This window comes from Garra rufa, chromosome 2 (genome assembly GCF_049309525.1).
Source record: "Garra rufa chromosome 2, GarRuf1.0, whole genome shotgun sequence".
Lineage (NCBI taxonomy): Eukaryota > Metazoa > Chordata > Actinopteri > Cypriniformes > Cyprinidae > Garra > Garra rufa.
In genome coordinates, this window is record NC_133362.1 from 23,654,965 (window position 1) to 23,799,143 (window position 144,179).

The 144,179-nt window shown below is 38.8% G+C and overlaps 3 protein-coding genes across 5 annotated transcripts in view; 1 reads left to right on the forward strand and 2 right to left on the reverse strand.

Annotated features, from left to right (window-relative positions):
* The window catches only part of slc24a3 (solute carrier family 24 member 3), a 103,731-nt gene extending 67,582 nt beyond the window's left edge, over positions 1-36,149 (reverse strand). Inside the window, exon 1 of the mRNA XM_073833922.1 lies at positions 35,645-36,149. Coding sequence (XP_073690023.1) covers positions 35,645-35,819 — 175 coding nt within the window. The 5' untranslated portion in view covers positions 35,820-36,149. The remainder of the gene's footprint in view (positions 1-35,644) is intronic.
* A 35,850-nt stretch (positions 36,150-71,999) lies between these two features.
* Positions 72,000-73,320, reverse strand: soul2 (heme-binding protein soul2). Its single transcript, XM_073835278.1, has 4 exons — positions 73,174-73,320; positions 72,951-73,077; positions 72,534-72,702; positions 72,000-72,449 (listed from the first exon to the last, which is right to left on the reverse strand). The coding sequence occupies exons 1-4, from the start codon at positions 73,306-73,308 to the stop codon at positions 72,275-72,277; spliced, it is 606 nt and encodes a 201-aa protein (XP_073691379.1). The 5' UTR covers positions 73,309-73,320; the 3' UTR covers positions 72,000-72,274.
* Positions 73,321-76,305: 2,985 nt separating this feature from the next.
* On the forward strand, positions 76,306-117,588 carry ccdc85a (coiled-coil domain containing 85A). Of its 3 annotated transcripts, none has more exons than XR_012353762.1 (4): positions 76,306-76,934; positions 78,305-79,768; positions 112,933-112,990; positions 115,165-117,588. XR_012353762.1 is itself a non-coding variant. In XM_073833924.1 (4 exons), exons 1-4 carry the CDS (start codon positions 76,695-76,697, stop codon positions 115,178-115,180), a joined length of 1,275 nt encoding a protein of 424 aa, XP_073690025.1. In that variant the 5' UTR covers positions 76,306-76,694; the 3' UTR covers positions 115,181-117,588. The 3 variants fall into 3 exon arrangements, 2 of the variants coding, with proteins under 2 accessions (XP_073690025.1, XP_073690026.1); XM_073833924.1 differs by having other exon boundaries at positions 78,305-79,265; XM_073833925.1 differs by having other exon boundaries at positions 78,305-79,256.
* The last annotated feature ends 26,591 nt before the right edge of the window (positions 117,589-144,179 follow it).

Consider the following 144,179-nt stretch of genomic DNA (forward strand, 5'->3'; position numbering starts at 1 on the left):
CAATTTTAAAAAAATTGACCCTCATGACTGGTTTCATGGTCTTGGGTCACAAATACATCACATACATATTCATATGGAAAAGAGACAGTACTTAATTCGGTCACCCCTAATTCCCCCTTATTCTGTGAGTGTGACAGTCATTTACATTTATTACGTAGTTGCTTTTATCCACAGACCTCCGACAGACACACTTGATGTGTGTAGATTTGACATTTGCAACCGAAACTTGAGATGATAAGGCTAATGAAACATCTGCCTTTCTGAACATATAAAAATGACTGATGGCTGCTGGAAATGCATGGGCCTTGAATATCAAAGTCAGAACTGCAAACTTTTCCCCAGTCTATTATTATCCAAAGTTATAATGCTAACTAAAATTCTCAACTCATCTGAGTCTCACAGTAACAGCTCTAAGTTGGGCTCATGGCAGTGTTGTTTTGGGCAGGTTTGACCGGTCCAGCCCAGTATTGCTGTGTGATATCTCCTATTCACACTGCATTCACAGGGACACAGTGAGCCAGAATGTGTTACATACTGTTAAACTCTTACAGGCTCCACTTCTCATTTGTGTTACTGTGAGCAGCAGAGCCCCGGAAGTCAGCTGGCGAATATTCATGAGGGCCGTCTGTGGTGCGGAGCGAAGCCGAGGCGTAATAAAAGTGACATCACGCGGCGAACGCTCCTGCAGCAGCGCCTCGGTCCGGGCTTGTCTGGGCTGGGAGGGAGTGATTATTCTGGCGGCACTGTCATCTGGGTCGCTCTGTCCTCAAGCGCCTCTGCCCTTACTCCACTCCACTCAACTGTCTTCCTGCGCGACTCTTTTCAGAGCACTGGCCCCCACTTACCGCTCCAGTCGCTATAAATAAAACCTCTATATTTATCAAAAAACAGCACTCACGATGGGGCTTCTGGGCTGCGTGGTGCATTATGACGTGACGCATTTTGACATTGTGATGTGACGCAAACGGCGATACAGAACTGGGATTCGGTTGTAAGGAGAGTGTCAGAACACCCTGTTCTTCTTCGGCACTGATAGGAAACTTGAGTTTGTCTTCATCAACAAAAAGACAAAAAAAAGAAAAAATGATCTAGGCATCCACTGACATTCCTAGTGGAAACTCTTTAATAATTCATCACCCCCTGAGATGTCAAAAGAATCATGTAGAGAAGTGAAGATGGTTGTGACACTTTTGGAAAATGTGACACCTTAGCGTCTTCCTCATAGTAAAGAGACAACAGCGATCTGTCCAGGACATGAGAGACAAGCAAGTGAAGCACAAAACTAAGCCATGTAGACGCTTCATCTGTATATGATATCAAAAGGGAATTCATTGCGTTGCTTATTTGAACACGCTGTCTCTGTTGTTTTAGCGCCCAATTCACTAAAGGCATTATGTAAATTAGGTAGCGGCACAAATGTGCTCACAAAATCTATGCTGAATGCAATTTGCACGCTGCAATTCTTGATTTTGCAGGCCAGTTCTGAGCATCAGGTTGTGGAGGATGCAGCAGACTATGGTCAAAGTCCCTTTCTAGGAAAGTCATTTCACTCGGTGGCCATATTTGCAATGCCTCTGGGCAGTTTTTTTAAGCATGCAACTTCCAAGACTCCTATGTACTAGACAACCCAGTCTCATGACAAAAATTTACCTGTGGGAATGTTTTTGTGAGACGCGAAATACGCACCGATACAGTGCCTATAGAAAATCATCATATCCTGTGAAAAACGTTAACTATTTAACTAAACTCATTAAAGTAAAAATATAATTTAAAATAAAATCTACTGGATTATTAAAAATTTATCAGTGAAATGCCTGGTTTGGTAAAGTGATCAGCCCTTTACAGTACATCATTATAAACTTGCTCAGGTGCAAGATATCAGAATTGTGGCAGGGTGGCACGAAAAAAGCCTTTCTCGTTTGCGCTATGCAAAAACACACTTGGAAGAGTCTGATACCTTCTGGCAAAAGGTGCTATGGTCTGATGAGACCAAAATTGACCTTTTTGGACTGAACTCCGACCGCTACTGAGAGGCATGGTGGTGGCAGCATTATGTTGAAGGGGTGTTTCTCTTCAGCTGGGACTGGGCGATTGGTCAGGATGGATGCTGCCAAGTAAGTTCCAAAATTCTTAAGGAAAACCTGCTAGACAGCTGATGATTGGCAAGTCATTCACCTTCCAACATGGCAATGACCCTAAACACACTGCCAAAACAACAACGCAATGGCTTAAGGATAAGAAGGTGAATGTTGACTGAACTTGAGCAATTCTGCAAGCAAGAATGGGCAAATATTCCCCAATCAACGTGTGCAAAGCTAGTACAGACATATCCAAAAAGACTGATGGCTGTAATTAAAGCAAAAGGTAGCTCTACGAAGCATTAAATCAGGGGACTGATGACTTTTCCAACCATGTTATTCTATTTTTTTGTAGTAGACCAAAATTCTCTGTTGAGTGCCGCTATTAGTCTAATGCTTTAGACGTTTTAAAATAACGTACCATCTGCACTACACCTAAACCTACCCGATAGTATGAACAAAAGCGAATGTGACATAAAAACACAATCGCAAGCATACCGCTTTAGCTTGTTTTTCGATCTCTCATCTTTCAGCTCTTTCATTGTGAGTCATGTTTTCATGGGATTCATATTTCAAGTCCAATTCCATGCCGCCTGAGTTGTAATCATGACTGTGTACCTATTGGTATGTATTTCGCGTCTTGTGAAAATGTTCAATGAATTAAAATTCACAATTAATTAAAGTATTTCAAATCAGCTACAACATTTGTCATGACCTATCCCATCGATTTGATTTCTTATGCTCGAATAGCATTTAAAAATGCCTATTTCAAGTTGGTCCAGCTAATACATGTGCAGTCTCAAGCATGTGTCTCAGGATACTGACTGTTTCTATAGGAACTAGAGTTTCTAACAGCAGCTGCAGTGATGCAATGACTTTACCAGTTGGCAACTGCCTCTTTTTTTTTGAAGACGGGACTTAATCTGATATATCTTGGTAAATATATGGTCTTTACTTGGTCGCCATCATCTACAGGTAGAAGTAGATGATGAATAGGGAATGGGGAAAAAGGTGTGGTTTTAATATTTTAATCAGCAATAAAATGGCACCATAAATGGTAGTTTATGAAATGTGTAATGCTGAATGATATCATCATTTGTACATCATTTGATTCTAACATACTTGCATGCCATGATCAATTGAAACTGATCATCTCTTTCAAATAAAATTCTATGTTAATTTCAGAAAGGGAATAGCATTGAGTTTTGTGAATAAGGTGCAGAAAAGAAACCCAATGGTTAAAGTTTTAGTTCACCCAAAAATGAAAATTCGGAGGCCTTGAACGTGGTAGTTGCGTTGCTGTCTATGCAGGGTCAGAAAAAAAAGGTTCATCAAAAATAACTTTATTTGTGTTCTGAAGTTGAACGCAGGTCTTACGGGTTCAGAACGGCATGAGGGTGAGTAATTAAAGACAGAATTTAAATTTTTGGGTTAACTATCCCTTTAAATGTCAAATATGTAACCTGGTTAAACTGCACTGTTGGTGGTTAGTAAATAAGGAGCTGTTATTGCAAGTACCCCAACTGTTGAATTAGTGAATAAGTGAGTCTTTATTTCTCACTCTACAGGGCTAAAACACAGCTAATTAGCTAAGTAATTAACCATGAGGGTTCTATCCTCAAATCCGTGATAAAGAGGAATAGCAGCTACATTAGAATGAGCAGAGCTCTGGCTCATTGTGCCAGCTTCATTGGAAATATTGTGTTTCTCTTTGACATGCTGCACAGAAATGGCATTACCTGTGCAGCGAGCCAGAATGCACACAGCACACACACATGCGGGGGGGAGGCAGGAAGTTACTATGGAGATGTGACGTAACCGCAGAGACCAGAGGAGAACAGTGACGACATCACGCTCAGATGAACACGGCTAATCGCACACAGAAAACACATCAGTACACGTGCAGAGAATAAAACCCATAATGCATGAAATAAGGAATATACTAATGATAAGGCATACGCTCTATCTCTTAACAACAGAACATTGTTTTGACATTACATGTGAATAACTGTAGTTCTTCTTAAACATTAATGTTAACACAAGAATGTCTGAGATACTCTGCAGAAGTATTTTAGGCATTTCTAAGTAATGAATGTGAAAGTCTCAGCATGCAGCTGCACCAGAGAGCCCAAGGCACCTCTGCGAGAGACTCCATTAAAGAGACAGTCCCTCACTGAGATTGAAAATGCACATGTGGTGACTTGTGGATTATTATTCTAGTGGTATAAAAAACATTACGTAACAATCAAGCTTCACACACCCCTAGACCAAAACTTTCAGACTTTGAGCCATTTCAGTTTATTACATAAGGATTCATGTATATATACCCTGGACCACAAAACCAGTCATAAGGGTCATTTTTTTAAACAAAATTGAGATTTATACATCATTTGAAGCCAAATAAATAAGCTTTCTGTTGATGTATGGTTTGTTAGGATTAGGGCTGGACGATATGGCAAAAATTTATATCACGATATATTTCTTAATTTCGGTCGATATGATATAATTCCGATATCAATATGGACAATATTAAAAAGCCTCAGGAAAAAACTGCCGAGGACACACACAATGGATGTCTGTACCTACAAATGTCTGCAAACTGAATTTGCAAAGTCTATAATACATCCAGGCTCCTCCTATTAAAATTATATAAAAACATTTTTAATAAAAACAATGCAAAAAAAATAAGGTTCACGTTTTATTTTTATTTAGCCTTTACAAACAAGAAATGTGAAATAAACTATCACATAAATAAAACTCTCAGACTCAGCTTATTAACAATAATATATTTCCATTTAAACCAGAGCAGGCTGATTATTCATATAAATTTAAACAACAAACAAACTGCTTCAGCAGTTTTCAGATAAAGAAACAAAAAGAATAAAATAAATAAAGAGTGAGCAACAACAAAAACACATTGCTCTGGCCGGAACAGAAAAGGGGGAAAGAAATCATAATAAAAATTATGCCAATAGGCCAACTAATTATGAATCCTCTTCCAGAAAGGAGGTCAGGGCTCGCAAAATTTCTAAATCTCTGGTAGCCCTTCGGGCAGGTACTCTTCAGATTTTGGTAGCCCGAAAATTATTTTAACTAGCCCAAATAAAAAAAACAACAACTTAAATTTAGAAAATTAGATTGGAGTCTAAATGTCAATCAAAAATATTTTCAATACACAAATATCAACAAATATCAAGGAATGAATTTTATCTCACTATTTACAGTATATGCTGAATTTTTAAATATCAATTTGAGGCAATTTATGACCCTTTTTAAGAGCTGCACAAGTAAAATGAACAGTATGAGTGGGGTTGGACGATGTACGGTATTAAGCCATATTAAGCCATAAAATTACATGATTTACAGTTCAGATACAGGTTTTTCACAAAAAAAATCTTATAAAATGGCATTTCAGCCTTTATACCATTAAAAGGAATAAATCAAGTATATAACGTATTATATTTATTTTAAACATAATAATATCTTAATTGTTTAGATTTTTAGAAAGCACATTAACTTCTTTCACATTTACAACTCTGTGTTTGCTGCATAAAAAACATTGTTTGAGATTGCAATAATCTGACCAGTTGAAAATGTGGATGTGCATATTCATTCTCTGTCACTAGGTGGCGCTTTAGGAGCGCTGAAATATTACGGTTTCCCCAGTAACGGCTGTATACAAAGCAGCATTAACGCAGTTTTATCAGGCATGAAATGAAAATGCCAACGATACGTTTCTGAGGACAGTCGGCTCCCTTCAGATACATTCATAAAGACATCAGTGCCGCGTTTTAACTTTGAAACGTGCAGCGTGCATATTTATTCATTTAACGTTACATCATTGCCTCTTAAAGTTTAATCCAGCCCTATCGCGATTGTTTATTTAACGAACGCCTTTTTGAAAACCTATTTGAAGCGGCCAGCGCTGATATTATGGCGAGTATTTGCATAAACCGTGTATAACTTACCAATGGCAGAGTTTATCCGAACTTAAAAAGCCGAACCACTTCCACACCACTGAATTAGTCTTTCCTCTCTTATCAACTATTTCGTCTGCCTTCTTTCTTGTGGAAGCTTGTTCATCCACATCTGTATTGCGGTCAGGGATGCTCATTTTGTAGCTAAAAACTTTCCGCAATGGAGCTTAGCCAACCACTGCTGCTGAGCGCTAGCAGCGTGTCTTTGATGTACGTCATCACGCAATTCTGTTTTGCTCTTTCTGACGGCTGAGCACTGAACGTTATTCAGTGAAAAATGCTAATGTATAAAATTATATATATACATTTGCATATATATATATATATATATATATATATATATATATATATATAGATCATGTACAATCTCTCTTTCTATCCCTCTCTCTCTATAAATATATATATTTAGTCAAGCATAAATAGAAAAAGCAGTTTAGACACATCTAATGAATAAGGTTTCCTTGCAATACTGCATCACCTTTTTATCGCCTTTATTACAAAATGTACAAGACAAAAACCGACCGTTTCCAAAAACGGCACATAACATATTACATAACCAGGTTCTTCATCCCCTTCTTTGTTATATCTACAAAGACAACATGGTGCATGTCATAAAGCAAAAACCTTCTAGCATGATGTTAAATGCCCAAGCCCTAGAGATAAGCATGCCTTAAATACTCAGTATTTTACAATAACAGAGCATAAAAAATGTAGCTGAAAGACAAGGACGCATTATGGTAAAGGCCCTCCCTCTACAAAGAAAGAGCCGTAGGTGCTTGTCCTGATGTTCAAGTAATTTCACAGAGAGCAAACATGACTAAGACAGATTATGCAACTTTATTCTTTACTGCAGTGCTATTTTAGGGTTTTGCAGATGCAAAATTATCTTGAATGAGGTCAGATTACAGAATAATCTATGGAAAACTAGGGCGACTTAAGTGTCACTGGATGCACTTGTCAACCAACAATAATGCTCATTAAAGATTTACTCTAATATGATACTGTAATGGGCAGCATCATTAATGGAAAGGATCTTATTTACTTCTCAGTAGTATTTTAGTCACTTCTAAGTAATAAATAATAAGGCCTCTAGGTGCATATGCCCCAAAGAGAACCATAGAAAGTACTGATCATCATTCCCAAGAGACCTCTATTAGTTATTTGCAATGTATTAAAAGCTATTTACCTGCAATGCCACTCTAATTTAGGACCAGTTAATTAAAGCATATAATCATCACATGAAAGGTGAAGTGTTTAATATTTGTGACCCTGGACCACAAAACCAGTCTTAAGTAGCACAAGTATATTCGTAGCAATATCCAAAAATGGGTCAAAATTATTGATTTTTATTTTATGCCAAAATCATAAGCATATTAAGAAAAGATCATGTTCCATGAATATATTTAGTAAATTTCCTACTGTAAATATATCATAACTTAATTTTTGTAATTAGTAATATGCATTGCTAAGAACTTTAACAACATCTTACATCTAACAACTTTTTTTTTTTTTTTTTTTGCACCCCCAGATTCCAGATTTTCAAATAGTTGTATCTCGGCCAAATATTGTCCTAACAAACCATACATAAATGGAAAGCTTATTTATTCAGCTTTCAGATGATGTATAATTCTCAATTTCCAAATATTGACCCTTACAACTGGTTTTATGGTCACAGAGTGCACAAAACATAACTGCAAATAAATTACAATTTTTATTGGACAAAGCAGGTTATCCCATCTTAAGATAACATCTTTTTTTTTTTTTTCAAAAATGTGTGATACAAACTTGTAATTCTGACTTTTTTCTCAGACTTGCGAGTTATAAAGTCATAATTGTGTGATATAAACTCATACATTTGACTTTTTTTTCTCAGAATTGCATGATATAAATTTACAATTGTGAGAAATACAGTCAGAATTGCGAGATAAAACCTGTCTTCCTAGAACTGTGCGATATATTAATTTGCAATGGCGAGTTATAAAGTCAGAATAGCATAAAATAAACAGAATTGTGAGTTATAAAGTCTGAATTGCAAGATATAAACCCACAATTCTAAAAAATTTTCCCAGAATTGTGTGATATAAACTCACAATTGCGAATTATAATGTCCGAACCTACTGCACAATATATTAATTTGAAATTGCAAATTATAATGGCAGAATTACGAGATATAAACTTCTTAGAACTGCGCAATATATTAATCTGCAATTGCGAGTTGTAAAGTCAGAATTGTGAGATATAAACTCGCAAGTCCAATTTTGAGGGGAAAAAAGACTGTTCTCAGAATTGCCAGTTTATATTTATTCCTCAGAATTGAGTTTATTTCTCAGCAATTGTGTGTTGTAAGGAAAAAAAGTCAGAATTGTGAGTTTATATGAGTTTAACTCACAACTGCAAGTTTATATCACACAATTCTGAATTAAATTTTAAGTTTATATCTCACAGGTCTGACTTTATAACTAGTAAATTGCAAGTTTATATCTCACAATTCTGAGAAAAAAAGTCAAAATTGTGTGATAAAAAGTAGCAATCAATTTTTTTTTTTTTTACTCAGTGGCGGAAATGGTCTTCCATAGATATATGACAAAACTATTGAGCTTCATTAAATAAGATGAATATTAAAAGTAGTGGTGGGCCGTTATCGGCGTTAACGTGCTGCGTTAACGTGAGACTCTTATCGGGCCGTTACGGTGTGTTCACACGGGGCGTCAGCGTCAACGCTTGACAGAAGGCGTGGCTGACGCCATGGTCATAGCAGCGTCAGCCAATGAAATTAGACAGGAACGTGATTGTCTGCCGCCTGGCTATTGTATTTGCATAGAGCGATCCTGATTGGCTGACGCTTCCGTCGGCGGCGCTTCACTGGCGTTGCTCGCGGCAGAAGTTGAAAAATTCTCAATTTCTGCCGCGAGCAACGCCAGTGAAGCGCCGCAACGGATCCACAATTCTTTTCGGCAACGCTTGACATCACCCATTCAAAATCAATGGGAAGCGTTGGCGCTGACGCATCGTGTGAACACACCGTTAATCTCTTCTCAAAGTTGGGTTGGGAGCTGGGTCTATACTACGCAAGCTATGATGACTTTCACCTTGATATTTTTGCGCAGATGTACTGTATACCTAGCCGAAATGCACTGAACGAGTCTTCGAACCTGTGTGTATGCCTACTGTGAAATTACCACATCAAACGAGACGTGCTAACATGGATGCAGCTATGAAGCCGCCGGGTTTGCTTCCTTTTTACTGGGGCACATGCCCCAGTGAAAATCTGCTGTGCCCCAGTAAAATCTCAAATTTGAGTTATAATTTACTTTGATAATCCCGAAATAAAGACATTAAACTATATGAAACAACTGGATTGATGCTTCTAAAAGCAACGCAGTTTAACCGAAGACTATGCACGCAGATATCCATGCCCGTGCGCATCTGTGTATTTAACTGCAACGCACACATCGCGCAGCCTTTTACGCAGAAGTACATGCAGTGTAGGAATAGTTGGTTACACAAGTTTGTATAGTTAATTGTGTTGTAAATGCAATTGTCAAGTAGTTTGTGATGCATTTTGGAAATGGGAGATCAGTGCCTGGTCTAATGCGCCACCTGGCTTGAGAAACCCGTTCTCAAAGACTTACTTTTACTCATTATTTGGGTAGCACACATATTCTGAATGCCTTCAGCAGAATTCAAATTAGCCATTTTAATCTAGATTAATTCCAAGATTACAGTGAGATTAATCTAGATTAAAAAAATTAATCTATGCCCACCACTAATTAAAAGGGAGTATTTTACTTTTGCAGGTAATGGTCTACAAAGAAAGCCTGTCACTAACAGTGTTATTTCTATGAAGAAAGCTTACAGATGCTTGTGCTATATACTTTAAACACTGTCAACGAGAAAATAGATTGCTCTATCTAGCCTAATCTGCAGCACATCACCTGAGGACCTGTCCCACAGAAGACTGTCCCAGATACTGTAGCAGCTGTTGCGAAGAGGAACTACCCGGGAAATTCTATCCTATAGATTCAGAGTGCCCTTACATACCGACCCCATACTGTCAAAATGGATAAATATAACACTGCATACTTCCACTCTGCCAAAACCGTAATTACCTAGTTTATCTTCATTAGGCCAAAACTTGAATATGGGACAGTACTAGTCAAACTAAGTTAGGAAGAGAGGAGAGGTACAAACAAATCAGAAGCGAGAAGCAAGGTAGAATTTAGGTGTTGTGGAAACACTGTTTTACATTAGTGACGTAAGAGAAGGCAAACATCTGCTTGGATAAGAAACAGGAGTCCCAAGGGACCATTAGAGAGTCAGCAGAAAATATCAGGAAAAAGTGTAAAATAAATAAATAAACAAATGCATAAGGGCTTTAGATCAATATTTACTGTGAAACAAACTAAATATGAATATACATATAAAGTGTATTAAATTATATAGGATTTCTTGAGTGTTGACTGTATTGGAGATAAAGGTGGGTCTCAGGAAATGCATGGGAATGAACCTGTCTGTGATTTGTACAGTATAGTTAATGGACAGACTATCGGGTGAATGATTAAACAAACCATCAGGAGTGAATCTATAATGGTTATATATAAAGGCAGTGATTGGGTATCAGTAATGGGTCATTTATGGATGTGACAGGCCATTAATAGTCTCATTAGTGACTGCTGGCAGTGCGGCTCCTGCTGTGCATGTCTGCTGTCAGCCAGAGGAGCTGGACAAGAGCCTCATCTCCACCAATCAATCTTCAAAGGACTGGAGGGGCAGTCAGAAAGCAATGAGGCTTCTGGTAACCCAGTGAGAGAGAGGTTTCTGGGGCGTCAGTGTAGCATCACTACTAAATCATGCTAAATGCATACTAAATTACAAAAATGGACAAAGAAAATGCCTACAGTAGTAGAAGTTCTCAACGGTTGACTAGTCAAGTTGAACAATGAGGTTAATAGCACCCCTCATTAAAGGAATAGTTCACCCCCAAAAAAATTCTGTCATTAATTACTCACCCTCATGTCGTTCCAAACCACAAATTAAGATATTTTTGATGAAACCTGAGATCTTTCTGATCCTGCATAGACAGCAACATAACTACCAAGTTCAAGGCCCAGAAAGGTTGTAAGGACATTGTTAAAATTGTCCATGTGTCATCAGTGGTTCAATCTTAATTTTATGAAGCTATGAAAATACTTATCGACTTAATAACGACTTTATCCAACAACAACTTCTCTTCCGTGTTAGTCTTCGATACATGGACACATGGACTATTATAACGATGTCTATACTAACTTTCTGGGCCTTAAACATGGTAGTTGCATTGCTGTCTATGCAGAGTCAGAAAGCTCTCGGATTCATCAAAAATATCTTAATTTGTGTTTTGAAGATGTGTTTGTAATGGCATTAAGGATGGGTAATGACAGAATTTAATTTTTTGGGTGAACTATCCCTTTAAAAAGTTTTAAATAATAATTTTAAAATAGTTTTACAGATCAATACACATTGCTACAGTTCCCTTTCAGTCGATCTTGTTTGACGTCACGTCGGAACGTACCAACGAATTGAGATACCATTTCTTCGATAAGTTTCGACATGACGTTTCCATTCAGTAGTTACATATGTACCCGAGACGTTCCCTTTCAGTCGGTCACGTTCGACATCACATCAAAACATACCGTTGAATTGGAATTTGGATCTCAGTTTGTTGGTACTTCTCTCTTTTAGGGAATGAGGGTTACATTCATTGTTTAAAAATTAGTTTATTTTAGCAAACACTATAATCACTTCACCAATCAATATCATTTAAAACGGCTCCAAAAAAACAGTTATATGGGTAATTTGTTTTAAATGGAGATCTGAAAGCTGAAAAAATAAGCTTTCCATTAGCTGGGTTTCCATCCAAAGCTGCGAATTTAACTTATGCGCAAAATCGGAATATCGCATAAAACATTTGCGAGTAAGCTCCATTTCCATCCATCTAGTCAAAAAACAAAATCGTCACTTCCTGATAAACTAGCACTATATATCACTAACAAAGTAGGAGAAGCGACTGAATATAATAATTTTCATATATAATAAACTACTTGCATCTTGGAGCAAGCAGACAAAACACAGTCAAAGCGGTCTTTGCTTTTGGAGGTGGATGCCTGCTGTTTGAGAACGCAGTCTTATAAGACAGTTCCTGAAGGGAATTATACATTTTATGCTTGGGGAACGAGATCGGTCCGCTGGTTAGTCAGGTTTTGCCATCCTATATGCGTTTCCATCTCCCATTATTCACATGAACCCTTTTTCGCACAAGTCAAATACCACCTTAAGCAAGTGTAAATATTATTTTGCAAATTAAAGGATTTTTATTCGAAATGTGGCATTTCCATTACTCGTTTCTAATGCGATACTTTAAAATGTGCATAAAAACAGGGAGATGGAAACTTAGCTATTGATGTATGGTTTATTAAGATAGGACAATATTTGGCCGAGATACAACTATTTGAAAATTTGGAATCTGAGGGTGCAAAAAAATCTAAATATTAAGAAAATTGCCCAAAGTTGTCCAAATTAAGTTCTTAGCAATGCATATTACTAATCAAAAATTTTTGATATATTTACTTTAGGAAATTTTATAAAATATCTTCATGGAACATGATCTTTACTTAATATCCTAATGATTTTTGGCATAAAAGAAAAATCTATCATTTTGACCCATACAATGTATTTTTGGCTATTGCTACAAATATACCTGTGCTACTTATGACTTATGGTTTTGTGGTCCAGGGTCAAAAATAGTGTTAATAAACGGCCACAGTTGGATTGTCAATCATACAAACTGTACAATACCATCATATCCATTCTATTTTTTTTTAACCACATCAATTTATCGTCAGTATCCACATCAATATATTTCAAGTGCCATGTTGTGAAGTGTAACAAGTTTTTACCATACACTTCTCAGGCCTGTTTTGCACACCATTTTCCCCATTATCTTAGAGATTTACTAAAGGTTGTTGAAATTAGTCAGATGGCACATTCTTTCTTCTTTTTTAGCAAGATGTCCAGGACCTGATGATGAAAAACAGTCCTACTGATGCTAGCACCATATTTGACTGTATTTTTAGGCCACACAATTGCATTGCATTTCGGCTTCCAAAATTTGTCTTGCTGGCACTGGACCACAAAATCTCCTCCTGCATCACAGCTGGGTCTGACTCTTCTGTGTTTTACCAACTCAGACATTGTTCTTTTGGGGTAATGGCTTGTTTTGGCCACCCTCCCATACAGACACCTTGGGACAGTCACAAACACAGTTACAAACCAACTCCACCAAAATATCTCTTGTCAGTATTCTCTTCTGTTAGCAGGTTACATTACCAACCAACATACCACCTTCAAATATGTTTCAACTGTGGCTTTATGTAATCAGACAGAATATCAAACAAGGGCTTATATAAATTCAAAGCAGTCAAAAGATTAAAGGCTCAGAACTCATTATTCTTTCAAAGTGGATTTTAATATCTTAAGCATATTTGTCTTTTTTACAGAGCAAAAATGCTTATTTGAATGAAAGGTAATCCTGTGTGAAAAGTAATGAGCTACCTTCTCATATCCTTCCTCGTAATTTGCACTATGCCACTGCATGGTAGTTAGCTAGCTCACGTTGGATCTAAATCAGACAATTAAAAAGCTAATCAGTTCTTCTTCCCCACTTAGCGCAGGTGAAAGGCTTTCTGAATGTGCTAGCACTCACAGCGTGTGCTGGGGTTCCATGCTAATTGCTGACAGCGGACGGTTTAGCTGTTTGAAATGTGCTGTATCATCACTCACAACACTTAAAACTTAGATTGAAGCAACACTTTGTTGACACCAATGACAAGTCATTGTTTAACTATCATAATTAAAAATATTTTGACAGATATGAAAAGCAGCATAATATAGGTTGCTTTGGTAACAAATACAATCAAATACTCAAAGACATTTAATTAGTTTTGTCTTGTTCTCCAGAAAAAATATCCTTAAAACAAGAAAAATAATTATACAAAATTGTGTAAAACAATATTTCAGAAAAACATTTCAAAAAAGTTACAAATTGACTTGCATTTTGTGAAATAAGTATTTGATCCCCTATCAATCAGCAAGATTTCTGGCTCCCGGGTGTCTTTTATACAGGTAACAAGCTCATATTAGGAGTAGGGGTGTAACGATATGCCCAGGTCACGATACGGTATGTAACCCCTATAAAATTAGGGATACTAAGTCAGAGGTAGTAGTATATAATTTCCTATAGAGGGCGCTCTACTCCTTCTAATAGAGTGGAGCATAGAATAAGCAAGAGTTTCGTTTTTTTTCCTGTCAACGATTCTTCCAGAACGTGCATGCAGATGGGCTCCTGAGTTTATATGTTAAAATACTGCAAAGTTAGTTTTACATCTTGAGTTTATCATTGTATTTAATTACTACATTGTTTACTACTTGGATTTTCATTTGGACATTGAATGAAGCACTGTTTTGGTCAACTTTGGTTAATCTCCGATTGGTTTTTTGAGTTATCAGGAAAAATGGAGATGGCGAGCCCAGCCCAGTGAAATTGTGTGACGACCTTGAAAGTGGTGTGGCCAGCCGTGAGATTCGTCACCGAGAGAGCCTGATTGTTTTGATTCGTCCATCAAAACTGCAGATAAGATCATCAACCTGGTTCATCTACATTGGTAGGAATATTTAGTGCACTCAACGCATCTACAATTGAGGAGCAGAACTCCCTTTTTGTTGGAATCCATACATTCCTTCAAGGAACTAATCGTTTTATGGAAACTATGCACACACTGGCATAAGGAACTGTTCTTTGGACTCTGACTAATTCATACCAGGACAAAGAACTGAAATTAAACAGGATTTTGTTGATTTGTTATTTATTATTTTGAAGAGCTCTTCGTTTTATTTCATTGGTTATATACCCAGTAAGACTGTGCCTTTTCATTGTTGTTGTGTGGCAATAAACTGGTTAATTGTTCAACTGACTCCCTCTCCTTTAAGCCACCCCTGTTCGAGCCTAGGTAGATGTTAGTGGTTATGTCAATGGTCTAGGACTAAAGGCGCTACACAAAAAGTGGCGAGCCAGCCAGCCAGGAGGAGATTTTGAGCTTATGTTTAATTGGAAGTTGAACGATTAACTGCTTTATTGCATCTTATTTGAAAATACTGATCACTACATATTGTGAAATAATTTGTGCTCATAAGAAGTACAGAATGGATGTAATTCAGTCCGAAAATGTTAAGGTACCGAATTCACTCTTAGTGGGTGGGTTGACTGGGGGTGAGGAAGACAACGATATTTTTGAGTACTTAGGAACACTTGGTTCTATCAGTAGAACAATTAAGATAACTAGTGATGAACCTCAGTTTAAAGACACAGCCATAGTAGAATTTACATCAGGTGCACCAATTCAGTTTCTGCATGATACATTGCCCTGCAAGATACCCAGCAGTAATCCAGATGTTATCCACCAACTTCAGCTTCTCTCCGAGCTATACGCTGCTGACAAAAGTTCTAGCTTAACCCACACTTACTTAGCTGAACTGCAGGGTATTGCTGAACTAAGTGGCGCAGACTACGAGAAACTGTTGCTGGATGAGCTGGCTAAAATTCAGAAATCTACTAAAACTAAGCCCACACCTGAACCAGATGTGGCAGTTGTCAACCAGAACCCACAGGCCACTAATGATGAAGCCCAAGTTGAACCACCAGCTCCTGACACTCGACTCCTCTCGCAAAGAGATGCTGAATTGCCCAACTTACATAACCTTGATTTACGTCCAGTCACTGTTAATGCTGAGACGACAGCCTTGCACAGGACACAGACCTTTCGATTAGGTCCTGAAGAGCTCACCACTCCTGAGGTCCAGAAAGTAGTGGTTGAGCATGTTATCAAAAACAGTGCCTGCTCTCCTCAGTTTCAAGATCGTGTTAAGCTAAGGTCTTTCTCTGGAAAACTTCCCTGTCCACCTTCTGAGTCTGACTATGACACATGGCGCAACAATGTGGAGTTCCTTCTTACAGACGCTGTTGTGTCTGAAAAGCATACAGTTCGAAAGATAGTTGAAAGCCTTCTTCCGCCTGCTGCCCACATTGTGAAGCATCTTGGGCCACAAGCCTCTCCTCATGACTACTTACGCCTTCTTGACTCAGCATATGATACTGTTGATGATGGAGATGAGCTTTTTGCACGTTTCTTGAACACCAACCAGAATTCAGGCGAGAAACCTTCTAGTTATTTGCAACGACTGCAGACAGTCTTAAGTAAAGTGGTGAAAAGAGGTGGCATTGTGGCCAGTGAGTTTGAACGCCAGTTACTTAAGCAGTTTTGTAGAGGCTGTTGGAATAATGCCTTAATCACCAGTCTTCAGCTTGAGCAGAAGAAGAAGGATCCACCCTCATTTTCAGAGTTGCTTCTTTGGTTGCGCACTGAGGAGGACCGCCAGGCTGCTAAATCCAGCCGGATGAAACAGCATCTAGGCTTCCCTAAAGCCAAAGCACAGGCAAATGTCCACGTAGTAGAGGATTATGGCACTGATACTCTAATGACAGCCTCTGCAGACAGAATACCATACACTGAAACACATAAGCTTGAAAAGCAAATTGCAAAGTTGCAAACACAGATGGCTTCTCTGAAAGCATCCCTAACTACTAACTCAAGTCAGAATCATGCTAAACCAAGTAAGAGACTGAAGTCAAACCCCAAGACCTCTGTTGAGGAAAACTCAGAGTCAAAATTCACCAAAAGACCCCGGCCAGGATACTGCTTCAAGTGTGGTGAGGATGGGCACATCGCGCCCTCCTGCAGCAATGACTCAAATCCTGGACTTGTTGAGAAGAAACGTAAGGAGTTTAAACAAAAGCAGAAGGTCTGGGACGAGCAAAATGAACAACATTTAAACTGAAATTAGTTCCTGATACGGGACTGTCAGGGACTGAAGGGAGACCAAAATGTCCCCAAGGAAAATCTCTTACAAAAGTATCTGTCCAGTCACACAGAACCGAGAATCAACCCCAATTCCCTAAAGGACTTATTGGTCAAAAATGTACAGCTAATGTTATGGTGTCAGGAGTGAACTGTAATTGTGTCCTGGACACTGGGTCTCAAGTGACCACTGTTTCAGCTTCCTTTTATGAGAACAATTTGTCAGAGCACCCCATTCAATCTTTTGACAGCCTCGATGTTGAAGGCGCAAATGGGCAAAATGTTCCATACTTGGGTTATGTGCCTATCAGCCTGAAGTTTCCAAAAAACTTTGTAGAAACAGAACCTGAAATTTCCACCCTAGCATTAGTAATTCCGGATCTGCGCAGTAGCAGCGACATACCTGTACTGATTGGAACAAATGCTTTGGATGTCTTATATGATGAACATTGTCACGGCAGAAGGCCCAATGACTTATCTCCTGTTTATGGCTATAGACAGATCTTGAACACACTGAGGCTGAGGAAGGAGGTTAGCTCAACTGGAAGAATTGGCTTGTTGACTCTGAAAGGCAAAGCCCAGAATGTGATACCTGCTCAAGGAAGAGTCCTTCTTGAAGGGTACGTTAAGGCCAACACGGCCAGTGATTTTGCTGTTATCGAACAGCCAGTAATGTCCACCTTACCTGGAGGAGTCTTCGTGGAGTGCTGTCTTGTGACTCTGCCCAAGCAGAATCCTTACAAGCTATCTGTGTGGGTTAGAAATGAATCAGAGCATAACATAACTTTACCCGCACATTGTATTATTGCTGAACTCTACACTCCTGAGATAATTCACGATAATTCATCTGCCTCAAGGGAAGATGCTGCTTCGGTGAAATGTTGTGCCGTCTCTTCTCAGCCAGTTCATGAAGATGACAAGTCCAGTTTAACAATTGATTTCAGTGATTCTCCTCTCTCAAAAGAGTGGAAAGATAGGGTAACTCAGAGTTTGACTGCTTATTCTGACGTTTTTGCCCAGAACGATCTTGATTTCGGGCATACAACTAAAGTGAGACATCATATAAAGTTAAAAGATCAGACACCCTTCAAGCAGAAGTCCCGCCCCATTCACCCTAATGACTATGAAGCAGTGAGAAAACATCTGCAGGCCCTCCTTGACGCTGGTGTGATTCGTGAATCGGAGTCACCTTACTCTTCTCCGATTGTAGTTATTCGGAAGAAGAATGGGGACATCCGACTTTGTATTGATTATAGGAAACTAAACACAGTGACGATTCGAGATGCTTATGCACTTCCCAACCTTGAAGAAGCTTTCTCCACGCTTGCCGGTTCCAGGTGGTTTTCGGTAATGGATCTTAAGTCTGGTTATTACCAGATAGAAATGGAAGAGTGTGATAAGGCCAAGACTGCTTTTGTGTGCCCTTTGGGGTTTTATGAGTTTAATCGTATGCCCCAGGGCATCACAAATGCGCCTAGCACCTTCCAAAGGTTAATGGAGAAGTGTATGGGCAGTCTCAATCTCAAGGAAGTGCTAGTATTTTTAGATGATGTAATAGTTTTCTCAAGCACATTGGAAGAACACGAAGCTAGGCTACTACGTGTGCTTCAGCAGTTGAGAGAGTATGGCTTGAAACTTTCTCCATCCAAATGTCGTTTCTTCCAAACTTCTGTGCGCTATTTAGGCCACATAGTTTCCAATAAAGGAGTGGAGACTGATTCAGAGAAGGTCAGCGCTCTCCGCACATGGCCTAGACCACAAACTCTCAAAGAACTGAAGTCATTCCTAGGCTTCGCAGGATATTATCGCCGATTTGTGAAGGACTTTTCAAGAATAGTAAAACCTTTAAATGACCTCACAAAAGGCTATCCACCTTACAAGAAGGGCAAAAGAGCACCACCCTGCCCAAAGGAGTACTTCAGTGTCAAAGAGCCTTTTGCCGATCGATGGACGCCTGCTTGCCAAAGAGCTTTTGAGACTGTTATAGAGAAACTAACATCGTCACCTGTGCTTGGATTTGCAGATCCAAAACGTCCGTATGTCCTCCACACAGATGCAAGTACTTCTGGTTTAGGGGCCGCCCTCTACCAAGAACAAGATGGGGATATGCGAGTCATCGCTTATGCAAGCAGAGGGCTCTCACCCAGCGAGAAGCGATATCCAGCTCACAAGCTGGAATTCCTCGCTTTAAAGTGGTCTATTGTTGAAAAATTTCAAGATTATTTATACGGAAACACTTTTACAGTCATAACAGATAACAATCCATTGACATACCTGTTGAAGTCTGCGAAACTGGATGCTGCTAGTTACCGCTGGTTGGCGGCACTCTCTACGTTTGATTTCAACATTAAGTATCGTGCCGGAAAGTGCAACCAGGACGCTGATGGCCTTTCCCGGCGGCCTCACAGCACTTTGGAGGATGATCATGTTTCCCTAGAGGAAAAAGAGAGAATGAAACTGTTTGCCTCTCACCATTTGTCTTCATCTCTTGATCAGCAAGACGTATCATCCGACACCGTTTGTGCCTTGTACCACCGTCATCTTTTGCATGAGGCTGATAACAACTTGCCTTCCATTACCTTAGTGGAATCCCTTGCCCTTCATGCAGATGCCGTGCCCCATGAATATGAAGACACAGGACTAGGGTTTTCCACAATACCCACGTACACAGAGGCAGAGCTTCAACATCATCAGAGATCTGATCCAGTCATCGGTCCTGTTGTCAAAATTCTGGAGTCTGGAGAAAAAGCCAACCCCAGCCTCGGCTCGGAGTCTTTGGAGCTTAAGCTTCTGCTTAAGGAATGGAAACGGCTGGAATTGAAAAATGGTCTTCTTTATAGAACCCGTTTGTCCCATGATGATGTCTTTTACCAGTTTGTAGTTCCAAAGCCCCTGAGACCCACCATTCTCCAGTGCCTCCATGATGATATGGGACACATGGGTCTGGAGAGAACTCTAGATTTAGTTCGGTCAAGATTCTACTGGCCTAAAATGGCCGTAGATGTAGAAAACAAGATAAAGACATGTGGACGTTGTTTCCGCAGAAAAACACCACCAGAAAAGTCAGCACCTCTTGTTAATATCCAAACATCTCGCCCTATGGAACTAGTATGCATGGATTATCTTTCTTTGGAACCCGATAGTCACAACACTAAAGACATCTTGGTCATTACCGATCATTTTACCAAATATGCTGTTGCGATTCCAACGAAAGATCAAAAAGCTTGTACAGTCGCAAAATCACTATGGGAGCAATATTTTGTGCATTACGGGTTTCCAGAGCGCATACTTAGTGATCAGGGTAGGGATTTCGAGTCTGAGCTTATTAAAGAACTTTGTGTTCTGGTGGGTATCACAAAAGTGCGCACCAGTCCCTATCACCCGAGGGGTAACCCGGTGGAGCGTTTCAATCGGACCCTTCTTGGTATGTTGGGCACCCTTAGTGACAAGAAGAAAAGTCACTGGCGTGACTATGTAAAGCCCCTAACTCATGCATACAATTGTACCAAGAATGAGGTTACTGGGTTCAGCCCCTATGAGTTATTGTTTGGGCGCCAGCCTAGACTTCCAGTAGACATTGCGTTCTGCTTGCCTGTCAGGAATGGTGCTCCTAAATCACATTCTCAATATGTGAAGAATTTGAAAGCTCGACTTGAAGAAAGCTACCAGATTGCTAACAGGAATTCTCAGAAGGTGGCTGAACGAAACAAGCGGCACTTTGACAAAACGGTGAGAGAGTCAACGCTGGAGGAAGGCGATCAGGTGCTGGTGAGAAATGTTCGTTTGCGGAACAAACACAAGCTCGCCGATAAGTGGGAGTCCAGTGTCTATAAAGTTCTGAAGAAGATGGGAGATTTGCCGGTGTACACCGTACAACCTATAGATGGAGACAGGCCCCTCAGAACTCTACATAGAGACCTTTTGCTCCCTTGCGGTGACTTGTGTGAGCCAGAGGAATTTGAACAGTATAAGCCAAAGGTCCAAAGGCCACGAACTAGACGTAGTCCACCTCAGACCCATGAGGATGGCTCTGACTCGGAGGATGATTTTCAGTTCTACCCTATCCAGCTGCCTGTTGTTCCAGAAGAGAGGTTGGTCCAAACTTATGACTTCCCAAAGACATCAACATCCACAGTAACACCAGATCTACCGTTAACCTCTCAGCTCCGAGATGAGCCACCTACCGACCACTGTGTGTTGACTGAGGAATCCATAGTGGTGCCAGAAGACCCTAATGGGAACCCACATACTGAAAAACTCACCACCTTAACGGATGTGATGCCTGAAACTCCAGTGGTTACTGTTGATGGCAATGATGAACCATGTGTTATACTGGAAAGTGGAGGGAATGAGGTTGTTACTGAAGTCCAGCGAGATGATGATTTGAATACTGCAGTAACTGATACAGAAACAGACAACCAAGACACTGTTCTGCATAACACTAACTTGAACAATACAATAGCTGATACAGAGCATAATGAAAGAGAGCACACTGGAAATGTTACACATACAGAAACAACTGACACTACTCGTAGATCTGAGCGAACACGACGACCTCCTGGTCGTTTTTACTACCCTGAGTTAGGAAAACCCTTAATCTCTTTTGCTCAGGGTCTCTTAGAAAGCTTTACTCGAGCACTTGACACTATTAATGATTATGATATTTCTCCTATGCATGTCCTCTAGACTCATAGGTCAAGCATGAAGGGACTCATGCAGAGTCAAGGGGGGAGAGTGTAACCCCTATAAAATTAGGGATACTAAGTCAGAGGTAGTAGTATATAATTTCCTATAGAGGGCGCTCTACTCCTTCTAATAGAGTGGAGCATAGAATAAGCAAGAGTTTCGTTTTTTTTCCTGTCAACGATTCTTCCAGAACGTGCATGCAGATGGGCTCCTGAGTTTATATGTTAAAATACTGCAAAGTTAGTTTTACATCTTGAGTTTATCATTGTATTTAATTACTACATTGTTTACTACTTGGATTTTCATTTGGACATTGAATGAAGCACTGTTTTGGTCAACTTTGGTTAATCTCCGATTGGTTTTTTGAGTTATCAGGAAAAATGGAGATGGCGAGCCCAGCCCAGTGAAATTGTGTGACGACCTTGAAAGTGGTGTGGCCAGCCGTGAGATTCGTCACCGAGAGAGCCTGATTGTTTTGATTCGTCCATCAAAACTGCAGATAAGATCATCAACCTGGTTCATCTACATTGGTAGGAATATTTAGTGCACTCAACGCATCTACAATTGAGGAGCAGAACTCCCTTTTTGTTGGAATCCATACATTCCTTCAAGGAACTAATCGTTTTATGGAAACTATGCACACACTGGCATAAGGAACTGTTCTTTGGACTCTGACTAATTCATACCAGGACAAAGAACTGAAATTAAACAGGATTTTGTTGATTTGTTATTTATTATTTTGAAGAGCTCTTCGTTTTATTTCATTGGTTATATACCCAGTAAGACTGTGCCTTTTCATTGTTGTTGTGTGGCAATAAACTGGTTAATTGTTCAACTGACTCCCTCTCCTTTAAGCCACCCCTGTTCGAGCCTAGGTAGATGTTAGTGGTTATGTCAATGGTCTAGGACTAAAGGCGCTACAGGTACATATCCCGATATTGGGTTCACGGTACGATATGTATCACGATATTTTGAACAAAAATTAAAACATGAAACTGAAAACCAAACAACAGATTTATTTAAAAAAATAAACAAATTTCAATAACTTTCTTTGTTGTACATACAAGGTCACATTTTAAGGTTTAATAAAAACCTTCTGTATTCAAATTAACAACTGAATAGGTCTGTCAGTCACTGAAAAATTTGTTAAATTTAACATGATAGTGATAAAATTGTCAAGATGTCAAATTCTTTAAACCTGCTTGCGACGCAAGATTCAATGTGTGTATGTAACAGAGTCCTACCCGAAGGGTGACCCGCTAAAATTGACGTAACGGGTGGATTAATATTTATTTGTCCGATGCGTGTCAGACGGGTGACAGGCACGGGCATTTGCTCTTTGGACTCAATCCGGTACACGCTGACACGCAGCTGTCTGAAGACCGTTTAAAAGCCCTTTCACATGGGACGCGGCAAGCGGTGGAATCGCTGCGTGGCTGCCGCTTTCTCTCGTAGTGAAAGCGTTTTGCAGTCGAGCAGGTGTTCGCGACGTGGTCTCGTAGTTAAACGTAGTTGCAAACAACAAGATCTCATTTTAGTTTACAAAAACAAAATAAATAAAACGTAATGAAAATACTATGTGTTATTTGCTATTGATCATTTTATGGGACAATGACTAGTGTATTTTTCACATCAGATACAGTTAACTGACATTTTACACATAATTGTATTTTAACCTGGCAAACCAAGTTGGAGGCTATACTACACGCATTTTCTAGATTTTTTTTATGATCATACAGCTCAATAATAGCCTATTTTAAATGATCCTGATCATGTTTTCAACACTCCGACATGCGCTTAGTGAAATATTTGTCTGTAATTTTTTTTACTGTCGTCCTGTCGCGTGACTGTAAAACCAAAATGCTACCAGACATTGGACGTGAAGATGGGGCATCTTCAATTTTAGTTTCAGCCGAACTCATGTTGCTCTACTAACTTTCCGTTCAAGCGATTTCTGTAACTGAAATGAAAGCGCAAGCAGTGCTTATGCAAAGTAGGACACGTCGGCAGCTCAACCAATAGGATTAGACTGTCGTCATATCGTAAATGTATCGTCATCACTCTACGATACATATCGCAACGTTTTTGCATCACGAAATATCGTACTATAAAATATCGTTACACCCCTAATTAGGAGCACTCTCTTAAAGGGAGTGCTCTTAATCTCAGCTTGTTACCTGTATAAAAGACACCTGTCCACAGAAGCAATCAATCAATCAGATTCCAAACTCTCCACCATGGCCAAGACCAAAGAGCTGTCCGAGGATGTCAGGGACAAGATTGTAGACCTACACAAGGCTGGAATGGGCTACAAGACCATCGCCAAACAGCTTGGTGAGAAGGTGACAACAGTTGGTGCGATTATTCGCAAATGAAAGAAACACAAAATATCTGTAAATCTCTCTCTGTTTGGGGCTCCATGCAAGATCTCACCTTGTGGAGTTTAAATGATCATGAGAATGGTGAGGAATCAGCCCAGAACTACATGGGAGAATCCTGTCAATGATCTCAAGGCAGCTGGGACCATAGCCACCAAGTAAACAAGTGGTAACGCACAACGTCGTGATGGACTGAAATCCTGCAGTGCCCTCAAGGTCACCCTGCTCAAGAAAGCACATGTACAGGCCCGTCTGAAGTTTGCCAATGAACATCTGAATGATTCAGAGGAGAACTGTGTGAAAGTGTTGTGGTCAGATGAGACCAAAATCAAGCTCTTTGGCATCAACTCAACTTGCCGTGTGTGGAGGAGGAGGAATGCTGCCTATGACCCCAAGAACACCATCCCCACCATCAAACATGGAGGTGGAAACATTATGCTTTGGGGGTGTTTTTCTGCTAAGGGGACAGGACAACTGCACCGCCTCAAAGGGACGATGGCCCGTCTAATGAAATGTTGAACCAATGAAAATGGGTTGTGGATGGGTATTCCAGCATGACAATGACCCAAAACACATGGCCAAGGCAACAAAGAATTGGCTCAGAAAGAAGCACATTAAGGTCCTGGAGTGGCCTACACAGTCTCCAGACCTTTGATTCGAGTTACCAAAAGTCAGCCTCGAAACCTTAATGACTTGGAGAGGATCTGCAAAAAGGAGTGGGACAAAATCCCTCCCTGAGATGTGTGCAAACCTGGTGGCCAACTACAAGAAATGTCTGACCTCTGTGATTGCCAACGTAGGTTTTGCTACTAAGTACTAGGTCTTGTTTTTTGTTGTTATTCTGTCTCTCACTGTTCAAATAAACCTACCATCAAAATTATTGACTGATCATTTCTTTGTCAGTGGGCAAACGTACAAAATCAGCAGGGGATCAAATATTTTTTCCCTCACTGTAACAGCAGCCTTGGTGAGCATAAGAGACTTCATTTACAACAGTTTTTTCTGGTTCTCGAATCTGATTGGTTGAGAGAAGTGCAATATTCTAGTATCACTCCAACCATTTCACCGTTTGTATCCAAGTATTACTCCACTTGCAGTATTTCTTACAGCGAATGTCATGGCGGATGCCCAAATCCACTGTAATTTTAAAAATAAAACTGTTTTTGTGTCACGGAATGTAGTTTTAAGAGTTTTTTAGGGCTGTTCATTGCTCATGAACCCACTGAGAGCAGCCTTACCTTCTGGAATTTGCCGTGGATATATTTTATGAAATCTTATTATTGTTTTTTTTTTGTTGTTGTTGTTTAGTCTGATGTTTGAGACCTTATCAGATGAACCCAAAATGGAAAATGTCCAGGCTGAAAAACAGGCTACTACAGTTAAAACAGGAACACAACATCATCTAAGAAGAACTAGGGATAGTTTCTTCAACAAATGTACAAATGGTTCTCTATTGCAAAACACTTGCAATAAATACAGATAAAGACAGTAAACATTGGAACAAATTCACAGTTCACAGTCTCTATCTGGCTTTCAAACAGATGGAACCTCATCTCACAAATAGGAGCTTCCACACACAGGCCATCACACTCAAGGTTTAATATCTCCCACTCTGAAAAACATGAGCATACTAATGTCTGAAAAGTGAACTTGAGAACATATTGTTTTCAGTGCATAACATTTCTGGCAGGTCATCACGGTTTGCAGAGTGCCCGTACAACATGCTTGTCCTTGCTACATTACAATGTGTGGCTGGTTTTCATCTCCATACGTCTAAAATATTTCAAACATCTGTGTGCAATCGGTCCGCTCGCTCACTGGCTGGCCGGAGCCTCTCTAGGAGATGTTCTGAGGTCTTGCTGTGTTCTGCTGAACTGTGTGTTGCATTTGATTTACTCGGTCAGAGCGGTTTTGGCTTTTGCAAACTCCATAAACAGATGCAATGCAGGGTCTGAGCCACTCTTACCGCAGCACAAATATAAAGAAGGTGGAGTGTAGGGGCATCATAAATCACACCTCTAATGAGGACATTTAGAGCATGCTATATATATATAGTTAGAGAAAAGGTATGTAGGGCGCCCCCTCCTCCCTGAATTAATGACCTGCGCTACACGTGAGGGCGGCTGCAGGAGAGGCATTTGGAGGGATCCGGGAGGAGCCGGCAGATAGAAAACCCCTTGCTGTTTCTCTCTCTCTCCATCGCCTTTTCACCTCGTCATGCGCTCCAGGGCGCCAGCTGCCTCCGTCCTGACTAAATTGTCTCGTGTATTCCAAAATAGACCGCTAGCCTAAAATAAAACCACTGTATTAATTAGGGACGTTCTATTGGGGGATTCAATACCTTTTGTTAATTACTGAGAAACTAAAGAGAATTTTTCTCTTTAGCCAGTAAAGAAATTGACAAACTGTCCAAATGAAATCAAAATCAAATATATATACCTTCCGAAAACATTTAGGAGTAAAACAGATTGCTAATTGTATTTCACATTGATTTGATTTTAAATCATGCCTAGGAAGAGGTCTTTGTGATCATTATAAATAAGATCATTATCCAATTATCCTTATAACCTTTAATTGATTATAAAAAATATTATATTTAATTAAAAAATGATTATAATAAAATAAAATAACTTGCTTTTCCTCTGAAATGACTTCCTCTTTTTGCTAATGTCACTGAGGCTGCAAACGTTATTGGATAATGCTAATCAAACTAGATATTTATCCATTATTTTAGCAAACTCACATTCAGGTCTGGCTCCATTCATCAATAGTAAAAATTAATTTACTTTAAAGGATTAGTTCACTCTAGAATTAAAATTTCCCAATAATCTACTCACCTCTATGTTATCCAAGATGTTCCTTGTCCTTCTTTCTTTAGACAAAAAGGTAAAGGTTTTTCAGGGAAACATTCCAGGATTTTTCTCCATATAGTGGACCTCTATGGGGATCACTAGATTGAAATTGGACTGGGCCAAATTAGAGTTTGAAAGGACTCTACACGATCCCAGTCGAGGAATTAGGGTCTTGTCTAGCAAAACAATCATCATTTTCTACAAAACTTTGTAACCACAAATGCTTGTCTTCCACTCGATCGACTTCACGCATTTTGTAGTCGTGTGTAAAGCCCTTTGAAGCTGCATTAAAACTGCAATTTGGACCTTTAACCCATTGATCCCACTATATGGAGAGAAATCCTGGAATGTTTTTAACCTGATCTCATTAAGAAAGCTTACCTGTGGGAACATTTTCGCGAGACACGAAATACATACTAATAAGTACTTATAAGTACATATCACTGCACTTTCCAACAGTGGCACTAAATGTGTTCGGTTTTTTCCCCAGAACAGAAAAATGTATGTTTCATGTGACGTTGGTTTGGTACGTGTCACAGCAGTTCTGACTTGAAATGTCTGTTGAGTGGTGCTCTAATAACTCTAATACTTTTGTTTTTCAATCTCTAATCTTTTAGCTTTTTCATTATGAGTCATGTTTTTCACGGGATTCGTACCAAAGGAGTCCAATTCCATGCCAGCTGAGCAACCGAGCAAGCTTGCTATGTCCTGAAAACAAAACATACGGAGCTGTAATCATAATTGTGTACAAGTGCTCGCTGTTTTACCGCCTCTAGTAGACACTTATGTTGGAAACTGCAGTGATATGTACCTATGGTATGTATATGGCATCTTGTGAAAATGTTCCCAGAGGTACCTTTTTCTCATGAGATCAGGCAGAACGTTTTCCTCAAAAACCTTAATTTCTTTTCAACTGAAGAAAGTAAGACATCTTGGATGACATGGGTGTGAGTAAATTATCAGAAAATCAATCTAGTCAAGCCCACTTTCCACAAGCTGATATGATTCTTTAGGGTCCTAATGAAAAGTTTATAACATACTTTGGGTAAAATATCTCATTGGTAGTGTAAAAAACACCCTTTTTACCTTGCCAAAATCTATTTTGTTCACAGCAACCCGTTTAGGTGAATGTTCCTTTAAATTCTAATGAGCTCTGCTCACCCCACCCCTCTCTTCCATGGGGTGATGAGCTGTACTGTTTACTTTAGTTGCATTTAGCAGCGGAACTTGCTAACTAGCACATTATTAGGTATGGCGCATTTATGCCGATCAGGGGATGCATTACCTTCAAAAACAAACATAATTCTCTGCAACTTCAGCGGCTCAGGTGTCAGGAGTAAATGACGACTACCATGTTCATTATTACATCCAACAACAGAGCACCTCAACCGTTTAGGAGACATTCTTGTCAGGACTGTTCACAGCTCATTTGGGGCGGGTCTAAGGTAAAACACCAGTGTCAATCAACTATCATGGGAGCAGCCTTGGCCTGTGTGATGTACATCTGGCCAGCATCTGGATTATGTTTTCTCTCTGTGAACTTATTAATGAAACTTACAACACAAGTACGATAAACATTATACTTGCACCACTTCATCTCCACCTTTATTTCTATTCATTCTGATTATATGTTTAGTAATCAAACAGTTAGGCACGAGATAAGTCTTGTGCTGGAGCCCATCACTGACATCTTGCTCAAGGTTTATGTTAACTTCTGTAAACAGCTCAGCACAGTTAATAATGTCACTTCATCATTCTGATGCTGTAGCATACATTTGCCATATATGGACACTTTTGGATATGTAGAGCACACTTAATGTTGGAACTTCATTAAAATTAGACTCAAAATATCAAAACAGTTGGCATCTGCAAACAAATGATGCTAGAGTTTTCCTTTTTAAGTACTTAGCTAGTGAAGTGAGCTTGTGCTATCTTTCTTTACGAAGTAAATGCCACATTTGTTTTGACATTTTGTTATATAATGAAATGACATTCACACATTTTCAACTGTGGTTTCCATGTGGAAGTACTCGAGGTTACGGTGTACATTGTTTACTTTGCTGCTCCTGTACAAAACATCTGTGTGATTGTGTTGATTTTGCATGATATTAATAAACAAGAATCTCCTCATGATGGAAACAGACTACTGAGAAATAACAAGAACTAAAGTTTGCATTTATCTATCATCTTAAAAATAAAAGAGCTAAAAATATATATATTTAAGCCTTCAAAATATATGCAGTGCTTTCTCTTTAAGCTTTAAGATTCACTTTACTGAGTCTCCCGCTGTACATTTAGACTGTGTTGAGATGATTTTTGTAATCAGTGTTTGAACGGGGAGCTTAATTGCCAACTGTGATGTACTGAAAGATGAGCCATTATTTGCTCTTCACACTTGATCAAATGACTGGATGATTTTTATTCACCGTGAATACATCTCAGAGATTCTGCAGAAACGACAGCCTGTGCTGCGTATATTTAGCGCCGGGACTCTGCCTTAACGCGTAAAGCCACGTTTCAAACAGAATTGTGAATGATTAGCTCCAAAAGCATGTAGAGAAAGGCTGGTTTGGTGCATAAGCATGGCTTTTGTAGGTAACGGTGCACCAGACAACAACATCACTGGCTCCATTCATCAGCTCAAGTGAAAGCCAAACCACAGTGTCAGTATATTTTAAAGCTGACAGAAAATTTTGTTAGAAACCTATAAATTATCATTTTAATAATGTATTATACACTGAAAATATATTACATTAAAAATAGATTTTTACAAAAGTAAAAAAAAAAATAAGTTGTTGCTCTTAGGCAACATGAATTATAAGCAAATGCTCAACAAATATTGCTTAAAGGGATAGTTATACAAAAAAAAAATCTAAATTCTGTTATTAATTTTTTTTTACCCTGATGTTGTTCCAAACCTGTAAGAGCTTCATTCATCTTTGGAACACAAATTAAGATATTTTTGTTGTAACGCAACACTATCTCTTTAAATTATTGCTACAGTAGATTATATAAAAGTAACCTAAGATCCAAAAACAAGTAGAAAGGAGCATTCAAAATGAAACCAGATGATGACCAACGCCAATAAATCAAAAACCGCACGATAACCGATATGCTCCTAATATCCCTTGAAGACTTAATTTGCACCTTTGTTACAGTGATACCTAATAACCTGTGCATGGGCTTTAGTGACCACAAATCTGTAACCTGAACGCTGTTAGACCTCTGACATTTCACACATTTTCTAAACCTTCAATTTGTCTGTGCAGTATAGAATTACGATTACGGCACCGATCCATCTCAAGTCATCCATCTGGGACTAGCTTGCTGTCAGGCTTGTGGCCCAGCGTGGTGTAAAACTAGATAAAATAATGAACTGTTCTGCTCCAAAACCGAGACTATAGGCAAGGTGTGGGCCAGAGTGGATGATAAATGAGCTGGTCAGAAGAGAATGAGAGAGAAAGAGAGAGAGTTAAGAACAACAAGAAGTAACCCAACTTGGAGAGCAAAATCAATTAAACAGCCAGGTCACCTATAGAATGGAGACATTATCTGCACAACGTTTTGGAGCTTTCATCCAGGGATAAGACTGTGAGAACTAATGTTATTAGGGAATGCCTGCATGCCATGCCTATAAAGTCCAGTGCTAGTGTGAGAAACTGCTGTCAGATAATGGATGATATATTTATGGCAGCATCAGTTCCATTTATAGGGATAAACAAGAAAGATTTTTCAGATGATTTGGTTGGGCAGTAATTCCAATTTGTATCTGACTTACCAATATTTTCATGGGTTCCATATCCCCACCATAAAAAAAACTTTTTTTTTTAATTAATATGGATTGTTTCACCAGTTTTCCTATGTTTCTAGGCCTGTATACAGTTACATTGCTGTTTATGCAAGGTCAGAAAGCTCTCAGTTTTCATCAAAAATATCTTAATTTGTGTTCTGAAGATGAACGAAGATCTTACGGGTTTGGAACGACATGAGGGTGAATAATTAACGACAGAATTAAAAAAATTTTAGGTGAACTTTCCCTTCAAGATTGAAATGTACATGATCAATGAATGCAAGACTGCAAGAGAATACAGCCAAAGACTATAGAATACCCAAGACATGTCACTCGTATAGTTTTGAATGGGGAAAAATGCAACGCTCATTATGGCCGCGAAGCCCCGCCTTCTTAATGGAAGAGCCAATCGTTGATTAGTAAAGTCAGCGCGTCACTGCAGCTGCCGTTAGAAGTCCCGGTTGCTATAGAAACGATCGGCGCTCTAAGACGTGCGCTTAGTACTGTGCATGCGCACTGGCTCATTTAGCAGGAAAAATAAGCGTTTTTTAACGCTATTGGAGCTCAAGGAACCATATTTATGAGGCAGTCCTTGTTGGATTTCGTTGGAGATTTAAAATATGAAATTTAATCGTAAGCTTGGTGAACAGTTTTGGAGAATTTGATGTTTCCCCATTCAAACAGATAGGAGCTGCACTTGAATGCCCGAGAGGCGTTTCAAAGATGGCCGCCGAGTGACATGACTTGCCTTAAAGGGACTTTGATACAGCATTGGCTTGATATACAGGTAGAGACACCTGTAGACAGTCTTTCACAATGATCTCATTCATTCAAACATTATTAATTTATTCTGCTGTGTACTATTGTTTCATGTTCACAAGTGACAGAAGGATTAAAGATTCAGTAATGTGAATCAGTGTCAAGGACATGCAAGTGAAACATGGAATCATCTACAATATTGAGGAAATTACAGACTGGCTACCATTAACCTGGATACATTTGAAAATGGCGTTTTTGTTTTAAAATGCTCTCTGTCCACACTAGCATTTTCAAGCGCTTTCCAAAAGTTTCTCATCCACACTGAAACGTCAGAAAAGTAATTTTAATTTAATACAGATAGAACAGACAAAATACGTTTTCATGCCATTTCTTCTGGCAGGATTGTTTCATTTTATAAAATTATCTCTTTGAACAGTAAGATTTTAAATGCTTTTTACAGAAGTCTAAGACCAAGCCTGCATTTGTTTGATTCAAAATACAGCAAAAACTATTTTTACAATTTTAGTACAATTTGAAATATTTTTACTATTTAAAATAACTATTTATATTAAAATAAAATGTAATTTATTCCAGTGATTTCAAAGCTGAATTTTTAGTATGATTACTCCAGTCCAGTCACACGATCCTTCAGAAGTCATTCTAATATTCTGATTTGCTGCTCAAAAAAAACATTTATTATTATTATTATGTTGAAAACAGCTAGAAAGTTCAAAAGAACAGCAATGACTTGAAATACAAATCTTTTGTAACATTATAAATGTCTTTATCATCACTTTTGATCAATTTCAAGGGCTTGACTCCAAGCTTTTGAATGGTATAGTGCATAATGTTACAAAAGATCTTTATTTCAGATAAATGCTGATCTTTGGATATTTCTATCTCAACTGTTTTAAATACTGATAATCATAATAAAAGTTTCTTGAACAGCAAATCAGCATATTTGAAATTTCCGAAGGATCATATGACACTGAAGACTGTAGTAATGATGCTGAAAATGTACCTTTGATTACGGAAATAAATTACATTTTAAAATATATTCAAATAGAAAGCAGTTTCACAATACCACTGCTTTTGCTGTATTTTGGATCAAATAAATGCAGCCTTGGTAAGCAAAAGTTAAAAAACATTAAAAACCTTACTGTTCAAAAACTTTTGACTAGCAGTGTATATCTTAATTTTACATCTATGCATTTAAAGTTTGACAACCAGGAACTGCCACAATATTTTTACAGCAGTTCTACTGTTTTAAAATTTATGCTCCAATACATCTTTTGTAAAATATTTAACTTGTTCTGCATTTCTTTAAAAAAATGACAAAAACTACCAATAAAAAAGTAGAGAGACATAAAGTGAAATTACCAGGTTTGATAAATACATCCCTAAAAACAGCATAAATGAATAAGGGCTCAAAAGCATTACACAACAGACAGAAACTGGGACTGCAACTGAGAAAAACGATTGATTTTGAGACATCAGGTTTATCCAGTGCTGTGCATTTCTTAAACCTGTTACAGAAAGTGTTGCGAAATTTGAGGCAAACATGCCAAACCACTTTCTAGTATTGTCCAAGACAATATGAAGATCTAACACATTGTCCATATTTCACCCTTTCTTTCTCTTTCCATTTCCAGATGAGAACATGCCACGCATGAACATGAGGTACCTGGAAGCATCTGGGCTCGAGGAACATTATTTGAAGTTAAATACCCCATTTGGGTGGGATTAGTTTCTTTGAGAAACAAAACGTTTTTTTAACACAAACCCTTAGTGAAAACTTGGTGCCTACTGTTTTTTTTTTTTTTTTTTTGTTTTTTTTTGCTAACTCTTGGCTTCTTTTCATTTAAAACTAATTATTTATATGACGTTTGTCTAATATCATAACTAGAGCTACATCACTACCTGGCGCACATTCACTATGGATTTAGACCTTTTTTATTCAAATTTCTGTGGGTAAAATGACAGAAATTCAAACTACAGATATCCAAATCCCGTCCGAATCAGTACATGACATCACAGATGTCCTCTGTTGATAATTTGACTCAAGCCGTTTGAAAAAGTAATCCTGTCCAAATAGTGCAAAAGAGAGATAAGGGTAGTGAGAATCACAGAGCGAGAGAGAGAAAATGGGGGACATGAGAAATGATGAAAAGAAAAGACAAATAAATAAATAACCTCAGAAAACAATAAAGAAGCTCAGAGGCCTGACTTGCTGGCCCAGATGCAGGCAGCATGTCTGTCAGAGCCAGTCAGCAACTGACAGAGCAGTCACTTTATATCAGTGTCTGTGCTGGCTGGCAGGCCGCTCAGCACAGCTCTCCCTGCCTTCATCATTCGCTATTCCTCCCTCCAAATCTACCTCTTTGCTTTCTCCACATCTCTTCATTTGCTTTCCCTCCTGGAATCTGCAAGAGCAGCTTCCTATATATTAAAACACTGTATATGTAAATGAAATACCCATTGCATTTAATGTACACAGTTATCGAAATTATGTTACACAACATGATTATCTACAAATACGGTGCCCTTAAGTGAACATGCAGAGCATTATACAAAAGCATCTTTTGTTTTGTATGATGTCAGGGTACTACAGATGCACAAACACTGAATGGCTTTTAGAGAGATACATTTCATAGTAAGATTATTATGAAGGGTCATTATTTTTGTGCTGAGTTGCAAAGATATGAAGAGCCAGATGGAGTATATTGTATGTGGACGGATTCAGATTGCATGGTATCGTGGATGAGGGAGCGGACAAATCTAGACAAGCTGATAAGAAAGGCTTTTATGCTAATATTTGCTAACTTTTACATAAAAACCTTCACGCAAGTCCTGGTCGCCTAATGTAAACATAAGTGATAAAGTGCTTTTAACACGTTAGCATGGGAAACTAGGTATAGACACTGTTGCTGTCTCTGAGAGCGACTGCCACAGCTGGCACAAGTTTTAACAAATCAGTGACGCACCTAATGTTATAATCTATGTTGAATTTGATCATCAAGGATCCCTGTGTCACCTAACAATAAATTCATGTTAAGTCCTAATTAACTCTTTCAGTGCTTGTGAATCAGTGGGTAAACCACAAACTTGAAAAAAACTGCCTATTATTAAACACAGAAGTTTGGAGAAATGCACTTAGTGCATTATCACCATGTGTAACATTAACAAGATTATTTTCATTATTTTATTTGAATGAAAATGCATCTAAATACCCATGAAATTAAACAGTTAACAGTGTATGATTCTCTAACACAACAAATAATGTGAGTAGATGAATTAATTGTGAGAGTATGGCTGTTTTAAACTGTTTATAGTGACAGCGGTTCTCTGTAATGCTTTATATTGTGAGTATAGCTCTTTAGTTAACAGTTATAAGTACACCTCTGGTTAAATATGTAAATAAGTACAGCTGTCTACAACAGTTAATTGTAGAGTGTGGTTCACTGAAGTGGTTAATATAGTAAGTATAGTTATTTATTATAGTTAACAGTCTTAAGTACGCATTTCTATATGGGTTAATAGTGCGAATATGGCTGTTAATGTGGTTAACAGTTTGAGTACAGTTCACTGCAGTGGTTACTTGTAGAATATGGTTAACTTAAACAGTTAAGTTCTCTAGCGCTATTATGGTTCTCAGAAGCAGTTAATATTGTAAGTATGTAGCAGAGTTCTCCTTGAAATGGTTAACAATGTGAGTATGGTTCTGTACAATATAATAGTTAACAGTGTTAAGTATGGCTGTGTAAACAGTCTACAACGGTTAATATGGTTCTCTAAGAGTTAAGTTTTCCTCTCTAAACTGTTTATAGTGCTGGTATACACTTCTCTGAAAGTGTTTATTGTGTGATTACGATTCTTTAAAATAGTTAACAGTTTAGGTAGGCATCTCTAAAGCGGGCTCTTTAAACAGTGCGGACATGATTATCTACAACAGCCGTGTAGTTCTGTAAACTTTAACCGTTTTCGAGAACCATACATTACTGAAGAGTTCAGAGTGTGGTTCTGCACGTTTCCCTTTGACTCAGTGCAGTAATGCGAGTACGGTTCTCTAACTAAAACAGTTTAGAGAGCGAGTATGATTCTCCCGTAAAACTTTCCATTACCCCCCTCCGCCTTCACAAACACACATTCCTGACAAATCCTGAACCGAAACTCACCGGAATTCTCGGCCAAACTGGACAAGCCGGACACCGCCAGCAGCAGCAGCCCCATGAAGCACATCTGTCCTCCGAACAACTCCTTGCGCTTTTTCCTCCGCGCTTTGATCTTCTTCTGCTGGAGCATCACTTGCAGCGGTCGAGTCCACACGCGAACACACGCATCCCCATCCATCACCACAGCTCAGCTAGAAATGTCACAAATACAGACAGATATTGTGCGACTGAGAGTTTTAAGCCGGAAGATGAAACGCCAAACGACTCTAGTGTGTTTGCTGCGTTGACGTGAATATTCCCTCTATATGACTTCGAACTGTAATGTGGTGAAATAAAGATGCTGCGCTCGCCCCATGGATGCGTCAGTTTGGTGCCAGTTCTCTCAGGACACAAACTGCTGCTGCTGAGAGACTGAGGATGTAGAGGAGGAGAGAACGCGAGAGGGAGGGGTGAAAGTAAGGAAGTGAAAGCAGAGAGAGAGAGAGACGGAGAAACTGGAACGCAGCTGTTCTAATGGTGCACTACCTAGGATGAAGTCCATGCACTGAGAGAGAGAGAGAGAGAGAGAGAGAGACAGAAAAAGGGAGACAGAGAGAGAGGTGGGCTGGAATGAGGGGCAGTTGTTGGTGGGTTTAAAAGGTGGAGCCATAGTCTGATTTACCGCAAACAAAACCCTCTGCTCATCGCCACCCTCTATTGGTAGCATTTCGCTGGTTTATTAGCAGATACATGCGCTGAATTCACATCTGAATTAAAAAAAATATATATATCTTGATTTAGATTAAAATATGTTTGTGAATTCTGTACTCAAAAATAATTAAACAAATTAAAATGTTGATATCATATATGTCTCGGTATACATTAAAATAAATCTTAATAAATATTAGGCTATAATCATATATTTTTGCTGCAGATGTTGGGTAAAGATAAAGCAAAATCACAATAGCATACATTCAGACTTGCGTTTAAGGAGAAGTTCACTTTTAAAATGAAAATTTTCCTGATAATTTACTCACCACTATCCAAGATGTTCATGTCTTTCTTTCTTTAGTCGGAATGAAATTATGTTTTTTGAGAAAAACATTGCAGGATTTTCACAATAGGCCTAGAGTGTTTTCACGACGCGTCATCAATCGGCTATATTGGCTGCAGTAAACCTAAACAATGCCACTGAACTGAGCAAAACTTGCATATTTTGCTGATTATTTTTGCTGAAAATGGTCAATTATTGTCATGTTTTGGGCTGTATTTATTGGTCTGACCAGGAATAACATTTGGAGTCCTATAGAATGCCAAAAGTTATTTAAAAAAATCAAGGAGAAGAGTGCAAAAAAACTGTCTGAAGAACAAAAGGCGTTTGTGGTTGGCCAAACTGAACCAAGATTTCCAGGACAAGAAGCTTGACAACAGTCTTATAATTTCCGGTCAGGTAGGTGAAACATTAGGGTAATATCTTAATTAATACTGCTCGTACATAACTTTACCACCTATTAACTTTAGTTTATCAAAATATTGCGTCCTTTCCTGCATTCTCTATAAGATTTAGCAACTTCCACACATATTTCCATGGTTTAGACAGCATAAATTAACCGAACAACATATTCAGTATACATTAACCATGCAATCCAATGCTGTTGTTTAAATCTGAGTATCACCAATATGGCCGCACATCCTGGTAACTGACCAAATTGAGACATAATTGTGGCTAACGAGTTAAAGATCAAAGAAAATATATACATAATTTTTAACCACAAACGGTCATCTTGCGCTAGCTCTTTGATGCACATTGCGTAATCACGTTGGAAAAGTCACGTTCGGTTAGTTCTTAGTCCATCTCAGGTCACATGTGCGTGATTATGCGTGAGGTCGAGCTAGTGCAAAATGAGCATTTGTGGGTAAAAATTACATAAATTTGTATTTTTCTTAGAAAATGGTCAATTGTTTCTAGATAAGACCCTTATTCCTCTGCTGGGAGCGTGTAGAGCCCTTTGAAGCTGCATTGAAACTGTAATTTAGACCCTAAGCCTGTTGGCAAACACTTTGTTCAAAGGTTTACACCCCTGGCTCTTGATGAATAAACCTTCTGTAATAGTTGCATACGAGTCCTTCAGTTGTCCACAGTGTGAAAAGATGGATCTCAAAATCATACAGTCATTGTTGGAAAGAGTTCAAATAGACAAAAATGCTGAAAAACCAAAGAATTTGTGGGACCCGATGGATTTTTCTAAAGAACAGTGGGCAGTTAAACTGTTCAGGACAAACAAGGGACTCATAAACAACTATTACTAAAAAAAAAAAAAATGGATCAATCAGGTAACAACACAGTATTAAGAATCAAGTGTATGTAAACTTTTGAACAAGGTAATTTTTATAAATTCAACTATTATTTTCTCTTGTGGATCATATGTAAATGTATTTTATGTGAAATATCTTATTCAGGTCAGTACTAAATAAAAAATAACATGCATTTTGTATGATCCCTCTTATTTTGGTAAAATAATTAACCTTTTGCCCACTCTGCAAGGTGTATGTAAACCTATGTGACAACAACTGTATATGACGAAATATTATAAAGTGTGCCAACTTGCCTCAGTTTCCCTTGTATAATTTAACTATCTCACCAGCTACAGAATCACAGCAATTCCATGCACCTGATCAGTATTTTCTCATCATGCACTATACTTGCTTGCTGAGTTTGTCACAAAACCACAAATATTGTAGCTAGCTGCAGATCTTGTAGCTATTGCTTTTTAAATACTTTACAGGTTCAAACAGCATAACTCTTTTTTACTCCCCTCCCGGAATATGTTAAACACTGCAGGGATAGAGCTGCTCTGTGCTCTATGTTCCCTTCGTCAAATACTGAGCACTGTTCCAGCCAGCACTGTGTCAGCAGCTGGGTCGGCTCCCACTGACCGCATGGCTTGCGTGCCTAATGCCACTGCTAGGACAACAATGCACTTTTTATGGACAGAAGCAAAGAGTGGGCGATGAGCCTATTGGATTAAACTGGACCGCGGTGCAGTGGGCACATACTGACAGATTGGGTGTAATCTCTGTCCAGAACCGAAGACTTTAGAGTCTTAGATTTTCCAGTGGGACATTCTGAATGATAGCTGTGGGGTTTATCAATTTGCTTACCTGAGCAAAAAGCCCTGAGTCAGATGGACAGAGTGTGAAAATATTGTTTGGTTATTTTACCTAACATCTACACAGGGTGGTAGATTAAAACAAGGTAGTGTAAGCTCTTTAGCCACTGTTTACCCAGCCCATGTGACATCGGTCCTTTTCTAGCCCCCCTTCTGCTTTCATCTATAGCTTGTGATCTGCGCTTCACCTGTTTCTCTCCCCCTCTCTCTTTCTCTCTGGTACGAATCTGTGTGTAATTCAGTTTGTCTTTTGATGTGCTATTAGCCTCATATTGTCTTGATGTTCCATATCCATCTGTGTAGTAATTGTTTACCAATAAAAGATGTTTTTCCACGCCTTTGATCACCACGGTCCATTCTTTAATATGCATTTAAAAAGGTCTGAATGCAGCAGACAGAATCACTATGTAAATATCACATGTGTTTCATGTGGAACGTTAGATGCCTTAGGTGAATTTCCATAATGACATGAGTGACTCACCATGACGATACGTTTCAAGTCATCTGCTCTTGTTAACCTGACTATGATGTCTGGTGGAAAACCCCTTGATCAATGGTCAAACAATTATATTTTTGTTTTTTGTGTGGTGTCAGAGTTAGCTCCAAAGTCACAGATATGGTCAGTTTCCTGGAATAGTTCATCCAGCAATACAAAATTGCTGAAATTTTACTCATCCTCAGGCCATCCAAGATGTTTTTTTTTTTTTTTTTTGAGAAATGTAACATTACTGTACATCAATTAATGTCTTGTGACGTGAAAAGCTGTGTTTGTAAGAGACAAATCTATCATTAAGGCATTTTAACGGTTGCCTCTGACCAAAAAACTAATCCACAATCCAAAATAATGCTTACTCCAGTGAAAAAGTCCATCTCCTGTTGTTCTCTCATTTAGATCCAGCAACATATTTGTTTTGTACTGTTTTCACTGACAAACAGTGCTTGATCTGTGCATATTTCTTACCTGATGACTTTGTCACTGGAGAAATCAATATTATGGATAGAGAAGTTAAAAATGTCTTGATGGATTTGTTATTATAAACACAATCCCTTTATCAGCTGTTTGCATTCACTGCAGAGGTTCCATTGATGAGCGAGTGATGTAATGCTAACTTTCTCCAAATATGTCTCATCTATATCTTGGAAGGCCTGAGGGTTTGAAAAATTTTAAGCAGAATTTCATTTCTGGGTGAACGATATCTGAGTATCTGCATACATACCTTTTAAAATATTCCAGCATTAAAAACATGCAAAGAAAGTTACAGAGGATGTTGAAATATGAATATTGCGTGAAATGGAAAGTCACAGAAGAACAAAGTAGGCCAGGTGAAATGAGGTTAGAATAGGAGACAGATGAGTGTAGATGTTTTATGTAGTGCCTCAAACACAGACATACTTAATGGCATATCTACAATGTGATGGAAGAATAGAAACAGGACACATACTAAATTATGCAAACTGTTGTGAATGTTGCTTTCTGAATTTGTAAAGTGGCAACAGAGTCAGGTGACTGATATGAAAGGTTTTAAGTTTTCACACATGCATCTCATCATTCATCCACCAAGTTACTTAGATTTAATAGAAATAAATGATCAATGACAATCCTGAATGTTTTCTCCCTTTCCAAAAGTTTTTCAATCACTCTCTGTCTTCATAGTCAGAAGTAACCGGGGAGTCAACATTATTAATGCATTTAATCATTTCTCTCCTCTCAGTTTGGTGAAATATATCAAACTGTGTGATTTCATAAATCCATTTTACAGTTTATTCACATGCTTCAGGGCAGGATTTGGGCTTTAACAATTTGCTTTGCTTCACAGTAATGAAGTCTGGTTAGAGCCTAGCAGAAAAATGATATCAATTTGTAGATGTACCAAAAACAAACTGACATATTTCTATCAATAAAACAAGACTATCTTTGTTAATAAGAATTTAACATAACATCTTAGTGACATTATTTCACCTGTGGCATTTCACAGCTGTCATTTCATGATGTTATGCTAGTCAACAGCTGAGAAAAAAGCCTACATACTTTAACTGAAAACATATTAATTTGTACCGTAGAATTGGAGCTTAACTATAAAAAAACAAAGCATATGACTGTCTTGATCTATATTTCACATGCTCAACTGACAGCAACAACAATAATACATTTACATTTAATAACAATAATACATTCCACACACATACAGATATCCTTCAACACTGAGTGAAGCAGTGGCACAGCAAGTGTTTCTTAGGATGAAAGAGATCTGGTTGAAAAGGTACCACACATGACTGATCAAGCCCAATGTGAAACACTGGGACCAAAGGCATAATTTAGAGGAGGTTTGAATTAAAAATTCAAATGGTCAAATACATCAATCTAGCACATATTTACATAGAAAAAACAGCAGAGCTTTGTAAACAGCTCAGAATAATTACGTCATCTTCATAAGAACGCTCTGATTGGCCAATTTGGACCAAAGCAGACTTCATTCGTCAGCGTGTTTTACATGCCCATACCGGTAATTTTCATTCTGTGTTCACGAAGAGCACATTACTGGTAATTTACTAGTAATGTTACAACTTTTCATACTGGTAAATTCTCAGAATGAATTTACCAGTATTTCGAAAAAACTCCTGTTCAAACATGATCTTTTAACTGCAATTCACCGTAATTTATCAGTAAAAGACTGTATGTGTGAATGTTATGAAGCAGACAGACAACCGGGTAAATAATGATAAGATTTATTTAAACAGCAGAGTGATGGAGATAATGCAGCCAACAGGAAATGGTGAGTATGAGACTAAGGATATGTTTGATCCAGAGATGATAACCACGATGGAACTAATGATCCTTTTCTTTGCAGATTTGAAGATGGGAAGATTCTAGGAACGATAGTCGGAGGAAACTCAACAGGCTTACGGTACACACACACCCACTGCTGACTGGGAAGGCAGACTGACGGCACACACACCGCTGGAGACTGGAGCTGGACAGATTTGGACAAGACAGAGTACAGGTAAGTAATAACAGGTTCGTTAGTGTAACTCGCAGAGAGAAGCACTAGGAGTCCGCTTTCGTGCAAACGAGCCCGGACACTGAGCAGTGTGTGGAGAGAGTATTTAAAGGGGTGTGGTGATTGGGTGCAGGTGCGTGTGATTTAGAACTCAGGTGATTGTGATCTTTGTGTGACTGTGGATGCAGAACCTGGCCAATCCGTGACACTACCCCCCTCCACAGGGCCTGCTCCTGAGGGCCGAGATCTCCGGCGTCGTGGTGGTCTACCTCGTCCTCGAGGTGCAGGGTACTCGGGATGGTTGGAATGGAATTCTTCCATGAGAGTGGGATCAATGAAGGCTCTTGGGACCCATGACCTTTCCTCTGGTCCGTATCCTTCCCAGTCGACTAGATATTGCAACAGACCACCACGACGTCAGGACTGCAGGATCTCACGAACGGAATAGATGGAACCTTCTTCTAGCATCAAGGGGGGGAGGAGGTTCCTCTTCGTGGCCAGGTTCTGTGGAGGGAATCAGAGGTTGGTGAAATGGTTTAAGCAGTGAAACATGGAATGTAGGGTGGATCCTGTATTGTGGTGGCAGTTGAAGTTTGTAGGTGATGGGATTGACCTGTTCCAAGATTTTGAAGGGACCAACAAACCTGGGACTTAATTTCTTGGAGGGCAGCCGCAGACGAATATCACGTGTGGAGAGCCAAACCTTATTTCCGGGAGCGTACACAGGACCTGAACTCCTCCTCCAATCAGCGAAGGTCTTGTGTCTGCGAACTGCCCTCTGTAGATGGTGATGAGCTTCGTCCCAGACCCTCTCGCTCTCCCAGAACCAGTGATCCACTGCGAGGGCCTCAGATGGTTCACCATTCCATGGAAACAACGGAGGCTGGTAACTCGCAGAGAGAAGCACTAGGAGTCCGCTTTCGTGCAAACGAGTCCGGACACTGAGCGGTGTGTGGAGAGAGTATTTAAAGGGGTGTGGTGATTGGGTGCAGGTGCGTGTGATTTAGAAGGTGATTGTGATCTTTGTGTGCCTGTGGATGCAGAACCTGGCCAATCCGTGACAGTGAAAGGGCCAATGTTTCCAATTCATTATTTGTTAACTCAAATACATGCAAAGACTAATCAAGCAACTGTGTGAAAACCAAACTTTTTAATTCAGCAGTCTCCCTCCTTGATGTTCACTCTTCTAACATTTTTGCTTTGGCATTTAAAAGAACAAATACTTCAAATCAATTTTATTGATTTCCACTGTGATGTCCCCAGAAAGTGTCCATTTCTGTTTATCTTTGATGTTGTTTGATGCCCCCATCCTTTGATATAACCAGTTACAGAACTGTTCATCTGTGTCTTTACAATTACGAACTACTTCTACTTGTGATACATCACAACCACAGTCATCTTAAATCTACCTTAAAGTTAATAGCAGATGTTTTTCATTGAGAAATATGAAAGTTGCCTGCAAAGGTTTCAGGAAGCACCTGTCTCTGATCCGATGCCCAGTGAATTGACTGGTGGTTCATGAAAGAAAACAGAGCAGTGAAAGAAAAAGCTTAGCTGCTTTGCTTTTCCAAGGATTTCCTTTACATTCATAATTATTTCTCAAACGTAGTTTGGTATAAGATAAGGTAAATAGTGTAATTTCTCAAATGCTAATCTTGCATTGCATAATATGGAACATCCACCAACCAATACCATATAACAACAAGCATGCTGATCGAAAACAAGAGGTAAACACAAGGGTATACATATACACAGTTAATGAGGAACTAACTAGACCAGGGGACTAGAACAGAACCAGTTGAGGCCTGTTGAGGACCAGGTGTGCAATATTAATATGGCTGAGAATGAATCAACAAAGGCCTACAATATGTGGAGAAATCTATACTTTCCCAGCTTTCCCATTAGCTCAATGGCAGCTGATAAGCTATGGATACTTTGGAATGGCTTTCAAGGTTTTCTGAGATAAAAATACAGTCAAACCAACAATTATTCAGACTTCATCATTTTTTAGATGTTTTTTTACTAGCGGGTGCAGGACGCTATAGGTCATTTATGTAAGTGAGCATAGCAAAATAAAGTAAACTGTGGCATATAAATAACTAAATTCTTCATACAGTGAACTAGCAGTAAAAATAAAAAAAATAAAAAATAAATAAATTAAGACAAAAAATTATTCAGACACTTTAACCTGACCATGATTTGTGTTTTTTCTTTAATTGCTAATGCAACCTTTTTACATCACAGACTGAACAAACTGAAACATTGCTTGGTAATTGGTTAACCTAAATTAGTATTATCTAAGTGTGTACTTAAAATTAATGACTGACAGCTGTTCAACCTAATTCATTACATACCTCTCTATCAAATTTATCTGACATTATCAAGATGAACTTATTCTGACTCTGATATTTTATTACCATTTTCTAAACTAAAGCGGATAAACTGTGATAATGTGAGAAATGTTAAAGGTTTCTGCATAAATTTAGGTTTGACTGATCAAAATATAAGCACAACACAAATATTATGAATGAAAAGAATACAGACAAATACTGTAGCTGCAATAATGGGAAATTTTAAGTAGTGAATGAAAATTAATCTGAGGAAATCATTCTTAATGAACAGCCAGGATTACCGTCTCACACACATAGGTTTCTGCCTGTTTGTATTTCTTCTTTCTTACAGCTAATCTACTGCAGCTATTTGCACTTGTTCAGAAATTGACACCTTTTTCCTTCCTCCTACTGCACTGAAATTAGTGAGAGGCGGTTTCTGGGTAGTTGACCTGAGGTTAAAAACATCTCTCTGTAATATGGTGTGATGCTCTCTGGATGCTTAATCCTCCTGGGCTTTGAGGGATTATTCTCTCTTTTTCTCTCTCTGACGCTTTCTCGTCGACTCAGCCCTGCTGTTATATAGCACATTCATTCTTCCGTTCTCTCACTTCACAAGGTTCATTCAAAACATGCAAGCATTATATATGTATCCCGTTGTCTGTAAATTAACTATAAAAACAACCATTCACAGACTCACACATAAAGCTTTAGCAATTAGCCAGTGATTCATTTCGACGTTTCCAAAATGATCAATATTACCCAATCCACACCGCTCTTAAAACAGCTCTCATCTCTGTTAAACTTGAGCTTAATAGCTCTAATCGAGAATCCTGTTTCAATCCTATTCACCCCGGTTCAATCTCAAACACTGTCATCTAAATCCTCTCATCATCTGCCAAACCACTTCAAGTTTTCACTGTCAAGTTTATTTACAATTCTTTCTCTTCAAGAGTGCATTAAAGTATTCTGTTTCTGAAAAAGAGCCCATCTTTTCTTTTAAACAAGCCTCCATTTTCCACCGGCAAGTTATCAATTCCCTCATCACGTCAAAGATCTGTGGTGATTACTGTAACTCATGCCTGTCTCCCCAGTGGGGGACAAAAGACACCTATTGACACACACATCATTCACAATGTCAATATGGATGGCCGGTGCTACCAGAGAAGCCCTATTATTGAACCTCTCAAAAAAGAAAGAAAGAAAACAATGAATCATGAATTTTATATTGCACTAATATTTTTACAGATGTAAAAGTTCTAAAGTTTTACAAGTGTCCTTAGCAATAAAACATACAGTTGAGGTCAAAAGTTTACATACACCTTGCTGAATCTGCAAAATGTTAATTATTTTACCAAGATAAAAGTGGTCATACAAAATGCATGTTATTTTTTATTTAGTACTGACCTGAATAAGATATTTCACATAAAAGACGTGTTTTCATATAATCCACAAGAGAAAATAATAGTTACATTTATAAAAATGACCCTGTTTACATACACAAAAGTTTGCATACCGGTACACTTGATTCTTAATACTATGTTGTTACCTGAATGATCCACAGCTGTGTTTTTGTTGTTGTTGTTGTTGTTGTTGTTTATTAATAGCTGTTCATGAGTTCCAAGTTCGTCCTGAAGAGTTAAACTGCCGTTCTTCAGAAAAATCCTTCAAGTCCCACAAAAAGCATTTTTGTGTGTTTAAACCCTTTCCAACAAAGACTGCATAAATTTGAGATCCATATTTTCACACTGTGGACAACTAAGGGACTCATATGCAACTATTACAGAAGGTTCAAACACTCACTGATGCTTCAGAAGGAAAAACAATGCATTAAAAGTTAAGGGTGTAAACCTTTTGAATTTGAAGATCAGGGTAAATTTTACTTATTTTGTCTTCTGGGAACATGTAAGTATCTTCTGTAGCGTCTGAAGGGCAGTACTACATTAAAAATTATAGATATTTAGGCAAAGTAAGAACAATGTACACATCTTCATTCTGTTCAGAAGTTTACACCCCTGGCTTTTAATGCATCGTGTTTACTTCTAGAGCATCAGTGAGCGTTTGAATTTGAAACTTCTGTGATAGAGTCTCTCAGTTGTTCTCAGTGTGAAAAGATGGATCTCAGCTGATCTCAGATTGTTCAGGACAAACAAGGGACTCATGAACAACTACCAATAGACAAAAAAACACAGCTGTGGATCATTCAGGTAACAACACTGTATTAAGAATCAAGTGTATGTAAACTTTTGAATGTAGTTGTTTTAATTAAATAATTAATAATAATAATTAATTTGAAAATTAACTTCTATTTAAAAAAAATAATAATTAGAAGAAGATAATATTTGTTACACTGATTATCTAAGCATATACGCAGTGGTTAGTGGAGTCTATGAAATCAGTGACTGTGAAAGCTTTTTTTAATCATTTGCAGTGAGGGATTGGCAAAGTTTCTGACTAAAAAAAACAAAACACAGCTAGCTTTAATGAAAAGCTCAGACTGTTGTGCCACTATGACGAGTGGCGACACAGTTGTCATTACATTTTTGTTCAATTACATTTATTTTTTATGGTTCGTTTCATTTCTCTTTTTTTGTTTGTGATAATTTTGAGTTATCCACCTTTTTCTTTCTGTAAAAGTGGGCGTGGCTATTTGTATAGTTTATGGGTGTGGCTTCCGGTCTCATCCACATCCAGCTACTTTTAGCTGTACAAAACAGCTGGTTTGCTGCTTGACATTGCAAATTGGTGTTTCTTACCATATTATTTTAATGTATTATCTTAATTATGAGCACACTGGTTTGTAATGCAAACTGTTTTACTGTTTACTGCACATTGTTATTCTTCTCGTTATTTCCCTACAGGGGATAATGAACCGGAAGTCTCACCCATTACTTTTACGTGAAGGAGAAAGATGGATACAAGACACAACAACTTGTCATTGCAACAGATACAAACATACAGATAATAGTTTCACTGTGCACCTCTAATTCATATACATAGAAACCACACATTTTATGAGAACATGGACAAAGTTACGCACAACAGTTACCGGAGATATTGATTTGGAGAGGAGTATAGTACACTACTGCTTCTGAAGTGCTTTTCCACAAACCAGCACAGACACTTGTCCGCAGGGACTCCACAATCCAGGCTCTATTCTAAGAGTGTCTTATTGTCTTTGGTTTCTCTATATTAGGAAAGGATACATTACCTCTGACTAAAGTCAAGCCAAGGACAGACAGCGGGCGGTAGAGGACTAGCAGGAACAGAAACCAGCATTTGCCCCCCAGACATGAAAAGGGATGGTGGGGGAGCTGCCCCTTGACAGCTCTCAATTAGACAGTTCACCTGGAGGAAAGACAAGTAGGACAGACAGATGGAAATAGAAAGGTAAGGGAAATGCACAGGGGTGATGTCACTTGCTAGAGTCGAATAGGTGACCTGTTTCAGGGAAATACAACACTGACCGCATGTAAAGGTTTCTATATAGAGCTGTGAGAACAAAATCAATTGCACAACCACATTTTATGACGACACATCTCTAAAAATACTCCGGATAATGGCTGAGTGAATCATTTTCAATATCTAAATTCTAATGTGACCTTTGAAACTACCAAAAAAGTTTTTTTTTTTTTACCGTTCACAGATTTAGTTAATGGACTGATGATACTAATCTCACGTGACTCCTGCTTTCTTTACACACAGACCTGTGCGGTATTGATCTTTAAAAGTGTATGTTAGTCTGTATTTTGATCATTATATCTTGTAGCAGGCAGATTGAGACACTTAAGTTTAAATTGTGGCCACTTAAACTTCGCCCTAAGTTCAGCTAGAGGACAAACAGCCCTGAAGGAGAGGATGCCAGGGAAGAACAAGTCCAGCATAATAAATTACAGTGAGGTACATTGTGCAGCAAGAACTTAGTCTTAAATATAGCACCTCAAAAGGATATGATTAATAAATAAAGAGCCTGATGCAGTGTTCCCATGCTTTTTACCAGAATGATGAACATTACAAGAAGTCTCAGTTGCAAACACACATTTTCCATCAACTAGTAGCCTACTGTATTTATACTGAACAAAATTTATTTTCACATTAGTAAATCGAAGCCTCATAGAAACCTTTTAGTTTTTTACATTTATATTACGGCATTATTTAAGCCATTTACTGAACAGGAACTGTAATAAAGACCATATTTAGGCAAAACCTGACCAAAGTAATTGCACGTGGTTGCGATAACGAAAACCTCTGGGAAAATAGTATGTCGAACTTCTACTGTCCAAACACGGAAAACAGGTCTCTTTGCTTCCGCTTGTCGAACGTGTCATAACATAAGCCATAATAAATAATGGCGATATGGACGTTTTATTCAACATTATATATATATATATATATATATATATATATATATATATATATATATATATATATATATATATATTTACCGAAAAGAATTAAAAAAATACTTTTTTATACTTTTATATATCAGTCATATGTGAGGGACATTGCTATGATCATCTTTAGTGTCTTAAGGCATCTTGAGTAAATCAGCTTCATATTTAACGAGGCATAATATGCAAAACCGGAAGCAACGAGAACTGTTTAGCAGAAAATTGAAGTCCAACAGAACGTTTTTCCAACAGAAATGAACCTTACAGGTGGTAAAACAGCGTGCACTTGTAATCGTTTGCATATACAGTTATTACAGCTCCAATTCGCTTTCCAGACGTAACAGTGCAGATGCAGGGTTGCCAGGTCTTCTTTCCAGCCCAAAGCTTAGCCTACTCAAAACCCGCCCAAAAAGAATGAAAACTAGCCCAATTTTTGCCACGTCCAAACACAGTTGAGTAGACAACTTATTTATTCCATTAATGCACTTTAAAATAAACATTTTAATTTGATTTATTCTGTTTTTCATTTTAGCTCTACTTGTTTAGGCTATGTGCATTATTAATGATTGAATCTGTATTTGAATTGTAATTTTCTTTTCCTCATTTTCATTTTAATATTTAGTACTTTTCATGATAAATTTTAAGATTTATGGGCGATATGGCCAGAAATTTTATGACAATATTTTTTCCATATCATACTATATCAGCATTTATCAAAATATCCACCATTACTATTCCACGTGTTTGTTAGACCCTAAGAATGAATGTATAACTGAATGATTAATTAAATTAAATTAAAATTAAATTAAATGTATACTTAAAAATTAAATTAAAGTCTTTTAAGCCTTTTAATTTAGGGCCTTTTAATTTTGATTTTTCCCTAAATTCTGTGTTTTCCATTTTATTTATTTTGTATTAATTAATAAAAATTTATCATAAAAACAGTGTCAAATTTAATGGATTAATAAACGTTTAACAATTTTTCAATCTTAAAATATAGGATAGTAGCCTATATAACAATTAATTTACAACAAAACATTACATTTTTTCTGAAATAAGATGCTGCAGGAAAAAACCTTATATTAACCCTGTTTAATATAAAAACATGGATGAAAAAAAATCATCAATGATACTCGATCCTTTAAAATTTCTTCAAGTGTGTTGTTGTAATGCCAAGCCAGCAGAGGGAGCCCTTACCCATGAACTGACTATTGCTGCTCCCTCTGCTGCCTCGTTGGTTACTTCCTGTTTGGTGGCCATTTAAGGAGGCCTACACCAAACAGGCCCCGTGAAGTATTGTTTTCCTGTAGCGGACTCTACCAAGCGTTTATCCTTGTTTTCATGCCATTGCCATTGCTATTGCTCTGTTTTGTTTCATTGCCATAGTTTTTTTTCATAGCCATAGTTTTACCTTGTTTCACTGTTTTGTTATTTTGTTACTTTGGACTGCCTTCTTGGATTTTGACCCACGCCTGTATTTCTGGATTACGCTTTTGTCTTGCCCTGGATGTTACTGTTTGCTGGTATTTGACCCTGCCTGTTTTGACAACGATCTGTAATAAAGCTCGCATTTGGATCTATCAACGCTGTCGTCGTGTCCTGCGGTTACAGAAAAACTTTGCCTTACCCGAGATCCAGCAGCTTTTGGAACACAGATCAACAATGGACCCAGCATCACGCCTCCTCTGCCTACGTCAAGGTAATCGGGCTATAGAGGAGTATGTGGAGGATTTTTGTAATCTGAGTTATTTGGTGGACTTTAATGATGTCGCCCTAAAAGACATTTTTCGTCATGGACTTAATGACTATTTCAGCAATTTAATGCCCAACAGCAAGGCCCTGCAACCCTTGAACAATATATTGATTTTGCTCTGTTCCTGGCTGGTTCACATTTTACTGTGGGGATTGTGGAAGAGGAGCCACACAATCCCACAGTACCCCTCACACATCACCCTGCTCATGTCACGTCTGGAATTGTTCAAGTCACGTCTACCAAACCACAGCCTGCTCATGTCATGCCTGTTGCTTCAAGGCCTGCTCACGTCATGTCTGCTGCTTCAAGGCCTGCTCACGTCATGTCTGCTGCTTCAAGGCCTGCTCACGTCATGTCTGCTGCTTCAAGGCCTGCTCACGTCACATCTACTAAACCACAACCTACTCTCATCACGTCTGTCAAGCCACAGCCTGCTCACGCAATGCCTGCCACTCCAGGGCCTGCTCACGCCATGCCTGCCGTCCCAAAGCCTGTTCACGCCATGCCTGCCATCCCAAAGCCTGTTCACAAGATGGCCGCCTTTCCAGAGCCACTGCACAAGATGGCCGCCACACCAGAGCCTGTCGCCAAGATGGCCGCCATCCCAAAGCCTGTTCACCAGATGGCTGCCAGCCCGAGCCTGCACACAAGATGGCCGCCACGCCAGAGCCACTGCACAAGATGGTGGTCGCATCGAACCTTGTACACAAAATGGCCTCTACATCTGCACCTTATCATGTCAACTCTGTTTCGAGGTGGCTGGCCTCCAGCGTGGAGGACCCACCGCTACTGTCGGCTCGAGCAGCTGGTCTCCCTAAACTCACGTCAGCCAAGCCAGCACCTGCTTATGCCACTTCAGTCAAGCTACAGCCTGTTCACGTCATGTCTCCTGCTCCAGAGTCTGCATCTATCATGGCTGCCCTTCCAGATGAGGTTCCTCAACCAAGTCACGTTACAGCTACAGTTCCTGTCAGGTCAAGTCACGTCACAGCTGCTGTTCCTGCCAAGCCAAGTCAAGACACAGCAGCACTTCCTGAATCAAGTCAAGACACAGCTTTAAATTCTGAAGCAAGTGAAGACAAAGTTTCACACCCTAAGTCAAGTCAAGACACACCAACACTTCCAAAGTCTAAGCAAGACGAGCAGCACTTTCAGAATCACGTCAAGACACAGCAGCACCCCTTGAATCACGTCAAGCCGCAACTGCTCCAGCAAATCAAAACCACGTTGCAGCTGTTCCAGCTAAGTGAAGTCACAGCTGTTCCCTCAAAGTCAAGTGAAGTCACAGCTGTTCCCTCAAAGTCAAGTCACAGCTGTTCCCTCAAAGTCAAGTCAAGTCACAGCTGCGCACTCTAAGCCAATTCAAGCCACAGCTGCTCGTCCAATATCAAGTCAAGTCACAGCGATCCCTTCAAAGCCAAGTCAAGTCACAACCGTTCCTCCGACATCAAGTCAAGTGATGCCTGATCCTCCGGTGTCAAGTCAGGGCTACACTTTCTGTGCCAAGACAAGATACAGCTGTTGTTCTCCATGAGTCAAACCAAGATACAGCTGTTCTCCATGAGTCAAGCCATGATACAGCTGTTGTTCCCCACGAGTCAAGCCAAGTCACAGCTGTGCCCCATGAGTCAAGCCAAGTCGCAGCTGTTGTTCCTGAATCAAGTCAAGTTACAGCTGGGTTGTCTATGTTAAGCCAAACCACAGCTGATTTCCATGAGCCAAGCCAAGTTACAGCAGATCTTCATGAGCCAAGTCAAGTTGCTGCTGTTGTCCCTAAGCCAAGCCAAGCCACAGCTGATCTTCATGAGCAAAGCCAAGTTACAGCTGATCTTCATGAGTCAAGTCAAGTTGCTGCTGTTGTCCCTGAGCCAAGCCAAGTTACAGCAGATCTTCACGAGCCAAGCCAAGTTACTGCTGTTATTCCAGAGCCAAGTCACGTCTTGCCCGAGCGTCCAGAGCCAAGTCACGTCTCGCCCGAGTGTCCAGAGCCAAGTCACATCTCGCCCGAGCGGCCAGAGCCAAGTCACATCTCGCCCGAGCGGCCAGAGCCACGCCATGTCTCGTCTGATCTGCCAGAGCCACGCCATGCCTCACCTTATCCTCTAGAGCCTCATCATGTCATGATTACAAATGTAATGGACCCTCCTCTAATGTCAGTGCGGGTTGCAGGCACACCAATAGAGCCGACGCTCCCAAGCCAAGCAAGCCACGCAGAGCTGACACTCCCAAGCCAAGCAAGCCACGCAAAACTGACGCTCCCAAGCCTCACACCTTCCAGCCCGATGGGCGTCCCATTAACCACTGCACTGCCTGTGATGGCCATCACCATCTTAAGTGTGTGGACTGCACATTGTATTCCAGAGGCCTTGTCTGTTCATGAGTCTGTCCACGAGTCTGCTCCGTGCCAAGCCAGCAGAGGGAGCCCTTACCCATGAACTGACTGTTGCTGCTCCCTCTGCTGCCTCGTTGGTTACTTCCTGTTTGGTGGCCATTTAAGGAGGCCTACACCAAACAGGCCCCGCGAAGTATTGTTTTGCTGTAGCAGACTCTACCAAGCGTTTATCCTTGTTTTCATGTCATTGCTCTGTTTTGTTTCATAGCCATAGTTTTACTTTGTTACTTTGGACTGCCTTCTTGGATTTTGACCTACGCCTGTATTTCTGGATTATGCTTTTGTCTTGCCCTGGATGTTACTGTTTGCTGGTATTTGACCCTGCCTGTTTTGTCAACGATCTGTAATAAAGCTCGCATTTGGATCTATCAACGTTGTCGTCGAGTCCTGCGGTTACAGTTGTGATGATTTTCAACTGAAACGGTGTAAATCTCTAAAGTGACTGAAGATGTTTTCATGTCCTCATTCATAGGAATGCAGACATTTCACCTTGAGCTTCAACGTGTGTTTGAGTTTGTGTAGTAGACGAAACATTATAAACATACATTATAAAAGTAGTCCAAAAAACCGCAACCTGTGGCTTTATAATTTTTCCCGCCTCTTTTTTCAAAATAGCCCAATTGGAAATGTGCGGGAAAACCGCGAACCTGGCAACACTGTGCAGATGGTACGCTATTTTAAAACGTTATGGAGCATTAGCGCCACTCAACGGACATTTCAAGTCAGAACTGCATTGACACGTACAAAATCAACATAGCATAAAACGTACCACATTTACGTTCTGTTCCGAGGAAAAAAATGAACACTCTTTTAGCTCCACCCAGTGGACATTTCACATCGAATATGTCACGAAACGTACAAGGCGCTACGTATTTCGCGTCTTGCGAAGAAGTTCCCAGAGGTACGTTTTTGTCCTGAGATCACTTTAGCTTTTTCAGAGAGCTAACATATAAAACAAACAATACAATTTTTAAATTAATCATATATAAATTTGTATATGATTTATTGTATTTTTATAAATAGCCTAAATTAAGCATTAAATTTAGACCAGATTAAACTTCCATAATAGATTTTATCATCAAATGTTCTTCTAGGAACAAATTTCAGTTTATCACACAAACCAATATCCCTATTACTCAATTTCATATGCTCTTGAAAAACACAAAGCACTCGCCTAAGGAAAATTCCTGACAGAAATAAACATTCACAGAAACACTATGTTTATTTAAATGTTTATATGTATTACAATGACCGCTGTTATAAAATCCTGGAGGAAGTAGTGAATGGCAATCTTAATATGCTTGCAATATTCAATCTGCACAATCTGTTTATGTTATTGCATGTTTGGCCAGCATCCTGCTCATGTCAAACTAATAGTTCAGAGAAACAGAGAGGGATGAACCGGTCCATACGTAACATTTGGGCTGATCTAGTCAGAATTTTCTGAGAATTATTAATCTCTTATTCTGCTACGTACAAAAAAAGTAAGCAGTGAATATGTAATATTGTATTGCCTAATGTTACAATCACATGCTGAAACACACAGCAAATCATCGGATGTATTTACAATCAGTTCATTGCACAATTTCTATATAGACATTACTAATAATCTATCTTTGAATATAATATTATACATAAATATATGTTTCATCTATACAGGCGTGCCATTAAAAATTCATTGATAGCTGTCAGAAGGTGGTTTGAATCATAGCACGCCTCCTGTTCCCATGACACAGGTTTACCGTGTTTTGTTTACTCTGCTACAAATCTCAAATCCCAGTATTAACCAATCCAATCTATCATAAGTCTTTAATAAAAGTGGCACACTGGAGCACAGCTTCCACAGCCTCAGCATGACTGTTAGTGAAGATGGAGCAAGGTAGATACTGGAAGCGGAGTCTGGAGTCTTCTGACATTTGTCCCAAAGTCTCTCTAATCCTCAACCAAGTCACACTATGAGAAAACTCATCATTTAATCCCTGCTGCTGGAAATAACTGGGACCTCACTGCAGAGCCTTGCATTATCTGGCAAAAACATATGATAATGGTTTTCAATAGTGGCTGCATCTCTAAGGATATAATAAAGCACATATTGCACATTTCATAAATTATTCTTTGGTAATAAGCAATAAATTCATTTACATTAGTTACTGAATTTTAAAAAAACGTTATGCAATTTGACAATCTAAAGCTGAATTCTAGTTATTAAAAACATGTGTGCATCAGCCAAAATTTCCCAGAAACTTGTAATTCAAGCTATGCACCAGTGCATCAGTACAATATAATAAAATGCAATTTCCCTTTAATAAATCCACTGTAAATTGGTTGTGGATTTTTCACCCTGGTCTTAAATACAGCCAGAGTTCAACCAATCAGAAGGACAAGCAAAGCTGGATGCTGATAAATCCAAGAATACCTCTCTTCCACCACTGCCACTTTTCTCTACACACCAAACCTGACTGGACAAGTAGAAGCCCTGCAGGCAGACAATGAGTTTTTATGTGTTTGGACAGTCCTCTGTCCTCTAAGAAAATCACTGTACTCTGGTGTCGCATTGGGTGGAAAGAAAGAGAGAGAGAGAGAGAGAGAGAGAGAGAGAGAGAGAGAGAGAGAGAGAGAGAGAGAGAGAGAGAGAGAGAGAGAGAGAGAGAAATGTGCCATCATACAAGGTCTGTTTGTAATGCATGCAAACTGAGTGTGCAGTCACAGATAATAATGTGAAGTTACAGTAAATGCAATTTATGACCTACTGAGGGGACATTCAAAATATAGATTTTGCTTAAACAAAAGACAGAAAGCATTCAGATGATCATGTCTCCAAAACTGATCAGAATTTAGCTTATAGGGTAAGATACTGAAGAACAATTCAGAGATGATCTGCTGTTATAAGTATTTTTTTTCTCTAAGTGATCTGGGGTTTTTCAGCTGCATCCAGATGTTGGTGTCAGAATAACAGAATAACAGCCAAACTGATTCAGAATGTCATAAGACAAAGAATCTCTATCTGTTCTCCAGATGACAAAGAGGGACTTGTAGCCCTAAAATCACGGGGATCCATGATTTGTGCAAACAATCTTTTAACCACTTCTAATGCAGGTGATTTTACAATTTCAAAAGAATTAATATACCAATATATATATATGTCACGGGATGAATAAGGGAGGTCTGGGTCCAAGTGCAGGGGAAGATATTTTTAATGAAAATAATAACAAAACAAACCAAAAAGCCAACACGGCAAACTAAACATAAACTGAAACATAAACTGAACAAAACATGAAACAAGGTCTAAGGCCAGGATCAGGAACACAAAATTACATGTAAGACAAAAGACAATGCAGCCAGGAAACAGGAGTGAAAGGTGAGAGTTCTTATAGTCCAGATGATTGTGAACAGATGTGAGTGATCAGTGCTGATGACAAAGACAGGTGAATGCAATCAGGAAGTGCAGTGCAGGAACAGCGACCTCGGGAGGCTGAGGGAAGACCCACAGCCCCGATCATGACAGTACCCCCTCCCTACGGAACGGCTCCCAGACGTTCCCAAAGTCTGGAGGGAGGAGGAACGGAGGAAGGTAACTCAGGGGGAGGGATGGCGGGCCAGGCCCGTGCAGCGGAGTCCCATGGACCAGCCTCGTCGCCCGAGGAACGCGAGCCGGCCCCGCCGCCGCGTCAGGAACAGAGATAGCGGTCTTCGGCGCGTCAGGCACAAAGATAGCGGTCTCCGGCGCGTCAGGCACAAAGATAGCGGTCACGGCCGCATCAGGAACCGAGACAGCGGTCGCCTTCGCGTCAGGAACAAAGACAGCGGTCACTTCCGCGTCAGGAACAGAGCGCGGTCGCCTCCGCGTCAGGAACAGAGAGCGTGGTCGCCTCCGCGTCAGGAACAGAAAGCGCGGTCGCCTCCGCGTCAGGAACAGAGAGCGCGGTCGCCTCCGCGTCAGGAACAGAAAGCGGTCACTTCCGCGTCAGGAACAGAGAGCGCGGTCGCCTCCGCGTCAGGAACAGAAAGCGGTCACTTCCGCGTCAGGAACAGAGTGCGGTCGCCTCCGCGTCAGGAACAGAGAGCGCGGTCGCCTCCGCGTCAGGAACAGAAAGCGGTCACTTCCGCGTCAGGAACAGAGCGCGGTCGCCTCCGCGTCAGGAACAGAAAGCGCGGTCGCCTCCGCGTCAGGAACAGAGAGCGCGGTCACCTCCGCGTCAGGAACAGAGAGCGCGGTCGCCTCCGCGTCAGGAACAGAGAGCGCAGTCGTCTCTGCGTCAGGAACAGAGAGCGCAGTTGCCTCCGCATCAGGAACAGAAAGCACGGTCAGGGCCGCGTCAGGAACAGAAACAGCGGTCGCCGCCGCCCTGGGAACCGCCGCCAGACGAGCGTCCTCCACTGCCCAACGAGCGTAGATGGCCGCCATCCACTCGGGCACAACCGCCTCAACGACCGCCGCGTCCGGAACAGAGATAGCGGACGCTGCCGCCTCCGCCGTCCAACGAGCGCAACTGGCCACCATCCACTCGGGCAAAGTCACCGTCTCCTTGAAAAAATTCCTCCCCGCTGGACCCATCTTGGATGGCTGCATTCTGTCACGGGATGAATAAGGGAGGTCTGGGTCCAAGTGCAGGGGAAGATATTTTTAATGAAAATAATAACAAAACAAACCAAAAAGCCAACACGGCAAACTAAACATAAACTGAAACATAAACTGAACAAAACATGAAACAAGGTCTAAGGCCAGGATCAGGAACACAAAATTACATGTAAGACAAAAGACAATGCAGCCAGGAAACAGGAGTGAAAGGTGAGAGTTCTTATAGTCCAGATGATTGTGAACAGATGTGAGTGATCAGTGCTGATGACAAAGACAGGTGAACGCAATCAGGAAGTGCAGTGCAGGAACAGCGACCTCGGGAGGCTGAGGGAAGACCCAAAGCCCCGATCATGACAATATATATATATAAATCACCTGCATTATATATATATAATACTCGTTTGCAATGGAAATGGTAATGTTTCAAATTAGACTTTAGTGAATTATTTTTGAGGTTAAACATGTTACTCCCTTGCATTTCAGAATTGTATTATTGTAATATATAAATGAGCAATATCACACTCGTAGACGTGACATATGGCTGTATATCTGCATGGCTGTGATTCAACTGTAGGTAATCACAGTGTGCCAATATACAGTCATATCTCAAGTTTACGAGTGTGATATTGCGTTTATACAACAGTTTGATGGCACGAGTGTGTAAATACAGTACATAAGAAACAACAACAGACTTTACAAAACCTCTTTTGTGCAGAACTTCCTTTCACCACAGATTCAAATCTAAGTTTGACAGTGTAATATGAAAACAAGTCTAATTTGAAAACATCACTTTAGAACTAGCAAAGAAGAAACGCTGAGTTGCTTCATTAAAAAGCTTATTTTATTACTGCATTAAAAGTTCACTGTATTATGTGTAGCCTAAGTTGTTATGAGAGAGATGGACTGTGCAAATGTGATTACCTGCATCTGATACATCATTCATTCTTCAGCTCAATCTCATTTTCACAATAAAACATTAGTTTGAATGTCCGCTGAGGAAAGTGTTATCTTTGACATAACATTAATATGCTTTCATCTGTCACGGATGATTTCTGATGGCAGTGCTGCTCAGTGCATTTGTTCGCTGCCTCAAGCTGTTGTTAAAACCAAAAATAACTTCCATTTACAACAGCGTTTATTTTTCAATGTAAAAGTCTTTACTGCTGACTTGTAAAAGCAGTCTATTGTCACCATCTAATGGCAGAACAATATATCCCCATTGGACTGTCTGTTTGGTTTCTCCCATGCCCATATTTGGTCTTCCTGTTCATTTAGCGTCATTCTCTTCACCTGTCTAGTTAAAGACAGAAACAAAATACCATCACAGACAGACAGTATCATGAATTAAATTGAAAGATTAAATTGATACAATAGAAACTTTGAGAGTAGAAAGAGGTAACAATAATAAATCAATTAAAGCAATAAATGACTGTGGATGACTAAAGTATGATTAAGTAAATCAGTCCCTGTGCATGTTTTGTTCAGGTATTCCTGATATAAGAAACCCAATGCATGTGCAATCTTGATCATTTGTCAATTTTATGGGTCTGGCTTCAGTCTCATCTGCGTCCAGCTATTTTTAGTTGTACAAAACAACTCGTTTAGCTGCTTAATATTGCGAATAGGTGTGTCTTACCATATTATTATAATGTACTTAATTATGAACACACTGGTTTGTGCAAAGAGTTTTACCATTTACTGCATGTTTTATTCTTCTCATTATTTCCCTATAGTGGCTAATGAACTAGAAGCCTCGTCCATAGGCTTACTTCTCTTTTGAGGAATAAGATGGATACCTAAATGCAAACAAAGTCAAACTTTAATTGTGAGTGTGACTTATATTGTGACTGAAACCTCAGAACATTTTAGCTTCAAGTCAAGAAAAGACATTAGCCTTAAATTTTTATGAAAGCTGAGTGAATGCTTGTAAAAAAAAAAAAAAAAGTAAAAAAAAAAAAAGATAAAACCCCTAACATCGCTTTTGTAAAAACTCAAATCTATAATTCATTACCCTAAACTCTGAGATTCACAAATGTGAGAGGCTTCCAAACTTGCTGAGTGATCAAGACACAGAGATCGGGAGCGTTAAAGCTGAATCTCTGGAGATCCAAGGATTGCTATGAGCTTTTCTGTCCTACATGATGACATCCATTATGCTGCAGGAGCACAACAGACATAACAGCACTTCCTCTTAAGCACTGTAATGGAGGAAGTGTGGGCCTAGTGATCACTATATCACGTCTGACACCACTGGCAAGCAACATAAAACCATTTCAACAGTTCACATACTGAGTCTCACAAACATGCTCATTTGATTAGTGACCTAAAATTAGTGCAGATTTTTATAAATAGTTATTTACATCATGTTTTAAACATTTTTTTTTTTTAAATCTTAAAGGAATAGTTCACCTAAAAATTAAAAACTGGTAATACTTTACTCACTTTTATACAATGCGTTTTAGTGCCACGTAAAAAAAATAAATAAATAAGATTACGAGATTAAAGTCATAATATTTCGAGAATAATGTCATAATAATATTACAAGAATAAAGTAGAAATATTACAAGAATAAAGTGGAAATATTTTGATATTAAAGTTAAAATATTTTAAGAGTATTTTCTAGCCTATTGCGCATGCAATGGGAGCACCGGGAGATCTGTCAGTTTCATAGTGAAATACAAACAATATGTCTATTACAATAATGTGTTTTTCATGCTAGTTAATCTGGTGTGACAGATTGCTGTATTTGCCTCAGTTTAAGAGGAATGTGAATAAGTCATCTTTCCGATTAACGAGACATTCGTTTTATTAAATCAGGCTATACTTTTTTTTTCATTCCTTCTTATGTACCTTCAGGTTTATATCGTGCTGTAAACTTGAAATAAAGAAGAAAACACATTTATTATTTGTTTTTCATAATAAAACTGACTGAATTTGAAAGCTAAGGTGTGTTATATTAAAAATAATTGTGATTACTGGGTAGCTGGCACGCTACAAATAAGAATGAAAGATGGTAAATATTATTTCCAATCATTTACTGTATTTTACAGTAAATGGAGTTGGAGTCCACTTCGACCTTTAGAACGTTTTGTTGTTTTAAATTAAATACATGTGAGGAATGAAAGATTGGATGCCACAGACATTTTTGTAGATTAGACGGTGGAATTTTCACAAAGAAATCAGTGTAATTTAATTAAACGAATGTCGTCAAAAAGACGGTTGATTCACATGAATACAGCGATCTGTCCTGCCACATTAAAGAGCGTGAAAAACACATTATTGCAAAACAATGTATTTTGCTACAAAACTGACAGATTTCGAAAGCTGAGACTTTGTTTTATATTAAGGAGCCAATAGCACAAAGCTTATTGCTATTATTGGGTGGCTGGCACCTTACAAATAGGCCTAATGAATGCAATCGAAGACGTGAAATATTATTTCCAAGCATACTGCTCTTGCGAGTATAACACAAGGCATGTTTTCTGTTAATAATCCCACATATATTCAAATAAATTCCGGTGGCCCGGCAACTTCTTCTGGTGCTCTCAATCTGGGCCATTTGCATGCACAGGCTATACTCTCAAAATATTATAACATTAAATGCTACGATTTAATTCTCGTAATTTCAACTTTATTCTTGAAACATTTCGACTTTATTCACAGAATTTTGACTTTATACTTAAAATATTATGACTTTAATCTCGTAATTGTAGTTTATTTTTTTAACATGGCACTAAAATGCTGTTGTACTTTCAGGCCATCCTTTGGAGAAGATTTGCAGAAATCAAGCAAAGACATTAACTAATGGACTGGACTTGTGTGGATTACTTATGGGTTATTTTGATGTTTTTATCAGTTGTTTGAACTCTCATTCTAATGGCACCCATACAGAGGATCCATCGGTGAGCAAGATATGTAATTCTAAATTTCTCCAAATCTGTTTCAATGAAGAAACTGTTTCATTTACATCTTCAGATGATGAGACTTTTTTGGAAATCATTGTATTTACACATTCTCCATAATCACATGTTCATATATGCACTATTAATCACAAGCCAACTATTATGCCAGTGACTGTTAAAAATAATTAATTGCAAATCCGTTGGGGCCAAACTTTAGTTTAAATTTGCTGCTCTCAGCATCTGAGCTTCAGTGACAGCCAGTTCAGCTCTATTTGTGGTTTGGTGTCCTTGTGTTTTGCACATCATCAATTATAAACAGCGTGGGGTAATCACGAGGGATATTTTAATACGAAACAGCATTCAAAAAAGAAAAAAACCTTTGTTTTTGGCCAGAACCTGCTGTATTTTTACTCACGTGTTATGTCAAAAGATGAAACCAACTCATGGGAAAAAAAGAGAGTAGTTGACAAGGTGTTTTGAACCTCAAAATGGAGTGAAAGCAGACGGGTGAAAAAAAAAAGATCATGTACCAGATGAACACACATAGGCCTATGACACGGCACAGTTAAAACTCTCTCAAAATGCACAACCGCTCTTGCATTCCTACATTGCCTTATCTGAAAGCATAGAGCTCCAGCTATATTCTCAGGAAACTGGCCCGTGTCTGATAAGATTAATTCCCATGAGCCAGTCCAAACAGGCTCTTGGCTGGGGCCTCCAAACCAAGAACATCGTCCAAAACAGGGCAGATTAAAATTCACAAGCCTGCAAACATATGCTGACATAACCTGCCAAGTCAGACAGACGTTTATTGGACACCATGGTGGCACATACGAGCCCAGACAGAATTTGAAATAAAAATTAGATAATTAAGCCGTTCCAAGATATCACAACTACACAGTTCTGGTGAATGGCTGTACATCTCTCGTCCTGCACTGATTTCCAAATGCACAGCCTAATACCTGAATAAGCTCCCGTGTTAAACGAACTGCAGAACACAACAGTCCTAAGGCCTGCTGATGAAAATACCGCTATATAAGTATAGTCACGGCAAGTTCTCTATGACTCATAAAAACACATCTAGGGTTATTACAGATCTGACTTCATTGAAGCATAATTATGTTTTTGACGAACATGGCTGGCTTCTTGCTATAGAAATGTAACCATGGAAACTGTGTGAATGTGTGTTGAGGGGCACTGAGTGTCCAGCTTCCCATGGTGAGAGGCATGCTGGGTAGCGGGTTTTGTTCCGACATTGCCAGTGGAGAACTGCCCACATGCTCTACTAACTCAAAGTTCTTCTAGATGCAACAGCATAGCACTACAGCTAATGGGTGAAGATTTTACATGAAAACGTACTCGGTTACTAACGTAACCTCGGTTCTCTCTAGAGAGGGAACGAGTACTGCGTAAGAAGTATCTTACGCTAGGGGAAAATCCTTTTCTGCGAGATATTGAAGCCAAAAATTATCCTTAATTTTGAAATAATGTAAAGCGCGTTGCAGCAGCATACAGACATAGGCGAAACAGCTTGCGCGCCTATTGGCTGCTCTGCGGCAACTGCAGCAGCCTATTAGAGCGAGGCCTGACGCGACGCCAGATCCAATGGGGGCATTTCGCGCCCTTTGCGTCGCTTCGCGCCCTTTTCGTAGCTTCCCGCCTAAAAGGGCGTGGTCTAGACCTATAAATATCGCTCATAGGCAGCTATTATCTGGTTTTTCATCATCAAAGCAACCAGAGCGTGCGCATGCACGGCAAGATACGCAGTACTCGTTCCCTCTCTAGAGAGAACCGAGGTTACGTTAGTAACCGAGTACGTTCTCTTACAAGAGGGAACGAGTACTGCGTAAGAAGTATCTTACGCTAGGGGACCCAGTGTAAAACGCCGTGCATCGTGAGATCTGACACCAAAGACCCAAGGGCGAAAGCCCGGGGTTCATACAGTTCATAATCACCTATGGAACTCACAGGGAGTCCGGGGAAGAGGGAGGGGCAATGCCGCACTCTTCCACATAGTGCAGCGTCACTCAGACGCTAAGTAAACGTACATACAGGGCGGGGTTACGGCCTGAGCTGACGTAAAAATAAGGGTCTTCACACAGTTTGCTCAGACACATCTTGTGCTATCACTTTCACTGTCGACCCTAGAGCTGTGCTCAGTAGACGCAGCATTCCGAGCTGATAACATCAGGTCAGACAACACTGAACATCTAGACTGACAGCAATCTGGCCTGTAAGGCGGGAACCTCCAGGTTGTAAAACCTTATAAATGTAGACGGAGAGGCCCAGCCCGCCGCCGTACAAATATCTTGCAAGGCAATCCCACTCGACCACGCCCACGATGAGGCCACGCCCCTCGTGGAATGTGCTCTGACACCTAGCGGGCACTGCATGCCCTTGGAAGCATATGCCAACGCAATAGCATCAACTATCCATCTGGATAAGCTCTGTTTCGACGCGGCCAGTCCCTTGGGACGCCCGTAAAACGAAACAAAAAGCTGCTCTGTCTGTCTAAAAGCAGACGAGCGAGACACGTAAGCTCGTAATGCCCTGACTGGGCATAGGAGGCTCGCGTCCGTTTCCTCATCATTGACCGGTAGGGCTGACAGCGCGATGACCTGTGCCCTAAACGGTGTGTTGAGTGATTTTGGAACGTAACCATGTTTGTGTTTGAGTATGACTTTAGAGTCATTAGGTCCAAATTCCATGCACGTCGCGCTCACAGAGAGTGCGTGCAAATCCCCTATGCGCTTCACTGAAGCGAGAGCCAGCAGAAACACGGTCTTAAGAGACAGGTATTCAAATCAATAGTCTGCAGAGGCTCGAATGGTCCACCTTTCATGGCCTCTAGTACCACAGAAAGGTCCCATACGGGGACTGTGGGAGGTCTGGGGGGATTTAGTCTTCTAGCTCCCCTCAGGAAGCGAATAACTAAATCGTTCCTTCCTATTGACTGACCTAGCGTTGTGCTCGAGAACGCTGTTATGGCCGCCACATAGACTTTGAGCGTGGACGGGGTTCTGCCCTTGTCCAGCAGCTCTTGTAGAAAGGAAAGCACCTCCATCACACCACAGTTAGTGGGTGACGAGCCGCGAGCTGCGCACCAGCCCGAAAACACTGACCATTTTGAGGAATAGAGCCGTCTCGTAGACGGGGCTCTAGCCTGCGTGATCGTGTTTAATACTCCTTTAGGGAGTTCATCATATATTCGCTGGTGGCCCAGACATGAAGGGACCACAGCTCTGGGTGAGGATGCCAAATCGAGCCGCTGGCCTGAGAGAGAAGGACTCTCCTCACTGGTATCGGCCACGGGACAGTGCTCGTCAGCTGCATCAGCGCTGGGAACCAGGGCTGGTTTTCCCAAAACGGCGTTATCAGCAGTATTGAACATCCTTTTTCGCTGACCCTCTCTATCACCTGAGGTAGGAGAGAGACGGGGGGAAAAGCATAGAGATGACGGCGGGGCCATTCGTGGGCCAGCGCGTCTCTGCTTTTTGAGCAAAATTCCAGACAGTGAGCGTTGTTCGGAGACGCAAACAGGTCTACTTCCGCTCTGCCGAATTTCTTCCACAGTAGTTGTACTGTCTGTGGGTGTAGAGACCATTCGCCTGCTGGAACATTGTTCCTGGACAGTCTGTCTGGCCCTATGTTTAGAAGCCCCGGCACATGCGCTGCTTTCAGCGAGCGCAGGTTGCGCTGAGCCCATACCAGGCGGCGTTCTGCAAGTCTGTATAGGTTTTTGGACCTGAGACCGCCCTGGCGATTTATATAGGAAACCACTGACATGTTATCCGAGCGGACTAATACATGGTTTCCTTTTATTTGGGGACAGAAGCGCATCAGCGCGTTCTGTACTGCCAACATTTCGAGGCAGTTGATATGCAGGAGCTTTTCCCGTTCTGACCACTGGCCAAAAGACGGTCTACCCTCGAGCAGAGCCCCCCATCCCGAGGTGGACGCGTCCGTAGACACCACTTTTATTCTCGAGGAAGTCCCCAGGCTTACACCTAACTGGTACCAGTCGATTGCTCTCCACGGATTCAGGGCTGTGACACATTACTGATTGACCGTGATACGAAGCCGACCGGGCGCCCACGCTTGACGCGGGACGCGCGCTTTCAGCCAGAACTGCAGTGGGCGCATACATAGCAGACCCAGCTGCAGAACTGATGACGCTGTGGCCATGAGACCAGCATTTTCTGAAATTTTTTGAGCGGGACAGACGCGCCGCAGCGGAACGAGCCCGCTGTGCGCTGAATGTCTGCTGCGCGCTGTGGTGACAGCCGCGCTATCATTGACAGCGAGTCCAATTCTGTGCCCAGGAAGGAAGTTTTCTGACTGGGGGATAGTGAGCTCTTCGCCCAATTGACTCTGAGACCCAAATTCTCGAGGTGATCGAGTAACATGGTCGTATGCTGTACAAGCACTGAGCGAGACTGCGCTAGAATCAGCCAATCGTCCAAATAGTTCAGTATGCGCACGCCTTTCAGTCTGAGAGGAACGAGCGCTGAGTCCATGCACTTCGTAATGTACGGGGTGCCTGGGACAAACCGAACGGCAGGACTGTGTACTGGTATGCCTGGCCCTCGAAGGCGAGTCTCAAAGATCGCCTGTGACGTGACGCTATCTGTATTTGAAAATACGCGTCTTTCAGATCCACTGACACGAACCAGTCTCCTTGGCGAACTTGCGCGAGGATTTTTCTGGTCGTGAGCATCCTGAACCGACGCTTCACCAACGCTTTGTTCAGTTGCCTTAGATCTAATATGGGTCTGTGACCCCCGTCTTTTTTCGGTACCAGGAAATATCTGCTGTACAGCCTCCCTTCGCTTTGAGCTTGAGAAAGGGGCTCTATGACCCCTTTGCTCAATAGTTTCGCCACTTCGGCTCGAAGCAGGTGTGCTGCTTCTGTCTGCATTGTGGTCTCGACGCGCGCTGTATAGCGGCGCGGACGTCGGTGAAACTGTAGCGAATAGCCTCCTTTTATAATGTCCAGCACCCATTTCGAGACCCCTGGAAGCTTTTCCAATGCGTTTGCATGAATAGCTAGAGGCTGAATACGAAGCGCGCTCCGTTCTTTCATTAACGGAGTGGTTTCGGTATGCTGTGGCACCAGAGACGTGCTCGTGACATTCGGGGCGTGGGGCACGCTGATAGCGGGAACTATTATGTCTGTGTGTGTATGTGGTTGTGTCGCAACAGGCACATTTAACACACTGCAAACACCGTTCGCCTGCATACACGTTAGTTTCGTTTGTACAGAAACCTTTTGACGTGCATAATGTGATGTCTGTGGGCACTGTGAAGCGCAATCGATCTGAGCCGATTTTATGTTCGCAGGGTCTGTATGACAGGTTGTGCTTGTGTGTAGAAATGAGCACTGGAGGAGTGGGCATTTTTGACTACACGTGAAACACCATCGGCCGTGGCCGGGACTCCAGAAAATACACTCTATTGGGGGTTTATCTGGGTAGCCGTGAAAACAACCTTTGTGTGCAGGCAAGCGGGCGACAGAACCGGCTTGTTGGCTGCAGCAAACACTGGAACAGTCACATTTAACACACTCCAAACATCGTTCGCTTGCATGGAGCGAATGCACGCTGATTTCATGCAAAACGTGCTCGTGATATTTGAGGCATGGGGCACGCTGATAGCGGGAACTATTATGTCTGTGTGTGGATGTGGCTGTGGGGCAGCGGGCACATTTAACACACTCCAAACAACGTTCGCCTGCGTAGAGCGAATGCACTTTTGGTTTCGTTTTCACAGAAACCGTTTGACGTGCATAATGTGGTGTCTGTGGCCACTGTGAAGCGGGCATAGTTACCACGTGTGAAGCGCAATCGATCTGAGTCGATTTTATGTGCGCTGTGCTTGTGTGTAGAGATGAGCACTGCTAGTGGGCATTCTTACACGTGAAACACCATCGGCCGTGGCCGGTTGTGAGGCGCAATCGATCTGTGTCGATTTTAAGTGCGCTGTGCTTGTGTGTAGAGATGAGCACTGCAGTGGGCATTCTTACACGTGAAACACCATCGGCCGTGGCCGGTTGTGAAGCGCAATCGATCTGTGTCGATTTTAAGTGCGCTGTGCTTGTGTGTAGAGATGAGCACTGCAGTGGGCATTCTTACACGTGAAACACCATCGGCCGTGGCCGGTTGTGAAGCGCAATCGATCTGTGTCGATTTTATGTGCGCTGTGCTTGTGTGTAGAGATGAGCACTGCAGTGGGCATTCTTACACGTGAAACACCATCGGCCGTGGCCGGTTGTGAAGCGCAATCGATCTGTGTCGATTTTATGTGCGCTGTGCTTGTGTGTAACGTTAGAGATGAGCACTGGTTAGTGGGCATTCTTACGACACATGAAACACCATCGGCCGTGGCCGGGACACCAGACAATACACTTTATTGGGGGTTTATCTGTGTAGCCGTGGGAACGACTTTTGTGTGCAGGCAAACGGGCGACGGAGCCGGTTTGTTGGCTGCAGAAAACACTGGAACAGTCACATTTCCTGGAACTGGACGAGCGAATAACTTTGGTGGGGGTCCGGCAACAGCGGGACTCGTACACCGTCGTTTTCCCAGTTGTGCTAGGACGATTTCGGAGGCTCAGGTTTCAACTCAATCCTGGGCCGCGGGCCGCGTCTGGCGGGGCGGCGGCCAGACGAGAAAAACGTCAGAAAGCGTTAACCACGGGTGCCTCTCAGCAACGGTGAGAGACCATGTTACGCAGCGCTGACGCGGCTAGGCGGCGGCGAAAGCGCGGCGAAGCAGGTTTGACGTCTGATGGCAAGCTTTAGAGGGGAGGGCCGAGTTAGCACGCCGTCCAGCGGAGGGCAGACATAAGTGGGCTGCTATCGCCTCTTCTGAGCAGCATGCGCGTTCCTGCTTTGGCGGGAAACGGAAATCAGAATCAGAAACCTCTTCCTCCTTCATGGCCCCCCTCGTCAGCGGCGTCGATGGAAGCGGTGGCAGACAGCGGCCGCTTTACGTCCGGAACAGAGGCTGACGAGGTCGATGAAGCAGGCGGGCGAACCGGCGAGCTTTGTCGGCTGGGGGAAGTGTCCGGGGCCCGCTGGGCACGGCGCTTTTTACGGCGCTACACCGCGGCGGGCGGGGGAGCAGTCTCAGTGAAGAAGGCAAGGCAAGTCCTCAGAGTCACCATTGGCATCTGCACGAGCCGTATGAAGGCATCTTTAAAAAGACGCTTTGCTCTTTTTAGAGAAACAGTGTGTATCGCAGCGGCGACACACACTGTAGATTATAAAGGATATAGGCGCCGGAAAGCGCAGCAGGAATGCACGGAAGGCGGCGTGGCCAGCAGCTTCAGTGGCTCGTCCCGCTGAGATGCTTGCAGTCAAACGGCGGCTTCTTATCCGGCTCCAGCGATGCGTGTGCTTCGCTTGAAGGATGAAAAATCAGATAATAGCTGCCTATGAGCGATATTTATAGGTCTAGACCACGCCCTTTTAGGCGGGAAGCTACGAAAAGGGCGCGAAGCGACGCAAAGGGCGCGAAATGCCCCCATTGGATCTGGCGTCGCGTCAGGCCTCGCTCTAATAGGCTGCTGCAGTTGCCGCAGAGCAGCCAATAGGCGCGCAAGCTGTTTCGCCTATGTCTGTATGCTGCTGCAACGCGCTTTACATTATTTCAAAATTAAGGATAATTTTTGGCTTCAATATCTCGCAGAAAAGGATTTTCCCCTAGCGTAAGATACTTCTTACGCAGTACTCGTTCCCTCTTGTAAGAGAACTAGAGATGCACAAACCAAATAGACTAATGCTGCGTTCCAGGCAGGTTTTTGAGCTCGTAAATCACAACTTCAAATCAGGAGGACTCACGACTTTGTAGCGTTCCAGGCAAGTCACCCCAAACTGCCTGAGCGCATTTATTATTATTACATTATTATTAATTTGTTTGCAACGTTATATTGTCCTAAAGTCTATTTTTTTACTGTGTACCACTTGCATAAACACCGCACCCGTAGGTGCTGACATAGTGGTTTCGCGGGCTATGTCACGTCAGAACTCGGAACTGGGAGTACATCGATCTAGTACGAGTTCACGAGTGGGAAGTTACGGGTTTGACTGCCGTTCGGGTGCACTTTCACGGGTAGAAGGTTGGAAAAACACGAGTAACGGGTTGCCTGAAACGCGGCATAATTTGATGCCATAATGTGATGTAGGCGAGGATAGAAAAACATGACGAGTCGGTGCTGCCACCTAGTGTACATTAACGTAACTTTGATTCGCATTGCTTTTACAGTTTTTTACAGACGCTAGGACACATTTCTCAATACTTAGGTCACTTTTGCAAAATTCTTCACACAGTGAGCACAACAGAAGTCTATGTGGGCTAAACTGAGGATCAATTATCATTGTTTTGCCACAAAATGCATTCAATGACTACATCTCTCAAATTTCATGAATTCTTTTCTCACTCAGACACAACAACTGCCAAAAATCTTTGTACGTACAGGACATTTTGCACATGCTTACATACTGTTTTCAAAACTGTTAAACTTATGTTCAAAACAATAACATAATGCAAAACTGAATAAAACAGCAAAATTCAACAGCAATATTTTATTGAAACATATTTCAAATCTAAAAATGCAGTTTAACCAGCCACAGCTGATTCTCATTGTAGATGAACATCTACACAGGTGTTCTTGGATTTTGGAATTACTTAGTGCAAAAAAATAAAAATAAATAAACAACATAAAATATTGACGAATTCTGCATCATGTCTGATTCATTCCAGTAACATATATTGCAGTTATAAACAATATATATTGCAATTATAAACAGAGATGTGTCCTTGTTTTACACAAGAAAACACTGCGTAATGCTACATGTTGTTAGTGTTTTTTAGCTCATTGTTTTGTGGGTGACAAAGTGTGTTTGTCGGCTGTCAACCTTTGCTAGTGTTCTGGAAGAATGAGTTTATTTGAGACCTGAATAAAGTGTTTTGGTAGTTGTAGTGCATTTTGAATGTGAAATGAACTGCTTTGCCAAGCTGAAAGTCGGTTAGGAGAATTGTGTGAAGAGTTTTGCAAAAGTGACCTAAGTATTGAGAAATGTGTCCTAGCATCTGTAAAAAAACTGTAATGACCAGTGAGTCAGTATTTAGTCACTTTTGGACAATTTTATGTTTCTTTGTGACTAGCAAGTAAGTCTGTCTTAGAAATGAAATGGAAAGTTTGATTACAGGTAAGCTATGCTTAAGTCAATATCTTCTGTATGCTATGTAACCAGCCAAGGAGAGTGAGTTAGACAGTTTTCAGAGAGACTACAAAGTTTGTGCTCTCTTTTAGGTGAGGCACTGGCCCATTTTGTGGAAGAATTGCAGCATGGAACTGCAGAAGTGAGAAAATGCAGCCTCATCACATTTCCTGGCTCTGCTAGAGAAGATGCGACTAATTAAACTGACTCCAGATCAGTCACCATGACAAAAACGTCTCAGGTGGGCTGACCCAGTTTTCCTCTCAGCTCACACAGTCCCATATTATACACAAGAGGGAAACCCCCATCAACAAACAATCACACACATAGTGCCACAGGCCCATACAACCATGCTGTAAAACAACTCACTATTTACAGTTGAAGTCAAAAGTTTACATACACTTTGCAAAATCTGCAAAATGTTAATTGTTTTACCGAAACAAGAGGGATCATACAAAATGCATATTGTTTTTTTTATTTAGTACCATCCTGAATAAGATGTTTCACATGAAAGACGTTTACATATACTCCACAAAAGAAAATAATTGTTGAATTTATAAAAATGACTTAGTTGTAGACTAAGACGACCTTTGGCGAACCACAGGAATCAGATGTGTCCTTTGCAATCTGATTTTGCAACAACACGGGACTTTTGCATTACTGACACACTATTTTAATACTGTAAAGTTGCTTTGACAAAACTTGTATTGCTAAAAGCGCTGTATAAATAATCTTGACTTGACTTGACTTGTCCTTGGTGTGAAAAGATGGATCTCTGTATCATACAGTTCTTGTTGGAAAGGGTTCAAATTCACAAAAATGCTAAAAAATCAACGAATTTGTGGGACCTGAAGAACTTGTCTGAAGAACAGTGGGCAGTTCAGGACAAACAAGGAACTCATGAACAATTATCAATAAACAACAACAACAACAACAAAAAAACACAGCTGTGGGTTATTCAGGTAACAACACAGTATTAAGAATCAAGTGCATGTAAACTTTTGAAGTCATCTTTAAAAATTCAACTTTTATTTTCTCTGGTGGACTATATATGTAATATATCTTATTCAAGTCAGTACTAAATAATTTGTATAATCCCTCTTTTTTTGGTAAAAAAAGGTACAGATTCTGCAAGGTGTATGTAAACTTCTGATCTCAATCACATGTGTTTTAAGATTACTATATGTGCACCAAGCTGCAAATGATAAAAACTGTCCCAAGTCACATACTTTCTTACAGATTTTAACTGGAATGACAAGTTACTAACTCACAAGCTTGGAAGATTCACATTCAACATTCCTTTAGTGTCTATCATTGAGCACTGTGCTATTTTTAAAACAAATAGTTTCATTAACCACTTACAGGAATTTCAGGATCACTAGTTAGACCAGTTTAAGTGGGAGGGGTTTCTTGTGTCCCATTCAGATCATTCCTAAGCCTGTTATTTTGTGTATCGGGTTTCCGTGTCTTTTATTTATCCGTGTCTTAATATTTGTCATCTTCTTTTGGGACTGCATTTATTTTACAGTTTTCAATCATTTGAGCAGTCCATAAAAGTGAATGAATTAATTACATAGAATGTCTTAACTCTGAAAAATAAAATGGCTCACATAGAATGCATAATAAAAGAGCAAAAATGTTTTGAATGAAGAGGTCAAAAGTTTTATTGTCAAAGCTATTAGCCTTAGATTTCACTAAAATGTTACTGCATTTTTAGTTTGAACCTCTCTGAACCTACAGAGGTAGATAGCCATCACACCCCTAAAACCAGTTTATAATGAGGTCAAGCAGCTCCAAAGTGCTTCCATACAAAGTAAAACATGAATACATATGATCATGACTATATGTCATACGAGGAAGGAAATCTTCAATAGAATGAGGAACAGAAACAGAATTTTCAGGATCTGCAAGTCCTCAGGGTGCACGAACCCAAACTTCATTGTGCCTGTTTATCAAATCCCATGGTGCATCATATCCAGCAGCATCGAACTTGTTTTCAACAAACTCCTTTCCTGCAGCTCTGAGGTCATTCCTAAGCTGCTGCGCATTCTCTAAAGCATCTTCATCAGAGGCCATACCACTAAATGACCTGTAATGACCAGCAAAGAGACAAAGTTTAAATGAGAAAAAGTCAAACAGTTTTTGAATGTCATTCTTTCTTAAAATAGCTTACCTGACATAGACAGTACCGCCTGGTATGTCTGTTTTTTTGATAGTGTTATCGTTGGGCTCAGGGATGTTTGCGTCAGACTGAAAGACGGAAATGGACACCTGTTGCTCCCCCATACCATCAGCTTCCTTCACAGAGACAACCACAGGCCTGGTCATAGCAATCACCTTATCTGAGCAGTAAAATTTAGATACACTGTTATCAAAATGTGATTAACATGCTGGAATGTTCATAAAAAATCCAATATGATCTAATTAAAACCATGAGTTTGGTGTAGAAGTGACACTTTAAAAATAGTTTCATTTGTAAACATGAACTAACATTGAATAATACTTCTGTTAATAAATTCTGTACAGTATTAATCATAGTTAGTTGTAATGCAAGTTAATAAATAAGATCTTATCAGTGTAGCTTACTTACTTTCACTGTTTTGACCTTGAGTGAAATAATACAGTTTCCAAAATCCTGCCTTTAAGTCACTCTCGCTGGTTCCCGCAACACTGGTTGTAATCCAATGGCTCTCGTTATAGTTGCGCTCCTCAAATCCCTGTTTATGTATTATTAACACAATGATATAAAAATTAACAAAGAATAGACCAAATTCGAAATACCCCAAATGACAAAACAAAAATTGTCAGTTTACCCCATGTTGTTGTACCACAGTGTACTCAGGACACGCACGTCCATGACAGAACCAGGGTGCTTCCCAACATTCTGTACTTGGGAAACAAACGAGTCCAGCCAGTAGACACAAAGCGGAAAGTAGAGTCCTCGCCATTGCACTGCGAGACGAAAACTGTTGTCACAGGTTGTTTGTGTGTCTTTTTCCTGTAGACACACCCCTTAAACACTTCACAGAACTCTCCCTCCCATCGCCACTGAACTACCATCTAGTATGACACCAGGAAAACAATTAACCTGATAGAGTACAGTACAGGTTTTCTTTCTTCCAAGAAACACAAAAGGGAAATGTGAAAGAAGAGTAGATCTTTTCCATGCAATTAAAACAAAAAAGAATATGCTATAAACTCCAGGGAAGCATTTTAAAGCACTATGATACTGTAGGTATTTAATGAATCACGACTTACATCTGTGTGTTCGAACCCAGCAATGTGTCCTTGAGCAAAGTGTTTCATCATTAGTAACTCCTGTAATAAGTGAACTGTAAATTGCTTTGAATAAAAGTGTCAGTTATATGACTAATGAGTCATTATTAAATAGACTAAACTTGTAAAGTTAGGGCTTGCTTAATTTCTGGTGTCAGCTGGAATCACCAGAGTTATATAAATGGAGTAAAAAGTGGAACATTTCCTCATAAATAATTTGTCTCTTCAATTCAAAACAAAACTGGTAGGCTGAACAGGAGCTCAACCGGCACAAGCCTATAATTCACTTGAAAGTGATCCACGCAGAGTTCGTACAGAACTAATCATAAAACAAAGCCGAGTTCTAATGGAAGGAGCTCAGCACAATCTTCCTTCATGAATCATATGCTTTCATGACGTTTGAATGTTGGCCTGCGGCTCAGGTGGGATGTCTAAATTGCTTTCATTTTCACTTTTAGAGAAAGTTTGAAAAGAAATAGATGTGCACGAATGCAATTTATTAACAGGTAGGGAAAGTCTGAGTGAGGTATACGATAACTCGAATTGTCTTCACAAATTTGTCTCTGCTTCCAAAATGAATTAATCTGAACAATTTGAGATCCTCTGACCCACTTCTTAGACAATACCTGTTCAAATTAGCAACTCATTTTCCAAAACAGTGTTATGTTCTGTAAACTGACCTCTGTGTTGTGACACTTGCTTGACAGACCCACCAACGCAGATCTGCATAGTCATTTCAGATGGTTTATCCAAAATGGCTTTTTCCTGTTGTGAACACAAACAAGGAGTCCGGTGTCAAGTGTGCACTACATTTAAGAGTACGAAAGTTACTACTAAAAAATAATGACAACAATAATAAAACAAATGAACAAACAAATAAATAAATAAATAGCCACCTTCAGGACTATCCATCAGTATAATATTTATTTTAAAGTATTACTACTACTACTACATTAAATAAATAAAAAATAGCCACCTTCAAGACTATCCATCCAGTCTAATATTTATTTTAAATTTTGTAATAATAATAATAATAATAATAATAATAATAATAATAATAACAATAACAATTATATTAACATTTAATAATAATAATAATAATAATTAAAATATAAATTATATAATAATAATAATAAAAAATACATTTAATAAATAAATAAATGAAAATAAATAAACAACCAAATAAATAAATAAATAACTACCATCAAGATTATCCCTCCTGTCTGATATTTATTGCAATGTAGTAATACTAGTAATACTGGTAGTAGTAGTAGTAGTAGTAGTAATAATAATAATAGTAATAATAATAATACAATAAATAAATAAATACCCTCAGCACTATCACTCCAGTTTGATATTTATTTTGAAGTAATAATAATACCAATAGTAATACTAATAATACATTTATAAACAAACAAACAAATAAATAAATTCCTTTAGGACTATCCATCCAGTCTAATATTTATTAAGTATTATTATTGTTATTATTATTAATAAAGTAAAAAATTGTATAATAATAATAACAATAACAAAACATTTATTAAATAAGTAAATGAAAAATAAATAACTGATATTTATTTTGAAGTAATAATATTAATAATAATTCATTTACAAATAAGTAAATAAATACCTTCAGGACTATCCATCTAGTCTGATATTTATTTTAAAATAATAATAATAATAATAATAATAATAATAATAATAATAATAAATACATTTATTAAATAAATGAAATAAATAAACAAATAAATAAATAATCACCATCAAGACTCTAGTCTGATATTTATGTTATATGTATTATTACTAGTAATACTACTACTAATAATGTTTATAATAATAATAAATAAATAAATAAATAAATAAATAAATAAATAAATAAATAAATAAATAAATAAATAAATAAATAAATACCCTCAGCACTATCACTCCAGTCTACATTTATAAACAAACAAACAAACTAATAAATACCTTTAGGACTATCCATCCAGTCTAATATTTATTTTAAAGTATTATTAATAATAATAATACTAATAAATTCTATAATAATAATAATAATAATAATAATAATAAAACATTTATTAAATAAATAAATAAATGAAATAAATAAATAAAAAACAAACAAACAACCAACCACCATCAAGACTATCCCTCTAGTCTGATATTTATTTTAAATATAATAATACTAGTAATACTAATAGTAATAATAATACAATAAATAAATAAATAAATAAATACCGTCAGGACTATCCTTCCAGTCTAATATTTTTAATGTAAACAAACAAACACTTTCAGGACTACCTATCCAGTCTGATATTTATTTTAAATGTAATACTAATAATAATAACAACAAACAAACAAACAGACACCTTCAGTACTATTCTTCCGGTCTGATATTTATTTTACATAAATTTAATATAATATAATATAATATAATATAATATAATAAATATAATAAATATAATATAATATAATATAATATAATATAATATAATATAATATAATATAATATAAGCTAAATTAGCATCGACTTAAATGACCACGTTGTTTTAAAACCACCAGATGGCGCCCAATATCAAAAGTTAACTGTCTCCAAGAGAAGGGGGCGTGTGACGGAACAGCGAAAGAGAGACGGAGAGAGAGAAAAATCACAACTCAGCCAGTCGAGCAATTTGAGAGGCTGCTGTCACGCTCCCTGCGCACAGAAGCGACCAGCCGTGCGCCTTCTTCATGAGTGCGGACAGCGGGCACGGTTTCAGCACCGCACTGAGCTGGACAGGATGCTGACGGACAGATGGAAACAGACAGAGTCTCTGCCATAGAACAGAGGGTCCACCCGTACAGTAAGTGCAGAAGGGGGAGAAGTATTCGCCGGCACTCTAGGGCTGCATCCCTGTCTTCAAAGGGGACAGCATGGACAGAACAGTTATCGTTAAAATGGTAGTGTTAAAAATTCGATCCTAACAAGAGGGAATTTGCGGGAAAGTGCGAACGAAGGATTTTACCGGCTTGTCGGCGATTTGTTTTATAGCCTAGCACTTCGATAAGTTGGCTCGGGAGAATGGAAAAGCCCACCCAGCCTCAGCTGCAGTCGATCATAACCAAGAGCGCAGAAGGTCCCTCAGAGGACCTCTCCAAACTTACGGATGAGGAGCTTCTGAAATGGAGCAAGGAGGAGCTGGTTCGCCGGCTCCGCAGAGCCGAAGCCGAGAAGATGAGCGTCATAGTGGACCACAGCAATCTCATCCGAGAGGTGAACCGCAGGCTTCAGCAGCATCTCAACGAAATACGGGGGCTGAAGGTAAGGCGAGCCTGTGTTCAGGTGACAGGTTGTGGGCGAAATGGAATAGCGATTGCATTAACCCTTCTTAGGTCTTTTTTGATTAGAAATACCACATCGCTTTTGGTACCAGTGGTAATGTTATTATTTTTAAATGTTTGTATAAAATAACTTTTTAAAAGCGTCCTGTGGCCTTTACAGAAGCTGCGGTTACAGCTGGCCTTTCATGTTTTGCAGCTTTAAATAGTTTTACTTTTTTATATGTAAAACTATTTAAAGCTCCACATTTTTTATATGTAGCTCCTCGCATATACAGTGCTTTATCATGAGGTATAATGAGGCTAAATGTCCCTCGGGGTGCCTCTTAAATGTCATTTTGTCAGAACAGTACATGGCAACACTTGTCTTATGAAAAAAAAAGTAGACAGATGTGTAAAGTAGGCCCATACTGGCAAGTCCAGTTACAATAGTGATTTACAATAATATTAAAATAAATGTAATAATAATAATTAATATATTACTTGAATATTTTAAATATTATTAAGTTTGGGATCAGTAAGACTTATGCTCTTATGCTCATCAAGGCTGCATTTATTTGATCAAAAATACTGAAAAAAAACAGTAATATTGCAAAATGTTTTTACAATTAAAAATTATGTTTTTTATTTTAATATACTTTAGAAATATTAAAATCTAATTTATTTCTGTGATGCAAAGCTGAATTTTAATCAGCTGTTACTCCAGTCATAAGTGTAACACAATCCTTCAGAAATAATTCTAATATGCCGAATTATAATTAAAATTATCAGTGTTGGAAACAGCTGTACTGCCAAATATTTTTTGGAATCTGTGATTCTTGTTTTTCAGGATTCTTTGATGAATGACAAGAACAGAATTTATTCAAAATAAATCTTTTCTAACAATGCAAATAATCAGCAAATAAGAATGATTTTTGCAGGATCATGTGACACTGAAGATGATGCTGAAAATTTCTCTTTGTATCACAGGAATAAATTATGATTTAAAATATATTTCTCTCTCTCTCTCTCTCTCTCTATATATATATATATATTATACAAAACAGTTATTTAAAATTAAAATAATATTTGACAATATAACAGTTTTTTCTGTATTTTTTATATATATGTGTGTGTGTGTGTGTGTGTGTGTGTGTGTGTGTGTTGTTGTCATTATTAGTATTAATACACATATTTTTATTACATTTTTCCTACAAATCTAGAATATTCTACTAGGATGTGTTGTCTGTGTTCTCCATACTCTGTTGTTTCCCGTTGTGCAGCATTAATGCCAGCATTTGTTTAACTTCACTTTCATCAGTCAACTGGCTTTGCTTAGACATCAGTGTTGAGTCATAGCTTTTATTGTTTCAGGAGGTGAATCAGAAGCTGCAAGAGGACAACCAGGAGCTGCGGGACCTCTGCTGCTTTCTGGATGATGACCGGCAGAAAGGGAAAAAGGTGTCGAGGGAGTGGCAGCGCCTGGGCCGCTACAGCGCAGGGATCATGCGTAAGGAGGTGACTCTTTACCTGCAGAAGCTGAAAGAGCTGGAGCAGAGGCAGGAGGAAGTAGTGAGGGAGAACCTTGAACTGAGAGAGCTGTGCCTCATGCTGGATGAGGAGAAAGGCTCTGGAAGTACCGGCGGGTCATTGGGTACCGGGGGACCAGCAGGCTGCAGGAATTCAATCGATAGCCAGAGCAGCCTGTCTCATGCTAGTGGCCCTGGGCCTGGCCTGCTAAGGGATGTGGGTGACGGGAGCAGTACCTCCAGCGCGGGCAGCACCGACAGCCCTGACCATCTCACACATAAGCAGCAGCTGTTGGGTGGCCCGGTTGGAGGCAGTCCTGATCACCTACATAAGCCAGGCTCAGGGGAGGAGGCAACGGGTCTTGAGCAGACAAGCCGCAGACATAGCACCAGCCAGGAGTACGCAGCTCATACCTTTCCCCAGGTCTGCCGCTCTCGCTGTGGGTCCTTCTCCAGTCCGGATCATAAGGGCCTACGGGGTCTTAGTCCAGAGAAACTAGGCAAGAGAGGCAGCCCAGAGCAGTTCTCAAAACACTTGCTGGTGTCCTCTCAGCCGGCCTGCAGCCCGGACCTTTTCCAGAAGCACAGGGGTAGCATGGGTAACGTGTGTGGGAGTCCAGAACCCAAACAGATTCTATCAGGGACACCGGAGCACCTACAGAAGGGCCGTGTCATATCTGGGAGCCCTGAGTTGTTGAGGCATCAGCATGGCAAGTTTGGCAGCCCCAGCCGAGAGGTGGCACAGAAGAGGCCGGGCGTAGAGGAGATGTCCCCTCATCACCGGAACCTCTATAGCGGTATGAACGGTGGGTCCGACTGGAGCCTGCTGTAGCACCCACAATGAGATACACGGAGTCCCATTTGAGTACACCACATGCAGTGAGGATGGTCATCTTTCATCCTGGAGCCAGCAAAGCCCCAATCCCAGCCAGGCACTAAACCATCCCATTCAGCCAGCCATGATCTGCATTTAGTCTAGTTTTGCTTTGCTAAGTTCAGGAGAGGCAATGGCCAGATAGAGCAGGGGCTTTAGTGTCTGGCTAGAGCAGAACATCTCATCTTTGGTAAAGGTCGGTGGTGTCCAGTCTTGGTCCTCTTGGGCCATTATTTTAGCAGGCTTTAGCTGCCTCCTATCAATCAGCCTCTGTACCTGTGCCTCCGAAGCCTTTTTATATGCTCTGGAACCCAGCTGAGGGAACATTATAATCAATGAAAGACCAAAATGCTCAGAGGCCCAACAAAAGCCAGAAGACAGTGCTGCCCAGGAGGACCAGGAGTGGACACCATTGTATTTGCCATATGTACGCAGGTGAGTGGAGTGGCAAAGTATGAGTCAGCAGCACTTGAGAAGGAACAGTGTTAAAGGGGTCATGGGCTGCCTTTATTTTTTTTACTCTTCTCTGAGGTCCACTTATAATGCCATCAAGATTTTTACATAAAAAATATCATTTAGAAGTAATAGGCTATTTTCTGTCCTGTTTTGTCCTCCCTCATCAAAACGCTTTGTTTAAATAGGCATGGCAGATTGTAGACTCAGAAGTAAACACCCACTGCTATGATTGGCTAATAGCTGTGTATGTTTGACAGCCTATATCCTTCACAGATGGAGGCTGCTGTTATTTAAGTTTAAATACATAAATACTCAGTATATCAAATGATCTGTAATAACAGACAAAGTAATAGTGACTACGTAATAAAAACAGTTACTCACACTTGTGTGTTACGATCCAATATAGTTAGCACATCAACGTCTTTTAGTTTCAAAGTCTTTTAAGATCCTGCGTCGAATTGAGCCTTGTTTGTAAATGAATCTGTGGTAAAACGAAGTGAACACAAGTTCTTACTGACAGGGTCTGGAAGTTCATCCACTCTTTCCTAATGTTGGGATCAGATGGAAGGCAGTGCAAAGACTCTGTTTTTCCACCACTTGGCACTTCAGAGCCATCGTTATCAATTAGTTTCTGAGCAGACCTGCATTTGCCGTTCTCATTTTTTACACTACATGTGTGAATCTCTGGACGGGGCTAAACAGGCAGCGATGTAGAAGCAGGTGTTGATCTCCTTCTGCGGAGGCGGTGCTTAGCCACACTATTACATCATAAAGTGGCACATTCCACAACCTGTCGTTTTAGCAGATTGGCTTCAATATAAGCTGTTTTTAGACTAGCCAGAAAGTTTTGAGTTCTAAAACTTATCGAATGTTTTTATAGTGCAATGACCTCTTATATGTCAAAAGAACAAGAGAAATTTTGACTTGTCAGTTCATGACCCCTTTAAGAACATGCCCATTACTTCTATTTATCTACCCCCCTTTCTTATGTCCCTACAAACTTCCAAACAAAGGATTTCCTTATTTCCAAACTTTGCTTTTCTAGTTTAAATTAATAAAAATTTTAAATAAGTTTTGAATGGTTAGTTTACCGTAAAATGAAAATTAGCCCATTATTTACTCAACCTCCAGGCATCCTAGGTGTATATGGCTTCCTTCTTTCAGACGAATGCAATCGGAGTTATATAAAAAATTGTTCTGGCTCTCCCAAGCTTTATTATGGCAGTGGGTGGGTGTTTCTTTTCATTAGTCCAAAACAAGTCCATGTGCATCCATCCATTTTAAAAAAGTGTCCCACACAGCTCTGGGGGGTGAATAAATGTAATATTTAAAATGTAATAATCACTTTAATCTAGCTTGTGCATACTGTCATACACGGAAGCTGTTCCGGGCGAATGACGTAGGACGTTGCTGTTGCGCATGTGCCGCTCAGAAGTGACGAACACGGACGCACAGCGAAGAGACCAAAACAAAACAAAGGTCACAAATTAGAAGTACAAAATGAGGATTTGTAAAGCAAAATGTCGGAGGATTTCTATATAAGCCAAGAGGAGACTGGTTTTTCTTTGCTAAAGGAAGGAAACTTTGCTCCTGTAAACAAACATTGGTTTTCACGAGACTCACAGGCGCATGGGCAATGTCGACGTCCTACATCATCCGCCCTAAATGACTTCTGTGTACGACAGTTTGCGCAAGCTAGATTAAAGTGATTATTACTTTATATTTTTCTTACAAAACCCCACTACAGGAGACCTTTATTCACCCCCCGAGCCATGTGAGACACTTTTTATAATGGGTGGATGCGCATTATTGAACTTGTTTTGGATTGATGAAGAGAAACACCCACCCATTGCCATAATTAAGCTTGGGAGAGCCAGAACAATTTTTTATATAACTCCAATTGGATTTGTCTGAAAGAAGGAAGTCATATACACTTAGAATGCCTGGAGGGTGAGTAAACAATGGGCTAATTTCCATTTTTGGGTGAGCTAACCCTTTAATTCTACTTGAATTCAAATTTGAATTGCAATTCTGCATCCTGTTTGCTATCTGATTTTAAATTTGGGCTTTGAATTGAAATTTTAAAAGCATTCTCAATTATTTCGTGAATGGTGCCTCTGGCGCATAAGCATATTGCAACCCACATATGCACACAACCCAGAATAGTTTCAACTCATACAGCAAGCTTCGTTCACTTAGATACACCCAGCATAAGGCTCATAAACACCTCAGCAGTGGTAAAAACATTCACACGCACATACACCACAAGGTGCTGGTACAGATCTCAGCTGGGTCTTGTCACGCTTGTTCATTTTTGTAGCATCAACTTGGTGATCCTGCTTGTAGTTTCTGTGGGATTTTTCTTTTTTGAGCTCAAACCCATGGCTTTGATGCCGCTAACTTCATGCTCCACTGTTTAAGGTACCAAATACTAATCTAAGTTATTGCAAAGAAAAAATGGTGTGAATTCTCTTGGTGCGAATTATAAATTAAAAATGAATACTTCGAATAGATGCTTCATAGCTTTGTGAACAGATGCTGACACATCAAAAAAAAACTCAGTGAACATTATTGGAGGACAAACCATGTGAATGTGTGCAGAACAATAGGGAGAAATATCCAACTCTCCTCCTGATGTGTAGCATTCTCTCCAACCTCCAACTATATTCTGCTAATGATTTCTTGGAGGAGAAGAGTGCTGAGTTGTGTGGCTTGCCAAGGCTGTGGGATTCTTCCTGAAGCTGTGGGCTGTTTACCTTGCGCTGCATTTAATAGGAAAATAACAGCTGCTAATTAACACCTGAGTTCACTGACCTAAATGGATGCTCTGCACATCTCAAACTAGAAATTGTGCTGCTATTCTGATGAAGAATGGCTCTAAATGTGACATTTTGATTTATAGATTGTATTGAGTTCACAAAGGCCTTGTATGCTAGCTTGGTACCAGACAGCCTGTACCGAGATCCATCCTGCTTCTGATTTGTGTCTTTTGACACCACAAGCTAACAAAGAATGAATAAGCTATTGTACTCTCTCTGTTTCTCTATCTCTTTCCCTTCTTTCAATCATTTGCTTTTCTTGAGATACACATTTGTGTTCTTCCATTATTTCTGTAGACTAAAACTGCTATTTCCTAATAGCGTAGATCCAATTAAATTTTTCCACTGATGCTCTGGCTTGGTGCGTATCCTCACTTTTCAATCTGCTTACTGCTCCAGATCCCTCAGCACTTGGATTGCAGTAGAGACTAACAATCCCCAGTGTGTCTAATTAGTCATAATACACATTTAAAAAAAATGTTGGTTAATCAGTAAAAAAAAATAATTTACACTCTTTATGGAACCACATGCTCACATTCTGAGCAGGGAATTACAGTTTATCCCTGTTGGCCGCGGCCAGCCAGCCTGGATTATCCCTTAAGAAGGTTTTGACAGTCGGATTTCTCTTTTTCTCCTCCCTTCCTGGGGTGTGTCGTGCAGTGCACAGTAACTCTGATGTTTCTGGCTTTTGAAATGGGCTGTATCTATATGTTCAGAGAGGTTCTGGTGCAGGCCACTTGTTGATATATTCATATACTATTCAATGAATTATTGAACAAATCTAATTCAGAATGAATCTAATTGTGAATGTTTAAAAAGCATTTTTACTTCTCCTGGTGGAGCTCAAAACTAGGGTTGCATCGATCCGATACTCTGGATCGGTATCGACGCCGATCCAAGCTTTTTGAATGGATCGGATATCGGTGATGCGTGACCCATCCAAATTCGATACCTTTACCAGAGTTTGATTAAATAAATATCAAGAAATAATAGTCTACTGTAAAAACTATAATAATTCATACAAGAACACAATTATTTTAAAACATTGCCTTAAAAATAAAATACATTTAAAATACGTTGCGCTGCTTACACAACCACATGTGACGTGTGACAGGCGAGTTCAGAGGGAACTTTCACATGCAAAGTCTACCTCAGCGCGGTAAACATGTCCCTGATTTGGAAATATTTTTCTCTTGATAGAGCAGCTAGTAGCACTGCAAATTGTAATATTTGCAAGCATCACGCAAAAGAACACAAGGACTTCGCGAACCGAGTGACAGCTTTTAATACTTCCTTTGTAAATACTTTGTAAATGAGATATTGTTTAATACAGCAGTTAAATAAATAATTTATTATTAAATGACTTTCAGTGTCTGACTATAACACTATTGCCTGATTTTGCTCTATTTCGTCATCAAACGTAGTCTGAAACAAGTCACAACTGAGCCGCTGCGTCAGATCTGTTCAGTTTAGAATTTAAATCTGTAATATTTCTGTTTTCAAATTGTTATTTTTAAAACATTAATCTTAATATGAATTTTTCCCCCCTTTTTTATCCAACAATGTGCAAGCAGATTTGGTATTTCTTTCTTTACCTAAAACAAATAAATCTTAATGACAAAGTGAATTGTATACATTCTTTAGTTTTGAAGGTAAAATACCCCCACTGATATCGGCATGGTATCGGTATCGGCCGATACTCAGAATTTTTGGTATCGGATCGGTTTTGAAAAAATGGTATCGTTGCATTCCTACTCAAAACAACAGCTGCATAAAACATTAAACATATTTTTTCCAGATTTACCAAGGAAACTCTTTATAGGCAAAGCTTGGTTTGTCATTCTGTCAAAAGTTGTGATAAAAGCAGAAATTAAGGAAGGTTATTTCCCATTCGTCACGTAATTGTTTTTTGATTACTTGATTACTGATTTAAGAGTTTAAAGCAAAACTACGTTTTCTGTGAAGGACTTCAAAAATGATTTTCTTTTTAGTATGTCTAAAAATCTAAAAACTTAAAACTTAAACCAAAGCATTTGGGATTTAAGACTTATTTTTAAGCATGTAGCATGTACTTAACAAATAATACAATCTCAGAAAAACTACATCGCATAAGAACCATAATTGCCTTTTTTAAACTTAATTGGATTACAGTTCATTTGAGTTTAGAGAAAGTTAAAGAACAAGGTTTGAAGGTTAGTTTTCCCAAATATTAAAAGTTCTGTCATCACTGACTCACCCTTGTGTATAGTGTTAATTTTGTTAATGAAAACTATGGAAAACTTTAGTCATTTTCCCATGACTAAAACAAGACGGTTATGAGATGACACTAAGGTCAATAAACAATAAATATATCAACATGCAATATTGTTGACAATAAAAGGACCACAAAACCAGTCATAAGGGTCAATTTTGAGATTTATACACCAGCTGAATAAATAAGCTTTCCATTGATGTATAGGTTGTTAGGATAGGACAATATTTGGCTGAAATACAACTATTTGAAAATCTGGAATCTGAGGGTGCAAAAAAATCTAAATACTGAGAAAACCACCTTTAAAGTTGTACAAATTAAGTTTTTAGCAATGCACATTACTAAGCAAAAATTTAGTTTTAAAATATTTACAGCAGGAAATTTACAACATATATTCATAAAACATGATCTTTACTTAATATCCTAATGATTTTTGGCATAAAAGAAAAATCTATAATTTTGACCCATACAATATGATGTTTTATTAACAAGGTTCGGGAGGAGCACGATCAGATAATCAACCTGGCCCAGGTGGAGCTCATCAGCCAATCACCTTAACAAGCACAATTCGTATATAAATACAGCCAGCTCAACTCCGTCCCACAGCGGTTTTCTAGCATCCCACCCCCACCCCAACGCCTCACTCTCCATTTAATTCATCCCAGTTTCGGGATGGGGGGAGTTCTCTGGGTTCGGGCTCCATCCCAAGCTCGGAGCCCTCCCACTGGACAGCACGCCAAATATGCTTATTAAGTTGCCTTATCACATTATATGAGAGTGCGAACTCGTGAAGTATTATCGGCTATGGCTACAAATATACCTGTGCTACTTAAGACTGGTTTTGTGGTGCAGGGTCAGAAATGTATTTTAAAAAATAAAAATTATACAAAAATCTTTTTTTAATCTCATCAGAAAAAAGGAGACAAAATGTTATTGCGGACCGCTGCTACGTGAGATTTCATGTGTGTGGTTGCCAGATATTAAAAGTTCAAATCCCCAAATCAGAGCTTTTTTGTTAAACGGCTACATTTTCTTAATTTTTGCAAACTGGCAGCCATGCACACATGCTCGCTCTTCATTACGAAAGTGCCGACAATGATCTGAAACACATTTGTCTGTTTTCTGTTCTATTTTGTTTGCGATTGTGGTTGCTGAGTAAATACTCAACAGTTTTAACAGAGAAACATGGATTCACTGTTGTAATTTATTATATTTAGCTTGTTTTGACCAGTTTTCATAATGTAGACAGAAGGAGTGTAAGTTTTTGATATCAATTGATATATTATTTATATATTAAATAGTCATTTAGATTATTGATATAATTTTGAGCACTTTTTTTTAAATCAGTTTACCCTTATACAGCATGACGAAAATGTGACCATTGACTAAAATTAGACTAACAGACTTTTAGTTTTTACTTTTTCTTCATCATCCTTTCCTATTAAAATGCTTGCTACGAATGCAAAAACGCAGAAAATCGAACCTGATCCAAATTTTTTTAAGACAAACGAAAGTTACGGAGGCAGTGTGTAAACTCGATTGACACAACGTGTGGTCGTATTTATTTTTTAACGTGCGAAAATTACTTAGTGTGCAATGACCTTCACTGGGGAAACCGTGATTTTTCCAACACCTATTGGCAAAGGATGAATTTACATTTTATTCTGACCAACACGAAAAATGACTGATGGTTAAATTCAAAATGGCTGACAAAATAAACACTATTGTGTTGTTCCAAACCTTTATGACTTTAACCGAATCTAGAGGTTTTCCACTGAGGAAAGAAAGGTTTGGACTGACATCAATAAATGATTCCAGAATTTTTGTTTATGGGTAAACTATCTCTTTAGGTTTGTTTTATGAGCACTTTCTACTCCAGTTGCTTTTTTCTATGCAGTTTATTGAGCTTGAAAGGTCAGAACAATGAAGTGCATTCCAAAACGTCCCGACCTGACCTGATCCGACCCACAGAAGACCTTGTGTTTGACCTTGACCGACCTCTCCCGAAAATATAGCTCTGCTGTCCTGTAAATCTGCTTTAAATGGGGTCTTCACCTAAGTGATCCTCAGGGCCCGATGTGGAGAAGTCATACCGTCCATCAATCAGACCGTCCGTCAGTGCGTTGTGTAAATAATGAATAATGCTGTAGCTCAGCTGCATTTGCATTGGTAATGTGACACAGAACAAGCACTGCTGGCTGTTCACGCTTCACGCTTTGTGGGCTTTCGTCGTAGTCCCAGGCTGATGTGGCGGTACAAGTCTGTGGCCCTTTGCAGTAATTTAATTTGCAATTTGTGGAATACATTTCTAATTGCTTGCCTTGACATTTAAGTGGAATTTAATTTCTTTTCCTTTCATTTCACAAGAGATAAAGGCCCTGGTGATCGCGGCTGGCATCAGACGGCTGTTTTTTGCTCTCATGCTGGGGAGCCAGGGGTTGTGTAACAGTTAGGAAACAGTTCTCAGAAGCCTGGTACTAAATTAAATCTACTCAGCTCTTTGTGACCTGGCCAATGACTGATCTTGAATGCTCAGCCATAATTAATGACTGTCTGCTTGTTTTATAGTTTAATGAAAAATTCTAATCCTGCTAAGCTGTGTCCTAAACAGACAGCAATTTAGCCCCCCTGTGATCGCCGTGTGCGGTTGCTAATTCCATAATCTATTTGTTGTCGTGCGGACTTGGAGTCAGTAATTCCAATGTGCTGTGTGTGGTGTAGAAAACGAAGCTGATGAGACGGTTTCTGGGGTAAATAGGTGAATGCACTAGTAGAAGTGGAGAGCTACAATGTTTATTGATCTCTCATTAGCGCACAAGTGAGCAATTGATTCAGGCTTTCTGCTACTGCGACGGAGAGGAGAAACTTTGAATTTAAGATTGTGAACTAGACTGTGAAAAAGAATTTAGCATGAGATAAATGCAGCATTGACCGCTGCATCATTTTAGTTCATGGAGAAGTAATGCAGTTGGTGTTAAACTACGGCCCCATGAAATCCATTTTATTTTTTCCCAAATTCTGTTTTAACGTATTCCAAATAAATTTTTTTTCCATCTTAATTTTTCTGGATCCTGTTTTTCCATTTTAATTTGAAGTTTTAATGGTTAAATTAAAAATATTAATCAAAAAAGTCTAATTAATTGAAATCATGAAACTTACACAATTTAACAGCAATGAATTAAAAGTTTAACCAAAATTACATTTTTAAGGCCCTATGAAATACATTTTAGTTTTTTTTTTTCAAATTAATTTTTATTTTGACCAAATTCTTTGTTTCCCATTAATTTTCTGCATTCCATTTTAATGGTTTTAATTAAATGTTAATGGTCTAAAGCATCTCTAATTAATTTTTTATTTTTTTTAAATACTACATACAGTGTCTTTACATTTTACTGGTAAATGTTACATTATGTAATATATTTCTGTCACAGTTTCTTCAAGTTAAACCAAACTTCTATTTTGACGGGTTGCTATGATATACATTATGTTCTGGAAATTATGTGTTCATGTGCTCAAACTGCATGTCTGCGCCATTCACACATAACATTATTAAATAATACATTTTAATGGTTAAATTAAAAATATGAATCAAAAGTCATGTCAAATTAATCAAAATAATCAAACTTACACAATTTAACAGCTTTTTTTTCCATTTTAATGGTTTCATTGAATTTTTTTTATAATCAAAAGCTCTCTAATTAATTGATTTTATATAAAAAAAATTATTATTACTTGTTTTTTTTCCAGAAATACTTTGTTGTATATTTAATTTTTTCTGGTAAATATTTTCTTCTGGTAAAATTATAAATTAATAACATTATTACATTAGGTAATATATTTCTGTCACAGTTTCTTCAAGTTAAATATAACTTTTATTTTGACGGGTTTCTGTGAAGACCTTTAAGTTTCTGTTTGTATGTGATATGATGATAGTTTTTTTTTTTTCTCAAAAGTCTCTGAACCATTTGGGAATAAATTTTTCCACTGATGTGAAAAGTAAAAGTGTATGCATCTACCATTTTATTTGTGGATAGCAATCATAATTCTTGAAATATCATACCCCTTGACCTAGAAATAATAAATAATTCAAGGAAGCTAAAAAAAATGTGAAAATAGATTCTGTCATCCTTATTCTGTCATGCCTTAGCAACAGTATGTTCACGTCATACACAATCGTACACAATCCACTTACAAACTCAGATACAACTCAGTACAACATGACGCTAACAATGTTAAGTGCATGGGTTTGATTCCAAAGAAATGCATTTCTGATAAAACTGATAAAATGTGTACCCGAATGCAAACTAGCTCACTTTCAGCCAATTGCATAAATGAAACTAAAATAAGTGTTGAACTACTCCTTTTCATAAACCGCAGTTCACAGAGCAATGCATGCAGCATTTGTTACCACCTACAGTTTAAAATAACTTCTCGGTTTCTAATAGTTAGGTATTTGCTGCTAGATGAATCATTCAGACATTTTTCCTTTTTTATCAGTAGAGTATTATTCATTTCCACTGTGTCCTTCAGACTTTTTGTACATTTCCCTCAAGAATAAGCTTACTTGTGCAGATCCGAAAAGAAAAAATAAGCTGCCTTCTCATAATTTAAAATTATCAACCATGTGTAACCAATGTAAACCAGTAATTAAATCTAAACTCAATGCAATTTGACATAGCATGCTTTGTTGTTATCCTAACAGAGATTGTATAAGACAGTCATTGTCTTTGTTCAGGACGCTTTGTTAACCCCAATTATTGGCTGCTGGAGCCCATATTTTACAATTATAGTTTAATTATTCTCAGTGAAAATTATATATATTATTCATCTCAAATATAGCCCTTGATCTCTTCCATTCCCTGGAAGATGTTCAAGTTTGCCAACAAAAGCCTTGTGTTCCTAATGAAACCCAGTGCCATCTCTATACCAATACTATCCTGTGTGCTCTTTGGCAGCATAGAGGGATTATGTAAGATATTAGGAATTCATGCTGAGAGGGCCACAGCCAGCCTGCTCTCTACCTAGAACCCCTGTTTATCTTCCTGCTGGCACAAGGCGTTAGGTAGAAACCATTGATTGCTACCTCAGAAAGAGGGAACACGCAGGCTTAGAGTGGTCAGGGTCCCTGCAGAGCTGTTACCCAATCTACAGATCTCATAGCCTGAAGGACCACATTTAACCTAACATTATGTGTTTTATAGAAGCAGATGAAAAATACATATGGACATTAAGAGGTTTACTTTAGTTGGAAATGCTGTGAAAATGGGATCTCATTCTAGGAAAAATCAATGTCCGGTTAATGGGAAGGTGTTCACACGTCTTTATGAAAGTCTGTTGACCTTTGCCAGTGACAAGTGTGTACTAGTGGCTGGTGTATGTGTGTTGTTGTGAATTAGTGGTTTAAGTCATTGCAAGTATTGGTATTTCGGTTTAAAGGAATAGTTCACCCCTCAAAAAAGCATTCTGACAGTATGTTGATGTTTTTATTAGAAAACAAGACTTGCTCAGGAAAGGGCGTCCAGGAGGCCAGGGTATATATAAAAACATTAGTAGGATGGTTATAGCAATCTAGGAAAGACTAACTACTGTCAACTGCATTATACAGTTTAAGTCAAAAGTTTACACCCCCCTTTCTGCAAAATGTTAATTGTTTTACCAAAATAAGAGGGATCATACACAATGCATGTTATTGTTTATTTAGTACTGAACTGATATTTCAGATATTTCACATAAATGATGTTTACATATAGTCCACAAGATAAAATAATAGTTGAATTTCTAAAAATGACCCCTGTGCAAAAGTTTACATCCTCTTGATTCTTAATACTGTGTTGTTACCTGAATGATCCACAAACAGTTTTTTGTTTTTTGTTTTTAGTGATAGTTGTTCATGAGTCCCTTGTTTTGTTCCCTTGTCCCTTGTTGAACAGTTAAACTGCCTGCTGTTGTTCAGAAAAATCCTTCAGGTCCCACAAATTCTTTGGTTTTCCATCATTTTTGTGTATTTGAACCCTTTCCAAGAATGACTATGTGATTTTGAGATCAATCTTTTCACACTGAGGACAACAGACGGACTTATATGCAACTATTACGGAAAGTTCAAGCGCTCACTGATGCTCTAGAAGGAAAAATGAGGGGGTGAAAACTTTTGAATGGAATGGAGATGTGTACATTTTTCTTATTTTGCCTAAATATCTTTTTTTTCTTCATTTTTACTGCCCTTCAGCGGCTACAGAAGATACTTACATGTTTCCCAAAAGTCAAAATAAGTCAAATTTACCCTGATCTTCAAATTCAAAAAGTCTTCATGTATGATTTTTCCTTCTGAAGCATAAGTGAGTGGTTGAATCTTCTGTAACAGTCCAATCAAGATAATTCCAAAGTTTGTGCGGAGAGAAGCGCGCTTTGCAGGACATGGAGACGCCAGTGCAATGTGGAATTTCTTTTTTGCTCATAAAGGTAAGAGTATTTACCACCCGGGCCGGAACTGTAAAGGGTCTACCTTAGTTTGTGTGTACTAACAGTATCAACAAAATGTGCTCTTAAAGAAAACAAACAGAATACGCTTGATATCTTTGGTTTAAACAGGAGCGCTTCACAATAATTAACCGAAACCCAGGTAATTGCCTCACAAACACAATATCTATAGAAAGCTTTAAATTATTATTTTACTATAAAACGAAATAATTAAAATCGAAAACAAAACTCTTTCATTAGCTAATCCATAAAGATGCATTAGGCATTAATGAGCAGATGGCAGGATCGTCAATTTCATCTTTGCAACACTGAATCAGAAAATACTAGTTTATTAATAAGTAATTCGAATATTTTCTTAATTTTTGCCTTGACACATTCATGGTAATTACTTTTGCTGGGGCTTTGAGGCCAGTTTTGCGTGCATTTGAATGCGGAACTCTTCCAGCTGGTCGCTGCTGATGGCAGGACACTAAACACCGCCATGGCAGAATGAATGTAGCAGAAAGTTAGTCAAGTTATCCCGTTCCAGCGTGCAAAGTCACATGACTTTTTTAATGCGCACTGAGGAATTTAATTTGAGAGGCTTCTTGATGGGAAATGCAGCATGTACACCACAGCAATCCGCTGTCTTGACGGATAGTAATTTTAGTTTATTTAGTCTATATATTTGGCAGATGTAAAGCATACGTGTATGTTTTTTGTGTTAGTCCATTTTTATTTTATTATTATTATTATAACAGTTCAAGGAGCAACATGTTCGTGCACTTTCTAAAGATTTTAGTTCTGTTTTTGAATAAAGGGTTGTAAATCCCTTGTTTTTTTTTATTTATCCGATTCATCGATTAATCGAAAAAATAATCGACAGATTAATCGATTATTAAAATAATCGTTAGTTGCAGCCCTAGACCTAAAGGACTTTTCTGAAGAAAAGCAGGCAGTTTAACTGTTCAGGACAAACAAAGGACTCATGAACAACTTTAACTAAAAAAAACACAACTGTGGATCATTCAGGTAACACAGTATTAAGAATCAAGGGGATGCAAACTTTTGAACGGGGTCATTTTTATAAATTGAACTATTAATTTTATCTTGTGGACTATATATAAACATGTGAAATATCTTATTCCGGTCAGTACTAAAAAAAACAATGTATTATTCCTCTTATTTTGGTAAATTAATTAACATTTTGCAGATTCTGAAAGGGGGATATAAACTTTTGACCTCAACTGTATATGATGACCTTCTCAGGTTCAGTTTTCAGTGTTAGGATACTCGTAATATAATAATCGCCTATAATAATTTATTTTAATGGCCACATACGTGCTGAATATAAACTATGTGTGTATCTGTATATTATCTCCATTCCACTCTCCTCTCATTAAATCTCATTCTTTGTATCTGGCTGTGTCACTGTGTCGGCAGCTCTCTCCTCACGCTGATGGTCAGGAACTGTGACAATAGTGCGGTCAGGAAAGAGCGTTCAGTGCTCAACTTCACAAATCTCCACTGTCTCACAGCCATACACTCAAAGCTAAGCAATAACAGTGAAAGCACAGCAACACATTGTAAATTCTAGTGATCAATTTGAATGTCATACATATCTCCTGCAGCACTGGGCCTTTCCTTAGCCCAGGGATCTGGGCTTAAGCCCAGGTAAGAGTGTGCATTAATGCAGCTCTGCTTAGTGACTATCCAAAGCTGTTGCTGATGTGAAAGACAGCAGAAAGAGCAAAATGTAAGCCCTTTTATTTGTGGTTTACAGTATATCGAAAAATTGTATTCTGTCTGAATACATTTTAGCCTACTTTTGAATATCAGTCATGAGAGAAAGATGCTTTTTGAGTCCAGAAACGTAGAAGGCTAACTTGGCTAACCAGTGTAAGCTGGTCAGCATTAACACTAGCATTTGTAGCAGCTAGGTTTGTTAGTTAAAAGGATAGTTTACCAAAAATAAAAATAAAAATACTGTCATTAACTACTCTTCCTCATACTGTTCCAAACCTGTAAGATCTTCATCTTAGGATCACAAATTAAGATATTTTTGATCAAATCTAAGAGCTTTTTGAGCCTGCAAAGACAGCAACGCAACTGACACATTTAAGGCCCAGAAAGGTAGTAAGGACACTGATAAAATAGTTCATGTGACATCAGTGGTTAAATCGTAATGTTATGAAGATATGAGAATACTTTTTGTGTGTAAAGAAAACAAAAGTTGTGGTAGTTGCTGTCAATGCAGGGTCAAAAAGCTCTCGGTTTTCATTAAAAATACTTTAATTTATGTTTCAAAGATGAACAAAGATCTTATGGGTTTAGAATGACATGAGGGTGAGTAATTAATGACAGAATTGTAATTTTTGTGTGAACTATCCCTTTAAACCTTTTGTAGAAATACTGCACACTGTATTTTTTAAGAAGTTAGCCACTGTCAGTTCAGGAAATATATGGACTTTATCACTGAGATCTAGCATGTGTTTTAGCATGTTTATGTTTATTGCTGACTGGAGGTTTTGTGTACTGTGGTATGGGCAGGAATAGACTGCTGTGCTATACAAGTGAAAAGTGAGAGATGGACTGAGAGAGAGAAACAGAGACAGCGGGACAGGGAGTGAGGTGAAACTCTTTTTCATGGTGAAAGCACTGCACTTTTGCTCTTGGCTCGTACAGCCGGGTCACATTTCTAGGCATAGGCAGAAAAAGACTGTAGGACACTCATGTATCAGCTTCAGAAAGCAGCATGCTGTGTTCGTTTTCTATGGTGAAAGAAGACCAACTTTAGTGCTAAACCTTGTTTACTGGGTTGATGAAGGAAATGTACAACTTAACATATATACACACACACACACACACACACACACACACACAGACTTTGCTTATATACTGTGCCTTGTGAAAGTATAAATTTTTTTCACGTTTTGCTATGTTGCTGCCTTATGTTAAACTGTTTTAAATTACTTTTTTTCCACATCAATCTACACTCCATGCACCATAATGACAAAGCAAAAACAGAATCGTCACAACATCATAAATTTATTAAAAATAAAACTGAAATAATTGCATTGCATAAGTATTCATACCCTAACTCAGTACTTGAAGCACATTTACATCCTCAAGTCTTTTTGGTTATGATGCGGCAAGCTTTGTACATCAGCATTTGGCAATTATCTGCCATTCTTCTCCTCATCTCTTCACCTCTCAAGCTCTGTCAGCTTGGATGGGTTCTGGCAGAAATTTTCAGATTTCTCCAGAAATGTTTGATTGGGTTCAAGCCCAGGCTCTGGCTGGGCCACACAAGGACATTCACAGAGTTGTATATAAGCCACTCTTGCTGTGTTGCCTAGGGTCATTGCCCTGTTGGAAAGTAAACCTTCTGCCCAGGCTATCTCAATATTTTGGTTCATTGAGCTTTTCTTCTACTCTGAGGAGTCCCTTAGTCCCTGCCACTGAAAAACAGCCCCACAGCACCACCACACTTTACTTTTGGGATGGTACTCTGCAGTTGATGAGCAGTGCCTGATTTCCTGCAAACATGATGCTTGGATTTGAGGTTCATCAGACCAGAGAATCTTGTTTCTCAGTCTGAGGGTCCTGTAGATGCTTTTTTTGGTGCAAATTCCAAGTGTGTTTTCATGTGGTTTGGTGGCCTTTGTCTTTGGTGGTGTCATTAACAACCATAAAGCCCAGATTGGTAGAGTGTTGCAGTGATGTTTGTCCTTATGTAAGTTTCTCCTATCTCCACGTATGATCATGGAGCTCAACTAGAGTGATTCTTGGTCACCACTCTAGCCAAGGCTTCTCAATCAATTGCTCAGTCTGGCCAGGAGGCAAGCTCTAGGAAGAGTCCTGGTTGTTTGTAACTTCTTCCATATCTTCTGCGAACCTTCAATGCAGAAGAATTTTTTCCGAACTTTCTTTTTTTTTTTTTAACTCGGGGCTTGGTTTTTGCTTTGATATGCATTTTCAGCTGTTAGAACATTTATTAAGATGTGTGTGCCTTTCCAAATCATACCCATTCAATTGAATTTGCCACAGGTTACTTTCACTCGAAGTGTAGTAACATCTACAAGCAATATGAAGGCTCCTGAGCTACATTTCAGCTGTCCCAGATAAGGGTATGAATACTTATGCAATGGAATCATTTACATTTTTTTGTTTTTAATAAATCTGCGAAGATTTTAAAAACTTGTTTTTTGCTTTGGCATTATGGTGTATGGAGTGTAGATTGATGTGGAAAAAAAGTTATTTAAAGCAGTTTAACATGAGGCAGCATCATAACAAAATGTGAAAAAAGAAGGGTATGCGTACTTTATACATATGAATGTATTAAACTATATATGGAATATAACACAGCAGTGACGCCAATGTGTGGTTTTAGTGCTATAAAATTCTGAAGCTAAAGTCTTTCCATCTTATTTAAGATCTCTGTGCTCATTGTGACGCACAAGCAGCAGTCTACCTCAGCTTGTGAGTCATATTACGCAACCATCCTGCATTATGTGTGCAATATCAGTATACTGTATTTTCTTTTTCACTTCTCCTCCTAGCACACTGCAGCATGGCAAGGCTACACTTTATTTCCAATCTTTAGAAAACCCACTCAGATGAAATCAATCACTGTGATTCAACTACTTTTTTTCGAGTGGACAGCTATTTACACAAGTGCACACACATGCAGTTAACAGTAATAGAAGCAATGGAAGCTGGAAGAGACCGGCTAGCACAGAAACACACAGCTCAGAGGCAGACCCTCGCTTTCCATCTCCCCATCCACACATAGACAATAAAAGAAGCTTTAGACAAAATGAAATTGGCCAACAGAGCCAGGTAATTGGTAAGGCCATTAAAATTAATGAAATTTCTATGCAGATGAGAGAGGTACTACTCAGGGAGGAACCTCAAACCATGCAGTGCTCTCTGTGGGAGGAGGGCAGTGTGCAGGCAGCTAACTGTGGGTATTTATGGACTCCCTTCAGCATAAACAGTGCTATTGCGCTCTTTATAAATCATCTGAATGCATGACCTGACATGCATTTTGAAATTCATAATGTGCTGACGGAGTTTGGAAAATACAGCCACACTAAATGACCCCTTTTTCAATTTATGCTCATAAATATTTCATCATATCAGGGAATTACAATCTTCAGAACCAGAGGAAAAGATGGATGGATGGAGATATACATACAAAACAGTGCTGTGTGAGAAGTATTGAAGGGTAATTTAGACTCAATTTCAAAACCTAGCGAGGTGCCTACAGATGCTGCATTATAAGGCGTCATCTGTGGAATCCCAGAATGCACTGGGATAAATTCACAGGAAAAAAAAAAACCCAATATGGCTGATGTTGAAAGAGAAATTGAACTTATATTTCATTCAATTCTGAGAAATGTTGAAAATTGATTACTGTAATTAAGAACTGATTATTTCGAAACATTTTTTATGTATTATTATGCTTTTTAGCATAATTGTGTTATGTTAGCAACAAGCTAATGCCCATGTTGCTGCCTATACTTTCCAAATCAGTCACTTACTAGGTTTATTACTGATTAAGAGGTAGTAGGTGGCTCACAATGTTTGAAAAAAAGAACAAGGATATGTCTAAATTCTTAAAATTTCTTAAGTATACTAAATTAAATCCAGAACTTACTTGTTTACCTTTCAAATGATCGATTTTTCTTTTATGCCAAAAATCATTCGAATATTAAGTAATGATCAAGTTGCCTAAAGATATTTTGTAAATTTCCTACCAAAAATATATCAAAACTTAATTTTTGATTAGTAATATGCATTGCTGAATTTTTTTGCACCCTCAGATTCCAGATTTTCCAATTGCTGCATACATCAGTGGAAAGCTTACTTATCCAGGTATCGGATGATGTATAAATCGCAATTTCAAAAAATGGACGCTTATGACTAGTTTTGTGGTCCAGGGTCACAAATTAAGTTGGTTTGCTGGTCTTAAGGTCCTTAAAGTCGCACGTTTAAAAAATATATACAATCTCACGTTCTGTCAACACTGCTTCTGAAACTTTCATCTGTCATAAAACTATTGGGAACAGGTTCAATTTTCTGCATTTTTCACATCTGTAGCAAGCATTTTGAGATGTGTTTTGATAATCCTGATCCACCATGACATTCTGTGCATGACAAATTTTGACAAATATGAAAAAATGCATGCAAAAATGTTGTGTGCAAAGACCTATAAACTGTCTTTTAGCCTAGCCAGGCCAAAACATGCAAAACCTCTCTAAAACCATTTAACAGACCAGATTAAACAAGCTAGGATACCAGCAAACTGCAAACTCGCAGCAGATGTAGTTAGTCATCCATGTATTGTTTTACTACTGTATCCTGAATACTAATAATTTGGACATCCTGCTCATTTTACATGCGAGGAAAAAGGCTAATTTCTCTGAGGCTATAGAGACTCAGGCTGTTTGTGGTTATTTATAGGGCTGACATGAGTGTGTGGAAGCTACTCACAGAGTCGTCACAGGGAGGACATGATGTCATCTGTACAGCTGAATCCAGTGGCACACGTCGGTCACACAACCTTTAGATCTTTAAGCTAAAACAGGCACGCCAGAACACCCAGAGACACAACACAAGTTGCTCATCTGCTTTCCTCATACAAAATGCATGTTATTTTTCTTTTTTTTTTTTCTTTACATTTACATATAGTTCACATAGAAAATAATAGCTGAATATATAAAAAATGACCCCGTTTAGAAGTATACATACACTTGATTCTTAATACTGTGTTGTTAGCTGAATGATCCACAGCTTTGTTTTGTTTCCCTTAGTGATAGTTGTTCGTGAGGTAAACTGCCCGCTGTTCTTCAGCTAAATCTTTCAGGTTTCACAAATTATTTGTTTTTTCAGGATTTTTGTGTATTTGAACCCTTTCAGACTGAGGACAACTGAGGGACTCATATGCAACTATTACAGAAGGTTCAAACGCTCACTGATGCTCCAGAACGAAACACGATGGATTAACAGCCAGGGCTGTAAACTTTAGAACAGAATAAAGATGTCTACATTTTCCCCGATTTTGCCTAAATATCATATTTTCATATATATAAATCATATATATCATATGCATCGTGTTTCCTTCTGAAGCATTGAGTATTTGAACCTTCTGTTATAGTTGCAGCTGAGTCTCTCAGGTGTAATCACTGTGAAAAGATGGATCTAAAAATCACACAGTCAAATACACAAAAATGCTGAAAATCCAAAGAATCTGGGGGATCTGAACGAGTTTTGAACGAATTGTTCATGACAAACAAGGGACTCATGAACAACTATCACAAAAAAACAAAAACAAAAAAACAAACAAAACAAAACAAAAAAACAGCTGTGGATCATTCAGGTAACAACACAGAATTAAGAATCAAGTGTATGTAAACTTTTGAACGGGGTCATTTTTATTTTTATTTTCAACTATTATTTTCTCCTGTGGCCTATATGTAAACATCTTTAATGTGAAATATCTTATTCAGGACAGTACTTAATAAAAATTACATGCATTTTGTGTGGTCCCTCTTATTTTGGTAAAATAATCAACTTTTGCAGATTTTGCTAGGTGTATGTAAACTTTTGAATTCAACTGTACTTAATTGAAACTTCTGTTATCATTTACTCACTCACATGTTGCTGTCACTATATTTGTAGAATACAAATATTTCATGCAATTTACCTTTTGCCAAGACCCGCCCTCTTTAGTTACTGCTGCTACGTCTGAAAAATACATTGCAAAGCAAAAAGGACACTGACAACACGCCAACAGACAAGACAGAGCAGGTTACTTTACTTAGCTTTCTAATTTGGTCATTTTTTAAGAAATTCAAGGAATATATACCGTTTTGTGGCTCTTTCATGTGTTGCGACAGATCACTGTAGCACCTCAGTTCATGCGGCACGTGAACCAATCACCTTTTCCTCTTTACTAGTTACTGCACAAAATAAACATGAATGAACATCAGAAGGCATCGTCTCAAAGGCAGAAAGACATCAATACACACCATTTTCAAGTTCAAGTCCACCGATGTTAATCTACTCTCTTGTCTGGGTTGTTTTGTCGGACAAAATGGCAGATTCAGCGTTATGATTGGTCAGATTCTCCCCACAAAGGCCCTGAGAAGCTTTTGTAAAATGGCTTCCACTTGATTTCGAAAATGTAGCACTTGAACATGTACAGAGAAAGATGTCATCTTGTGTGTGTTTTAGTTTGTGCAGATGGTCTCGAATGACGAAGTTATATTGGTTATCTGAGGTGTCATTTTTTAAAGTACAGTATGTGCTTAAGCTCTATTGGGGACACACATAGCATTTATGGAAAATCTGAAGGACTGCTGTGTTTTGGGATGAACACTGGTGCTTCAGGGAAATTGCTTCTAGAAGCTGGGTCAGTAGAGCAGCCCATCCTTTACTAGTGTGTGAGTGCGTATATGTCACAATATAAGTTCATTCTCTTATTAGGACTTGCATTACACCATTTAAACCACCGTTTTAAACAGTTTGCCATCTATAGGGGAATTCAAAGCCGCATCTCCTTTGTAATAAGGGTTTTGTACACCTATGAGAAAAGGTTCTCCTCAGGGAAGACTCTCTCCTGTGCTTGTTAGGAGAGCGTGTTCCGTTGTGCTGCAGAGACAGACTGTCTTCACTCTGAATAGTGATTATTGTATAATTTACCCTGAGGGAAAGTACATTGCGTAAACTATTTGAGCTCCCCGTTTTTTTTTTTTTTCAAATTGTGATTTAATCTCTTAACTGACCTGATTTTCTTGATGGCTTCCCATTGTTTCATACTCCACGATGGCACAAACACAGTGTGGAGGGCATCACGATATTAAAAAACAGTCACGCAGATGTGCCTATAAAAATAGTCCTCTTTTGCCTGTAGGAAATCGGTGAGGTCAGCTTGGTCCGGATTTCAGATTTATTTGCAAAGAAGCTCATTAAGGGTTGACCTTGTCCATTGGGGAATATAGGATGACCGGAGGATCTCGGCAGAGGTGGGAAGTTGTGGCTCATTGTCATTCATCCCACGTAAGGGCAACAGGGAGCATAGTCCGTTTAAGATAGCGATCAGGTTTTCTCCCAGAACATCCTGTTAAGTAGGCCAACGGGCTATTCCTCCTCGTCTCATTAGCTTTTCACTTTGAAGTCAATCCCCTCCCATTATGTTTTGTTTTAGAGCGTTTAAAGCATTAATATTTATGTGTTCCTTAAACCTGAAATTGAACTCCTGACCATTTCTTTTGCAGCTGACGTAAAAAAAAGAGCCTTGCCCAGAAAGTACCTACAGTGGTGCTGTATAGTCTACGATTTTGCAAACGTTTTTAAATCTCTTTTAGACGTTTTTAATTAATAAAAATAATAAATAATAGTGACCCCATTCAAAAGTTTACATCCCCTTGATTCTTAATACTGTGTTCTTACCTGAATGATCCACAGCTGTGTTTTTTTGTTTAGTGGTAGTCCCTTGTTTGTCCTGAATAGTTAAACTGCCCGCTGTTCTTCAAAAAAATCCTTCAAATTCTTTGGTTTTCCATAATTTTTGTGTATTTTAACACTTTCCAACAATGACTGTATGATTTTGAGATCCATATTTTTGAGGACAACTGAGGGACTCATATGCAACTATTACAAAAGGTTCAAACACTCACTGATGCTCCAGAAGGAAAGACCATACATTAAGAGCAGGGGGTGAAAACTTTTGAACAGAATGGAGATGTGCACATTTTTCTTATTTTGCCTAAATATCATATTTTTTCGTTTAGTACTGTCCCTCAGAGGCTACATAAGATACTTACATGTTTCCCAGAAGACAAAATAAGTTAAATTTACCCTGATCTTCAAATTCAAAAAGTTTTCACCCCCCAACTCTTAAATGCATGTTTTTTTTAATCACCGACTGTTCACTTGTCTTCAGTGAGCTTGAGGCAACTATGTTGTGATATATACCATTAGCGTGAGATGAAATCACTCATATAAGATTATTAACTGGCACCTTTAAATTGAATAATATTCTCTGCAATAACATTTAATTGTAATTATTAGCATATCAAATCTCTATCCTGGAACATCAGATCACTGCAGATTTCAGTTCTTACAATATAGCTTTGTGATGCACTTATTGATGCATTAATAATCTGAATATGCACTTCAAACATAAAAGTACTAGGAATAACTGAATCATGAGTGCTTTATCAGTTCGTCGCCCTTCATCCATGATATTTGGCCCTGGGCCTCTCGAATTCAAGTGACGGCCCTTAATATATTGATAAATGTATCCTGAAAGTCACCTTGGGCTATTTTTTGGATTACAGTTTCTCAGCTTGATAACGATACTGCACGTAATATGCAGAGAACTGAGTGTGTGTGTTGATAGATTGAGATGTAGTCGTATTGTCCGAGCTGTCTGCTTGTAATTGCTGAATGTTCTCTATAAAAAAGTGGCTACCAGATATGTGTATGTGTGTGTATGAAAGAAACAGAGAGAGTTCTTTGAACAACAGAATAGCGTGCCTGTTCAGAGGACATCAAAGACAGTCACTTCTCTTTTCGCTTCCGTTTTATCATTCCTCCATTCAACCACTAACAAACAGGCCAAAGGTCCAGTGGACTGATGCGAAACATATTGTTCCTGTATGCTTATTGACTCACAAGACTACTTTATCTATTCTGACACTCTCCGCTCTGCCTTCATACACTGATCTGAAAGGTTTAGGCTTTTCTATGGCAGCAGAGAGCATAAGCCTTGAGTCCTAACCAGGATGTCACTGAAGAAAATGATAAAACTGTATTGGATAATAATTATGAAAAGAAATCTTACACTTGAAGCCTCTAGCTGTCAACATGGAAATGAGAAAATGTATACAGGTTAAAAGGTTATTTACACCTCGCAGAATCTGCAAAATGTTCATTATTTGACCAAAATCATACAAAATACATGCTCGGTGATAGTTCATGAGTACCTTGTTTGTCCAACAAATTCTTTGGTTTTTCAGCATTTTTGTGTATTTGAACCCTTTCCAACTGAGACAACTGAGGGACTAATATGCAACTATTACAGAAGGTTCAAACGCTTATTAATGCTCCAGAAGGAAAAAAAAAAACTTGCTTTAAGATGCTTTAAGAGCCAGGGGTGAAAACTTTTGAACAGAATGAAGATGTGTACATTTTTCTTATTTTGACTACATATCATATATATTTTTAAATTTTGTACTGCCCTTCAGAAGCTACAGAAGATACTTAAATGTTTCCCAGAAGACAAAATAAGTAAAATTTACCCTCATCTTTAAATTCCAAAAGTTTTCACCCCCTAGCTCTTAATGCATCGTGTTTTCTTCTGAAGCATCAATAAGCGTTTGAACCTTCTGTGAAAGTTGCATATGAGTCCTTCAGTTGTCCTCAGTGTGAAAAGATGGATCTCAAAATAATATTGTCATTGCTGGAAGGTGTTCAAATAGGGTTCAAGTTTAACTGTTCAGGACAAACAAGGGACTCACGAACAACTATCTAAACAAAAAAATCATGGATCATTCAGGTAACCACACAGTATTAAGAACCAAGCATATGTAAACTTTTGAACAGGGTCATTTTTATAAATTCAACTATTATTTTCTCTTCTCTTTTATGTGAAATATTTTATTCAGGTCAGTACTAAATAAAAAAAAAACATGCATTTTGTATGATCCCTCTTATTTACAGATTCTGCAAGGTGTATGTAAACTTTCGACCTCAACTATACATTTTAGCCTGAAACTGGAGCAAGAATGTCCTGTGCTTCTTTCTAAGAGACAGAGGTATTGATTTGTGTTTGCTTCACTGCTTCTCGCAGGAATATTCATTCTGTTCTCATTTTAAGCTGAAAGGCCAGACAGCAGTGTGAACTAGCGCAGATGATGAGAGAGTTAGAGAGATGGCTGATGGGACTGTTTAATGAGAGGCCCAGCAGCTGACCTTGTGAAGGTCTGCAGGGAAGCCCTATACTGACTGATTATAGCAGAGATGAGGGGAAAAACAAACGCGGAAGAAAGAGAAGTGGGTTAGTTATACAGGAAGATGATAACATACATGACTCATCTCTTTATCACATTAACATGCGTGTACATACAGCACATGTGCAAATGGCCACATATAGAGCCTGAGAAAGTATCAGTGTCCTGTTTGAATCTCCTGCTGGAGCACACCTGCTCCTCCCATGTTAATAAAGATTCTACTGCAGTGCTGCTCAGACACTTCCAATACATTCCCAGAACAACACTGCACTGCTCATTACTGTGCCTATGAGGAGCCATTGTATTGAAATCCTCTTATTCCTGTGTTTTCTCCTTTATCTTCTCTATTATTTTCTGAAACTAATTCCGCACATACCACTTAACCATATTCAAACTTAGTTTTGTAGATCAGGGGTCTTGTTCACAGTGTTAATCAAGGGGTCCCCCAAGTATTTAATATAGAAATTATTTTTGTGAAATAGAAAAGAAAAGAATGTTTTGAACAAAAACACAAGTTAACTTTGACTTGAAGGAATAGTTCACACAAAAATGAAAATGTGCTGAAAATGTACTCACCTTCAGGGCATCCAAGATGCATTTGAGTTTGTTTCAACCCAGGCTCACGAAAATACATGCCTCTATTTACATCTATATCACATCAATTGCTGATAAAAAGTATCACAATAATCTACAAGTAATCCACACGACTCTAGTCCATCAATTAACATCCTGTGAAGCTAAAAGCTGCATGTCAGTAGGAAATAAATCTATCATTAGACATTTAAACTTCAAACCGTAGCTTCAAGCCAAAATATGGGTATAATCCAAAATAACTCATTTTGAATAGCCAAGATGATCCAAACTCATCTCGGATGACCTTAGGCTGAATACATTTTCATTCTGGGTGAGCTATTCCTTCAACTGTGTGCTTGTTGTAGTGATTATTTTAATGTCTTTGCTGTGTAAGCACCAGAAATGCCTAAAATGCAAGTTTTTAATACATAACATGTGGTCCATGCTCACTCTATATCTAAATTTTTAGACTTTCTATTTTTGATTGCTCTAAACTTTATACTTTTAGGAATACAGTATTGTGCAAAAGTCTTACCGTACGTTCACACGAGGCGTGGCTGAAGTTTGGCACTGACGCCATGGTCATAGCAGCGTCAGCCAATGAAATTAGACCGTTTGCTGCTCTTGAACAGGACGAACGTGATTGGCTGTCGCCTGGCTACTGTATTTTCTTAGAGCGATCCTGATTGGCTGACGCTTCCGTCGGCGGCGCTTCACTGGTGTTGCTCGCGGCAGAAGTTGAAAAATTCTCAACTTCTGCCGCGAGCAACGTAAGTGAAGCGCCGCCGACGGATCCACAATTCTTTTCGGCAACGCTTGACGTCACCCATTCAAAATCAATGGGAAGCGTTGACGTTGCCGCCCCGTGTGAACCCAGCGTTAGGCCATTAATATTTTCTAGGGCTGTCAAATGATTAAAATTTTTAATCAGATTAATCAGACTTTTCAGTGGATTAATCATGATTAATCACTATTTGCAACTACACCTGAATCCTAACCATTTTTTTTTCTGAAATGCATACCAAAAAATAAATAACAGAACACAGATACATAATTTTCATACTTTCATATTATGTCAGGGCCGGCATCGGGCCTGTTTTAGGCTATTCCTTATTTTTTATATTTTAGACATCCATCAATTATGTTGAAGAAGAAAAAAATGCCGCGCTGGTGGAAACAACACGAGACTTTCGGTTTTACTTTCGAGACCGACCCGGATGGCGCAGCTGGAAGAGATCCGCGTTCATTTGCACGCAGTATGGCTGAAACTTGCCACAAAATGCCGGCAAAAATAAATAACGAATGTGTCGGGAAAGAGTAAGGACATATCTGAATTATTTATTAATAAAGTGTATTCAGAGTCAATGTCGCAAAGATCCTGACAGCAATCTCCTTTTTGGAAGCGCCTTGAGAGAGAAATTTATCTTTACGGATTACATAATAAACAAGTTTTTTTTTTTTTTCGATTTGTTTTATTTCGTTAAGTAATAATTTAAAGCTCTCTATAGATATGTTTATCATGTCTGTGAGGCATGCATTTCGCTTTATTTTTGTTAAGCACGCCTGGTCAAGAACGAGACGACAGAAAGTGCATCATTTTTGTTCCGTCAATTGCTTTGATATCACTGTGTCAGTCACCGCTCTTTCGAGAATGAACCCAGCATAACTATGCAGATGTAATTCCCAAAACATAAGAAAAACGAAAGTTTCATACAAATTCTGAATGGATTATGGCATGGAAAGTGCAAAGCGCGCTTCCTTTATTATCACTAAAAGCGTCACAAATCTTAGTTCATAGAGATCTCACAAAGTTCCATTATAATCAATAAAGCTTTCTAAACTACACAATGAATCTTTTATTTACATCGCGTCTACACTTAGTCATGAGATGAACAATGCTGGATTGTTTGCCAGATCTTCAATTGCTTTGCTTTCGTTTGAGGGTATATAGCACCGTCTACCCCAGTAGAACCGGGCTTAAGCTTGGCTATAACCACTCCAGTTGCAGAGGGGCTGTCGCCCAGCCAGGCTTGTACTTGTTAACTGTACCATCATCATTCTTTTTATATTTGAATCCGTCCATAGGCTCACCTTGCTCCATCTCGCCTCTAGCTCCCCAACCGCTTTCCTCACAAATAATTCGTCACACTGCGCATGCGTGAAATGCGTTAAAAAAATTTACGTAATTAACAACCACAAAATAATTAACGCCGTTAACGCGTTATTTTTGACAGCCCTAATATTTTCACTAAGAAAAATTATTTCAAGTCAGTTATTTCTATCTTTGGCTGTAGTGTCTCATTTGGACATATTAGTTTATATTTCCAAACATTCCTTTTGATAATAATTGTAACAATGCAGTGATATTTGTGACCCTGGACCACAAAACCAGTCATACAGTATGGGACCGTTGATGTATGGTGTGTTAGGATAGGACAATATTTGGCTGAGATACAACTATTTGAAGATCAGGAATCTGAGGGTGCAAAAAATCAAAATATTGTGGAAAATTGCCTTTAAAGTTGTTCAAATGAAGTTCTTAGCAATGCATATTACTAATCAAAAATTAAGTTTCAATGTATTTATGGTAGGAAATTTACTAAATATCTTCATGGAACATTTATCTTTACTTAATATCCTAATGATTTTTGGCATACAAGAAAAATTTATAATTTTGATTCATAATGTATTATTGGCTATTGCTACAAATATACCCGTGCTACTTAAGACTGGTTTTGTGGTCCTAGATCACATTTTTGTATGCACAAAACATCTGACAACAGCTATTGTGTTCCACACAGAGATCTGATCTTACCATCTTTTTGTCTGTCTGGAATGACATGAAAAAAACAGAGACAGACTAAATCCAGAAGAACAGTTCTTCTGGATTTAGTCTGTCTGCCTGATTTTGATTCGTGTCACAGATGTGTTGATTCTCACAGAGCTGACAGAAAACACATTATGCCAACTCCTGAGTTTTAAGCTGCTCTGATGTGCCATTTAATTTATGCAGAATACAATGCTTAAACTTAAGCTAACCTAAAGTAATTTTTTTCCCGCTGTATTGAAAGTACTAGTATCTCCTTCAGGAAATGCAAATGTGTTTTATATGCAAGCACTATGCCTGTGGACACATTTTAGTTTATGTTTACATCTTAATGCTTTAATTGAAGAACAAGGTCACAAACAAGCTAAAAAAGGCAGTTCTGTCAATAAAAAGAAACTCATTGGTGCCTAAGGAATGGTTTCTACTCCAAACACATTGAACTGCAATGTGCGCTTACATGTTTTATGGACTTTTTTCTTTCTTGAGACCCTTAACAGCTTCAAGCCACTGCGCTTATTATAGACATAATGTTTTACATTCACAAATAACATTTGCACCATAAAACATCTCTACTTACTACCAGTATTTGTTTGTGTGTGTGTCTCTGTCTCAGGGCAGGGTAGGTTTATGTGTTTGTGAGTGTACAATTTATTGCAGTCATTTGAAGGTGCAGAGTGCAGAGACAGTTTGAACTCAGGGGTGTTTATTAAAGATATTGACAAATGCAACATGTACAAAAGCGGGTCAGAGGTTTAAGCACCTTCATTCATCTCCTGCACTGCTGTTCTGCTCCTTGCCACACCATTATAATGTTATTACTTTACTCTAATGATCTCGAACTATTAGGCTTTAAATAGATCAGGTATTTTCATCAAATGAGAGTTTTTGACTAGCAGTACTCATTTAAGGCATAATTTGGGCACATAACAGCATCTTTCTGCAGTAAAATAATTAATTTCTAAGTTTGTTCCCAAATACATACTTATTTTAGTCATTTGTAGTTCTCGAAAAGGAGGCAGTGGTTTTGAGGAAGTGGTAGCTTACTGATTCGATTATGCTTGTTGGTTCTCACTGCAGGCTTGAAAATGATTTAACGTTTATGATTATGGCTACCCAGCAGAGCATACTGTATTACACACCGTTTTAAAGGATTAGCTCACTTCCAGAATAAACCTGATGATGTACTCACCCCCATGTCATTCAAAATGTTCATGTCTTTCTTTCTTCAGTCAAAAAGAATTTAAGGTTTTTGAGGAAATAAATTCCAATATTTTTCTTCATATAGTGGACTTCAATGGTGCCCAACTGTTTGAAGATCCAAATTGCAGTTTCAATGCAGCTTCAAAGGGCTCTACACAATCCCCTTCAAGAGATATGGGTCTTATCTAGTGAAACGAATGGTAATTTTTTTTAAACAAAGAACATCTCATGCATGACTTTTTCAATCTGATTATGCAAACTAGTGCAAGATGAGCATTTGTGGTTAAAAAGTATGTACTGTACATTTTTGTTTCTTTTAGAAAATTACTGATTCACTGTTTCACTAAATAAGACCCTAATTCCTTGGCTGGGATTGTGTATTGTGGGATTGAGCCTTTTGAAGTTGCACTGGAACTGCAATTTGGACCTTTAACCCGCTGATCCCCATTGAAGTCCACTATATGAAGAAAAAACTTGAATCGTTTTTCTCAAAAACCTTAATTTCCTTTTTTACTGAAGAATGAAACACATGAACATGGGGATGAGTAAATTATTAGGAAATTTTTATTCTGGAAGTGTACTCATCCTTTAAGGTGACCTGAAGAAACCTTCTTTTTTCTTTCTTTTTTTTTATTCAAATAAACATTAAAACAAAGACTCACAAAACTCAATTGGACCTTAGCAGTCATGTCACCCATTTAAGCAGTTTTAATGTGATGTCAAAGCATTTCAAAAGGCAAAAGTGCTCAATGACATATTCAGCAGAGAAGTTCAGTATTATTATTCAATTTTCCATCATTCACAGACCACTACAAATCTAATGATAGTCTTTAGGGACACTTGACACTTGAGCTAGAATGATAGAACGATAGATAGATAGAACGACAGATAGATAGAACGATTGATAGAACGATAGATAGATAGATAGAACGATTGATAGAACGATAGAACGATAGAATGATTGATAGAATGATAGAACGATTGATAGATAGATAGAATGATAGAACGATAGATAGATAGAACGACAGATAGATAGAATGATTGATAGAACGATAGAACGGTATAACGATTGATAGAACTATAGAACGATAGAACGATTGATAGATAGAATGATAGAACGATAGATGGATAGAACGATAGAATGACAGACAGATAGATAGATAGATAGATAGATAGATAGATAGAATGATAGATAGAATGATAGAATGATAGATAGAATGATAGAACAATAGATAGAATGATAGAACGACAGATAGATAGATAGAACGATAGAATGATAGATAGAACGACAGATAGATAGATAGAACGATAGATAGAACGATAGATAGATAGAACGATAGATAGATAGAACGATTGATAGATAGATAGAATGATAGAACGATAGATAGATAGAACGACAGATAGATAGAATGATTGATAGAACGATAGAACGGTATAACGATTGATAGAACTATAGAACGATAGAACGATTGATAGATAGAATGATAGAACGATAGATGGATAGAACGATAGAACGACAGACAGATAGATAGATAGATAGATAGATAGATAGATAGATAGATAGATAGATAGAATGATAGATAGAATGATAGAATGATAGATAGAATGATAGAACAATAGATAGAATGATAGAACGACAGATAGATAGATAGAACGATAGAATGATAGATAGAACGACAGATAGATAGATAGAACGATAGATAGATAGAACGATAGATAGATAGAACGATTGATAGATAGATAGAATGATAGAACGATAGATAGATAGAACGACAGATAGATAGAATGATTGATAGAACGATAGAACGGTATAACGATTGATAGAACTATAGAACGATAGAACGATTGATAGATAGAATGATAGAACGATAGATGGATAGAACGATAGAACGACAGACAGATAGATAGATAGATAGATAGATAGATAGATAGAATGATAGATAGAATGATAGAATGATAGATAGAATGATAGAATAGATAGAATGATAGAACGACAGATAGATAGATAGAACGATAGAATGATAGATAGAACGACAGATAGATAGATAGAACGATAGATAGAACGATAGATAGATAGAACGATAGATAGATAGAACGATAGATAGATAGAATGATAGAACGATAGATAGATAGAACGAAAGATAGATAGAACGAAAGATAGATAGATAGATAGATAGATAGATAGATAGATAGATAGATAGATAGATAGATAGATAGATAGATAGATAGATAGAACGATAGATAGATAGATAGATAGAACGATAGATAGATAGAATGATAGAACGATAGATAGATAGAACGATAGAACGAAAGATAGATAGATAGATAGATAGATAGATAGATAGATAGATAGATAGATAGATAGATAGATAGATAGATAGATAGATAGATAGATAGAACAGTAATTAAAATGAACAACAGAACAATAAATTGAATGAATGCATGAATTAATGAATGAATGATAGAATACTAGATAGAACAATGGATGGATAGATGAGATTGAAGTGTGTACGGTGTGCCCCTGGACACATGTCTCCTGGGCTTAAGTGAAGTTGCTGTAATAAGTCTTAAGCGAAATAAATCAATAGAGAAACAAATTGCTTTTGGTTTGGCTCTGAAGAAGCTCTTAACCTATTTCTATGTGTGTAGTCACAATGTGTTGTGTAGTACACAGTGTGTAGTTTACCCAAAAATCTAAATTTGGTCATCCTTTACTCAAGGCAGGGTAGGTGATTTGGTTCAAAAACATTTTTTTTTGTTATGCTGGTTCAAAGTCTCTTCATATCCCAATAGCACAAAGTTAAGTGGTCTAAATATACACTACCAGTCAAAAGTTTTTGAACAGTACGAGTTTTATTGTAAAAAGTTAAGAAGTCTCTTCTGCTCACCAAGCCTGCATTTATTTGATTCAAAATACAGCAAAAGCAGTAGTATTGTGAAATATTTTTACTATTTGAAATAACTGCTTTCTATTTGATTATATTTTAAAATGTAATTCATTCCTGTGATCAAAGAATGAATAGAACAATCCAAAGATCAGCATTTATCTGACATAAAAAGCTTTTGTAACATTATACACTATACCTTTCATAAGCTTGGTGTCAGTATAATTTTTGGAGGGATGCAAGGATGCTTTAAATTGATCAAATGTGATGATAAAGACATTTTTTAATGTTACAAATGATTTCTATTTCAGATAAATGCTGTTCTTTTAAACATTCTATTCATCAAAGAAACCCGAAAAAAATCTACTTTCTGAAGGATCATGTGACTGGAGTAATGATGCTAAATATCAGCTTTGAAATTCATTCATTTTTGGGTGAACTATATCTTTAAAGCTTTATGTGTGTGTGTGTGTGTGTGTGTGTGTGTGTGTGTCAGCGTGCACAAGAGGGACAGAGACAGAGAGAGTCGCTGCAGAAGTGACACTTGACTTAGACAGAAGGTACTTTTCATCAGCAGGCACTCAGGGTCACACCTCCTGCTGGTGCAATCACACTGTACGTAACACGGATTAGAGCAGGCTTTTCTCTCTCACGCCGTTTCTCTTTCTCTCCCCCTTTATTTATATTTTCTCTTTTGGTGTGTGCATGTGCGCTTGTAAACAGCAGTGTTAGCAAGATACAAACATGCATGTTATCTTGTTAAGCCTATTACTTTACATCCTTATTTACAGTATTCTTTAAAAATATGGCTATCAAATGCACCCATACCTAACACATCCACAATGAATGTGGCTATATGTATACATCTATGCATCTAGCTAATGCTTTTATTCAAAGTGACTTGCAGCTAGGAGTAGATCAATATCAAACCTGGGCTTTGATAAGATACCAGCCTCTGAAACCTTAGGATCAATATTAAATCAATATCTTTAGCAACAAGTAAACAGCCTCGGTCAAGCGATTCAAGGAAGCTACAGTAGAGCTGTCAAAGCATTTGATAATTAAATGTCAATAGCAATAGTAATTCATCATTAAGCTCATTGTTTTAGCATATTCACTTCCTTTTTAAGGATAGAGAAACAGTGTTCATTTATTTGACACTTAACCAGTTGTTGTTAACTAAAACTATTTAAAATAGTTTTGTTAATTGAAATAAAGCTGAAATAAAATAAAATACAAATATTAAGTTCTAAAAGTACAACTGGAATAAAAAAAGCTAAAAACATTAAACAAAAATGAATAAAAAATGACAAAAGTACATACAATTCTAGTTTGAATTAGTTTTAGTCTGATTCATTATATCATTTTTCATCCAAAATGAAAATTCTGTCATCAATTACACTCTCTCATGTCGTTCCAAATCCATGAAAGCTTTGTTCATCTTCAAAACACAAATTAAGATATTTTTAATGAAATATTCAGGGTTAGAAAACTCTCGGATTTCATCAAAATTTCTTAATTTGTGTTTCGAAGATGAACGAAGGTCTTACAGGTTTGAAACGACATGAGGGTAAATAATTAATGACAGAATTTTCATTTTTCAGTAAACTATCCCTTTAATGAATCGTTCAGACTAGTTTTTGTGAACTGGTTAAAATGATTCCTCAAACATATCTGATTCAAAATAATCACTATTATTCAGCCAGGTTTATTGTGCAGAGCTGTGACAGTGCTGCTAACCTCATTTGCCACTTTGAAGCATTGTATTTTCCCTTTTACAATAAATGTCTTTGTGCTGCCCATTTACCAAACAGTACAAATGAAAAGACAAGATATAACGATGAATTATAGGTTGTCTCATGCCTTTTACACAAAAAGGCAGTGTAAAACAGTTCTTTGGGTTAATTAGCGGCTCTATAAACAAGTGAATAATTACCATAATCTCTGAGTCAGTGAGTCAGCCCACTATTTTTCTGAGGAACTCAGTGTAGCCTGGAAAGCACTATATTCATATATTGTTATCAGAGGAGCTGCTATTTGCCTAATAGTACCATCAATATTAAATTAACCATCTAAAATGTATGCTCAATATATTCGTTTCTTCCGCAGCTCTGATATCGGCTGGCTGTTGCACCAGCTCCTGTAGAAGTGTCAAGCTTTGGGACAGGTAAGGCTCACATCTGTATTCTACAGTGCATGTCTGTACTTACAAAACACTACATCCTCCCCTGTTTTGAAGACTCAAAGGAATAGTTCACTTTCAGAACAAAAATTTACAGATAATGTACTCACCCCCTTGTCATCCAAGATGTTCATGTCTTTCTTTCTTCAGTCGTAAAGAAATTTTGTTTTTTGAGGAAAACATTTCAGGATTTCTCTCTATATAATGGACTTCTATGGTGCCCCCGAGTTTGAACTTCCAAAATGCAGTTTAAATGCAGCTTCAAAGAGCTCTAAATGATCCCAGCCGAGGAAGAATGGTCTTATCTAGCGAAACGATCGGTTATTTTCTAAAAACATTTACAATTTATATACTTTTTAATCTCTACACAGAGTACACACAGAGCTAGACAAGACAAGCATTTGAGGTTAAAAAGTATATAAATTGTAACTTTTTTTTTTTTTTTTTTGTGTAGAAAATAACGATCGTTTTTGCTAGATAAGACCCTTCTTTCCTTGGCTGTGATCGTTTAGAGCCCTTTGAAGCTGCATTTTGGAAGTTCAAACTTGGGGGCACCATAGAAGTCCATTATATGGAGAGAAATCCTGAAATTTTTCCTCAAAACATAATTTCCTGAAGAAAGAAAGACATGAACATCTTGGTTGACAAGAGGGTGAGTACATTATCTGTAAATTTTTGTTCTGAAAGTGAACTACTCCTTTAAATCTACACGTTCAGTACAAATATTTACTTTAAGGGCCAGATTTACTAACAGCTTGCGCCACCCCAAAATGAAAATTTTGTCATTAATCACTTTACCCCCATGTCGTTCCAAACCCATAAAAGCTTTGATCGTCTTCAGAACACAATTTAAGATATTTTGGATGAAAACCAGAAGCTTTGTGGCTGTCCCATTGACTGCCAAGTAAACAACCCTGTCAAGGCCCAGAAAAGTATAAAAGACGTACATAAAATAGTCCATCTGCCATCAGTGGTTCGGCCATAATTTTATTGTAATTTTTTACTAAATTAAACGACTTTATTAAACGACTAAATTAACGACTTTATCCAACAATCCGTCTTCTCTGCGACACTGTAGCGCCATTTTGGAGAGCAAACAGCATACGCTGTTCTCTGTCAGCTGCGTCCAGTGCTCTCCAAAATGGCGCTACGGTGATGCAGAGGAGACAAATTATTGAATAAAGTCATTATTTTTGTTTTCTTTGCATACAAAAAGTATTCTCTTAGCTTCTTAAAATTATGGTTGAGCAACTGATGGCAGATGGACTATTTTTGACAACGTCTTTCAAACTTTTCTGGGCCTTGACAGGGTTGTTTACTTGGCAGTCAATGGGACAGCCACAAAGCTCCCGGTTTTCATCCAAAATATCTTAAATTGTGTCCCGAAGACAAACAAAGCTTTTACTGGTTTGGAACGACCAGGGGGGTAAGTGACATATGCCAAAGTTTTTTTTTTTGGTGTGGAGTAACCCTTTGAAATAGTACTGTCAAGATTTACTAAAGATGCGCAATGAAGAATTAACGCTGAAAAGGTGCGGACACATTTGTAGGAGTTTCCATTTCAGACACAAAATTTATCGGAGGAGAGTACTGAAATGAATCGTGCAATGCGATTTACTTAGGGTGTGTTCACACTTGTCATGTTTGGTTCGATTAAAACACACTAAGTGTTCGGTGAGTTCCGTCATGAAATATATGTCATTCAACCCGACTAGTTAGGATGTGAACGGATCACTGTGCCTTTAGGTTAGGTTACTTTAGGTTCGCTGTCAAAAATGCCAGTGTGAACGCTAAGTGGACCAGGACCAAATGTATCATTTTCCTTTTTGGTCTGGACCAAATTGCCAAAATGAACCGAACTACAAGTGTGAACGCCCTACCATTTGCGCTCGTCGAATTACTGGTATTTGTGCCATTATTTAACACCCAAAAAAAGCATGTCTTAAAGCAGGTGGCAATTTGCACTGCTCTTGGTAGATTACACTGGTGGAAATGATCTGGCTGCGTCTGTGTTTCTTAATGTGGCCATTGTCAGTAAATCAAACAGTATTTTCCCCTCCCATCAGCATTTTTATGGAATTGCGCTCTCACACTAATTTAAATCTGGCCCATAGGTTTTTCTTATTTAGTCCTAACCAAATGCTTATTTCTACCCACAGTTTTGATGCCTCCTGACCATTGCCTTGACTGGATCCAGTGGTGGAAGCCTGGCTATGAAAGAGGATCCCTGTTGCTTTCATTTAACTTGCACTGACAGAAATGGAAGATGAGGATGAAAAGGCCTGAGTGAAGGACAAAAATGTTTTTGCAGCAGCCAGTGTCTCTCGTCCCTTTCCCTAACCACGCTGGTTCCTGCTGGTCTCCCAATACAACTTACAGCCCTGCAAAACAATCAAGGCCTGGAGGAGGGATTGTTTAGGATTTAAACAGCTGGAAATAACACGATTGCCAAAAGGATTTCTCAAATGGGAGATTTAATCATCTCTCTTTTGCCAACAAAATAGACCTACCTCCTTTGAATGGAAGCAGACGAAATGAAAAAAAAAAGGTTTGAAATGGGACTGAAACGTTTTTACCCATTTTGTTTACAGTCACCACAAAACACACAATCAATCCACACTGTAAAAAAAGGAAAATTATATACACACTACCAGTCAAAAGTTTTTGAACACTAGGTTTTTTAATGTTTTCATTTTCAAGAAGTCTCTTCTGCTCACCAAGCCTGCATTTATTTGATCCAAAGTACAGCAAAAGTAGTAATATTGTGAAATATTTTTACTATTTAAAATAACTACTTTGTATTTGAATATATTTTAAAATGTAATTTATTGCTGTGATCAAAGCTAAATTTTCAGCATCATTACTCCAGTCTTCAGTGTCACATGATCCTTCAGAAATCAAAAATGTATTCAGTAAATTATTTTCAGGATTCTTCGATGAAGCATTTACCTAAAAAGCCTTTGTAGTATTAAACACTATACCATTCAAAAGCTTGAGTATGATTTTTTATATAATTCTAGAAATTAATGCTTTTATTTAGCAAGGATGCTTTAAATTGATCAAAGTGATGATAAAGACATTTATAATGTTACATAAGATTTCTATTTCAGATACATGCTGTTCTTCTGAACTTTCTGTTTATCAAAGAAACCTGAAAAAACAATGTTTTTTAAGCAGCAGATCTGAATATTCAAATGATTTCTGAAAGATCATCTCACTAGAGTAATGATTCTAAAAATTCAGCTTTGAAATCACAGGAATAAATTACATTTTCAAATACATTCGCATAGAAAACAGTCATTTTAAATAGTACAAATATTTCAACATTTTACTGCTTTTGCTGTACTTTGAATCAAATAAATGCAAGCTTGGTGAGCAGAAGAGACTTCTTTAAAATACATTAAAAATCTTACTGTTCAAAAACTTTTGACTGGTAGTGTATATATGTACTTTTTTCAGTGTGCATTTTGAACACACAGGCAGATACCTATTACCAAATTTGCCTCTAAGAACAAGGGCATTTCTTAAGCTATTCTGTGGTAAAGAGCAATACTGAATGTCAGTGGCTCAGAAGTATCAAATTTTACCTGAAATCTGAATGATAATGGCATCAGGTCGTATCAATCACTGCCTGGCTATCAATAGGACCTGTGTGAAGACAGTTTATTTACTATGTTGACTATGGCCATGTGTAAAGTGCGGTAGTTAAGCACTTAACTATCTATAGTCGCTAAAGTCGAAAGTCAAAGTGGGAGGCGTCCTAAAACACCCCTCCTGTCTCTCAATATCCCATTACTGATCTGTTTGTAGATGCAGTGTTGTGATGTAAAAGAAGCACATAGAAAGCTGCTGCTGCTGCACCCGAGACTTGTGTAGCCAGACGCTTTAGGCTTCCATTGTGTCGAGTCCTCTTGCGTCTGGTGTTTCTGCCCTCACTGCTGCTGAAATCAAGCGGCCCAATCACAAAGCTCACATATCTTGACCATTTCAATGCTTTGTGAAATTGCCAAACCCATTTTATGGTTCAATAAAATGGGATTTTTTTTCTCCGTCTGTCTGTGGATTCAAAAGGAAGAGGCGGCTCTGTGGCTCTGTTAGAGTCGTAGACGTGCTTGCCCTTACATTCTCTGTTTTTGAACCATAACTAAGAAGTAAAACTCAGAGACTTGCCATCCCACTGGACTACATTGACCATCATGCCTCTCTTCTTACCAGGTATTTAATTCAACCTCTTCTGGCTGACAGTACAAACCACACACTCATTTGTTCTGGGTACTGTTGCATTTCTATTGAGAGGTCTTCATAGTTTATATTTGTTCCCTGACTGAACGTAACACGCATCTCGCAAACCATCAATCCTCCTGTGTACCGTCAGTATTAAAAACAGCGAAAGTTACTTGATAAGCTCATTAACCTGTGATTTTTTTTATTTTTGTTGAAAGATTATGAAACAGAACAAATATTAATATATAAAACCTTTATGTTTTTAAAAAGTAAAGAGTAGTTTAAGGCTTAGTTTTTTATATATGATAACTATAATTATTATTTTTGACGTACTGGTATTATTGAATCTATAAATATTATACTAAGAGATGTATGTAAAAAAAATAATAAAGTCTTCTTTATGTAAAACACTTTTCATTTTGACTGTTTTGTTAACATTAAAGGAACATTCCACTTTTTTTGGAAATAGGCTCATTCTCCAACTCCCCCCGAGTTAATAAGTTGAGTTTTACCGTTTTGAAATCCATTCAGCCGTTCTCCTGTTCTGGCGATATCTCTTTTAGCATAGCTTAGCATTGATCATTGAATCCTATTAGACCAATGGCATCGCGTTCAAAAATGACCAACGAGATTTGATATTTGTCCTATTTAAAACTTGACTCTTCTACAGTTATATCGTATACTAGGACCGGCGGAAAATGTAAAGATGCGATTTTCTAGGCCGATAAGATTAGGAACTAATAATAGCGTAATAGTCAAGGAAGTTTGCTGCCGTAACATGGCCGTAGCAGGCGGAGTAATGTCACACAGCACGACGTGACCAACTGCATGCACAGGGAGCGTTCCTCGTTGGAAGTTACCTAGCTGGGAACTAATTGCAGGCGCTGCGTGATATTACTGCGCCTGCTGCGTCAAATAGGACAAATACCGAAACTCGTTGGTAATTTTTGAACGCGATGCCATTGATCTAATATGATTCAATGATCTATGCTAAGCTATGCTAAAAGTGATATCGCCAGAACAGGAGAACGGCTGAATGGATTTTAAAAAGGTAAAACTCAACATATTTACTCGGGGGGGAGTTAGAAAATGAGCCTATTTCCAAAAAAAGTGGAGTGTTCCTTTAAGTGTCTAATGTCAGATATCTAGAAATCAAATTCTTGATGTTAATTTTTTAATGTTTTTAGCTTACCCAAAAATTTAAATTCTGTCATTAATTACTCACTCTGATGTCGTTCCAAACCCGTAAAACCTTTGTTCATCTTCGGAACGCAAATTAAGATATTTTCAATGAAATCCGAGAGCATAAAGAGTATTTTTGTCTTCTCACAAAAAGTATTCTTATAGCTTTGTAAAATTAAGGTTAAACCACTGATGTCACATGGACTATTTTATTGATATCACTACTACCTTTCTGGGCCTTGAATGTGCACTGCAAAAAATGCTTTTCTTACATAGCTTTTTGTCTCGTTTCCAATCAAAATATCTAAAAATTCTTAAATCGAGAAGGATTTTCTAGATGAGTAAAAATTATTGTCTTATTTTCAGAGTTTTTGCTTGTTTTTTCTGAAAACATGAAAATAATTTTTACTTGTATAGAAAATCGTTCTTAATTTAAGAATTTTTAGATATTTTGGCTGGAAACAAGACAAAAAATCTAAGTAAGAAATGCATTTTTTGCACTGTGGAAGTTGCTTTGCTGCCTATGGAGGGTCAGAAAGCTCTCGGATTTCTTTAAAAATATCTATGTGTTCTGAAGATAAACAAACATCATAAGGGTTTGGAACAACATGAAGGTGAGTAATTGATGACAGAATGTTCATTTTTGGGTAAACTATCCCTTTAAATAGTTCACCTATTTTTAAACCTGTATGACTTTCTTCTGGTTTTCAGCCTTCAGTGTCACATGATCCTTCAAAAATCATTCTAATACTGAAAACGGTTGTGCAGATTAATATCTTTTGTGGTAGTCGTAATACTATTTTATTCTCTACATGATTTAATGCATTCTTGCTGAAAAAAGTATACATTTCTAAAGAAAAAAGATCTTACTGACCCCTTTTGTCCTCAATGACTTTCATTGTACACTGTCAGGTACAGTTCTGTCACTGGGGCAGTAAGCTAAGGTACAAAAGTGAAAAGGTACTTATAAAGTAGGCACCAATGTGTACTTTTAAAAGTACTAAAATGTACCTTTAAAATACTAATATGTACCGTTTAGGGGTAGGTAAGGTACAAAGATGTACCTTTTCACTTTTGTAACTTAGGGTACTGCCCCAGCGACAGAACTGTACCTTTTTCTGAAATATCTTCTGTATTCAACAGAAGAAAGGCAGTCATACAAGTTTAGAATATCATGAGAATGAGTAAATGACAACAGCATCTTCATTTCTCAATGAATGATCCATTAAACATCAAGAATCAGAAAATACCAGGTAAGTTCATTAGTATTTACTCTCTTTATAAGAAAATTTAAGGATTTTTCTGAAAACCATTTCTCAAATCTATTATCATCACTATTTTTCTTTGTCTTTTGTCTTTAACTGTATGCCACTGTGCATGTTTAAGTACAGTAAACACTATAAAAAGAAATATGTGTGCCCTACTCTGCTATGGTAAGTAGGGAAGTATATCAGCCAGAAGGTAAGGGGCAAAGAGCAGCACTGTGTGCCCTGATTAAGATGTATTATTGTCAAGGGAGCACGACACTCTCTCTCTCTCTCTCTCACACACACACACACACACACACACACACACACACACACAAACACTGAGTCCTAATGTCTGCTCTTTGCTTTTCACTGCAATGCAGCACACATTGGGATCCTGCTGAGAGCGGCCCGAATGCCTACCTGACCAAAAAACACCCAATCCATCAACACAAACATCAGACCGAGAGGAACCAGAGGCCCTATAAATACTCTTCTGCCTCGCTCTCTCTCTTTCTCTCTAACACACATGCATTTTTATTAAAAACTGCATCTTCATATTTATACCAATCAATACAATAATGTTTCATTGTGGCCCCTTCAGACCTAGAATGAGCTGATAGAAAATGAAGACTTAAAACTGCAGTGCTGTTCAAAGACAAATAAATAGTTATGAAATGCTGAGCAGGAGAAATGCAGCAATTCTGTGCTTGCATTCTGCTTTTGGTTTGAAGTGAGCTCTGCCAGAGGGAGTTCTTGCAGAAGGAGGCGAAAGTAAGTTGTTCTGGCTGTTATTTAATGATGCCACAACTTTGCAGATTTCAAAGAATTTGTGAAATTCAGAAATTTAATTCAAATGGAAATATCAGGGGCCCTTCTTGCACCACAAATATCCATCAAATCTAATGCTACTGAGAATAAAAATGCGTCACAAATGATATTTACATACTGTAGGTATGTACAGTCTGTGTATGTGTGTGTGTGCGTCAGGTGCTGACTGTCACTAGGCATTATGGGTACAGACAGAGTGAGTGTAAAAAGGAGAGGGACTCATACAAGGGGACACAGTCACGGATCCTCAGAGACTTGTCTCCATGGTGACACGTGTGAACCGTCACTTCAAATATCAAAGACAACCGTCCACATGTTTCACATCCTATAACAGAGCCTTGTATGTTTACCCCACTGTCTCCATATACATTCCATTTGCCACTATGTAGGTCACTGCAATGTAAATCATATACAACCATATATACAGTTGAAGTCAAAAGTTTACATATACCTTGCAGAATCTGCAAAATGTTAATTATTTTACAAAAATAAGAGGGATCATACAAAATGCATGTTGTTTTTTATTTAGTACTGACCTGAAAACCTGGTTCAAAAGTTTACATACACTTGATTCTTAATACTGTGTTGTTACCTGAATGATCCAACAAACACAATAACAATGCATTAAGAGCCTGGGGTGTAAACTTTTGAACAGAATGAAGATATGTACATTTTTCTTATTTTTTCCTAAATATCATATTTTTTTTTCTTTTGGTACTGCCCTTCAGAAGCTACACAAGTGTTTCCCAGCAGACAAAATAAGTTAAATAAACTCTTTTTGTTCTTTAAATTCAAAAGTTTTCAATGTTTGCTTCTGAAGCATCAGTGAGCGTTTAAACCTTCTGTAATAGTTCTGTAATAGAGTCCCTCAGTTGTCCTCAGTGTGAAAAGATAGATCTCAAAATTACACAGTTGTTGGAAAGGGTTCAAATAAACAAAAATGCTGCAAAACCAAAGATTTTGAGGGACCTTAAGGATTTTTCTGTTCAGGACAAAAAAGGGACTCATGAACAACTATCACAAAACAAAACAAAAAAACACACACAGCTGTGGATTATTCAGGTAACAACACTGTATTACGAATCAAGTGTATGTAAACTTTTGAATGGGGTCATTTGTATAAATTCAACTATTTTTTTCTCTTGTGGACTATATTTAAATGTCTTTTATGTAACATTTTGCAGATTCTACAGGGTGTATGTAAACTTTTGACATTAACTATATATATATAATAAAATTAAGGCGAGACACTGCAGATGAATAGGGTAAAAAAAACAAAAACTAATAGTTATCACCTTACTTACTTAGTTGATTGATTACATTGATAATTGCAAACATTTTTTTATTACAAGTTTTCTAAAAGGTTTTAATATGCAAATTAGGTATTGTTGAAATATTCACTAATTTGCATACATTTCTAGTACAAAAATCCTAACACTGGATGAAGCCAGTTTCAAAAGTTGTTTAATTTTTTTTGACATATTAGAGTCAAATGTTTTTAGGGGAATAAAATGTTGGGGGGAATAAAATGTTGTATAAAATCAAGCAAATTATATATGAACAAATCCCTCGGGAAAAACCTTCAGGATATAGTCAGGAATAAAAATATAAAGTTTGGTGTGTGTAAGTGCTACTGAAGTGGAGATTTATGGCTCAGTCTAGGAGAAAACATTTTGAGAAAACGGCCTCTAAAAATATGTATTGTAATTGAAATGTATTGACACAAATAGATAAAGTGCTATAAAAGAAACATTTACAGTGTCGTTTGGATGTTTTCTTTCCACTAGTCTGAAAAAAAAACACTTTATGAAAAACCAAAAAGCCCAAAATCTCAACCTTGACAGCTGCATGAAAAAACTGTTCCCTTCCGGAGGGAACTCTACGCTGCGTCCTGGTTCAGGACACTATGGGAACTGCCTTCGGCATGACCGGTTCTGAAACAAGGTATAGAACAACGACAGTGAACTTGACACTGGCCGGCGCCAGCCTGTGACATCATCAACAGGCGCCTGCTAGTATAAAAGCAGGTGCCTGAGAGCACAACACCATCTTTTTGTCTTCAGAGTCCTCTGTTCTAAACGAGTGAGTACAGCGATGCCTAGAGAAAGAAAACTGTTTAGGAAGTGTGCGGATCCGTGTCAGAGAAATCTGACACTTGATGACGCACACAACCTTTGTTTGGTGTGTTTAGGTGTAAGAGCACGCGCGCTCGGCTCTAGAAGAGCGGAGCGCGTTCATTGTGAGAGTTTTACTTTGAAGAAACTCCGTTCTCGTCTGGCCCTTTTCTCGAGGGAATCGGGCCATCCATCTGCCCCACGCTGCTCCGGTCCCGCCACAGCTGAGGCTGCTCGGCGGCTGAGATTGCAGGGCTCACAGGTGGAGCTGGCTGACGAGTTTGAGAGAGCGTTTAATCGCTCGCGCACGTCAGCCGGAGACGAGAATGCGCTGCTAGCGGATGATGTGTTGTCTCTCACATCCTCCGGTTCTGCAGCGAGTGCTCTTTTGGCTTCAAGCCAGGGCGAGCAGGAGGTTGAAATGGAACAAATATGAGCTCGTTTGAGCCCATACAGCCTCTCTGCCCCGCATATGAGGAGTTGATGTCTGTTATGGACCGCGCGGCTGCCCGCTTGTATCTGCAGTGGAAGCCCGCGAGGGAAGAGGCCGCTCTCGGCAGACTAGACGAGCGGCTTCTTCCGGGCCATGACAAAGCCAACTCCTGTGAGCCTCCCATTCCTTCCTGATCTGCTTAAGAGATCGAGAGGGAATGGGACAGGCCATATTCAGCCTGCATTCACAGGCATGTCGAGGGAATGCATGGGCGCGGATATGTGACGATGTCTCTCGCTGACGGTTGCGAACTATCTCTCAGAGCGAGGGACATCGACCCTGAAGGCTCCAAAGGCACATATGCGGCAGTGGCCGGTGCTCCTCTGCACACGATGGCAGTGTTGCAGAGGCGCACCAGGCTGATCTGCTGAAAGATCTGGACCGAGCCCCGGGGGTTTGCATCCCTTGCCGGTCCACGCCTCCACCTAAACACCGGGGGGAAACCAGGCCCGTCCTGGCCCAAGGGCCAGAGACGAGGCCAGGTCGCCAGTGTGGGGCTACCTGCCCCTCCCTTTTCCCCTTGACTCCGGGGCTGGGCCAACGATGAGACTGAGGCTCCATCTGTTGGCCCGGTATGTGAACAGTAAAGACACTTTAATAAAATATTCAAGCGTGTATGTGTATGTTTTCTTTTGTCTACCAGCTCCGCTTGGGTGTTTACTATTGCAGTTTCGAGCTCCTCTTGAGTTCTACTGCCACCAAGTGCCGAGTGTAGCCAGGTCTCCCCTCGTTTTATAAAAGAAAACAGTGTGTAGAGACCTCCACTCGTAGAAACCCCCTCGTGGGTTAAGCGTTGTCAGGTTTTGAAACCTCCGCTAGAGTGAGCTTGGTATAGACATGATCCAACATACATATACATACGAGAATAACCCTCTTGAGCGTTGTCAAGCTGCTTCAGGCGGAGTATCGCTCTGCCGAAGTGTATTCCAAGGCCTCCACTCGATAGAGCTTCCTCAGTTGAGCGGCGTCAGGCTTGTTATGTTCGAGAGCTTGTAAAGCCTCCCTCACTGAAAGCTCCGCTTCCGGGTTCTGCTATCACCCGGGTTAATACAGGTGTCTAAGTGATAGCACAGTGTAATAGGTCTCCCTCTGTCACAGCCAACAGTACTGAGACCTTCACTCTCACAGTTATAGCAGCTGGCAGGCCCATGAGTGCCTCGCTGACTATTTTTTGGGGGAGTGCAGTCTTCCACTCACCAAAAACTAGTGTTGTAGGCTTCTCTCCTTGGAGATGTAGTCTCGGAGCCTCCACTACACAGAGCTAGATGATAAATGAGATTTTTCATTATTGGCTCTGACTGTGAGTATCTGCCTTTTCTTGAGCGTCGAGTGTAGTCAGGCCTCCCCTCGCCTAGAGCGCTTTACCTGAGGCCTCCACTCTGAAGAGTTTCCCTAGGGAGAGCGTCGTAGGCCTCCTCTCGCTTAGAGAGTCTTTCTGCTGAAGCCTCCCCTCTCCAGAAGCTCCGCTTTCAGGCTCTGCTATCGCCTAGAGACTGCAAATCTGGTGATCCTCGCTATGCTTAGGACACCTACTCAAAACCACATTTGTGGTGTTTGCTCACGCAAGTCTTTGAGCATTCTCTGAAATCCACGTGAGTGGTAAGTGCACTATTCAGGCACTTCACTAAAATCCATACTCATGGTAAGGTCCCTCCCGTAAAGGCAGGTTCCTTTCTCCCATGGACCACGCAGGGTTCCTCCGTGTCCACTCTCTGAGCTGGTTTTTCTCAAAAACCTTTTAGTTTTCCAGCTCCAATCCAGATAGCGCTGCTAGCAGGATTGAGTGTCGGGCCTCCTCAGGCCTCACTCTCCAGAAGAGCTCCAAAATGAAGGTATTTCTGTCGCACAGGCTAGTCAGCCTCACGGATGACCTTCAAGGCTAGAGTGTAGCTAGGTCATGAGACCTCCACTCTCAGAGTTCTTCCTTGCTAAGCACGGAGGTGTGTTAGGCTCCCTCTTTAGAAAGCCTCCACTCTCCAGACTCCACTCAGGCAGTACTGTCGTTTAGGCTGTTCAGCTTCGATGAACGCCTGCAGTGTTGAAGTGTAGTAGGTCTTGGGACCTCCACTCTTAGAGTCCTTCTGCTGCTCGCAGAACATTGCCAGCCTTACTCACAGAGTGTTGCCAGGCTTCCTTTCGGCGAAGCCTCCACTCCTCGGGAAATCTCCACTTAGACAGGCCTGCTGCACAGGCTATTCAGCCTCACAGGCCGTCGTCAGTGTCAAGTGTAGTTAGGTCATGAGACCTCCACTCTGTAGATTCCCTCTGAGCAGAAGCTCCACTCGGGTAGTTCGGGTTGCATAGGCTATGCAGCCTCACTGAATACCCCCAGTGTCGAGTATAGGCTTTTTCCTCCGGGCGTGAGTGTAGCCAGGTCTCCCCTCACTGAAGGGCTAGTGAGACCTCCACTCCTAAGAGCTGGTGGACTGAACGTTGTCAGGTTTCCTCTCTTTTTAGAGAGTCTTCTGTGAAGCCTCCGTTCTCCAGAGGCTCCGCCTCCAGTACTTCTAGGCGTGAGTGTAGCCAGGTCTCCCCTCACGGCAGGGTTATTTGAGACCTCCACTCCTAAGAGCTAGTGGATGGAATGTTGTCAGGTTTCCTCTCTTTCAGAGAGTCTTTTATGAAGCCTCCATTCTCCAGAAGCTCCGCTTTCAGTACTTTCAAGCGTGAGTGTAGCCAGGTCTCCCCTCACTGGAGGGTTATTTTGAGACCTCCACTCCTAAAGGGCTAGTGGATGGAATGTTGTCAGGTTTCCTCTCTTTTCAGAGAGTCTTTTATGAAGCCTCCATTCTCCAGAGGCTCCGCTTCCAGTACTTTTAAGCGTGAGTGTAGCCAGGTCTCCCCTCACTGCAGGGCTATTTGAGACCTCCACTCCTAAGAGCTAGTGGATGGAATGTTGTCAGGTTTCCTCTCTTTCAGAGAGTCTTTTATGAAGCCTCCATTCTCCAGAAGCTCCGCTTTCAGTACTTTCAAGCGTGAGTGTAGCTAGGTCTCCCCTCACTGGAGGGTTATTTGAGACCTCCACTCCTAAGAGCTAGTGGATTGAATGTTGTCAGGCTTCCTCTCTTCTAGAGAGTCTTTTATGAAGCCTCCATTCTCCAGAAGCTCCGCTTCCCCATCTATACCTGTAGCACTGAATGTTGTCAGGTCCTTAGAGCAGGCGTTCGCCCTGCCGAGACCTCCATTCCCTAAACTCCGCCCCTTATGGTCAGGGCGTTTATGAGCTCCTTCACTTAGAGAGCTAAGTGTAGTAGGCTTCCTCTAGGCCTCCACGCTGGAGAGTTGTGTGCACAGGTAGCCGGGCTAGCCGTGGCAGGTCACTGGGCCCCAGCGACTCTCGCTGATGCAGGGGTGATTTCCTTCTTGACTCCTCATTCAGTCAGTTTGATCACCTATCCCTCGGCATGGCGGCGTTGGTATAAGCGTTCCCATAGTGTCCTGAACCAGGACGCAGCGTAGAGTTCCCTCCGGAAGGGAACGTCTCAGGTTACGTAGGTAACCCTAGTTCCCTGAGGACAGGGAACGAGACGCTGCGTCTCAGGGCCATGCCTCGGGCCCTGCACAGACCTCCGTCCGACAAAAAGATGGTGTTGTGCTCTCAGGCACCTGCTTTTATACTAGCAGGCGCCTGTTGATGATGTCACAGGCTGGCGCCGGCCAGTGTCAAGTTCACTGTCGTTGTTCTATACCTTGTTTCAGAACCGGTCATGCCGAAGGCAGTTCCCATAGTGTCCTGAACCAGGACGCAGCGTCTCGTTCCCTGTCCTCAGGGAACTAGGGTTACCTACGTAACCTGAGACGTTTTGTCTGCAGTGTCTCCCCTTAAAGTGACAAAATCATATTAACATCTCAGTTAGCAATATGAAGTTTTGAATTCTGCAGAAAGATTCATATTCTGACCTAACACAGGGGATTAGAATTCAATGAGTAATTTTAAAAAGTAGTAATTCATAAATCCAAAACATAATCCTGGTGCAAAATGGCATACTACAGAGAAGTGCTTCTCACCACACCTTTAACAAATACGAGTAAGTCATACTGAGATGGAAATGGAACACACACAAATGGAAATGTGTTTGATTCCTAAGCTCATTTATAAGATTAGGAAATGATAATAGGGTGGTGCTTTCTTCTGGGTGTTTAACAGACTTATTCCATACTGGTGGCTAAGCCATAGCAGACACAAAAGAGATTTAAAAGCTTAAGTTTCATATACACATGAAAAGTCATGACTGCTTCAGAATGACTCAAATCTTACTCATCGTGTTGGCTCTCATTCAACTTGCAAGACACAGAGACTGCAGCAGACTGATTTGGTAGGTGAGATTTTCAGATATTTCACAGTGTGTGTATTTCACAGATTTCCTGTCTCAACACCTTTTCCTGTCCCTTAGCTCCACGAAAACCCCTGGATATGGAACGCCACATCTGTTTGCTATGATCTCCAATCAAATTTTCTTTAATAGCATCCGTAAAACTCAAAAGCAATATGCCTACATCATTAGCAGTGCTTGCTCAGGCAAGCATCACTTTTGTTATTGGTTAGGGATTTAAACAAGTACAGTATTAAAGTGGAAGTGAAGCAGTCAGTCAACTTTACATTATTTAGTACTGATTTCCACTTCAATTAAAAAATATATAACAAACACGATTAATGTAACCATTTTAAAGCGGTCATCGAATGCCCATTTTCCACAAGTTGAATTGATTCATTAGGGTCTTAACGAGAAGTCTATAACATAGTTTGGTTAAAATTTCTCAGAGGTAGTGTAAAAAAACACATTTTTTACCTTGTCAAAATCTTTTTAGAGCGAGCCATTTTTTTGCATTTGCCTTTAAATGCTAATGAGCTGTTTGCCCTGTCCCTCTCTTCTGTGGGGTGATGAGCTGTACTGTTTACTTTAGCCACATTTAGCCATGAAACTTGCTAACAAGCACATTTCTTCTGTAGGGGAACCTGGATCACGAAGGATTCGCATGAACATAGATGCATTTAGGTATATCGGAGGGCGCATTCCCTTCAAAAAACGAAAGTACTCGTAAATCCTCTGTGTCTTCAGCGGCTCAGATGTCGGGAGTAAATGATGACTGCTATGTTCATTGCATCACCCAACAACAGAACACCTCAATCACTCAATCAGAGACATTCTTGTCTTCCCCTGCACCGGAGTTGACACAATGCAGTCATGCTGATGATACACTGGGCAACTTTTTGAGCAATTTTATCAGGCAACTTTTTTTGAGCAATGTTGCTTGGGCACTTTCTCATTGAGAATGGGTAACACATTTCTTTCTGGAAAATTTAGATCTGTGGTGGGCTCTGTATCACACCTGGCTGCCCATTTACGGCAACATTGCTCAAAAAGTTGCCCAGTGTATCATCAGCATCAGACTGTTACAGCTCAGTCATGATGGCCATGTCAATCAACTATTGTGGGAGGGGCCTGTGTTATGTCACACAGACAAGATGCTGAGAATTGCTTGATTTGAAAAAGGGGATTTTACTTATAAAGATCAAAAAAATACCACTGGGTTGATTTTTATCATTATAGGGTGGTTGTGTACACACACTGCCAGCACACATTTATGTTCAAACAACATATAAAAGTGAGTTTTGCATCCAATGACCCCTTTAAAGAAAAAAGGATGTTTTGATATAGCTTTTGGAGCAAGCAGCCATCTTGCAATACCACAGCGTAACATCACAGAGTTGATTTGCTCCATTGGCCAGTGAAGTAATATAAGCATTTCTTTACTTTACTTTAACACACAAATGTTGTTGGTTTTCACCATATTTCAGATAAATATCCAACATCAAACCTACTCAAACAGTCTAACATAAGGTGTAATGTGAACAATGCTTTATACAGTATTCATGTCGTATCTTATTGTTGTGCCAGACTGTTCAGACATATTTGCATTTCATTGGCTCATTAGTGAAATGTAACATTTTAATTTACCTTGCGAATGCAATTAAGCTTCCCTGCTGCTAACACAATGCTAAAACGAATCACTGAATGATCAGGTTAGTGTTGCTTCCTCAAGAAAGTTGATCATTCTTGTGTTTTAACTTTAAACAAACCTGTAAGACAATTGTTCATCTTCAGAACACAAATTAAGATATTTTTGATGAAATCCGAGAGCTCTCTGACCCTTATGGTTGAACTACTAGTGTCTTATGGACTATTTTGTGGATGTTCTTGGTACCTTTCTGGACCTTGAACCTGGAAGGACCCTTACTGTCCTACTATGGAGCTCTCGGATTTCACCAAAAGTGTCTTAATTTGTGTTCTGAAGATGAATGAAGGTCTTACAGGTTTGAAATGACATGAGGGTGATGACAGAATTTTCATTTTTGGGTAAACTATCCCTTTAAGCCATTTAAGCGCAAGACAGCACAAAAGAAATTTCAATGCGGTACTCACGCACTCTGAGTACATATGGTAGATTTATGTGACGCTGGTTTTGTACGTGTCACCACAGTTCTGACTTGAAATGTCTATTGAGTGGTGCTGTAACGCTAATGCGTGACATTTTAAAATAACGTTAAAAAAACGCATATGCTGGTTAGGTAGGTTTTGATGCTGGGATGCTGGTTTAAACTGGTCCTTTGCTGGTTTATGCTGGTCCTTGACCAGCTAAGGACCAGCATAAACCAGATAAGGTCCAGCATAAATAAACAAAGCACCAGTACAAACCAGCTAAAACCAGCATCCCAGCATCAAAACCTACCTAACCAGTAGGGGTGTAAATCGGAGCCTTCAAGACGATTCGATACGATACCGATTTCTTAAGCCAACGATTCAATTATTTTCGATACTTCAGAATTCCCTGTGATACGATGCGATTCGATCCGATTCGATTCAATACTAGATATTTTTACATGATATCTATTAAGTTTCAAATAAATCAACAAAAATAGTAAATAATTTGCCTTTTATTGATAATACAGAAACAGTATTCTATTCACATAATGTGTATGTTACACTAAAACAGTTGTGCTTAATGCACTGCAAATAGAACAGCAAATATAAGTTACTGCATCTACAAAGTGCAATCAGATAAATTGTAATAAGAAAAAAAAAAGGCTAATGCTTATAGACAGTGCAGGTCTACTATGGCCAATTAGCCTATTCACTGTTTTAAAAAGTTTCATTTATACAAAATTGGTTACATTTTGAAAACACAATTTGCATCTTATTAAGAGGTAATGGTCACACATCCTTTGCAGTAGATGAACTGCAAATAGAATACTACTCCACAAAATCAGTTCAAAATCATCGCTCTTGAAAGTCAGACAACAACGTGAGGTCTGTGAACATGAACAACATCATAGATGGACTGTGAAACGAAAGTAACGCGTGTGAAGTAGAAGACAATAATGAGTTTAGCGCCACCCGCAGCTTAGGAGTAGGTACTGGTAGTACGCTTACGTCTGAGCCATAGACAGTAAAAGAAAGGTCGGAACGGATTCTAAAAATAGACAAGTGAACAAACAGGCGGCAAAATAAACACATTAATCGATACTCTTGCGGACGAATCGATGCATTGAATCGGCGGCTGCATAATCGATGCATCGATACGAATCGATTAATATTTACACCCCTACTAACCAGCATATGCTGTTTTTTTTTTTTTTCAATCTAAACCTACCTGATAGTATGAACAAAAGCGAATGTGACGTAAAAAACACAATTGTAAGCATGCTATTTTAGCTTGTTTTTCGATCTCTTATCTTTTAACTATTTCATCACAAGTCATGTTTTTCACAGGATGTGTACCCAATGATTCTGCATCCTAAATCCAATTCCGATTGCCTAGCAAGCTTGTTGCACCCGGAAAGCGAAACATATGGAGTTGTAATCATAACTTTGTACTGAAACGATTACAAGAGCTCACTGTTTTACCGCTTCTAGTGTTCATTTTTGTTAGAAACTGCAGTGATATGCACTTATTGGTACGTATTTTGGGTCGTGCGAAAACGTTCCCACAGATACGTTTTCGTCATGAGATCAGTTAGACATCTACTGTTGTTTGGTAAATGTTTGCAGTCGGAATCCAGTCAAAGAAATCCACACATTTAAGAATTTAATTTAAGATTTTTTTAAAATATAAATTTCTCATTGTTTTTAAGTTGGTCATGTGGATTTCTTGTGTTTCAGCCACATAAAATATACTTTGTTAAAGCATCTCGACTAGTCTGACACAAACAGCTCAACCAAAGATGAGAAACAAGGGCAGTTCTGTCTACTTCAATCAACAGCAGATGCAGGGAGTGTTCAAGAAACCTTATTTTCTGTATTTATTTGTTCAAGAGTCTCTCTTCTCATTCCGCTATCCTAATGTTTTCCTCTATCTGTATCCAAACTGTAATTTATCTTCTATTTTTTGTGTCTCCCTCTGGACAGACAGAAAGAGATATGTGGCATATTAGCCCATACTCTCATTACCTCCTCATTTTCAGATTAACTGCTTGACAGAAGCAATCAGCAAGCACAAGTCACTGTAATTACCCAGGAATGATAATAACAGAACTGAGAGATGTTACGACTCTCATCACGGCTCTCCACAGAATATAGATGGTCATGCTCACAGGCATTTAGCATCGAACAAGCGAACATCTTCATACTTCCTGTCTGCAGATTAGAGCGATGACAAAACCCTGAACCTTGAAGTACTGAGGGGTTTAGGATTAAAAGGCTAACGGAACACAAGAAAACATCCAAACCTCTTTTAGCACGGCACAGCGACTGGACACAATCTTATTCCTGAACCCTTAACAATGACCATGGATACGATTTAACAAAGCAAATTAGAGAGGCTGAAGTTGAAATCTAAACACTTTCACACAAGCACTGAACCACACAAGCTAGTCACGCGAACTACGCAAACAGCTGAGCACATTCTGAATAAGGCTACACCACAGGGGAGTGTGTGTGTGTGTGTGTGTAGCAGTGTTGGGTGTAACGCGTTACTAAGTAAATTACTTTTCCACTGAAAAAAGGGAACTGATTACTGTTCATTTTTAGGTATTTTAATTACAGTTATTTATAATGTACTTGCGTTACATTGTAAAATAATTAAACTCGCTGAACATCATTATTAATTTTATTAATTTATCTTCTAAAGGTAAAAGTAAACTCTGCCGCTTTAAAATCGTTGTAGTGCAGGTGCACGTGATTTCTCGCCAGTTTGCTGCATAGTCGTATTCTAAAGCGGCTGAAGCGAGTGGCTGTTTTACGAAATGGAAATATTGCCATCACTTCAGTTTTCTGAAACAAGCAGACAAGAACATTACAGTAATATGTAAGCTATATCCTGGGGAGAAAAAAAATATCGGCCGCTGTCAATAGCACGAGTAATCTACTGAAGCACCTGACACGAACACTTCTGAGTGATCCTTGTTCATCATCGACGATAACACCGCGGCAACTCCTGCTAAGCAGGCAAAACTTGATTTTACTTTGGCAGCGCAGAAAGTGTCTGAAGCACCAAGGTTACAGTTAACTTCACTTTGTTGAAACAGTTCACTTTGTTAAAAACATATGACATGATTACATACATATATGGTACTCATTGCTTTGAAAGGAATTGTGTTTCTTACCTAAAGAAGGTTACATTTCTTACTAAAAAATTTAATTATTATAGAATGTTTTTATAGAATGTAATAAAGATGATTTAAAAAGCTAAAATGCTAAACTATTTCATGTTTGACTCATATGTTTTATTTAATTATTTATTATTTAAAGATTTTAATTTCTATTGTTTGTCCACTCAAGGTTTATAGGGATTTTAAGAACTATTTAGTTAAATTACTTATTGAGTAATTAAGTTACTTTTCAGACACAGTAATTAGATAAGTATTTTAAATACAATATTGATTAAGTAATTAGTAATTAATTACTTTTTTAAAGTAACTTACCCAACACTGGTGTGTAGGCATGAACGCTCTGCACTATATTCGGAAGGCCCACTGGAATGGCATCTCCCATCCTGTGGCCGCAGCACAGGGCACCCAGCTGGGCCAGTGAGAGGCTGAGGACAGGACTGGGCTTTAGGCCAACAGAACACAAAGATGCTGAAAGCCGATGGGGAGTCAACGGAACTCATTCATCCCTGCTGTCAATAACTTTTTGACATCATCTCCTGCACAGACACTCTGCGCTTCTGATTGGACCATAGAGCCAGAAATAGAGTTCGCCTTGGCTTCGGAAGGTGAACGTTTGCGTCACTGCAGTGTACTAAGATGGGTGCCAAAGTCATGTGGAGAGCTGAGCCACCCTGTAAGTACTGGGGAAACTGTTACTGTAAACCTGAAATAGAAGACGGGGTGAATAAGGAGAGTCATGGTGAGGGTATGAAAGGAGAGATGGGATGGATAGGGAACAGGAGGTCAATGGTGGATGGGGGGTGTAAGAGTACAGTACATGAAGAAAATGTTCAGGTTATATTTTACCCCAAAAATCACAATTTCCAAACTTCCCACAATTTGTTTTCGAAAGAAGTTAATACTTTTAGAATTAAATTGACCACAATTTACAGTAAAAATGCTTACATTGTTAGAAAAAATAAATTGTTTTACATTACACCTAAATCCTGCACTGTAAAAAATTTGCCAGTAATACTGTAAATTTTTACAAGTGCACTGTAAATGATTAAATAGTTTTACTGTTAAAATACAGCAATTTTTTGTACAAGCAACGGTATATACATTTAAAGCTGCTACTGTGAAATTGCAGCAATAGTTTGCAATTTTACAAGTGTACTGGAAATCATTAAATAATGTTTCACTGTAAAAATATTGTACTACTTTAATTTGTGTATTCTTTATTTGCAGTATTTATTTTCCAGATTGCTGAATAATAATGACTAGCAATTTAAACAATTTATTAACTGCATAAGCTTTAAACAATATTTAACTGCATAAAGTGTTGTATAGTATGAAACTCAGTGCACCTATTATTTAATAAAAACAAAAATAATTAAAGCTGCAAGCAGCGTTGACCGGGCCCTCGCCGTCTGGCAGTCGCCATACTGATAGCATCTGGAAAACGGTGCCCAGTTGGCACATGCATTCACAATAACCCTTTGGACTAACCCTAACTGTCTCTCCTCCTGTCTGACTCTTTCTCTTAACACCCATCCCACCTCCTTACACTCAGCCACTTACCACACAAACACACACATAGAGTGCAGAGCAGAGTGAGATCAGATTTGTTTTTTAATTTTCTTTCATTCGTGGAGTTTTGTATAATTATGAAATGAACTGTGTTTAATCAGAATGAATAGGTATTTGTATGAAAAAAGTTTCAAAGAGTTAGGATGCTGCACTTTAAATATATAATAAATCATTGAAAATTGAAAATGGAAAATGAAATTCTAGGCACGCTATCTGCCTCAAAAACACAGGAAACAAATATTTGAATGTATTTTGTATTTTTATTTATTTGCCATGGCAACAGCATTTGATGCATCAGGGACGCCTTTACAGACTCTCATCGGCCGTGTTTTTACATCATTCTGATGAAGTTGGAAGAAAATCGAGTACAAAAATATTGTTCGTTGTTCGTTCTTGTGTTAGTTCATTAACTAATGTTAACAAAAGAGACTCTATTTTAAATAGTTACCATATTTTATGATCTACATCCATTTTTTAATATTATTTATTATTATTTATGATCTATAAGCATCTGTGAAATAATTATAAACAAATATATTAAAAATAAATACATATTAACTTAGTTGATGTATTTGTTTCTCATTCTAATTAAGTGAACTGAGCAGTATAGTGTCATACTTATAAGATTTTTTATTCTATCAGTGAGATTGTATATATGGGGGGCAGCCGTGGCCTAATGGTTAGAGAGTCGGACCTGTAACCCAAAGGTTGCAGGTTCGAGTCCCAGGTCCGGCAGGGATTGTAGGTGGAGATTGTGAATGTACAGCACTCTCTCCACCCTCAATACCACGACTGAGGTGAGTCCCTTGAGCAAGGCACCGTTCCCCCAACTGCTCCCCGGGCGCCGCAGCAATGGCTGCCCACTGCTCCGGGTGTGTGTTCACGGTGTGTGTGTGTTCACTACTGTGTGTGTGCACTTGGATGGGTTAAATGCAGAGCACAAATTCCTAGTATGGGTCACCATACTTGGCCTCACTTCACCTCCTTTCCTTTCCTCCTTTCCTTATATGTATATAAATCATATAATTTTTCCTTAAAAGATTAAAAAAAGATTTTAATGCTCTTTAAGCACCTATACAAAATAATTATGTAAAAGTACACTGACAGTACAGTCTATATCAACTGATTCTATGGATTATTTTCATTCTTATACACTGAGAATGAGCTAAATAGCATTAGAGGTCAAACGATTCCTTATCTTATGAGGACCTCTAGTGTTCATCCCTGGTATTACAGCTTTAATCTGACAAATTTATGTGACACTTTTAATGTTTTTGGGGCCTCTGAGCATGATAACATTTTGAAACTACACGTATTTCCTAAGAATTTCTTGTTGTTTATATGTAAAAAGTTTTGATGAGTTAGAATAATGCAATTTAAAGATATATGAAAATAACTCTTCATCTTTTTTATTGTTACTTTCATAAATCACCACATCAACACCGTTCAAGATGTCCCAAAGCCGTTCACAATTTAACATCTTCAGTATCTTGGCATCATGTTGACAAAGTTTGCTGTGAACTGTCTGATTCTGCTATGAGTGATATGAATTTATTCACAGCTATATTTAAAAACACAGGAAACAAATGTTAAAGTTTGACATGTTGCCATGGCAACAGCATTTGATTTATCAAGGACCCCTTCACAGATTCTCATCGGCCGTGTTTTAATATTATTCTGATGAAGTTTGAAGCAAATTGAGTAAAATAAAGAGGTTGATTTAAAAGCGTTTTGCAAGCAACACACTTCCTGCTGCCAGTTGGTGGCGCTATAACTTTGACTCATAATAGTCACATCTCTGTGATCGGTATCATACTACGAACAAACTGCTTAAGTTTGGTCAAAATCAGCTAAAGTGTGTCAAAATTATTAGACATTTCCTGTTTCTCATTTCTCGCCATAATTTGTCGCCCTGCCATGGCCAAACCGTTCGAGATAGCAAAAATCCCCTGGCAATTTTGCATTCCCAATATCTTGAGATCATGCTGACTGAGTTTGGTGGCCATCGGTGGAAAGGTCTAGGAGGAGTATTTCAAATTCCACAGCTTGATTTTTCCAAAAATCCATATATAAATAAAAATAGCTGACTTCCTGTTGGTCGTAGCTAATGGGTGTAAATTAGAAAGTTGTCCGGCTTGATGAGTCCAATATATGTACCGAGTTTGGTGACTGTAGGACAAAGTAACCCCCCAACTTTTGTCAAAAGGTGGCGCTATGGAGCGCCTGCTCCACGCCCATTTATGGGCTTTTATCAGTGTTTAACTGTTATTAATACAGATGTGTGTGTTGAGTTTCATGAAATTCTAAGCATTTTAAGTGGCTCAAAAACACAAAAAACTAAAGTTAAAGTTTGACACGTTGCCATGGCAACATGATAAAAGTTATGGATAACGCCCTTCACAGATTCTTATCGGTCGTGTTTTGACATTATTGGGATGAAGTTTGAAGCAAATTGAGTAAACTTAAGAGGCTGAGTTTAAAGCGTTTCAAAAACGTCACGCTTTCTGCTGCCAGTTGGTGGCGCTATAACTTTGACTCATAATAGTCACATCTCTGTGATCGGCATCAGACGATGAACAAACTGCTGAAGTTTGGTCAAAATCAGACAAAGTATGTCAAAGTTATTAGGCACTTCCTGTTTCTCATTTCTCGCCATAAATTTGTCGCCCCGTCACGGTCAAACCGTTCGAGATATCAAAAATCCCCTGGCAATTTTGCGTCCCCAATGTCTTGAGATCATGCTGACCGAGTTTGGTGGCAATCGGTGGAAAGGCCTAGTAGGAGTATTTCAAATTCCATTGCATGCACTTTTTAGACATCCCTGAATAGCCGACTTCCTGTTTGGCGAAGCACGGACTATGAGTGTGAAATTTGTTCGGCCCGATGAGGTCTATATGTGTATGAATTTTGGTGACTGTAGATCAACCGTTGTGCGCTCCAGAGCCCTTCAAAAGTCGCAATTTTTAACGCTGTGCCATGCCCCCCCCAGGTGACCCCCCCATGTCAAAGTCTGTCCGGCCCTGATGGCCGCAGGTTCCAATGTGTGTGCAAAGTTTCAAGAGTTTTCGTGTATGTTAAGGCCCCCGAAATCCCCCAAAACATTGAAAAAAAAAAAATAATAATAATAATAATAATTAAAGCTGCAAGCAGCGTTGACCGGGCCCTCGCCGTCTGGCAGTCGCCATACTGATAGCATCTGGAAAACGGTGCCCAGTTGGCACATGCATTCACAATAACCCTTTGGACTAACCCTAACTGTCTCTCCTCCTGTCTGACTCTTTCTCTTACCACCCATCCCACCTCCTTACACTCAGCCACTTACCACACAAACACACACATAGAGTGCAGAGCAGAGTGAGATCAGATTTGTTTTTTAATTTTCTTTAATTCGTGGAGTTTTGTATAATTATGAAATGAACTGTGTTTAATCAGAATGAATAGTTATTTGTATGAAAAAAGTTTCAAAGAGTTAGGATGCTGCACTTTAAATATATAATAAATCATTGAAAATTGAAAATGGAAAATGAAATTCTAGGCACGCTATCTGCCTCAAAAACACAGGAAACAAATATTTGAATGTATTTTGTATTTTTATTTATTTGCCATGGCAACAGCATTTGATGCATCAGGGACGCCTTTACAGACTCTCATCGGCCGTGTTTTTACATCATTCTGATGAAGTTTGAAGAAAATCGAGTACAAATATATTGTTCGTTGTTCGTTCTTGTGTTAGTTCATTAACTAATGTTAACAAAAGAGACCCTATTTTAAATAGTTACCATGTTTTATGATCTACATCCATTTTTTAATATTATTTATTATTATTTATGATCTATAAGCATCTGTGAAATAATTATAAACAAATATATTAAAAATAAATACATATTAACTTAGTTGATGTATTTGTTTCTCATTCTAATTAAGTGAACTGAGCAGTATAGTGTCATACTTATAAGATTTTTTATTCTATCAGTGAGATTGTATATATGTATATAAATCATATAATTTTTCCTTAAAAGATTAAAAAAAGATTTTAATGCTCTTTAAGCACCTATACAAAATAATTATGTAAATGTACACTGACAGTACAGTCTATATCAACTGATTCTATGGATTATTTTCATTCTTATACACTGAGAATGAGCTAAATAGCATTAGAGGTCAAACGATTCCTTATCTTATGAGGACCTCTAGTGTTCATCCCTGGTATTAGAGCTTTAATCTGACAAATTTATGTGACACTTTTAATGTTTTTGGGGCCTCTGAGCATGATAACATTTTGAAACTACACGTATTTCCTAAGAATTTCTTGTTGTTTATATGTAAAAAGTTTTGATGAGTAAGAATAATGCAATTTAAAGATATATGAAAATAACTCTTCATCTTTTTTATTGTTACTTTCATAAATCACCACATCAACACCGTTCAAGATGTCCCAAAGCCGTTCACAATTTAACATCTTCAGTATCTTGGCATCATGTTGACAAAGTTTGCTGTGAACTGTCTGATTCTGCTATGAGTGATATGAATTTATTCACAGCTATATTTAAAAACACAGGAAACAAATGTTAAAGTTTGACATGTTGCCATGGCAACAGCATTTGATGTATCAAGGACCCCTTCACAGATTCTCATCGGCCGTGTTTTGATATTATTCTGATGAAGTTTGAAGCAAATTGAGTAAAATAAAGAGGTTGATTTAAAAGTGTTTTGCAAGCAACACACTTCCTGCTGCCAGTTGGTGGCGCTATAACTTTGACTCATAATAGTCACATCTCTGTGATCGGTATCATACGACGAACAAACTGCTTAAGTTTGGTCAAAATCAGCTAAAGTGTGTCAAAATTATTAGACATTTCCTGTTTCTCATTTCTCGCCATAATTTGTCGCCCTGCCACGGCCAAACCGTTCGAGATAGCAAAAATCCCCTGGCAATTTTGCATTCCCAATATCTTGAGATCATGCTGACCGAGTTTGGTGGCCATCGGTGGAAAGGTCTAGGAGGAGTATTTCAAATTCCACAGCTTGATTTTTCCAAAAATCCATATTTAAATAAAAATAGCTGACTTCCTGTTGGTCGTAGCTAATGGGTGTAAATTAGAAAGTTGTCCGGCTTGATGAGTCCAATATATGTACCGAGTTTGGTGACTGTAGGACAAAGTAACCCCCCAACTTTTGTCAAAAGGTGGCGCTATGGAGCGCCTGCTCCACGCCCATTTATGGGCTTTTATCAGTGTTTAACTGTCATTAATACAGATGTGTGTGTTGAGTTTCATGAAATTCTAAGCATTTTAAGTGGCTCAAAAACACAAAAAACTAAAGTTAAAGTTTGACACGTTGCCATGGCAACATGATAAAAGTTATGGATAACGCCCTTCACAGATTCTTATCGGTCGTGTTTTGACATTATTGTGATGAAGTTTGAAGCAAATTGAGTAAAATTAAGAGGCTGAGTTTAAAGCGTTTCAAAAACGTCACGCTTTCTGCTGCCAGTTGGTGGCGCTATAACTTTGACTCATAATAGTCACATCTCTGTGATCGGCATCAGACGATGAACAAACTGCTGAAGTTTGGTCAAAATCAGACAAAGTATGTCAAAGTTATTAGGCACTTCCTGTTTCTCATTTCTCGCCATAAATTTGTCGCCCCGTCACGGTCAAACCGTTCGAGATATCAAAAATCCCCTGGCAATTTTGCGTCCCCAATGTCTTGAGATCATGCTGACCGAGTTTGGTGGCCATCGGTGGAAAGGCCTAGTAGGAGTATTTCAAATTCCATTGCATACACTTTTTAGACATCCCTGAATAGCCGACTTCCTGTTTGGCGAAGCACGGACTATGAGTGTGAAATTTGTTCGGCCCGATGAGGTCTATATGTGTATGAATTTTGGTGACTGTAGATCAACCGTTGTGCGCTCCAGAGCCCTTCAAAAGTCGCAATTTTTAACGCTGTGCCATGCCCCCCCCAGGTGACCCCCCCATGTCAAAGTCTGTCCGGCCCTGATGGCCGCAGGTTCCAATGTGTGGGCAAAGTTTCAAGAGTTTTCGTGTATGTTAAGGCCCCCGAAATCCCCCAAAACATTGAAAAAAAAATAATAATAATAATTAAAGCTGCGAGCAGCGATGAACGGGCCCTCGCACCCGGGCTCACCGCCGACCGGTGGCTTCAGGAAAACAGCAAACGGTGGGCAGTATGCTTTTAATACAGTAAATATAGAAAAAATGTCATAAGTCATTTAAATGTGCCAAACTTGCCGCTGCCAGCTGGTGGCGCTATGCCTATAACTGATTATTGGCATGTAGATGTGTTCAGGCCAGCACTATTATCAAATATATGAAGTTTGGTGCAGATTGACCTTGGTGTGTTTGAGTTAGTGAAATATATGAGATATCCTGCTGCCAACAGGTGGCGCTATGATAATATCTGAATATTGGTCTTTAGGTGTCTTCAGGCCAGGACTCTTACCAAACCTGTGAATTTTGTGGCAGATCAGACATTTTCAGGCTAAGTTATAACAACTTCTATGTCTATGCAGAAACATCAAACTTTGTCAGGCCATCACGGACATGCCCTTTAATGAAAACTCAAGATCTTCACAATTTAACATCTCTAAGGCCTCAAGATCAGACTGACCAAATATAATGTTGATTTAATTAAATGCAATCAATGCAAGGACTTCAAATAGATGCCAACTGTGAACCAGTATGCTACAAATAAGAACATGTATTTCATGATGATAGCAAAATGTTATTACTGCTTCCTTTATATCCACCACTTCTGCTTAAATGTCATTGTTACCTATCTGTACAATTTTTGTATAATATATTTTTGTATAAAATCAATTTTTGTCATAACTAAGAATCAATAAGGAAGACGGTGCCCAGTTGGCACATGCATTCACAGTAACCATCTGCTAGTTTGGATTTTAAGTTTACAGAATTGAAAGGGTTACACTTTAAAATCAACACACAGACACATACACACAAAATATAAAATGTTGCCATTCAGTTTCATTTGTTAAAATTAACTATATCAGTTAACATGACCAATAAATAAATAGCATTTATTAATGTTAATTAATATTAAGCTAAAAAAAAAGTATTCATATAAAGTTTATGTACAGTGAATTAACATGAACATGAACACAGTTCATGTGGGTGTACAGCAATGCACAATAAAGTGCTCTATAAACGCTTCATTCTTTCAAAATATCTTTAAAAATCAAGTTGAGTATTTTAACGGGGTGATATATATATTTATAACTGTTCTTAAAATTATGGTTTTCAGATGTTTTGAAGAGATAACAGTAACGTTTGTTTTGTTGTCAAAGTTTGTCTTAATTTTTTATTATTATTATTTTATATTCAATAAATAACACTATGTAAATATTGTCTATCAATGAAGATAAATTGATCATGCTAAAAAGTTGTATTTTTTTAAATATTTTGCTATGTGACTGAATAGGACAAGTTCATGGTACAGTTAAGTAAAAAATAAATAAAAAACAACAACTGCAAAATACGAACAATGAAAGACTTAGTGACCCTTTATATTTTCTCAAAATATCAGACTCTCAAAGATCAGACATATTTATGTAATTACACTACATACAGTATGTGCATTTTGTTCAAAGATGGTCTGTAGGATGGCTCTCTACTCTGTCACCCTCTCTGCCTCTCACCCCTCCCCCCTGCAATAATGAGCTTCTCTGTGCCTGACTGAACGCACACACATACTGTAGAGACATTCACCCAGAGTGACAGCAGGTTTCTGAGTTCTTTTTTTAATTTTCTTTAATTCATTGAAGCTTGTATAAAATTAATATTTCCAGCACTTGCTCAGAATGATTAGATCTATGTGTGAAAAAAGTTTTAAAGAGTTTGGATGCTGCACTTTAAAGATATAAAAAATTAGGGTTATGTTTTTTACTACATCTTTAAAAAATCACCACGTCAACACCGTTCGAGATATCCCAAATCCGCTCGCAATTTAACATCTTCAGAATCTTCTCTTCATGTTAAAAAAGTTTGGTGTGAAAAGCTGGTTGTTCTTAGGAGTAGTGTGAATTTGTTTACTACCTGATTTTTCAAAAAATCCACATTCAAATCAAAATAGCCGGCTTTCTGTTGGTCTTAGCTAATGAGTTTGATTTAGAAAGTTGTCCAGATTGATGAGAACAATATAAGTACAGAGTTTGGTGACTGTAGGAAAAACTAACCCCCCAACTTTTGTCAAAAGATGGCGCTATAGAGTGCCTGCTCCACGCCCATTTATGACCTTTTGCCAGTGTCTAACTATCATTAATATTGATGTGTGTGTTGAGTTTCATGAAATTCTAAGCATGTTATCTGCCTCGAAAAGACAGGAATGTAATTTTAAAGTTTGACACGTTGCCATGGCAACAGCATTTGATTTATCATCGACCCCTTTACATATTCTTATCGGCCGTGTTTTGACATGATTTTGATGAAGTTTAAAGAAAATCGAGTAAAATTAAGAGGCTGATTTCAAAGCATTTTGAAAATGACACGTTTCCTGCTGCCAGTTGGTGGCGCTATAACTTTGACTCATAATAGTCACATTTATGGAATCGGCATCATACAAGGAACAAACTGGTGAAGTTTCATCAGAATCAGGCAATGTGTGCAACAGTTATTAGACACTTCCTGTTTCTCATTTCTCGCCATAACTTTGTCGCCTTGCCACGGCCAAACCGTTCGAGATATCAAAAATCTCCTCGCAATTTAGCGTCCCCAATGTCTTGAGATCATGCTGACCGAGTTTGGTGACAATCCTATGGAAACCCTGGGAGGAGTACGTTAAATTCCAGAGCATGCGCTTTTTAAACAGCCCTAAATATCCCACTTCCTGTTGCGTGGAGCCCATGACATAGAGTACAAAAGTTGTTCAGCTCGATGAGATCTATATGTGTACCGAGTTTCATATGAGTACGTGCAAGTATGTGTGCGCAGTACATCAAGTTTTCAAACTGTGTTCCAGGGGGCGCTGTAGAGGCCCTGAACCACGCCCGGGTCCCAGCCTCTGTGGCGTCCGGACGACGGCAGATTCCGACGTGTGTGCAAATTTTCAAGAGTTTTTGAGTATGTTAAGGCCCCCAAAAGTGCCCCAACGGTTGAAAAAAAAAAAAAAAAAAAAAAAAAAAAAAAACAAATAAGAATCCTTAGAAGAACAATAGGGCCTTCGCCCTTTTGGGCTCGGGCCCTAATAATAATAATAATCCTTAGAAAAACAATAGGGCCTTCGCCCTTTTGGGCTCGGGCCCTAATAATAATCCTTAGAAAAACAATAGGGCCTTCGCCCTTTTGGGCTCGGGCCCTAATAATAATTTGACATCTTAATCTTGAAAAACAGGTCCAATTTTATTTAACAACTCTCTTATTTAATAACTCTCAAATTTGCATGAAAGAAATGTCATAGAACAGTGTATTCAGTATTATTCTGAATTCCAAAATAAATTGGGCATGAAAATATTTACTTGAAACATATATTACCCTGCTAAATTTTAAGGTTAACCAATATTTAGCCAAAGTTTAACCAACATCAAATTAACCAACATCGTCATAATTAAATGGTTCGAAATACCACAAAGACAGTGATGAATGTTCAGCACTTCACGAACAGTCCAACATGGCCAAACAACAAGGCCTCAAGTGAGTCCAACAAAACTTCTGATCAAAAAAGGAGAACAGTTCAGCTCCAGATGCTGTTCCATCCCAGGATGCAAAGAGTGGCTAAAAATATAGAAAAGAACAAAAAGGGCAATACATTAGATATTTTACAAAACAATGATACAGTCAGACACAGACAGAGGGATGACAGATACAGTCAAAGGCAGAGAGACTGATGATTGTTACAGTTAGATCAGTATGATATTAAACACTAA

Excerpts from the sequence above, each read along its gene's own strand:
- ccdc85a (XM_073833924.1), top strand. The coding sequence starts at position 76,695 with ATGGAAAAGCCCACCCAGCCTCAGCTGCAGTCGATCATAACCAAGAGC. Across the intron at positions 76,935-78,304 it reads ACGAAATACGGGGGCTGAAG|GAGGTGAATCAGAAGCTGCA; the intron begins GTAAGGCGAGCC and ends TTATTGTTTCAG. Across the intron at positions 79,266-112,932 it reads CCTCTATAGCGGTATGAACG|CTCTGATATCGGCTGGCTGT; the intron begins GTGGGTCCGACT and ends TTTCTTCCGCAG.
- soul2 (XM_073835278.1), bottom strand. The coding sequence starts at position 73,308 with ATGGCGAGGACTCTACTTTCCGCTTTGTGTCTACTGGCTGGACTCGTT. Across the intron at positions 72,703-72,950 it reads TCAAGGTCAAAACAGTGAAA|ATAAGGTGATTGCTATGACC; the intron begins GTAAGTAAGCTA and ends TTTACTGCTCAG. Across the intron at positions 72,450-72,533 it reads GGCGGTACTGTCTATGTCAG|GTCATTTAGTGGTATGGCCT; the intron begins GTAAGCTATTTT and ends TGGTCATTACAG.